Source organism: Balaenoptera ricei, chromosome 7 (genome assembly GCF_028023285.1).
Source record: "Balaenoptera ricei isolate mBalRic1 chromosome 7, mBalRic1.hap2, whole genome shotgun sequence".
Lineage (NCBI taxonomy): Eukaryota > Metazoa > Chordata > Mammalia > Artiodactyla > Balaenopteridae > Balaenoptera > Balaenoptera ricei.
Genome location: NC_082645.1, coordinates 15952249 through 16096427, shown reverse-complemented (window position 1 = coordinate 16096427; position 144179 = coordinate 15952249). Strand labels below are relative to the sequence as shown.

At 41.7% G+C, this 144179-nt stretch overlaps 1 protein-coding gene across 1 annotated transcript; it reads left to right on the top strand.

The window, feature by feature from the left end:
* The first annotated feature begins 27436 nt into the window (after nucleotides 1–27436).
* LOC132368909 (60 kDa heat shock protein, mitochondrial-like) lies at nucleotides 27437–29163 on the top strand. The gene has a single exon (XM_059927722.1). The coding sequence runs from the start codon at nucleotides 27490–27492 to the stop codon at nucleotides 28894–28896; it is 1407 nt and encodes a 468-aa protein (XP_059783705.1). The 5' UTR covers nucleotides 27437–27489; the 3' UTR covers nucleotides 28897–29163.
* The last annotated feature ends 115016 nt before the right edge of the window (nucleotides 29164–144179 follow it).

Genomic DNA, 144179 nt, shown 5'->3' with positions numbered 1-144179 from the left:
TTCTTGGTGAGCAGAGACTAGTAGCCACTTACCTCTGTGGAGCGTCTGTTGAGTCAGGGCATGAACAGGCAGAGACTTTGACTTGGTTCAGGAAAAACAGTGGATGGATTGGAATCTGTAAGAGCCCAAGATGCAGAATGAATTTCCCTCTCTAACACATTTGCCCCCAAAGGACCTTTGCTGAGTGTGACATGTAAGTACCATGATGGAAGGCTGGGGACTGAGCAGATAAAGGAGAGAAAGGTACTGGAATTTTTGAGGTACTCAGAGCCTCTACAGGGAGGGGCTCACTCTTAAGAAATTTAGGCGGAGTTAACTAAAATTAACTAAATGTGTAACCCAGACCTGATACAATTCATTCCTGATTGACCAATGTGACCACCTACTTATCATAGCTACCTGACAAAGGAAGATGAAGCTTATTCTGGAGGAAAATAATGTTTATTCTTGTATCCAGAGATTTTCATAACAACTCCACTGAGATATTTTTGACATATAAAAATTATATATATTTAAGGTGCACAACTTGGTGTTTTGATATATATGTACATTGTGAAAGTATTACCACAATCAAGCTAAATAAATTATCCATTACCTTTACATAGTTACCATTGTGTGTGCTTCTGTGTGTGTTAAGATTTAATTCAAGATCTATATTCTTATCAACTTTCAAGAATACAATAGAGTATTGTTAATTATTGTCACCATGCTATACATTAGATCTCCAGAACTCATTGATCTTGCATAAGTGAAACTTTAGACCCTTTGACCAATATCTCCTCAGTTACCCCTGCCCCTGACTACCACCATTCAACCCTCTAAGAGTTTGACTATTTTAGATTCATCATATTAGTGAGATCATGCAGTAATTGCCTTTCTGTGTCTGGCTTATTTCAGTTACAAAATATCCTTCAGGCAGATCCATGTTATTGTGAATGGCGAAAATTCCTTTTTTTTTTGAAGCTGAATAATACTTCATTTTACATACATATATGCCACATTTTCTTTATCCATTCATCCATTGACAGACATTTAGATTATTTCCATATCTTTGCTATTGTGAGTAATGCTGCAGTGAACATGGGAGTGCAGATATCTCTTTGAGATTCAAACTTTTTTCTTTAGGAAATATGACCAGAAATGGGATCATCCAGTAGTTCTATTTTTAATTTTTTGAGGAACATCCATACTGTTTCCCATGATGACTGGGTCAATTTACATTCCTACCAATAGTGCACAAGGGCTCCCTTTTCTCTACATCCTTGACCACACTTGTTATATTTCATGTTTTTTTAGTGATAGCCATTATAAATAACAGGTATGAGGAGATATCTCATTGCGGTATTGCTTTGAATTTTCCTGATGATTACAGATGTTGAACACCATTTCATGTATCTCATGGCCATTTATATTTCTCATTTTGAGAAATGTCTATTCAGTTCCTTTGACCTTTTAAAAATTATTATTATTATTGCTATTCAGTTGTATGCATTCCTTACATATTTTGGATATTAAAACTTTATCAGATATGTGATTTACAAATATTTTCTCTTATTCCATAGGTTATCTGTTCAATCTAATTGCTCACTTTAATTGTTTCCTTTGCTAATTAAAAGCAGAAGCTTTTTTCTTTTTTTTAAACATCCTGATTGTAGTATAATTGCTTAATTTTACTGTGTTAGTTTCTGCTGTATAACGAAGTGAATCAGCTATACGTATACATATATCCCCATATCCCCTCATTCTTGCCTCTCCCTCCCACCCTCCCTATCCCACACCTCTAGGTGGACACAAAGCACCGAGCTGATCTCCCTGTGCTATGTGGCTGCTTCCTGCTAACTATCTATTTTACATTTGGTAGTGCATGTATTTCAATGCCACTCTCTCACTTCTTCCCAGCTTATCCTTCCCCTTCCCTGTGTACTCAAGTCCATTCTCTATGTCTGTGTCTTTATTCCTGTCCTGACCCTAGGTTCTACAGAACCATTTTTTTTCAGATTCCATACATATGTGTTAGCATATAATATTTATTTTTCTCTTTCTGACTTACTTCACTCTGTATGACAAACTCTAGGTCTGTCCACCTCACTAAAAATAACTCAATTTTGTTTCTTTCTATGGCTGAGTAACATTCCATTGTATACATGTGCCACATCTGCTTTATCCATTCATCTGTCAAAAGGACACTTAGGTTGTTTCCATGTCCTGGCTATTGTAAATAGAGCTGCAATGAATATTGAGGTATATGACGCTCTTTGAATTATGGTTTTCTCAGGGTATATACCAAGTAGTGGGATTGCTGAGTCATATGATAGTTCTATTTTTAGTTTTCTAAGGAACCTCCATATTGTTCTCCATAGTGGCTGTATCAATTTACATTCCCACCAACACTGCAAGAGAGTTCCCTTTTCTCCACACCCTCTCCAGCATTAATTGTTTGTAGATTTTTTGATGATGGCCATTCTGACCTGTGTGAGGTGATACCTCATTGTAGTGTTGATTTCCTTTTCTCTAATGATTAGTGATGTTGAGCATCCGTTCATGTGTTTGTTGGCAATCTGTATACCTTCTTTGGAGAAATGTCTATTTAGGTCTTCTGCTCAGTTTTGGATTGGATTCTTTGTTTTTTGATATTGAGTTGCATGAGCTGCTTCTATATTTTGGAGATTAATCCTTTGTCAGTTGCTTCATTTGCAAATATTTTCTCCCATTCTAAGGGTTGTCTTTTCATCTTGTTTAGGGTTTCCTTTGCTGTGCAAAAGCTTTTAAGTTTCATTAGGTCCCATTTGTTTATTTTTGTTTTTATTTCCATTTCTCTAGGAGGTGGGCCAAAAAGGATTTTGCTGTGATTTATGTCATACACTGTTCTGCCTATGTTTTCTTCTAAGAGTTTTATAGTGTCTGATCTTATATTTAGGTCTTTAATCAATTTGGAGTTTATTTTTGTGTATGGTGTTAGGGAGTGTTCTAATTTCATTCTTTTACATGTAGCTGTCCAATTTTCCCAGCACCACTTATTGAAGAGGCTGTCTTTTCTCCATTGTGCATTCTTGCCTCCTTTATCAAACATAAGGTGACCATATGTGTGTGGGTTTATCTCTGGGCTTTCTACCCTTTTCCATTGATGTATATTTCTGTTTTTGTGCCAGTACCAAACTGTCTTGATTACTGTAGCTTTGTAGTATGGTCTGAAATCAGGGAGCCTGATTCCTCCAGCTCCATTTTTCTTTCTCAAGATTGCTTTGGCTATTCAGGGTCTTTTGTGTTTCCATACAAATTGTGAAATTTTTTGTACTAGTTCTGTGAAAAATGCCATTGGTAGTTTGATAGGGAGTGCATTGAATCTGTAGATTGCTTTGGGTAGTACAGTCATTTTTACAATGTTCATTCTTCCAATCCAAGAACACAGTATATCTCTCCATCTGTTTGTATCATCTTTAATTTCTTTCATCAGTGTCATAGTTTTCTGCATAGAGGTCTTTTGTCTTCTTAGGTAGGTTTATTCCTTGGTTTTTTATTCTTTGTGTTGCAATGGTATATGGGAGTGTTTCTTTAATTTCTCTTTCAGCTATTTCATCATTATTGTATAGGAATGGAAGTGATTTCTGTGCATTAATTTTGTATCCTGCTACTTTACCAGGTTCATTGATTAGCACTAGTAGTTTACTGGTAGCATCTTTAGGATTCTCTAAGTATAGTATCATGTCATCTGCAAACAGTGACAGTTTTATTCTTCTTTTCCCATTTAGATTCATTTCATTTCTTTTTCTTCTCTGATTGCTGTGGCTAGGACTTCCAAAACTGTGTTGAATAATAATGGTGAGAGTGGGCAACCTTGTCTTGTTCCTGATCTTAATGGAAATGATTTCAGTTTTTCACCATTGAGAACGATGTTGGCTGTGGGTTTGTCATATGTGGCCTTTATTATGTTGAGGTAAGTTCACTCTATGCCTACTTTCTGGAGAGTTTTTATCATAAATTGGTGTTGAATTTTGTTGAAAACTTTTTCTGCACCTATTGAGATGATCACATGATTTTTATCCTTCAATTTGTTAATGTGGTGTATCACATTGATTGATTTGCATATATTGAAGAATCCTTGCATTCCTGGGATAAACCCCACTTGATTATGATATATGATCCTTTTAATGTGCTGCTGGATTCTGTTTGCTAGTATTTTGTTGAGGATTTTCACATCTATGTTTATCAGTGATATTGGCCTGTAGATTTTTTTTTGTGACATCTTTGTCTGGTTTCAATATCAGGGTGATAGTGGCCTTGTAGAATGCGTTTGGGAGTGTTCCTTCCTCTGTTATATTTTGGAAGAGTTTGAGAATGTTAGGTGTTAGCTCTTCTCTAAGTGTTTGATAGAATTTGCCTGTGAAGCCATCTGGTCCTGGGCTTTTGTTTGTTGGAAGATTTCTAATCACATTTTCAATTTCAGTGCTTCTGATTGGTCTTTTTATATTTTCTCTTTCTTCCTGGTTCAGTCTCGGAGGTTGTGCTTTTCTAAGAATTTGTCCATTTCTTCCAGGTTGTCCATTTTATTGGCATATTGTTGCTGGTAGTGATCTCTCATGATCCTTTGTATTTCTGCAGTGTCAGTTTTTACTTCTTTTACATTTCTAATTCCATTGATTTGAGTCTTCTCCCTTTTTTTCTTGATGAGTCTGGTTAATGGTTTATCAATTTCGTTAATATTCTCATAGAACCAGCTTTTAGTTTTAGTGATCTTTTTTATTGTTTCCTTCATTTCTTTTTCACTTATTTCTGATCAGATCTGTATGATTTCTTTCCTTCTGCTAATGTTGGGTGTTTTTGTTGTTGTTGTTGTTGTTGTTGTTATTCTTTCTCTAATTGCTTTAGGTGTAAGGTTAGGTTGTCTATTTGAGATGTTTCTTGTTTCTTGAGGTAGGTTTGTATTGCTATAAACTTTCCTCTTAGAACTGCTTTTGCTGCATCCCATAGGTTTTGTGCCATCATGTTTTCATTGTCATTTCTTTCTAGGTATTTTTTGATTTCCTCTTTGGTTTCTTCAGTGATCTCTTGGTTATTTAGTAGCATATTGTTTACCCTCCATGTGTTTGTATTTTTTACAGTTTTTTTCCCTGTAATTGGTACCTAGGCTCATAGCATTGTGGTTGGAAAAGATACTTGATACGATTTCAATTTTCTTAAATTTACCTAGGCTTGGTTTGTGACCCAAGATATGATCTATCCTGGAGAATGTTCTATGAACACTTGAGAAGAAAGTGTATTCTGTTGTTTTTGGATGGAATGTCCTATAAATATAAATTAAGCCCATCTTGTTTAATGTGTCATTTAAAGCTGTGTTTCCTTATTTATTTTCATTTTGGATGATCTCTCCATTGGTTAATGTGGGGTGTTAAAGTCCCCTACTATGATTGTGTTACTGTCGATTTCCCCTTTTATGGCTTATAGTATTTGCCTTATGTATTGAGGTGCTCCTATGTTGGGTGCATACATATTTACAATTGTTATGTCTTATTCTTGAATTGATCCCCTAATCATTATATAGTGTCCTTCTTTGTCTCTTGTAATAGTCTTTGTTTTAAAGTCTATTTGTCTGATATGAGAATTGCTATTCCAGCTTTCTTTTGATTTCCATTTGAATGGAATATCTTTTTCAATCCCCTCACTTTCAGTCTGTATTTGTCCCTAGGTCTGAAGTGGGTCTCTTGTAGACAGCATATATACAGGTCTTGTTTTTGTATCCATTTATCCAGTCTATGTCTTTTGGTTGGAACATTTAATCCATTTACATTTAAGGTAATTATTGATATGTATGTTCCTATTACCATTTTCTTAATTGTTTTGGGTTTGTTATTGTAGGTCTTTTCCTTCTCTTGTTTTCCTTGCCTAGAAAATTTCCTTTAGCATTTGTTGTAGAGCTGGTTTGGTGGTGCTGAATTCTCTTAGCTTTTGCTTGTCTGTAAAGGTTTTAATTTCTCCTTCAAATCCGAATGAGATCCTTGCTGGGTAGAGTAATTTTGGTTGTAGGTTTTTCCCTTTCATCTCTTTAAATATGTCCTGCCACTCCCTTCTGGCTTGCAGAGTTTCTGCTGAAAGATCAGATGTTAACCTCATGGGGAATCCCTTGTATGTTATTTTTTGTTTTTCCCTTGCTGCTTTTAATATTTTTTCTTTGTATTTAATTTTGAAAATTTGATTAATATGTGTCTTGCAGTGTTTCTCTTTGGTTGTATCCTGTATGGGACTCTCTGCGCTTCCTGGGCTTTATTGACTATTTCCTTTCCCAAATTAGGGAAGTTTTCAGCTATAAACTCTTCAAATATTTTCTTAGTCCCTTTCTTTTTCTCTTCTTTCTCTGGGACCCCTATTATTCGAACGTTGGTGTGTTTAATGTTGTCCCAGACGTCTCTGAGACTGTCCTCAGTTCTTTTCATTCTTTTTTCTTTATTCTGTTTTGCAGTAATTATTTCCACTATTTTGCCTTCCAGGTCACTTATCCGTTCTTCTGCCTCAGTTATTCTGCTCTTTCTAGAGAATGTTTAACTTTATTTCTTGTGTTGTTCATCATTGTTTCTTTACTCTTTAGTTCTTCTAGGTTCTTGTTAATATTTCTTGTAATTTCTCCATTCTATTTCCAAGATTTTGGTCACCTTTACTATCATTACTCTGAATTATTTTTCAGGTAGACTGCTTATTTCCTCTTCATTTGTTTGGTCCGGTAGGTTTTTACCTTGCTCCTTCATCTCCTGCATATTTCTCTGTACTCATTTTGCTTAACTTATTGTGTTTGGGGTCTTCATTTCACAGACTGCAGTTTCATAGTTCCCATTGTTTTTGGCGTCTGTGCCCAGGGGTAAGGTTGGTTCAGTGGTGTGTGTAGGCTTCCTCATGGAGAGAACTGGTGCCTGTGTTCTGGTGAATGAGGCTGGATCTTGTCTTTCTGGTGGGAAGGACTGAGTCTGGTGGTGTGTTTTGCAGTGTCTGTGACCTTATTATGACTTTAGGCAGCCTCTCTGTTAATGGGTGGTGTTGTATTCCTGTCTTGCTAGTTGTTTGGCACAGGGTGTCCAGCACTGTAGCTTGCTGGTCGTGGAGTGGAGCTGAGTCTTAGTGTTGAGATGGGGATCTCTGGGAGATCTCTCTCCGATTGATATTACATGGGTCAGGCGGTCTCTGGTGGTCCAGTGTCCTGAACTTGGCTCTCCCACTTCCAAGGCTCAGGTCTGACACCCAGTCAGAGCACCAAGACCCTGTCAGCCACACCACTCAGAAGAAAAGAGAGAAAAAGAAAGAAAAGAAAAGAAAAAAGAAATAAATAAAATGAAATAAAGTTATTAAAATAAAAAGAGTTTAAATATTATTCACATAAAAACTAAAAACAGCAATTAAAAAAAACAAAAGGGCAACAAAACCAATAAACAAATTCACCAATGATAGCAAGTGCTAAAATCTAAACTAAGATAAACATATAGATCAGAAACTAGTCAATAGCATACAGCAAACCCTAAGTCTACAGTTGCTCTCAAAGTCCACTACCTCAATTTTGAGATGATATGTTGTCTATTCAGGTATTCCACAGATGCAGGATACATCAAGTTGATTGTGGAGATTTAATCTGCTGCTCCTGAGGCTGCTGGGGGAAATTTCCCATTCTCTTCTTTGTTCGCACAGCTCCTGGGGTTCAGCTTTGTATTTGGCCCAACCTCTGCATGTAGGTTGCCCTCTGAAGTCTGTTCTTCGTCCAGACAGGAGGGGGTTAAAGGAGCAGCTGATTATGGTTTCTGGCTCACTCAGGCCAGGGAGAGGGAGGGGTACGGAATCCGGGGCGAGCCTGTAGTGGCAGAGGCTGGCGTGATGTTGGAACAGCCTGAGGCACACCGTGTGTTCTCCTGCGGAAGTTGTCCCTGGATCACGGGACCTTGGCAGTGGCAGGCTGCACAGTCTTCCAGAATGGGAGGTGTGGATAGTGACCTGTGCTTGCACAGAAGATTCTTGGTGGCTGAAGCAGCTGTGTTCGTTTTTCATGCCCTTCTCTGGTGTCCACACTGATAGCCACAGCTCATGCCCATATCTGAAGCTCGTTTAGGCGGTGCTCTGAATCCCCTCTCCTCGTGAATCCTGAAACAATGGTCTCTTGCCTCTTAGGCAGGTCCACACTTTTTCCCAGACACACTCCTGGCTAGCTGTGGCGAACTAGCCCCCTTCAGGCTGTGTTCATGCAGCCAGTCGTAGTCCTCTCCCTGGGATCTGACCTCCGAAGCACGAGCCTCATTTCCCAGCCCGCACCCGCCCTGGTGGGTGAGCAAATAAGCCTCTCAGGCTGGTGAGTTTGATCGGCACCAATCCTCTGTGTGGGAATCTCTCCGCTTTGCCCTCTGCACCCCTATTGCTGTGCTCTACTCTATGGCTCTGAAGCTTCCCCCCTGCCACCCCCCATCTCTGCCAATGAAGGGGCTCCCTAGTGTGGGGAAACTCTTCCTCCTTCACAGCTCCCTCCCAGAGGTGCAGGTTCTGTCCCTATTCTTTTGTCTCTGTTTTTTCTTTTTTCTTTTGCCCTACCCAGGTACTGGGGATTTTCTTGCCTTTTGGGAAGTCTGAGGTCTTCTGCCAGCATTCAGTAGGTGTTCTGTAGGAGTTGTTCCACATGTATTTTTGATGTATTTGTGGGCAGGAAGGTGATCTCCATGTCCTACTCCTACACCATCTTGAAAGTCCTCAAGCTTTTCTAATTTGGTGCAGTCTCACCCATCCATTTTTGCTTTTGTTGTCTGTGCGTTTGAAGTCATGACCAAAAAATTGTTGTCAAGAAAAATGTCAGGAAGCATTTTCCCTATTTCCTTCTAGTAGTTCTACAGTTTCAGGTCTTACATTTATGTCTTTAATCCATTTTGAGTTGATTTTTATATATGATGTGAAATAAGGGTCCAGTTTCATTCTTTTTTATGTGGTTATCCAGTTTTCCCTTGGCCATTTAATGAAGAGACTATTCTTTCCACATAGTGTGTGCTTGGCAACCTTGTTGAAGATCAGTTGACTGTAAGTGTGTGTGTTTATTTCTTGGCTCTTTATTTCGTTCCATTGGTCCATGTGTCTCTTTTTATGTCAGTACCATAATGTTTTGATTATTATAGTTTATATTATATTTTGAAATCAGGAAGTGTGATACCTCCAGTTTTTTTCTTCTTTTTCAAAATTGCTTTGGCTGTTCAGGGTCTTTTGTGGTTCCATATGAATTTTAGGATTGTTTTTTTCCATTTCTATAAAGAATGAAATTGGCATTTTTATAAGTATTGCATTGAATCTGTAGATCACTTTGTGTGGTACAGATATTTAAACAATATCAATTCTTCCAATCCATGAACATAGCATGTCTTTCCATTTATATGTGTCTTCTTTAATTTCCTTCATTAATATTCTATTGTTTTCAGTGTATATATCTCTCAGTTCTTTGGATAAGTTTTTCTTTAGTATTTTACTCTCTTTTTTGCCATGGGATTGTTTCTTAATTTCCTCTTCAGATGGTTTGCTGTTAGTGTATTGAAATTCAGCTGATTTTTGAATGTTGATTTTGGACCCTGCAACTTTTCTGTATTTATTAGTTATAACATTTTTTTTTAATTGAGTCTTTAGGGTTTCCTATATATATAATTATGTCATGTCAGAGAGATAGTTTTTCTTTTTCCTTTCCCATATTGGATGCCTTTTATTTCTTTTTCCTGCTTAACTGCTCTGGCAAGGATTGCCAGTATTATTTTGAATAAGAATGGTCAAAGTGGGTATCTTTGCCTCATATCAAATCTTAAAGAAAAAAACCTTCAATTTTTCCCATTGATTATGATGTTTTCCCATTGAGTATTGATTATGATGAATGGATGTTGAATTTTGTAAAATGTTTTTTCTATATCTGTTGAGATAATCATATAGATCTTATTTTCATTCTCTTAATGTAGTGTATCACACTGATCAATTTCTGTAAGTTAAAACATCTTTGTATTCCAGGGATAAATCCCATTTGATCAGGGTGTGTAATCCCTTTAATGTGCTGCTGAATTTGGTTTGCTAGTATTGTATTGAAGATTTTGCATCTATGGTCATTAGGGATATTGGCACGTGGTTTTCTTTTCTTGTGATATCTTTGTCTAGCTTTGGTATCAAGGTAATGCTGGCCTCATAAAATGAGTTTGAAAGTGTTCCCTCTTCATTTTTTGCAATAGTTTAAGAAATACTGGTATTAAATGTTTGAATGTTTGGTAAATTTACCAATGAAACGATATGGTCCTCGTTTTTTCTTTGCAGGGAGGGTTTTGATTACTGCTTTTTCTGCTTCCATCTCTTTGTCTTTTGTCTGTTCAGACTTCCTTTTTTTTTTTTTAATTTAGTCTTTGTAGGTTTTACATATCTAGGAATTTATCCATTACTTCTAAGGTATCCAATTTGTATGTAATTGTTCATAATAGTATGTTCTGATCCTTTTTATTTCTGAAGCATTCATTATTTGGTTTTAATTGGGCTTTCTAAATGTGGATTTCTATTTCTGTACATGGGTTTGGGAAGTTTTCAGCTATTATTTCTTGGAACAAACTTTCTGTTTCTTTACACCTCTCTTCTCTTTTTCTGGGGCTCCCATAGTACATATATTGCTTTGTTTGGTGAAACCCTATAGCTATAAGCTACCTTCACTCTTTTTCTTTCTTTCTTTCTTTTTTCTCCTCTGACTGAATGATTTTCAATGATCTGTCTGTCTTTGAGTTTGCTGATTCTTTATTCTGATTGAGTCTGCTGCTGAATCTCTCTATTAAATTTTCAGTTCAGTTATTGTATTCCTCAGCTCTATTATTTTTATTTGGTACTTTTTATATTTTCTGTCTGTTGAAATTCTAAATTTGTTCATGCACTTTCCTGACCTTGGTGAACAACTTTATAACATTATTTTGAATTCTCTGTCCAGTAAATTATATTATCTCCATTTCATTCAGATTAGTTTCTAGAGATTTTTCTTGTTCTTTTATTGGGAACATATTTTTCTGTTTCTCTACTTTCCTTGACTTTCTGTGTTCGTTTCTGCACATTAGATAAAACAGCTACCTCGCCCAGTCTTCACAGGCTGGCCTTGTATAGACTGACTTCACCAATCAACTTGGCCAGAGAGCCTGAATGCCTCACAAATCTTTGTGCTAGTCTAAACTACTGTCTTTGTTCTTAGTGGCTTCCAGGGTACTATAGTACACCAAGTATTTTCAGTACTCTGAGACAGGCAAGATAGAAGCAAATCCCTCATGTAGCAGCCAGCAAAGTTGGGACAATATACCCAATTTCTTCTCTCCTCAGAGAGCAGGTGGGAACTGGAGTTTATCACCCACTCCCTCCACACTGATCCAGGAATAGGAACTGCAGCACACATGCTTTCAAACCATACTGTCTTTCAAACTGTTGCTTTGCTCTCTGTCACCCTGAGAGGCCTAACAAATGCTGGGACTCATCAGCTCTCAGAGACAGGCCCTTGGGCAACAACTGGAAAAGTCAGGGTACCAGGTATATAGTCTAGCCTCTTCCAGGTAGAAGCTGGAGGCTTGGTTTTTATCATTGGAGCAAGCTGCGGGGAGAAACCCTGGGAAGTGCCCACATACCTGTTCAGATTCCCAAAGGACCCTGTCACCTCCCAGATACAGGCTAGTTAGAAGCCAGACTATGGGCACCAGCTGGAGAAATCAAAGTACTATACTAGATGTGAAGTCAAACCCCTTCCAGGAAGAAACTGCGAGCTAGACTTCATTTCCTGCTCACTGTGTGCTCAGCCAGGGAGAGTGCCGTAGGAAGTAACTGCATGCCCATTTAAAATTGCTCTTGTTCTCTATGGCCCCAGAGGCTAACAAATGCTATGCCGTGTCAGCTCCCAGATCTAGTTAAGTTAGGAACTAATCCCTCAGACGGTGGTCATAAAAGTTGTGGTGCTATATGTGTGGTCCATTCTTTCTGGGGAGAAACTATAGACTTTGTTTTATCACTGGTGTGAGCTGAGGAGAGATGCCTCAGGAAGTACCCACACACCCATTCAAGCTCTCAAAGGACTGTTCCAGCTTGCAGATGCAGTCTAGTTAGAAGCCAGACCCTTTGACAGCAGCCAGAAAAGTCAGTGCTTAAGATTTGTGGTCTAATTCCTTCCAAGGAGAAGCTGGGAGTTGGACTTTATTGCCTACACATTCTATAGTAAGCCAGAAGAAAGAACCATGGGAAGTGCTCATGCATCCATTTAAAGCCACTTCTTTGTTCCTTGTGGTCCAAGAGGACTAGTGGATGCTAGGCTCTGTCAACTCCCAGAAATGCACAAAGTAGTATCCAGTCCCTCGGGTAGCAGCAGATTAAAAGTAAAATTACACATATACCAGGCAGTCTGGAAGACTGTGTGCATACACAAGGCTGGACTCTCTTAGGAGTGATCAGAGAAGGAAAGTACAAGCTGTTAATGAAACAAAAACATAAACTCCAGGAACTGTGACAGCAGTCTCCAAGTCATACATACATCCAATGATAAAAGGTAAATATCTATCTGCTAAGGGGGCTTAAGCACAACAATTGATCAAATTGACTTACACTGACTGAGGCAGCTGCTAGGTAACCAGACTAAAAGATATTGAAAATAAAAGTAATAAATCTGAGCAGACATATTAGAGGCTACACACACTATGATAGACCATACGGTAGGTCATAAAACAAGTCTTAATAAACATAAAAGGTTTAAAATCATACAAAGTATATTCTCCAACCACAAAACCATAAAATTAGAAAACTAGAAAAGGAAATGTATGTAATTCACAAAGATGTGAAAGTTATTCAAAACACTCAAAATAATTGATGAGTCAAAGAGAATTCCCAGTGGAAATTAGAAAATAATTTGAGATGAATAAAATTAAAACACAATATACTAACACTTATGGGATGCAGCCAAAGCAGTGCCAAGATGCAAATTGATGGCTGTAAATGCCTATATTAAAAGGGAAAAAAGATCTCAAATCAATAATTTAAGAAGCTAGAAAAAAACAGCAATCTAAGCCCAAACAAGGCAGATCAAATAATAAAGATTATATTGGAAATGAATAAAATAGAGAATAGAAAAATGATTGGGGAAAACCCAAAAAACCAAAAGCTGTTTTTATAAGGCTCAACAACATTAACAAACATTTGACTATATGACGAAGAAAACAAAAACTGGAAACTAAACTACCAAAATCAGGAATAAGAATATATAACTACTGACCTTACATAAATAAGGGAATACTGTGAACAACCATATACTAACAACTTTGATAACTTGGATGAAATAGACAAATTCGTAGAGAGACACAAACTATTAACTGACTTAAGAATAAATGAAAAATCTGAATAGACCTATAACCAGCAAGAGATTTAAGCAGTAATTTAAAATTTTCCCACAAAGAAAAACCAAGTCCCTTATGGCTTCAGTGATGGTGTTTACTTAATATTTAAAGAAAAATTAAAACTAATTCTTCAAAAACTCTCCTAAAAAAGAAATTTATAATCTTTTATATATAAAAGATATATATATCTCCCAACTCATTCTATGGAGCCACTATTAAACTAATACCAAAACAAAAGACATCACAAGAAAAAGAAACTACAGATCAATATTCTTTATGAATAGAGACATAAAAATCCTCTATGAAATACTAGTAAATGAAATTCAGCAACACATGTAAAGGATTTTATACCATGAGCACATGGAATTAGCATGTGAAAATCAATTAAAAGTATAAAAAACAGAACTTATATGATCATCTCAATAGACACAGAAAAACATTGGCCAAAATCCACTAGCCTCTTATGATCAAAATAGCAAACAAACACTCAACAACTAGGAATAGACAGGAACTTCTTTGACCGGATAAAGGGCATCTACAAATACCCCACAGCTAATACCATACTTAACAATGAAAGACTAAATGCTTTATCTGTAAGATTAGGAAAAAAATAACAACAAGAATATCTATTCTCACCACTTCTATTCAGCATTGCAATGGATGTTCCAGTTTGGGCAATTAGGTAGGAAAAAGCAGCAAGTGTCATCTTCATGATTTTGTTTATAGAAAATCCTAAGGAATCCATTAAAAAACTAATTGAACTAATATTTGAGTTTAGCAATGTTGCAGCACACAGGATCAATATACAAAAATCAGCTGTATTTCTATACATTAACAATAAATAATTCAAAAATAAAATTATGAAAAAATGCCATTTGCAATAGCATAAAAATATTTAGGAATAACTTTTATGAAATAAATACAAGAAGTACAATGAAAACTACAAAGCATTTTTGAAAGAAAGTAAAGAAGATCTAAATAAGTAGAAAGATACCCCATGGTCATGGATCATAACAATTAATATTGTTAAAATGGCAATACTCCCCAAATTGATGTACAAATTAAGTGAAAAGCCTATCAAAATCCTATCTTGTTTTTTAGCTTATATTGGCAAACTGGCCCTAAAATTCATATGGAAATTTAAAGTGCCAAAAATAACCAACTATACTGAAAATGATGAACAAAGTGAGAAGACTCATACTTCCTGATTTCAAACTTACTACAAAGGTACATTAATCAGTACTGTGTGGTACTAACATAAGGACAGACATATAGATAAATGGAATAGAATGTTGGGTCCAGAAATGAATTCAAATATCTATGATCAATTGAATTTTGGCAAAGGGTACAAGACAAGTCAATGGGGGAAAACCCTCTATTCAGCAAATGGTGCTGGGACAACTGAATTTCCACTTGCAAAAGAATGAATTTGGACACATTACTTACAACATACACAAAAATTAATTTAAAACAGATGACAGAGTGAAATGTATGAGCTAAAAATTATAAAACTGTGAGAAGAAAATTTACAACTAAATCTTCCTCATCTTGGTTTAGGCAGACTTTTTAAGATATGAGATCAAAAATACAGTAACAAAAGAAAATATATATAAATTTGAGGACATTAAAATTTAAAACTTTTCCACTGAAAATAATAACACCAAAAAAGTGAAAAAAAAACAATCCCCAGAATTGGAAAATAGATTTACAAAATCTATATCTGATAAAGGAATTATATCCAATTCCTTTTTAACTCAAAGAGAAAATAAAAATAACCCAATTTATTTTTAACATCTTTATTGGAATATAATTGCTTCACAACAGTGTGTTAGTTTCTGGTTTACAACAAAGTGAAATAGCTATACATATACATACATCCCCATATTTCCTCCCTCCTGGGTCTCCCACACACACTCTGCATCCACACTTCAAGGTGGTCACAAAGCACCGAGTGATCTCCCTGTGCCATGTGGCTGCTTCCCACTAGCTATCTACCCTACACTTGGCAGTGTACATAGGTCCATGCCACTCTCTCACTTCCCCCTCCCCATGTCCTCAAGTCCATTCTCTACATCTGCTGCTTTATTCCTGTCCTGCCCCTAGGTTCGTCAGAACCTTTTTCCTTTTTTTAGATTCCATATGTATGTGTTACCATACCGTATTTGTTTTTCTCTTTCTGACTCACTTCATTCTGTATGACAGACTCTAAGCCCTTCCATCTAACTAGAAAAAAACTTAAATTCGTTGTTTTTTATGGCTGAGTAATATTCCATTGTATATATGTGCCACAACTTCTTCATCTATTCATCTGTCGATGGAAACTTAGGTTGCTTCCATGTCCTGGCTATTGTAAATAGAGCTGCAATGAACTCTGTGGTACATGACTCTTTTTGAATTATGGTTTTCTCAGGGTATATGTCCAGTAGTGGGATTGCTGGGTCATATGATAGTTCTATTTTTAGTTTTCTAAGGAAACTCTATATTGTTCTCCATAGTGGCTGTATCAATTTACATTCCCACCAACAGTGCAACAAGGTTCCCTTTTCTCCACACCCTCTCCAGCATTTATTGTTTGTAGATTTTTTGATGATGGCCATCCTGAACGGTGTCAGGTGATACCTAATTGTAGTGTTGATTTGCATTTCTCTAATGATTAGTGATGTTGAGCATTGTTCATGTGTTTGTTGGCCATCTGTATATCTTCTTTGGAGAAATGTCTATTTAGGTCTTCTGCTCATTTTTGGAATGGGTTGTTTGTTTTTTTTGATATTGAGCTGCATGAGCTGCTTGTAAATTTTGGAGAGTAACCCTTTGTCAGTTGCTTCATTTGCAAATATCTTCTCCCATTCTGAGGGTTGTCTTTTCGTCTTGTTTAGGGTTCCCTTTGCTGTGCAAAAGCTTTTAAGTTTCATTAGGTCCCATTTGTTTATTTTTGTTTTATTTCCATTTCTCTAGGAGGTGGGCCAAAAAGGATTTTGCTGTGATTTATGTCATACACTGTTCTGCCTATGTTTTCTTCTAAGAGTTTTATAGTGTCTGGCCTTACAATTATTTCTTCAACCCATTTGCAGTTTATTTCTGTGTATGGTGTTAGGGAGTGTTCTAATTTCATTCTTTTGCATGTAGCTGTCCAGTTTTCCCAGGACCATTTATTGAAGAGGCTGTCTTTTCTCCACTGTATATTCTTGCCTCCTGTAACAAAACTAAGGTGACCATGTGTGTGTGTGTTTATCTCTGGGCTTTCTATCCTCTTCCATTGATCTATATTTCTGTTTTTGTGCCAGTACCATACTGTCTGGATTACTGTAGCTTTGTAGTATAGACTGAAGCCTGGGAGTCTGATTCTTCCAGCTACGTTTTTCTTTCTCAAGATACCTTTTGCTATTCAGGGGCTTTTGTTTTCCATAGAGATTGTAAAATTTTTGTTCTAGTTCTGTGAAAAATGCCATTAGTACTTTGATAGGGACTGCATTGAATCTGTAGATTGCTTTGGGTAGTATAGTCATTTTCATGATGTTGATTCTTCCAATCCAAGAACATGGTATATCTCCCCATCTGTTTGTATCATCTTTAATTTCTTTAATCAGTGTCTTATAGTTTTCTGCATACAGGTCTTTTGTCTCCTTAGGTAGGTTTATTCCTAGGTATTTTATTCTTTTTGTTGCAATGGTAAATGGGAGTGTTGCCTTAATTTCTCTTTCAGATTTTTCATCATTAGTGTATAGGAATGCAACAGATTTCTGTTCATTAATTTTGTATCCTGCTACTTTACCAGATTAATTGATTAGCTCTAGTAGTTTTCTGGTAGCATCTTAGGATTCTCTATGTATAGTATCATGTCATCTGCAAACAATGACAGCTTTATTCCTTTTTTTCTGATTTGGATTTCTTTTATTTCTTTTTATTCTTTGATTCCTGTGGCTAAAATTTCCAAAACAATGTTGAATAATAGTGGTGAGAGTGGAGAACCTTGCCTTGTTCCTGATCTTAAAGGAAATGGTTTCAGTTTTTCACCATTGAGAACGATGTTGTCTGTGGGTTTGTCATACATGGCCTTTATTATATTGAGATAATTTCCCTCTATGCCTACTTTCTGGAGGGTTTTTATAATAGATGGGTGTTGAATTTTGTCAAAAGCTTTTTCTGCATCTATTAAGATGATCATATGGATATTCTGCTTCAATTTGTTAATATGTTTTATCACATTGATTGATTTGCTTATATTGAAGAATTCTTGCATTCCTGGGATAAATCCCACTTGATCATTGTGTTTGATCCTTTTAATGTGCTGTTGGATTCTGTTTGCTAGTATTTTATTGAAGATTTTGGCATCTGTGTTCATCAGTGATATTGGCCTATATTTTTCTTTCTTTGTGACATCTTTGTCTGGTTTTGGTGTCAGGGTGATGGTGGCCTCATAGAATGAGTTTGGGAGTGTTTCTCCCTCTGCTATATTTTGGAAGAGTTTGAGAAGGATAGGTGTTAGCTCTTCTCTAAATGTTTGATAGAATTCGCCTGTGAAGCCATCTGGTCTAGGGCTCTTTTTTGTTGGAAGATTTTGAATCACAGTCTCAATTTCAGTGTTTGTGATTAGTTTGTTTATATTTTCTATTTCTCCTGGTTCAGTCTTGTAAGGTTGTGCTTTTCTAAGAATTTGTCCATTTCTTCCAGGTTGTCCATTTTATTGGCATATATTTGCTGGTAGTAATCTCTCATGATCCTCTGTATTTCTGCAGTGTCAGTTGTTACTTTCCTTTTTCATTTGTAATTCTATTGATTTTAGTCTTCTCCCTTTTTTTTCTTGATGAATCTTGCTAATGGTTTATCAATTTTGTTTATCTTCTCAAAGAAATAGCTTTTAGTTTTGTTGATCTTTGCTATTGTTTCCTTCATTTCTTTTTCATTTATTTCTGATCTGATCTTTATGATTTCTTTCCTTCTGCTAACTTTGGGGTTTTTTTGTTTTTCTTTCTCTAATTGCTTTAGGTGTAATGTTAGTTGTTTATTTGAGATGTTTCTTGTTTCTTGAAGTAGGATTGTATTTCTATGATCTTCCCTCTTAGAACTTCTTTTGCTGTATCCCATAGGTTTTGGGTCATCATGTTTTCATTGTCATTTGTTTCTAGGTATTTTTTGATTTCCTCTTTAATTTCTTCAGTGATCTCTTGGTTTTTAAGTAGTGTATTCTTTAGCCTCCATGTGTTTGTATTTTTTACAGATTTTTTTCTGTAATTGATATCTAGTCTAATAGCATTGTGGTTGGAAAAGATACTTGATATGACATAAATTTTCTTAAATTTACCAAGGCTTGATTTGTGACCAAAGATATGGTCTATCCTAGAGAATGTTCCATGAGCACTTGAGTAGGTAGTGTATGCTGTTGTTTTTGGATGGAATGTCCTATAAATATCAGTTAAGTTCAGCTTGTTTAATGTATCATTTAAAGCTTTTGTTTCCTTATTTATTTTCATTTTTGATGAACTCTCCATGGGTGAAAGTGGGGTATTAAAGTCTCCTACTATGATTGTGTTACTGTCAATTACCCTTTTATGGCTGTTAGGATTTTCCTTATGTATTGAGGTGTTCCTATGTTTGGTGCATAGATATTTACAACTGTTATATCTTCTTCTTGGATTGATCCCTTGATCATTATGTACTGTCCTTCTTTGTCTCTTGTAATAGTTTTAATTTTAAAGTCTATTTTGTCTGATATGAGATTTGTTACTCCAGCTTTCTTTTGATTTCCATTTGCATGGAATATCTTTTTCCATCCCTTTACTTTCAGTCTGTATGTGTCCCTAGGTCTGAAGTGGGTCTCTTGTAGACAGCATATATATGGGTCTTCTTTTTGTATCCATTCAGCCAGTCTATGTCTTTTGGTTGTATGTATGTTTCTATTACCATTTTCTTAATTGTTGTGGGTTTGTTATTGTAGGTCGTTTCCTTCTCTTGTTTTCCCTGCCTAGAAAAGTTCCTTTAGCATTTGTTGTAGAGCTGGTATGATGGTGTTGAAGTCTCTTAGGTTTTGCTTGTCTGTAAAGGTATTAATTTCTCTGTCAAATCTGAATGAGATCCTTGCTGGGTAGAGTAATCTTGGTTGTAGGTTTTTCCTTTTTATCACTTTAAATATGTCCTGCCACTCCCTTCTGGCTTGCAGAGTTTCTGCTGAAAGATCAGCTGTTAACCTTAAGGGGGTTCCCTTGTATGTTATTTGTTGCTTTTCCCTTTCTGCTTTTAATATTTTTTCTTTGTATTTAATTTTGGATAGTTTGATTAATATGTGTCTTGGCATGTTTCTCTTTGTATTTATCCTGTATGGGACTCTCTGCACTTCCTGGACTTGATTTACTGTTTCCTTTCCCGTATTAGGGAAGTTCCACTATAATCTATTCAAATATTTTCTCAGTGCTTTTCTTTTTCTCTTCTTCTTCTGGGACCTCTATAATTCAAATGTTGGTGTGTTTACTGTTGTCCCAGATGTCTCTGAGACTGCCTCAATTCTTTTCATTCTTTTCTCTTTATTCTGCTCTGCAGTAGTTATTTCCTATATTTTATCTTCCAAATCACTTGTCTGTGCTTCTGCCTCAATTATTCTGCTATTGATTCCTTCTAGAGAATTTTTAATTTCATTCATTCTATTATTCATCATTGTTTGTTTGCTCTTTAGTTCTTCTAGCTCATTGTTAAAAGTTTCTTGTATTTTCTCCATTCTATTTCCAAGATGTTGTATCACCTTTAATATCATTACTCTGAATTTTTTCAAGGTAGACTGCCTATTTCCTCTACATTTGTTTGGTCTGGTGGGTTTTACCTTGCTCCTTCCTCTGCTGTGCGTTTCTGTGTCTTCTCATTTTGCTTACCTTACTGTGTTTGGGTTTCCTTTTCGCAGGCTGCAGTTCTGTAGTTCCCATTGTTTTTGGTGTCTGCCCCCAGTGCGTGATGTTGGTTCAGTGGGTCATGTAGGCTTCCTGGTGGAGGTGACTGATGTCTTTGTTCTGGTGGATGAGGCTGGATCTTTTCTTTCTGGCGGGCAGGACCACATCCGGTGTTGTGTTTTGAGGTGTCTGTGACCTTATTATGATTTTAGGCATCCTATCTGCTAATGAGCGGGGTTGTGTTCCTGTCTTGCTAGTTGTTTGGTATAGGGTGTCCTGCACTGTAGCTTGCTGGTCATTGAGTGGAACTGGGTCTTCGCGTTGAGATGGACATCTCTGGGAGAGCTTTCGCTGTTTGATATTATGTGGAGCCAGGAGGTCTCTGGTAGACCAATGTCCTGAACTCGGCTCTCCCTCCTCAGAGGCACAGGCATGACACCAGTCTGAAGCACCAAGATGCTGTCAGCCACATGGCTCAGAAGAAAATGGAGAAAAAAAGAAAGAAAGAAGTAAAGAAAGAAAGAAAGAAGAATAAAATAAAATAAAGTTATTAAACTAAAAATTTTTAAATATTAAAAAAAAAATTTGAGTAGTAAAAAAAAAAAAAGAGAGAGAGCAACCCAACCAAAAAAAACCCACAAAAAAACGGACAGAGAGAACGCTAGGACAAATGGTAAAAGCAAAGCTTTACAGACAAAATCACACAACGCAGCATACACATAGACACAAAAAGAGAAAAAGGAAAAATATATATATATAAATCAAGGAAGAGAGCAACTAAATCAATAAAGAAATCTACGAATGATAATAAACTGTAAATACTAAACTAGGATAAACATAAAACCAGAAAAAATCAGATGCAGAAAGCAAATCCCAAATCTACAGTTGCTCCCAAAGTCCACAGCCTCAATTTTGAGATGATTCATTGTCTATTCATGTATTCCAGAGATGCAGGGTACATTAAGTTGTTGGTGGGGATTTAATCCACCGCTCCTGAGGCTGCTGGGTGAGATTTCCCTTTCTCTTCTTTGTTCACACAGCTCCTGGGGTTTGGCTTTGGATTTGGACCCGCCTCTGCCTGTAGGTCATCTGAGGATATCTGTTCTTTGCTCAGACAGGACCGGGTTAAAGTAGCAGCTGATTAGGGGGCTCTGGCTCACTCAGGCTGTGGGGAGGGAAGGGTATGGAATGCGGGACAAGCCTGCAGCTGCCGAGGCCAGTGTGACGTTGCAACAGCCTGAGGCACACCATGTGTTCTCCCAGGGAATTTGTCCCTGGATCACGGGACCCTAGCAGTGGCAGGCTGCACAGGCTCCTGGGAGGGCAGGTGTGGATAGTGACCTGTTCTTGCACACAGGCTTCTTGGTGGCTGCAGCAGCAGCCTTAGCGTTTCATGCCTGTCTCTGTGGTCCGCGCTGATAGCCGTGTTTCATGCCAGTCTCTGGAGCTCATTTATGCAGTGCTCTGAATCCCCTCTCCTTGTGCACCCCACAACAATGATCTCTTGCCTGTTAGGCAGATCCAGACATTTTCCTAGCCTCCCTCCTGGCAAGCTGTGGCGTACTAGCCCTCTTCAGGCTGTGTTCACGCAGCCAACCCCAGTTCTCTCCCTGGGATCTGACCTCTGAAACCCAAGCCTCAGTTTCCAGCCCCCACCTGCCCCGGTGGGGGAGCAGACAAGCCTCTCAGGCTGGTGAGTGCTGGTCGGCATTGATCCTCTGTACAGGAATCTCTCTGCTTTGCCCTCTGCACCCTTATTGCTTTGCTCTCTTCCTTGGCCCCAAAGCTTCCCCTCTGCCACCCCCCATCTCTTCCAGAAAAGGGGTTTCCTAGTGTGTGGAAACTTTTCTTCCTTCACAGCTCCCTCCCAGAGGTGCAAGTCCTGTCTCTATTCTTTTGTCTCTGTTTTTTTCTTTTTTCTTTTGCCCTACCCAGGCACATGGGGAGTTTCTTGCCTTTTGGGAAGTCTGAGGTCTTCTGCCAGGGTTCAGTAGGTGTTCAGTAGGAGTTGTTCCACATGTAGATGTATTTTTGATGTGTTTGTGGGGAGGAAGGTGATCTCCACGTCTTACTCCTCTGCCATCTTGAAGGTTTCTCTCAACCCAATTTTTTTTTTAAATGGAAGTGGAACTCAATAGACATTCCTCCAAATAATATGTGAAAATAACCAGTATGTACATATAAACATGTTAATATTATTACTATATTACCCAATAAACCTGTACTTTGGTATTTATTCAAGATAAATGAAAGTTTACGCTCACCAAAAAACTTATACACAAATATTCTTAGTAGCATTATTCACAATAGCCACAAACTGGAAATAATTCAGATGTTCATCAAATTATAAATGAATAAAAAATATGATATCTGCTCACACAATGAATTATTATTCAGCAATAGGAAGTAGTACTGACAAGTGCCAAGACATGGATGGAGCATGAAGACATTGTGCTAAATGAAAGAATGCATCACAGATGGACACATAGTATATAATTTCATTTACATGAAGTGTTCAAAATCAACAAATCCATGGAGATTGAAATTTGATTAGTGATTGCTTAGGTTTGGGGAAAGAGGAAAGGGAAGCAACTGCTGATGGATATGGGGTTTATCTTCTGGGTGGTGAAAATTTTACTTAGATTGTGGCAGTGGTTGAACAACTCTGTGAATATACTAAAAACCAATAAATTAAATACTTTAGAAAGGTTAATTTTATGTTTTATAAATTATATCTCAATAGTATATTTAAATAATTAATAGAAATATGTTTTAAACAACTTAATGATAATTTGATAATTATTTTGATAATTAGCTAGATAAAACAAATTAAAAATACACACACAGTTTACCAAAACTGTCACAAGAAGAAATAGAAGATCTAAATTAAAAATAAGAAAATAAAAATGATTGTTTAAGAAATTAAATCTCTAATTAAAATTTTTCTATGAAGAGAACTCCAGGCACAGAGTTTCACTGGCAAAGTCTACCAAATAAAAAATAAATAAAAGCTATATTCCACAAACTCTTTTAAAGAAAAGAGAAAGTGGGAACACTTCCCAACTCATTTTTATGATTCCTGCATAACCCTATTACAAAAGTCTTACCAAGATACTTTTTAAAAAGAAATTAGAGATCAATATTATTCATGAAAATAGAGTAAAAATCCTAAACAAAATATCAGCAAACTTAATTGAACAATTTTTTAAGGTATAATGAGAATAGAAATTTTTTTAATGTAAAAATAAATCTTATTATCAAAATAAAGAAGAAAAAATTATATCAACATATTTGGGAAAAGCACTTGCTAAAATTCAATACCCATTCATCTTTAAACTAAAAAAAAAAGTTTTTAGCAATTTAAGAACTTGCCCAATCTGTGTACCTAAAATAAAAAAATAGATAAAAGGTAGATAGACAGACAGATAGACAGGGGGAGAGAGAGAATATCTAAACACACACCTGCCACAGTATGCTTTCACATTTTTTCTATGGCCTGGTATAGCTGTGGCTCTCGCACTTAATCACTTGGAGGGCTTGTTAGACCACTGGTTACTGGGTCCCATCTCCAAGGGTGTCTGATGCAGTATGTCTGAGGTAGGGTCTGAGAATTTGCATTTCTGCTGGTCTAGGGACTGCACTTTGAGACTAACTGTGGTTTCGTATAAATAACATTGGATTGTATGTGATTTAGAGATTAGGTAAACTGCTGTAAAGTATCTTTTTATATAGTGTGGAGAAAAGGGAACCCTCCTACACCGTCGGTGAGAATGTAAATTGGTGCAGCCACTATGGAGAAAGTATGGAAGTTCCTTAAAAAACTAAAAATAAAACTACCATATGATCATCCTGGGCATATATCTGGACAAAACTATAATTCAAAAAGGTACATGCACCCTTATGTTAACTGCAGCACTATTTACAATAGCCAGGACATGGAAGCAACCTAAATGTCCATCAACAGATGAATGGATATAGAGGATGTGGTACATATATACAATGGAATAATACTCAACCATAAAAAAGAATGAAATAATGCCATTTGCAGCAACATGGATAGACCTAGAGATTATCATACTAAGTGAAGTAAGTCAGATGGAGAAAGACAAATATCATATGATACCACTTATATGTGGAATCTAAAAAAATGATACATATGAACTTATTTACAAAACAGAAATAGAGTCACAGATATAGGGGGAAAAAAAAAACCTTATGCTTACCAAAGGGGAAAAGGGGAAGGGATAAATTAGGAGTTTGGCATTAACAGATAAAAATTACTGTACATAAAATAGATAAACAAGGACCTACTATATACCACAGGGAATTATATTCAATACTTTGTAATAACCTATAATGGAAAAGAATCTGAAAAAGAATAGCTATACACATGTATAACTGAATCACTTTGCTGTACACCTGAAACATTGTAAATCAACTATACTTCAATAAAAATAAGTAAATAAATAAAATCTCTCTTTGTATAGTCTCTGTTTAATGATATCTTGCCAGTTATCTTTCCAACCTCTTGACTGATAACTGCCTTTTTTCAAAATTTCTATTTTTTTTTGAAATGTTGATGTTCCATATTTTTCTACGAAATTATCCATATCCTCTTTTTTGTCAAAGTTATGCAAAATAGTCTCATAATTTTGTTTTTCTACAGTTTTTATTTTGTTTTGTTTTTTCTTATTCCTAATTTCTTTTTTCCTTAACTGATTTTGTGAGAGCTGTCTATTCCGTTGGTCTTTAAGAACAAGCAAAAACAGATTTTGTTTTTACCATTGTTTTCTAAGTTTCATTTGAACTGATTTTTTTTTCAAAATTAACTCCTTCTCATTTTTTCTCTACTTTGCTTTTGCTATTAATGTGGGTTCTTAGTTCCTTTATTACCAGTTTCTTTAATAATGAAGACATTTGAGGCTATAAGTTTATGTCTGAGTATAATATTATTTGTGGCTCTTGGTGTGCATTTCCTTTATTTATTGATTTCTAGATATTTGGTCATTTATGTTTTATTTCTTCTTTGAATCCTTGGGCATCCATAAATTCCTTTCTTCTGGCCTGACAGGGGAATGGTACCAGAACTGGATGGAGGGTTCCTGGGGTTTTGGTCTATTTTCTTCAGTGATCTGTAAAGTTCTTCCACTGTCTTTAAGTTCCCACTCTTGTAGATTAGAAAAAAATCATTTTCCTTTGTTAATAAGTTGTTCTTGTAGTCTGAACGCATGTGTTTCCTTTCTTCCTTGGACTTCAGAAATTTTCCAGGAAAGGTATCTATCTATCTTTCCTAGAACCCAGCCTTTTAAATCAGTTAACAGGTTTTCTTTAGATCAGTGAAAATATTCTCTATTAGTTGTTTAGCCATTGCCTCTTCCGCATCTCTTCTTTCTTCTCCTTCTGGATCTCTTACTCTCCATATGTTAGACCTCCTGGATTTGTCCTCTGGTGTCTTGATTTCTTCCTCATGATTTCCATATCTTCATATTTTTCCTCTGAGAGAAATACTCCTTATCCTTGGTCTTCCAGGCTACTGATTTGATTCTCTCCTGTTGTACCAGTGAACATGATCTCAGAAATGAGATGGAGAGAAATACACATACGCCAGCAGGTCCTCCAGAGCCAGGAAGCTCTGACAGTTCTTCTCAATATGGAAACATGTACACACACACACTCACTTATGCAACACACCAAATTCACACACACAGACACACACATACATCCTCTACACTTCTACAAGGGGATTCTGGGTCTCTGAAGGCCAGTTCTGTCTCTGGGACCTTAGTCTTCACACCAGGACTTGGCTGCTGGTCCCCAAGCAGCTCTCAGGGGAAAGCACAATCTTAAGAATGTTCTCCCCCACATGGATGCTGGCAGAACCCTTAGCCCAGTGTACACCTTCTCAGCCTGACTGGCACAGCTATTCCTCCAAGGAAGGGGGAGCAAAAGACCCCCTCTCACTGAAGCTCAGCCTTTTTCAAGCTTGAGTAGCCTCTGTAATCACAACCAGTTGTACGGTAAACCCTAAGGGGCCTGCTGGATAATACTCTGACCTCCACTAACCAGATACTGACAGCCAGTTACCCAAGGAAGTCACTCTGAGGACAGGGACACAGGGTCAGAAAAAGATTAATCCCCCACAGAGACACTTCGGGTGGCCCTTTTAGCTGAAGGGAGGATGCAAAATTGGGCAGTGAGGAAGCACAGCTAAAATAATAAAAATGGTTCCTTGGTCCTCTGTACCAATGTGTTCACGTTTGCTCTGCTTAGAATCCACCTAACCTGCACCTCATCTATCCCATGCCTGTTATGTACTGGGCACCTGGCACATCTTATCTCACTTGGTCTTTACAACACTGTAGAAATAAGTTATTATTGCCTCCACTTTTGAGTCACTAGAAGGCAACACAGTCTCCAAAGACTGACCAGCTCAACCTTCTTCCCGTAGACAATGCTGATAATAGAAATGGATGCTAGAAAGCTAGGACATATTTTTTGAACAGCGTAGATGCTCAGGAAGCCAGGTATGTGGGCAAACTTGGTAGGCATCTGTTTCGGCTCTTACATTTCCTAATGCTTTTTTTAAGGTGCATGGTTTTCGTTAGCCTGTGGAATTGTACTTTTCCCAACCTCTTTCACTTTCCAAATCACTCTAACAGCCATCATTTCCTTAGGTCTTCTGCAATCTCTGTAAGCCAAGAGGATAAGGTTCCTTTCACTTAATCTGTCCGTAGAAGGACCGTGAAGCCAGAGAGGTAAGATTATTTGTGCAAACCCTCACAGCTAGGGGGCAGCATCCCCGAGGCAGGAGCTACACGCGCCCCACCACACCCAAAACCTTACCTCTTTTAGTTTACACCCACCCACACAGAGCCAACAAGTGATGAGGGCACCTCCTGAGCCACATCAGCCCACCTGACGTTCAAAACTAATATTATTTAAGCTTCTAACAGTTTCTCTTTAATTTTCAGATTAATCAACTAGTCTTTAGGCTTTCTGGAAGATTCATCATTCGCCCTCCAAATACTTGCTCTGAGGATGGGAAAGCTAACCCGGCTGGTAATAGATCACCAAGAATGTTATCTCCAGTTAAGACATCAAGAGGTGTACCCAGATTCGAAGAACTTCCAATTTAATCATTACGACACTTACTAATCTTATCTCTTTCTTTCAAAGATAACCGAGCCCTCACTCGCTGCCGACGGCCTGTCTCGTCACCCACAAGCTGTGCTGCTGCCCCAGAAATGCTTCGATTGCCCGCAGTCCTTCGCCAGATTAGGCCAGTGTCCAGGGCACTGGCTCCTCATCTCACTCGGGCTTATGCCAAAGATGTAAAATTTGGTGCAGATGCCCGAGCCTTAATGCTTCAAGGTGTAGACCTTTTAGCTGATGCTGTAGCCATTACTATGGGGCCAAAGGGAAGGACGGTGATTATTGAACAGAGTTGGGGAAGTCCCAAAGTGACAAAAGATGGTGTGACTGTTGCAAAGTCCATTGACTTAAAAGATAAATATAAAAACATTGGCGCGAAACTTGTTCAAGATGTTGCCAATAACACAAACGAAGAGGCTGGGGATGGCACCACTACTGCTACCGTACTGGCACGCTCCATTGCCAAGGAAGGCTTTGAGAAGATTAGCAAAGGTGCTAATCCAGTGGAAATCAGGAGAGGTGTGATGTTAGCTGTTGATGCTGTAATTGCTGAACTTAAGAAGCAGTCTAAACCTGTGACAACCCCAGAAGAGATCGCCCAGGTTGCTACTATTTCTGCAAATGGAGACAAAGAAATCAGCAACATCATTTCTGATGCGATGAAAAAGGTTGGAAGAAAGGGCGTTATCACAGTAAAGGATGGAAAAACACTGAATGATGAATTAGAAATTATTGAAGGCATGAAGTTTGATAGAGGGTATATCTTTCCATACTTTGTTAATATATCAAAAGGTCAGAAATGTGAATTCCAAGATGCCTATGTTCTGTTAAGTGAAAAGAAAATTTCTAGTGTCCAGTCCATTGTTCCTGCTCTTGAAATTGCCAATGCTCACCGTAAGCCCTTGGTCATAATTGCTGAAGATGTGGATGGGGAAGCTCTAAGCACACTCGTTTTGAACAGGCTGAAAGTTGGTCTTCAGGTTGTAGCAGTCAAAGCTGCAGGTTTTGGTGACAATAGAAAGAACCAGCTTAAAGACATGGCTATTGCTACTGGTGGTGCAGTATTTGGAGAAGAAGGACTAACTCTAAATCTTGAAGATGTTCAGCTTCATGACTTAGGAAAAGTTGGAGAGGTCATTGTGACCAAAGATGATGTCATGCTCTTGAAAGGAAAAGGTGACAAGGCTCAAATTGAAAAGCGTATTCAAGAAATCATCGAGCAGTTAGATATTACAACTAGTGAATATGAAAAGGAAAAACTGAATGAACGTCTGGCAAAACTCTCAGATGGTGTTGCTGTGCTAAAGGTTGGTGGGACAAGTGATGTTGAAGTGAATGAAAAGAAAGACAGAGTTACAGATGCCCTTAATGCTACACGAGCTGCTGTTGAAGAAGGCATTGTTTTGGGAGGGGGCTGTGCCCTGCTTCGGTGCCTTCCAGCCTTGGATTCAATAACTCCAGCTAATGAAGATCAAAAAATTGGTATAGAAATTATTTAAAAAGCACTCAAAATTCCTGCAATGACCATTGCTAAGAATGCAGGTGTCGAAGGATCATTGATAGTTGAGAAAATTTTGCAAAATTCTTCAGAAGTTGGTTATGATGCTATGCTTGGAGATTTTGTGAATATGGTGGAAAAAGGAATCATTGATCCAACTAAGGTTGTAAGAACTGCATTACTGGATGCTGCTGGAGTGGTCTCTCTGTTAACTACAGCAGAAGTTGTAGTCACAGAAATTCCTAAAGAAGAGAAGGATCCTGGAATGGGCGGGATGGGAGGGATGGGAGATAGTATGGGAGGTGGCATGTCCTAATTCCTAGAATAGTGCTTTACCATCATTAATGAGCTGTGAGAGGAAGCTCAAGGCAGCGTTCCTCACCAATAACTTTAAGAGAGGTCAGTTGAAGGAGATGACTGAAGAAAAGGCTGGCTGATGTTTAAGAAGATCACTATAACCATCAGTAACTGGTTTCAGTTGACAACATAGAATGGTTTACTGCTGTCATTGTCCATGCCTACAGATAATTTATTTTGTATTTTTGAATAAAGACATTTGTACATTCCTGGTAAATGAGTATAAGAGCCATGCACCAATGTACTGCTTTCAACTTAAATCACTGAGGCACTTTTACTACTATTCTGTTAAAATCAGGATTTTAGTGATTGCCATCAACAGATGAGAAGTTAAGAAGCAGCCTTTCTGTGGAGGGTAAGAATAATTGTGTACAGAGTAGAGCAATATCCAATTATGTGACAACATTTGTGTAATAAAAATTGTTTAACGTTAAAAAAAAAAAAAAAAAAAAAGATAACCGAGCAGGCAAAGGTGAAATTTGGCTTCCCCTGTTTAATATTTCGGTTACAAATCGGTGAAAATGAGACAGTCAGGAAAGCAAACAGGGACCTCCTGCTGAGCCATTGTCCATCAAAAATTGAAGTTACATTAATGTATTTTTTCTTTTTTCTATATGTAAATTGTTAAGAGAGTAAATCCTAAGAGTTCTCATCACAAGGGAAAAATTTTTTTTTCTTTTATATTGTATCTGTATGTGATGATGGATGTTCACTAGATTTATTGTGGTAATCATTTCATGATGTATGTAAGGCAAATAATCATGCTGTACACCTTAAACTTATACAGTGCTATATGTCAATTATATCTCAATAAAAATGGAAGAAAAAATAAATGAATGAACAAAGGTTATGGAAAAAGAAGTCTTTTTTAACATATGAACATAATCGCTGGGATGAACCCTCCCAAAGCAATGGCATGGGAGACTTTCTGTTTCCCTTGTAGCAAAGACAAATAGGAAACCATATGTGGTTTACAGCTACTTACAGCCCTCTTAGCCATGTTAATGTCCATTAGAAATAATACTATATATATATATATATATATATATATATATATATATACATACATACACACATACAAATATATATGCACACACACATATATATACACACATACAAACAATATATACACAAACACACACACACCCCATAAAATCAAGTCTCAACCAGCAGGTCTCCAGCTCCCTGTGCTAACTCCATCCACGTCATTTATTGCATATCTCAGGTTTCTGGATGACAGCTAATGTAGATTGGTGTGTCTCTAAGATGTATTCTCCCTACTAAAGGATACAACAAGATTGTTTATTACTGAGAGGTTAACATACAGGAAAGGAAGAAATAGACATATTTTGCTAATTGAAATGAGAGGTGCATAAAATATGAATTATGAGTGTTTCTGTTCTCACAGACGCCCTGGAGCCTCAGTTTGCACATGGTCTCTTGTTTTTCCTTGAAAACACATGCTGGTGATGCATGGCAGAGCTTTGGATTCAATTATCAACACTGGGGAGTAAGTTGGCTTTTCAACAAAGGCAATAAATAATCTATACATGGTTTAATGTAAAGCAATGAATATCTTATTCTTAGCAAAAAAATGTGTCCTTTCATGAAAACACTTACACAAGCAACACAGAGCTATCTCTATGGCAGGTTATTTTTGAGAATCTTTATATTTTCTTTAAAGGGGTTGGAGAAGAAACCACTTAAGCAATGCACAGTGCAGTGGGGGCCCTGGTGGCAAATCACACCTCTAATGAAGGCACCAGGCTAACAGACCATCTGTGAAACAATTTTGAGATTCAATTGAAAATGATTTCCTGGCACTCTGTGCAAATGTGCTTGTGTTTCTCCTGCTTGGGGCCAACTACCCTACTGTTTTTGCTTTTCTTGGGAGCAGCTAATGTGTATGATTGCAAACTCCTTAAACACAAAGCCATTTTTAAAATAACATATATTAAGCCTGTTTATATCCTATATTAAAGAAAATCATGTACCCAGTTCTTCCTCTTAATGAAGGCAATAATGATGTTGACAGATGATATAAGCTGCCCTAGGAAATGGGATCAGCCACATTAGGATCTATTTGCCCATGGTTCCTTCTTTGGCTGCAGCCAAGGTCTAGCCAAGGTCTAGCAAGGACAGTTAGGGTCCCCGGGGTGAGAGAGGGAGAATTCTTCCCTCTGGAACACCAGGGGCTACAGAGACAAAGAGCATTGGTGACTGCAATTACATAGGAACTCATCCTTTTATTGATAAAAGAAATGACTGGAAAAGGCCCCAGTTAAGCAGAAAGACTGAGTGGGGAGCATCTGTTCTCTATGCTCCACCATAGGGTGAGGTGTCTTGCATGGCTGCATTTGTGAGACTGTGTTTGCCATTCCTGGTGGCTGTCCTGGAATGCTATTCCTTTTGGCTATAAGTCCCAACCCCATGATCACAGCAGTGGCCTAGTGACCCAGGTCTGGACAAATTATAATTCTCCACTTTCTTGAACACAGTGATAGCTCTGGGTATATATATATATATATGTAACCTAGGCAGGGCCAGTCAGAGAAATAATTCATTTTTTGACAGAAGTGAGAAATGTTGGGGAAAATAAATCTGGGGAAGCAAGCAGCTATCTTCCCCCACTACCTGAAAGAGTCCATCAGCAGAATGAGAGGAAAACAGCACAGAAAAAGAAGAACAAGGAGATAGAAAAATACAGGATGAGAAGGGGGAGTGAGGCCAGATAGCATCATCTTGGGTTCCTGGATTGAGCAGTGCCTGAAGCTAAACCTCTCTGTGGACTTCTCCATAACATGAGTCAACATATCACCTCTTTGCTCATGCAGTTTTGAGTTGGGTTTTCTTTCCTTACAACTGGAAAGAGTCCTGACTAATCAAGTTCTAGTTCCTGAATACAGGGAGCCAGAAGGAAGACCTCTAGGGGCCTCTGTTTCAGACAGTACACACTGCAACACTTACTGAGGCTTTTTGACAAAAACTGGTGCAAGCTCCAAAATGATAAAAACAACATCCCTGCCTCCACCCCTAAGTCTATTATATAACATTAAAAGTGGAATACAAGAAAGAAAGCAATAAGACCAACCTACAAGCTGCAGAATTAGATTATAAACCCAGTTCTCAAAAGCCTTACTTATAGAGCAAGAGCAAAGCCATCATTTGGGATCTTCATATTGTGAAGAGGGGCAGTTTCCCAGGAGGACAACAGCTTCTGATCAAGGATTGGAGAAGCATAAGAAAGAGAGACAGGAGATGGGAGCCAGGGTCACAGATCAGGTCCAGGATCAAGGAAGGAAGTCTGGATAAGTCTCCAAAGACCAAAGACTAAGAGAGAAAAATGTAAGCCAGGAATTCACAGATAGGAGCAAAACAGTGAAAAGCACATCAAGAACAAACACAGCTGGCCTTGGGTGATTGACTAAATGGTGTCATCTGCACCTGGCCCGTGCAAGCCCTCAGCCGAATGGTGCTGAACCTACAGGGGTGAGCAGCGAGGGAAGGGTAGAGAGGGCACAGGCCATTAGTGTACTGGAACAAAGATATCAAGCAAAGCCCTTGATAGACTCAAATGAAACACTGAAGCCCCTAAAGAGCACAGACATTAACATCTAGAAATAGACTTGGGTGATTTAAGAAGGAGAATGATGCAAAGAAATCACTGGTCCACATCCCAGTTTCCTCTGGGATGCCTTCACCCAAGAGTGACAATCAGTTCTCATGAGAGCAACAAGCCTGGTCTGATGGACATTGACCCTGCAGCGTTATAGGATTTTTCATGGTACGATTGTGATTATACTGAGCATAAAGCTCACTGCACCATGATGAACATCTGGTCTGGAATATATTGCCTCAGACAGCCATCCAGATCCTCTTCAATCTGCAATCAACACAGCAGAAGCCTACAGCAATCACAGGGAATTCCAGGGAGTAGATTTTCTCTATAATCCACCATGTCACACTTGGAGAGTGACCACAGGATGGGCATCTGCCTCCTGCTCATGTCCCTTGCAGGACACAGGACAACATCCCAGCAGAAAAGACTGCACAGTTGTTCTATGCCAGAAGAGAAGGATGGATTGGAAACGAGTTTCTGTGGGCAAGCCTGGCATGTCTGTGGACTCATGTCACCCATGGGTGAGCTTTTCAGTGGCACCAGAGAAAGAAGGACATCAGGGCATCACAAGCCCCTAAGCAATTCCTGGACAAATAAATTGAATGACATTCAATAAAATGATATGCACCATTTTCTGAACAGCTTTCATAACTATGGAGAAACTTTTGGAAAGTATAAAGAAGTGCACTGGGGAGTAAGCAAACAGAAGTCAGCGGTGGGACCGCTGGGGTCATGGAGGAAGAAGAGGAATATGTGTAGCCCTGAGTGCTGCTGTGCTCTCTCAGCAAGTCACCAAACTCTCTGAGCCTCCCTCTCCTCAACTGGAAACTAGAGGGAGGATGGCTGGTCTCACACCCAAAGAGGACCTGGGTCTCTTCTCTTTTGGATGCTGATACCACCAGTACACTAAGTCTCTGTGGTGAAGGGTCACCACCTGCGTGCTCCAGGCTGTCTTGTAGTTGAGGCACGATGATCTCACAAACTGGGTGTGCCCACACTTTTCTACACAGAACCGGTAAAGGGAACTGGACTAAGCAATTACAAGGTCTAAGGATTCTGGGAGCTCTGGAAAGTTTCCTGCTGACCCTCAACATACTTCTGTCCTTTGCCATAAATTTCATCATCAAGCCATAGACATGAAATCAGATTGGCCCAGGTTTCTAAGAGGTTGTACCACTATCAACTCTGGTCACTTGGGCAAGTACTCACTTTTTTTTTTAATTGGGGTATAGTTGTTTTACAATGTTGTGTTAGTTTCTACTGTACAGCAAAGTGGAGTTCCCTGTGCTATACAGCAGGTTCTCATTAGTTATCTATTTTATACATATTAGTGTATATATGTCAATCCCAATCTCCCAATTCATCCCCCAGTTTCCCTCCTTGGTGTCCATACATTTGTTCTCTACATCTCTGTCTCTATTTCTGCCTTGCAAACCAGTTCATCTGTATCATTTTTCTAGATTCCACATGTATGCTTTAATATACGATATTTGTTTTTCTCTTTCTGACTTACTTCACTCTGTATGACAGTCTCTAGTTCCGTCTACATCTCTACAAAGGACCCAATTTCATTCCTTTTTATGGCTGAGTAATATTCCATTGTATATATGCACCACAGCTTTTTTATCCATTCATCTGTCGATGGACATTTAGGTTGTTTCCATGACCTGGCTATTGTAAATAGTGCTGCAATGAACACTGGGGTGCATATGTCCTTTTGAATTATGGTTTTCTCTGGGTATATGTCAAGTAGTCACCTTTTATAAACCTCAGATTGCATTTCTGAAAATGGGTAATAATATCCAATGGAGTCCTGGATATGAAAGTTTTGTAAACCATGAAGAATTAAACAAATGCCCTCACCAAAGTTACTATTCAAAAACAATAAATAGTTCAATACCTCTTAGGATGAACATTGCTGAGGCAGGAGCAATACAAGCTTATCCATCATTTATTCACAGAATTACAAAATATTAGACCCAGAGATAACCTGTCAAGTTTTTCCAATTCAACCCTTTAACCTCATAAAGGAGGAAATTAAAGCCCAGGAGAGGTCAAGTGACCAAAATTACAGGTCAAACAACAAGCACCTGACCCCCTGAAGTCCCAGAGCAGAGTCTCCACATAGCCTTTTTGCTAGTTGGGAATCAGGCCTCCTTAGAATATTAAACATGAAAGAATCATAAGTGAGAGACAGGAATCATTAGGACAAGGCACCGACAGCTGATCTCACTGCTCTGTGCACCAACTGGGAATGCCCGTTGGGGGGCGCCATCACAGTGGACCGAGCAGGCTTCCAGTCATCATGGATCAGGGTTCAAACCCCAGCATGGAATCTCTCATCATGGATTTCTCATGTATTCAATCCTGGCAATCATAATGGCTTGACGGGGCTGTGGTGAGGGTTAAATTAAATGAGGAAGTTGACCGTGGAGTCTAGCTGATTTTGTATTCTAATCACAAGAGCCTTCTGGAGACTCCCAGGACAGTCATGCAGCAGAGGGGTGGAGGCTGAGCCTGACGACAGTCACATGCATCTGGGGTGAGGGTGTCTAGGTCAGGGGTGGGACTTGGGAACTGCCCCCAACCCCTCCTAGACACCCAGGCCCCTCCAGACTCCACCCCCACCCACACCAGCAGACATCAGATATCAGAAAACCAGGCACTTAGACAGACAAAGCTGAGAAGTAGTGGCAATTGGGCCCCTACCAAGGGCAGAATGGGCTTCCAGACCCATCTATAGAACAGCTTCTGGACCAGATAAAACCTGGGAAGAATCTAGGAGAACAGGCCTTCCCTTTTCAGGGAGGTGGAACAGTCTACCCTCAGGTAGCACTATTTCAAAGGAAAGCACCAAAAGCCTTAGAAAGAAGTTTACTCTGTCCAGCCCACTGATGGGGCTCAGGGGCTGGGCCTACATGGGCTCCAAACCTGTCACTTCTGCCCCAGAGAGGCCTCTCCTAGTCCAGATCCAAGCCAGTCCAAGCAGCTGACCACAGTCAAGGCCTTAACGAGTGGAAACGGCAGAGAAAGGTCATGCCTCGGAGGGCAGAAAAAAATAGAAAATCATTATTAAATGAAAGGTTACCCCCACCAAATTTCAGAAGACTAAGTTGTTCAAGATAGCAGCAGCCAGCCTCAGTCTTTGGGGTCTTTGGGGATAGTGCCAGGGCTCTGTCTGTGCCTACAATCTGCAGAGGTCCTACTCCAGCCACTGCCAATTACTCATTTCAGACCCCTCCCCTGAACTGACGGTTCTTACATCCATCCACTGACCATGAGAGTGGTTTGGTTTCTTTTAAATGACGCTGCTGAGAACTACCCTCTCTCTCCAAAGACAGGGGACAGCAGAATATATCAAAACATGTTCCATGAGATACCATTTGGTTGGAATGTTACTAGGATACTCTAGTAGACTCAGGGAAGCTTGGTGCTGGATGTACCATAGAATGGAAAAATGCCACTGATTTCCTGAAGATTGTGCTCTTTCTGAGTACTTACAAAGACAGGGGTTCAGTCAGCTGTTAAATAGCACTAAGGGTAAAAACAAGGAAGTGGGGTAGGTGAGGTAAAAGCATAACCTCTGTACTCAGAGTCTCTTTCACATTTCAGCTCTGCCAGTTAGTAGCTCTGTGACCTTGTAAATGTAGTTAATCTCTGATTCTCAGTTTCCTACTCTATAAAATATGGATAAGGAAACCTACCTATAAGGCCATCATGAGAATTACAGAAAATTTATATAAAGTGCTTATTTCAGTTTCTGTCACATAAGTGCTTAGTAAATGATACTTTCAATAATAATTCTGTCTCCTCCTCCCCTTCCTCTCTCTCCTCCTCCTCCTTAAAATCAAATCAAATGTTGCCTGAAGTATTCTGTCCCTTTGCCCCAGTTCTGCCTTTTAAGACCCCACAATAGCAGCAGAGCCATGGGAAAAACAACCAGCCAAACCCAGGTTTAAAATTCTGGCAGTTATGCCTGGTTGCTAATTTTCTTAAAAGGTAAAGATAAACATACAAATTATCTTCTTAAAAACAACCAACCAAAAAAAAAAAAAAAAAAAAAAGGAAAAAACCCTATTTTATAGTCAAATATAGCTCAAAAAAAGCTTGCTAAAATTGGCAAAACATTTCATGTCTGGCTGAGAGGTAATGTAAGAAATGTATTCAGTTCAGCCCACATGTAAAGATTTTATAAAGCAATTAGAGAACCAGCCAAATAAATACAGTTGACCCTTGGACAACACGAGGGTTAATCTGCTAATAAATTATAGCTGGCCTGCATCCCTGGTTCCTAGCATCCAAGGATTCAACCTACCATGGACCATGCAGGACTGTAGTGTTTACCAGTGAAAAATATCTACACGTAAGTGAACCCGTGCCCCTCAAACCCGAGTTGTCAAAGGTCGACTGCACTCATACGTGGAGGTTGTTTCTCCTCTTGATCTGCATGTTCTGGTTTCAGCACTTGTTCCTTTTGTGTCACTGATGGATCGCTCCCATTTCTGAAAAAGCTAGTCGTCTGGGGACAGGAACTACGGAGACACCCAGCTTTGAGTCTCCAGAATGTGGCAAATAATCTCTTCTTAGCAGGTGATAGCGGACATCAACTCCAGTAGAAACATCTCGGGGTGTTGAAGTCTTGGCTCAGATGGCCCTTCTTTCTCTAACACAGCTTCATTCCTTCCTTCCACAGGAATGGCCCTCATTAACCTGACCCTCCAAGCCAGGGCCACTTAGAGCAGGGACAAACTCTCTTCCCAAATTGGGTCAGCTAGAGCCCCTTATCTGATCATTCTGATTTGGAACCCACAATGAGAGTTGAACCCCTGGAAGAGAAGGAACAGTGATATCCACCTGTGGGCTGCAGGCTGCCACATCCCACATCATGCTCCAAGAGATTGAGAAAGCTGGGACGCACTGAGAGGTAAAGAAATGATAAGTAGGAGGAGTTTCAAAACGGCAGAAGAGTAAGAAGTTGAGATCACCTTCCTCCCCACAAACAAATCAGAAAAACATCTACATGAGGAACAACTCCTACAGAACACCTACTGAACGCTGGCAGAAGAACTCAGACCTTCCAAAATGCAAGAAACTTCCCACGTACCTGGGTAGGGCAAAAGAAAAAAGAAAAAACAGAGACAAAGAATAGGGACGGGACCTGCTCCAGTGGGAGGGAGCTGTGAAGGAGGAAAGGTGTCCACACACTAGGAAGCCCCTTCGCAGGCAGAGACTGCGGGTGGCAGAGGGGGGAAGCTTCGGAGCCACGGAGGAGAGCACAGCCACAGGGGTGCGGAGGGGAGCGCAGCCACAGGGGTGCGGAGGGCAAAACGGAGAGATTCCCACACAGAGGATGGGTGCCAACCAGCACTCACCAGCCCAAGAGGCTTGTCTGCTCACCCCCTGGGGCAGAGGGGGGCTGGGAGCTGAGGCTCGGGCTTCGGTCAGATCGCAGGGAGAGAACTGGGGTTGGTGGCGAGAACACAGCCTGAAGGGGCTAGTGCACCACAGCTAGCTGGGAGGGAGTCCGGGAAAAAGTCTGGAGCTGCCAAAGAGACAAGAGATTTTTTCTTCCCTCTTTGTTTCCTGGTGCGTGAGGAAGGGGATTCAGAGGGCCGCCTAAATGAGCTCCAGAGATGGGTGCGAGCCTCAACTATCAGCGCGGACCCCAGAGATGGGCATGGGACGCTAAGGCTGCTGCCGCCACCAAGAAGCCTGTGTGCAAGCACAGGTCACTATCGACACTGCCCCTCCCGGGAGCCTGTGCAGCCCACCACTCCCAGGGTCCCGTGATCCAGGGACAACTTCCCCGGGAGAACACATGGCGTGCCTCAGGCTGTTGCAACGTGACGCCAGCCTCTGCTGCCTCAGACTCACCCGGCATTCCGTACCACTCCCTCCCCCAAGCCTGAGTGAGCCAGAGCACCCTAATCAGCTGCTACCTTAACCCGCTACAGTCTGAGTGAAGAACAGACGCCCTCAGGTGACCTACACGCAGAGGCGGGGCCAAATCCAAAGCTGAACCCCAGAAGCGGTGAAAACAAAGAAGAGAAAGGGAAATCTCACCCAGCAGCCTCAGGAGCAGCAGATTAAATCTCCACAATCAACTTGATGTACCCTGCATCTCTGGGATACCTGAATAGACAACGAATCATCCCAAATTGAGGTGGTGGACTTTGGGAGCAACGATATACATATATTTTTCCTTTTTCTCTTTTTGTGAGTGTGTATGTGTATGCTTCTGTGTGTGATTTTGTCTGTATAGCTTTGCTTTTACCATTTGTCCTAAGGTTCTGTCTGTCCATTTTTTGTTTGTTTGTTTGTTTGTTTTAGTGTAGATTTTAGCGCTTGTTACCATTGGTGGATTTGTTTTTTTGGTTTAGTTGCTGTCTTCTTTCTTTCTTTCTTTCCTTTTTCTTTTTTTAATTACTTTTAAATTTTTTAAATTTTTGATAATTATTTTTTATTGTCATGACTTTTTTATTTTATTTTATTTTTTTCTTTCTTTCCTTCTATTTTTCTCCCTTTTATTCTGATCCATGTGGATGCCAGGGTCTTGGTGCTCTGGCCGGGCATCAGGCCTCTCTGAGGTGGGAGAGTTGAGTTCAGGATATTGGTCCACCAGAGACCTCCCAGCTCCACATAATATCAAATGGCAAAAATCTCCCAGAGATCTCCATCTCAATGCCAAGACCCAGCTCAACTCAACGACCAGAAAGCTACAGTGCTGGACACCCTATGCCAAACAAATAGCAAGACAGGAACACAAGCCCACCCATTAGTAGAGAGGCTGCCTAAAATCATAATAAGGTCACAGACACCCCAAAACACACCATCAGAAGCAGACCTGCTTATCAGAAAGACAAGTTACAGCCTCATCCACCAGAAAACAGGCACCAGTCACCTCCACCAGCAAGCCTACACAACCCAGTGAACCAACCTTAGCCACTGAGGACAGACAACAAAAACAACGGGAAATACGAAGCTGCATGCTGGGAAAAGGAGACCCCAAACACAGTAAGTTAAGCAAAATGAGAAGACAGAGAAACACACAGCAGGTGGAGGAACAAGGTAAAACACCACCAGACCAAACAAATGAAGAGGAAATAGGCAGTTTACCTGAAAAAGAATTCAGTATACTGATAGGAAACATGATCCAAAATCTTGGAAATAGAATGGAGAAAATTCAAGAAACAATTAACAAGGACCTAGAAGAACTAAAGATCAAACAAACAATGATGAACAACACAATAAATGAAATTAAAAATTCTCTAGAAGGAATCAGTAGCAGAATAACTGACAGAAGAACGGATAAGTGACCTGGAAAATAAAATAGTGGAAATAACTACCACAGAGCAGAATAAAGAAAAAAGAATGAATAATTGAGGGCAGTCTCAGAGACTTCTGGGACAACATTAAATGCACCAGCATTTGAATTATAGGGGTCCCAGAAGAAGAAGAGAAAGAAAGGGAATGAGAAAATATTCAAAGAGATTATAGTTCAAAACTTCCCTAATAGGGAATAGTTAATCAAGTCCTGGAAGCACAGAGAGTCCCACACAGGATAAATCCAAGGAGAAGCATGCCAAGGCACATATTAATCAAATTATCAAAAATTAAATACAAAGAAAAAATATTAAAAGCAGCAAGGGAAAAACAACAAATAACATACAAGGGAATCCTCAGAAGGTTAACAGCTGATCTTTCAGCAGAAACTCTGCAAGCCAGAAGGGAGTGGCAGGACATATTTAAAGTGATGGAATGGAAAAACCTACAGCCAAGATTACTCTACCCAGCAAGGATCTCATTCAGATTCGATGAAGAAATTAAAACCTTTACAGAAAAGCAAAAGCTAAGAGAACTCAGCACCACCAAACCAGCTTTACAACAAATGCTAAAGGAACTTCTCTACGCAGGGAAAAAAGGAGAAGGAAACGACCTACAATAACAAACCCAAAACAATAAAGAAAATGGTAATAGGACCATACATATCAATAATTACTTAAATGTAAATGAATTAAATGCTCCAACCAAAAGACATAGACTGGCTGAATGGATACAAAAACAAGACCCGTATATATGCTGTCTACAAGAGACCCACTTCAGACCTAGGGACACATACAGACTGAAAGTGAGGGGATGGAAAAAGGTATTCCATGAAAATGGAAATCAAAAGAAAGCTGGAAGAGCAATTCTCATATCAGACAAAATTGACTTTAAAATAAAGACTATTACAAGAGATAAAGAAGGACACTCCATAATGATCAAGGGATCAATCCAAGAAGAAGATATAACAATTGTAAATATTTATGCACCCAACATAGGAGCACCTCAATACATAAGGCAAATGCTAACAGCAATAAAAGGGGAAATCAACAGTAACACAATCATAGCAAGGGACTTTGACACTCCAATTGCACCAATGGACAGATCATCCAAAATGAAAATAAATAAGGAAACACAAGCTTTAAATGATACATTAAACAAGATGGACATAACTGATATTTATAGGACATTCCATACAAAAACAATAGAATACACTTTCTTCTCAAGTGCTCATGGAACATTTTCCAGGATAGATCATATCTTGGGTCACAAATGAAGCCTTGGTAAATTTAAGAAAATTGAAATTGTATCAAGTATCTTTTCCAACCACAATGCTATGAGACTACATATCAGTTACAGGAAAAACTGTAAAAAATACAAACACATGGAGACTAAACAGTACATTACTTAATAACCAAGAGATCACTGAAGAAATCAAACAGGAAATCAAAAAATACCTAGAAACAAAGGTCAATGAAAACATGATGACCCAAAACTTTTGGGATGCAGCAAAAGCAGTTCTAAGAGGGAAGTTTATAGCAATACAATCCTACAGTAAGAAACAAGAAACATCACAAACAAAGAACCTAACCTTATACCTAAAGCAATTATAGAAAGAAGAACAAAAAAAACCCAAAGTTAGCAGAAGGAAAGAAATCATAAAAATCAGATCAAAAAGAAATGAAGGAAACAATAGCAAAGATCAATAAAACTAAAAGCTGGTTCTTTGAGAAGATAAACAAAATTGATACACCATTAGCCAGACTCATCAAGAAAAAAAGGGAGAAGACTCAAATCAATAGAAATAGAAATGAAAAAGGAGAAGTAACAAATGACACTGCAGAAGTTCAAAGGATCATGAGAGATTACTACAAGCAACTATATGCCAATAAAAGGGACAATCTGGAAGAAATGGACAAATTCTTCCAAAATCACAACCTTCCGAGACTGAACCAGGAAGAAATAGAAAATATAAACAGCCCAATCACAAACACTGAAATTGAAACTATGATGAAAAACCTTCCAACAGACAAAAGCCCAGGACCAGATGGCTTCACAAGTGAATTCTATCAAACATTCAGAGAAGAGCTAACACCTATCCTTCTCAAACTCTTCCAAAATATAGCAGAGGGAGAAACATTCTATGAGGCCACCATCACCCTGACACCAAAACCAGACAAAGATGTCAAAAGAAAGAAAATTACAGACCAATATCACTGATGAACATAGATGCAAAAATCCTCAACAAAATAGTAGCAAACAGAATCCAACAACACATTGAAAGGATCATACACAATGATCAAGTGGGGTTTATCCCAGGAATGCAAGGGTTCTTCAATATATGCAAATCAATCAATGTGTTACACCATATTAACAAATTGAAGAATAAAAATCATATAATCATCTCAATAGATGCAGAAAAAACTTTTGACAAACCCACAGTTAACATTGTCCTCAATGGTGAAAAACAAAACCATTTCCACTAAGATCAGTAACAAGACAAGGTTGCCCACTCTTACCACTATTATTCAACATTATTTTGGAAGTTTTAGCCACAGCAATCAGATAAGAAAAACAAATAAAAGGAATCCAAATTGGAAAAGAGGAAGGAAAGCTGTCACTGTTTGCAGATGACATGATACTATACATAGAGAATCCTAAAGATGCTACCAGAAATCTACTGGAGCTAATCAATGAATTTGGTAAAGTAGCAGGATACAAAATTCATGCACAGAAATCTCTTACATTCCTATACACTGATGATGAAAAATCTGAAAGAGAAATTAAGGAAACCCACCCATTTACTATGGCAACAAAAATAATAAAATACCAGGTATAAACCTGTGTAAGGAGAGAAAAGACCTGTATGCAGAAAACTATTAGACACTGATGAAAGAAATTAAATATGATACATACAGATGGAGAGATATACCATGTTCTTGGATTGGAAGAATCAACAATGTGAAAATGACTCTACTACCCAAAGCAATCTACAGATTCAATGCAATCCCTATCAAACTACCACTGGCATTTTTCACAGAACTAGCACAAAGAATTTCACAATTTGTATGGAAACACAAAGGACCCCGAATAGCCAAAGCAATCTTGAGACAGAAAAACAGAGCTCCAGGAATCAGGCTCCCAGACTTCAGACTATACTAGAAAGCTACAGAAATCAAGACAGTATGGTATTGGCACAAAAACAGAAATATAGATCAATGGAACAGGATAGAGAGCCCAGAGATAAACTGATGCACATATGGTCACCTTATTTTTGATAAAGGAGGCAAGAATATACAATGGAGAGAGACAGCCTCTTCAATAAGTGGTGCTAGGAAAACTGGACAGCTACATATAAAAGAATGAAATTAGAACAATCCTTAACACCATACACAAAAATAAACTCAAAATGGATTAAAGACCTAAATGTAAGTCCAGACACTATAAAACTCTTAGAGGAAAACATAGGCAGTACACTCTATGACATAAATCACAGCAAGATCTTTTTTGACCCACTTCCTAGAGAAATGGAAATAAAAACAAAAATAAACAAATGGGACCTAATGAAACTTAAAAGCTTTTGCACAGCAAAGGAAACCATAAACAAGATGAAAAGACAACCCTCAGAATGGGAGAAGATATTTGCAGATGAAGCAACTGACAAAGGCTTAATCTCCAAAATTTACAAGCATCTCATGCAACTCAATATCAAAAACACAAACAACCCAATCTAAAAATGAGCAGAAGACCTAAATAGACATTTCTCCAAAGAAGATATACAGATTGCCAACAAACACATGAAAGAATGCTCAACATCATTAATCATTAGAGAAATGCATATCAAAACTACAATGAGGTATCATCTCACACCGGTCAGAATGGCCATCATCAAAAAATCTACAAACAATAAATGCTGGGGAGGGTGTGGAGAAAGGGGAACCCTGTTGCACTGTTGGTGGGAATGTAAATTGATACAACCACTATGGAGAACAGTATGGAGGTTTCTTAAAAAACTAAAAAAAGAACTATCATATGACCCAGCAATCCCACTACTGGGCATGTACCCTGAGAAAACCATAATTCAAAATAGTCATGTACCACAATGTTCATTGCAGCTGTATTTACAATAGCCAGGATATGGAAGCAACCTAAGTGTCCACTGACAGATGAATGGATAAAGAAGATGTGGCACATATATACAATGGAATATTACTCAGCCATGAAAAGAAATGAAATTGAGTTATTTGTAGTGAGGTGGATGAACCTAGAGTCTATCATACAGAATGAAGTAAGTCAGACCGAGAAAAACAAATATCATATGCTAACACATATACATGGAGTCTAAAAAAAAAAAAAAAAAAGGTCATGATGAACCTAGGTGCAGGATGGGAATAAGATGCAGACGTACCAGAGAATGGACTTGAGGACACGGAGAGGGGGAAGGGTAAGCTGGAACAAAGTGAGAGAGTGGCATGGACATATAAAGACTACCAAATGTAAAATATATAGCTAGTGGGAAGCAGCCGCATAGCACAGGGAGATCAGCTCGGTGCTTTGTGACCACCTAGAGTGGTGGGATAGGAAGGGTGGGAGGGAGGGAGACGCAAGAGGGAAGGGATGTGGGCATATATGTATATGTATAGCTGATTCACTTTGCTATAAAGCAGAAACTAACATGCCATTGTAAAGCAATTATACTCCAATAAAGATGTTTAAAAAAAATAAAAGAAAAAAGAAATGATAAGTACGCAGAGGGTGAAGCTCTTTGCATGTGAAATAGGTTCACAGGTACTGTTCATTTTCTTAAAAAAAAATAACTATACCTCTATCAGTCATCTATCTATCTATGCCTGTGAATTCATACACACACATTCATACACATATGCTCATATATGTGTACATACATACGTATGTGTGCTTGTGTGTAATTATCCATATTAGCTAAGGATAGGCTAAACCTGGGGTTACCAAACAATGGCCTATAGCTCAAATCTGGCCCCAACCTCTTTTTGTATATAGAGTTTTATTGGAACACAAGCATGATAGGTAATGAATAGTCACTCACATATTGTCCATGATAGTTTTCAAGCTACAGTGGAATTGTGACAGAGAACATATGGACCACAAAGCCTGAAATATTTATTATATGGCCTTTACCCACCCCTGGTTTAAACAGTCTCTATTGTCATAAATAACTAATATCTTCTGAATATCCATATGTGCCCAGCACCGTATCAGGCGCTATAAAGATGACAAACATAATGTCATATATGCTTCTTGTGTTTAAGTTCTGTGTTTACAAGATGTGCAAACAATTCCCTTCAAGAATGGGGAATTTTGATGGCAGTAAACTGTTTTTCTTTCCTTTTCTCCTTATCTTTCTAAACAGTTAACACTTGCATATTTTCATAGAATACACATCTCTCTTTTTATTGAATAAATGCAATTCACTGTGGAATTAGTGGACCCTTCACTGTTTTCCCTAGTGAGTTTCTTAAACTATGTGCAATTCTTAACTAAGAGAGCATGTATAATAATTCAGAGTGTGGCATCTGGCCACAGACTGGAGTAGGCATCCCACCTCCACAACTTGAGAAAGTTCCTTAATCTGACCGTGCCTCAGTTTCTTCAAATGTAAAATGGGGTAATAACAGAATTGTTTTAATGATTATGTGAGCTAATGCATGTAAAGCCGTTAGAATTGTGCCTGACACACAAAACATATTCAACTAGGATTAGCTGTTTTTATATTAGGGAAACTATGCCATCAAATATCAACATAAATAATTTGGAAACCTCAGTAATGTTCTAGGTGCTGTTCCAATCCCAGGGAAGACAAACTTTCTTTTTCCAAGGTGTCAGCTTAAAAAATAGAGTTTAATAGGGTTTTCCTTTATATGAGAAATTGTGAACCCATGTTCTCCTCCAGCTATATCCTTGTATAAGCTGGATGCCCCTCTCCAGAAGGAAGAGTGTAAGCTTTAATTGAACAATTGCTACTATCCCCAGGCTGTTCCCACAAGCCACCAAGACACAGCTTTGCTGCTTCCCAGGCCAATGTGCCTTCCAAACAGCTATGGCAACAGGGGGCCAACAGGGACCCACAAAACACCAGTCTGGTTATGATGGCTTGGCCACATCAGCAGGAGAAACAAAGGTTTCCTAAGTAGGCATGGATTACAGGTTCTACAAACTCAGTAAAATCCCTTTTATCTGAAAAGCAAATCCTTCCCCTGGTCCTTGTGACACCATCCTTTGCACAGCACACAACCAGCACCCTCCGCCCCTCCTAGTTTTCCCAAACTTGCTTCAAACTGTCTTCCACTTACCAATCTACTTCCTCTTCCCACTCTTCCATTCACCTTCCCACTTCTCTACCAAATGAGTCCTTGCTCATATCAAGGACTCCAGTGACCTCCGTGTTGCCAAAGGCAAAGGACGTCTCACAGTCTTTGTGGTAGAGTATCGCCCAGTGGCTTTGACCACTTAGGGTTCCTTCCACCTGCAGATAGATACTCCTTCCTGAGCTCCACCACCTTACACTCTCCTGATTTCTGCTTACCTCTCTGGGTACTTTCTGAGGCTCCTTTCCTCGCTTCTTCTCCACCTGACTACTGTTTCAGGGGGTTTTGCTGGGACCTGTTCTCTATCTGTACTCCCTTCCTTGGTGACCTCGCTTTGTTCTGTGGCTATATTGTTGTCTTACATATTTATATATGCACGTTTCCTTCTCCCATGACCTCCAGCTCAAATAAACTACTCAACTTCAGGGCCTGAGACATCTCAAACATAATGCACTCACCATGACGCTCTTGATCCAGCCCTTCTGTCCATACACACCAGCGTATTTCCACTCTCACATAAATAAAGGTTATCATTGGTTTCTGTCGTGTTCCTCATCCACACCCATCCAATCCATTAAAAGTCTTGTCTGCCTCATGCGTCTCCCTCCCACCCTCCTTATCCCACCCCTCTAGGTTGTCACAAAGCACGGAGCTGATCTCCCTGTGCTATGCAGCTGCTTCCCACTAGCTATCAGTTTTACACTTGGTAGTATATATAAGTCCATACCACTCTCTCACTTTGTCCCAGCTTACCCTTCCCCCTCCCTGTGTCCTCAAGAACAACACACCATTATAAAGCAATTATACTCCAATAAAGATGTAAAAAAAAAAAAAGTCCTATCTGGTTCTCTCTCCAAGGCACACTGCTCTATCCAGCAACCTCCTTGTCTTCTTCCATCCTAATAGTATAACCATCACCATGTCTTTCTGGGACTATGCTTATAGACTCCTTGACCCCGTTCATTTCCCATACAATTCATTCTCCAAAGAGCAGCCAGAAAAAGTTTTGAAATCGAAATCAGATCATATCACTCTCTGTTTAAAACCCATTAATGTTTCCCGTTGCACTTGCAATAAAAGCCAGTGACGGCCCTGCGTGAACTGGCTTCCTTCAACTTTCCAGCCTCTACTTATGTGGTTCAGACCCACTGCCCTGACCATAACTTTAATTTCCACCATCCTTTACCTCTCTGAAAATATTATTCTCATTGTCCAGGAGTCATCTCAACTCAAATATCCTCTTCTCAGATAAATCTTCCCTGAAGATATTATCCAAGTGAGTCTCTCTTCTATGTGGCATTTTATGCATCTAATGTCCTGTTTTATAGATTTCCTTTCTTTTCTTTCTTGTTCTTGATTCTCATCCTCTTTATATTGATTTGGCTATTTTCCCTCCTCTTATCTTTCATTCTTTGTTATTTATTAGTTATACACTCTATCATTTCATATGTTGGCCACAAAATTGAAATACACACACTTACCCTAACGATATCCTTAATTTCTTGCCAATTTAAGGGGTTCAGAATGTTTATCACCTGTCACTTTATTTAGTCCCCCCTTTCCCAAATTATATTATTGTTAGGAGTTTTAGGACTAGTTTAACTTTTGAAACTCTAAAAATAAATTATTGCTAACGTTTCATACAGTGACTATTTATTTAGATTTTCTCCAGGTTTTTGTCCACTATTCCTTCTTTTACCTCCCTGGGATCATTTTCCTTTTTCTGAAGTATATACTTTCAATATCCTTGGAATAGGGACTGTTTTACTGAATTCTGTTTTATTTTTTAATCTGTTTCATTTTTCATTATTCCTAAAGAGGGTTTGCAGAATATACAATTCTATTTTGATGATTTGAAGATATTGTTACACTGTATATGGGCTTCAATTATTTCCTTATTAACTATCTATCTAGTCATGTTCCTTTGAAGGTACCATGTCTTCTCTCTGACTCTTTTTAAGACTTCTTTCTTTTTGGAGTTCTGTTGTTTTACTACACACTACTCTGTATGCTGCTTCAGGTTCACTGGGTTTCCTAAAACAGAGAGATGGAGCCTTTCATAAATTCTAGAAAGTTCACACTCATTATCTTTTTTGCATTATTGTCCAGCCTTCCTGTTCTCTCCTCCCAAGACTCTGATCAATATACTTGAAACCTCTCACTCATATCTCTTGTGCTCTCATAATTTCCATTTTCTTTGCCCTCTGAAGTTCATTCCAAGTGCATATCTTTAAATATATATTCCAGTCAATGACAATTTGCTATCTGGCATTACCTAGTCTTATGTTTAACACATTCCTGAGGTGCTGTTATTTTTAATAAACTTTTTTAAAATTTTGAAATAAGTTTAAACTTACAGAAAAGATACAAAAATAGTGCACAGAGTTCCCATATACTCCTCACTCAGTTCCCTCATTGCTAACATCTTACATTACCATGGCACATTTGTCAACATTTAAAAACTGCCAACAATACAATACTACTCACTAAATTACAGATATTATTTGGATTTCACCAGTTTTTCTATGAATGTCCTATTTCTGCTCCAGGATCCAATCCAGGGTATGGCATTGTATCTACTCATTATGCTTCCTTAGTCTCCCCTAAACATTTCACAGGTTTTCCTACTTTTAATGGTTTACAGTCTTGAGTCATACTGTCCAAGTAACCTGAAGAATGTCCTCCAGTTTGGTTTTGTCTGATGTTTCACTTTTGGTTTTGTTTGTTTGTTTTTATGACTAGCCTAGAATGAATTTATAGGTGGAGTGCCCTTCTTGTCACATCCTACCCGGAGCTACACGACATCCACAGGTCATGTCTGGGGATGTTAATCTTCACCACTTGCTTAAGGTGATGTCTGCCAGGCTTCTCCACTGTAAGTGACTATCTCCACCTTTCCTGTTCTTCAGAAGCAAGTCACTATGTCCATCCTCAAGGAGGGGTGCACATTCCTGAATTTTTAAATTCAATTGTTATCTTTTTTGTTTTAAAGTTTTATTTGTTTCTTTTACAAATCTGGCTGGTCAATTTTGACTGTCTATGATTTCTGTTTATACTTTCAACCCCATATTTTATGTCCTTAAACATTTAAACATCCTTATTTTATGTTTTGTATCTGGCAAGTCCAGCACCTGGAGGGTTTGCAGGTCTGATTCTGCAGTGTTTTGTTTCTGCTGACTTTCATGCATGGTGGCCAGTTTCCTCATATGTTTAAGGAATTTTACAGTTATGAGCTCAGGTTCCTTAGAACTTTATTTTTGAGAATTCCGTGAGGCTGATGTTTAAAATTATTGCTCCAGAGATAATTTCAGCTTGATTCTGACATTATCTATAGGTACTACTAACTTAGGTCTACTTTAAATTAAAATTTTCAACCCCCATCATCTCTGGGCCTAGGCAACCACTAAGCTACTTTCTGTCTCTATAAATTTGCCTCTTCTGGACATTTCATATAAATTAAATCATACAAATGAGATCCTCTATGACTGGCTTCTTTCATTCAGCATAATGTTTTCAAGGTTCATTCAAGTTGTAGCATGTGTCAGCACTTTGTTTCTTTTGATTAGCAAATAATATTCCATTGCAAAGATAGACCACTTTTTATCAATTCATCAAGTCATGGCCATTTGGATTGTTTCCATTTTTTGGCTATTATGAGTTATGCTACTATGAACATTTGTGTACAATTTGTGTGTGTAAGTGTGTGTGTATGTGCAAATGTTTTCATTTGGGGGTGTATATCTAAGAGTGATGTTGCTGGACTGTATGGTAACTCCATGTTTAATCATTTGCAGAACTGCAAGACTATTTTCCAAATAAGCTGAACCATTTTACATTACCACCAGCAGTGTATGAAGGTTCCAATTTCTCCACATCTTCACCAACACTTTTTAATTCTCTGTCCTTTTGACTATAGCATCCTAGTAGGTGTGAAGTGGTGTCCCATTGAGCTTTTGACTTGCATTCCCCTAATGGCTAATGATGTTGAGCATCTTTTTCCATGATTGTTGGAAATTTGTTTATCTTCTTTGCACAACTGTCTATACAGATTGTTTGTGCCTTTTTAAAAATTGGGGTTTTGTCTTTTTATTATTGAATGTTATTTACATACTCTTGGTAAAAGTCTCATCAGATATATAACTTGAAAACATTTTTTACCACTCTGAGTTGTCTTTTCTCTTTCTTGATGTTGTCCTCTGAAACAAACATATTTTCTTTTCTTTAATTTATTTTATTTTTGGCTGTGTTGGGTCTTTGTTGCTGCGAATGGGCTTTCTCTAGTTGCAGCGAGTGGGGACTACTCTTTGTTGTGTTTCGCTGGCTTCTCATTGCGGTGGCTTCTCTTGTGGCAGAGCATGGGCTCTAGGCGAGTGGGCTTCAGTAGTTGTGGCAGGCGGGCTCAGTAGTTGTGGCACATGAGCTTAGTTGCTCCGTGGCTTGTGGGATCTTCCCTGACCAGGGCTCAAACCCTTGTCCCCTGCATTGGCAGACAGATTTGTAACCACTGCGCCACCAGGGAAGCCCCCATATTTTCATCTATTTCAAAAATATTCACCTTTACCTCATGAATCACTGTTATATGAGTGATTTAAAGTCTATCTGACAATTCCAACATCTGAGTCGTCTCTGGGCTGGCTGCTTTTGATTATATTTTCCCTTGAGAATTGGTCACATTTTCTGAAAATTTTAAATATTATGTTATGTGACTCTGGGTCGTGTTAAAATTCTCTGAAGAGTGTTGGTTTTCTGTTGGTTTTACAGTCAGTCAACCCAATAAGGTTTAGATTGCAGGTTCTTCCTTACCTCTGGGCATGGTGGTTCTGGTGTTGGTTCAGTTTTCACAGCCCTGGCTATGTGGTTGGGTCCATCCCTCACCTGTGCCACTCAGATTTGGTCCAGGATGAGGGCTGTGGTTTTCATGGTGCTTCAGTCTTCAAAGCCTTTGCCAGGCTTACCTGGGTATGTTCTATACAGGTTCAGCCTAGGGGTGGTTCATACATGCATTAGTCTTCTCCAACTCCCCTCGCCCAGATTTCCCCCCATACTGTCTACCTCCGGGGGCTCATTTTCCTCGTTCCTCTAGCCAGAGAGACAGAGTTCTCTCAGTTTCCACAACCTGTACTGTGCTACATGACTGTGTCTGCCTTTGGGACAAAGTGGTGAGGGAAAAAAAGAGAGAAAGTACATCTGGAATACACCCCACACTCTTTGTGAAACGCTCTTTTCCCAGTCCCTCTCTCCGATGGGATGATTTCCTCTTGCCTACTCCATGGTAGCACAGTGTGTGACTAGGACTGGTCTTGGAGCAGAGCAGGAGAGAAAAAAATTAGGAAAAAAAGAACGGCTGTGAGGATTCTCTCCATGCTCCCCAGCTCATGGGGGGTTTCTTCTCTATCCTTTGTCCTGATAAACAGACCTATCTTGGAGTTTTTGCCAACAGCACTTGCTATATAGTTTCCCATTTTGATTTGTCTTTGGATCAAAACTGAGAATTAAAAGAGGAAAAGAAAAAAGCCAGGAAACTCACAGCCACCTTCTTGGTCATTTTTCATGTTGGGAGTTTTGATTCGGCTCCCCAGTCTCTCTACTCTTATTATTTTTAGAGTTCTCAGGTAGTGGCTTTTTGTATTTTGTCCAGTGTGTTTGGTTGTAACCACTGTGAGAAATAAGCTGAAATTAGCTTACTTCATTTTGGCCAGAAATGGACAATTTTAAGGCACTTTTAATGATACATCACCTTCTTAATTCCTTGTTTGTTTATTGAATGACTCCCATCCCTGACTCGAAGGAGCGCTTCCGTGCGGAAGGTTTGGTTCTTAATTCACTGCTATATTCCCAGCACTTAGAAAAATACCTGGTACATGGTAACTCTCAATAAATATATATTGAATAAATGAATCTTTATGCATAGTGCTTTTTTCAGCACTTTAGATTTTACTTAAGATAATTTCCTAGAAGTTAAATTACAGTCCCAAAGGTATAATTACCTTTTAGGTTGTATTCATGTTGTCAAATTCTTTGCAAAAGTGTTCCACTCTGCACTAATAAGTGCAAGCCCCTGTGTCAGCGCACTAAAACGAACTTTTTATTAAAACATTTTCTAATCTATAGGTGAAGATGTTATCTCATTGTTATTTTTGTCTATACCAAATACTTTTAACCCAAGCATCCCTGATCTTCTAAAACAATCTTTATTACCAGGACAGGGGTGTTCTCCCAGAGTGCTCTGTATCCTCTGCCTTTGAAACTCCCACCAAAGGGGTTCTTCTGCAGATCCTCTTGCTGGAGAAAGGAGAAGTGTGGTGTTTTTAAAAGCGAGAACTAAATCATGAATATCCCTTTGCAAAAATACCCCTAGGTTCCACTAACTTCTTAACTGGACAGCCCCCCATCCAAAAAAGTGTTGTCAATTCACTTGTGAAGTAATTAGAGTGGTACTTTTCAACTGGATAATTTCATGTAACAATCATCTCATGTGCTTCTAGTTTCCAATACCAAGGTTAGGTCACTTCAATTGAACTAACTTTCGTGTTAAAAACAATTTAAAATGCTGGATAATATTTAAAATTTGGAGATGAGAGAAATTCCCAGATGATTTTTAAAAATTAAATTTTAATTTTTAATTTTAAACATCAAAGCCTTTAACCAAAGTAGTAACCCAAATACTGGGGTTCCAATGTCCTGTGGAAATTTGCCAATACCAAACACCTGTCCTTGGATTTAGTGGCTTTGGTTGACAGACCTTATGGCCCAGGAAACACTCAATCTGGAAAATCTTATAGGTGACATTGTAAGCCTACTGACTTTACCTTCATGGTAATTGAAAAATAAATCTTTTCCATGTCCCACTCCCTCTAACCCTAGGAAAGTATAGAGAAAACAGTCTTGGGAGGAGGGAGCAGGAAAAGTAAAAGAAAATGTGGAGGGAAAAAAGTCCCTGAGGAGTTCTGTCCTTCACACATATTTTCACTCTGGGAAAGCATATCTGAGTCTGTCATGGGACCTCAGGCCGCACATCCAGTTTGAAGTGGTCCACACTTGTGACACCAACAGATTTGGAAACAGCAGATACAATACCCCTCTGAAGGAGTATCCACCTTTGTCTTCAGGAAACACCTACCAAACTTTCCAAGACAAGTGATCATCAGGCACTCAGAAGTACCTCCCACCTTAATAGAGAAAGTGGAACGGAAGCAGTTCTGACACAGGGCGAGCAGGGCCATCCGTATCTCTGCAAGAGGAGGCCAGCAGATCAGATGGCCTGACTCTTTCTCCATCCTCCCTCTAGTCTCCTCCTTGGACTTCTCATTGGCCCAACCAAACCAAAAGCCTAACAATGTAGTCTATTCAGTCCATTTAGGTCAACTTTCCAGGGCACCAGGCAGGATGGAAAGCAGAGGAGATCACATGTGAAGGTGCTCAGTGCACACAGGAGTCTGAACAAACACAAAGAAACTCCTCCCGAGGAATTGCTATATTCTGTTCCAAATTACCACCCAAGTTATGGAATTCTGCCAGCCAAACTATTGGTCTGTATATGCATGTACCGCTTAACAAGTAACTTAGCACTGCCAATAAATGTTCATTTCCTTCATCCTACCGTAATTTAAAACACATCCGTCACTGGGATAGATTGCACATTAAATCACTAACAATCCATAAAGGGGAGGAAAAGCCTTCACCCTTCTCCTCATTCCCTCCTTACTCTTCTTAAAAATGAAGGAAACACTGACCTAATGAATCATGTTCTTTGGGGACTACGTTTGCTAGTAAATAGGATCCCTTTGTTTTACAAGGCATGCAAGTGGGTGTAACCTTCTCCAAGGTCTCTGTCACCCACAGACACCACACTGAGAGGAGGATGCCCCCGGGCAAGCACAAGTAACTTGCTCTCACTTTACTTCACTCTGGAACATTAAGGCTTTTTAAAAATTATTTCTGGCGCCAGAGTTGGTTGGTTGGTAAAATGGGACACTGTGACCCTAACCCTAAGTTATGTGTTTCAGTCTAACTAGCATCCATTATGAGGATTTAGAGGCACTCATCAAGTTGCTAAAGCATCATTGTGTCCTGAGTATATATCTAGAATTTGATGAAGAGAAAGAGTATTCGAAGTTAACATTCTAGGGATCCTGGGTCAAACACAATTAATAGTTACAGAATCACACCCCCCTTTACATCAGAATAATCATCTCTGATATTTGAATCTGATTTTTATGATTGTCCTATGATCTTATCTCTACCAGGAACAACCTTTATTTTAGTCCCTACTCCATTGTATTACAAAGGCTTGTCTTTGCCACTAGATAAAAATCAAGGACACTGTGTTATTTATTTATGTGTCCCCAAACTTATCAGGGTCTGATGAGTAGTAAGTACTCATTCTTTCATTAATACTGTCATTCAGCAAAATTTTATTGAGCACCTACTATGTGATAGGCATGGTACTGAAGCTGGGTAACACAGAAGTGAACAAAGCAGTCAAAAAATTACTGCCCATATGAAAATTATATTCTATTGGGAGAGACAGCTAATCTATAAGGTATATGGATAAAGTACATAGTATGTCAAGAATTGATACTAAGGAAAAAACGACAGAAAAAGCAGTATACACTGCCACCAGTTACACTGGCTTGTGAAAGCCAACTGTTATATTTTCAGGAACTTTGGAAGGCAGCTGTTGTCACTTTGGTTGCTTAAAATTAGCCTTGGTAGGGACTTCCCCGGTGGTCCAGTGATTAAGACTCCATGCTTCCACTGCAGGTAGCAGGGGTTCAGTCCCTGGTCAGGGATCTGCATGCCACACGGTGCAGACAAAAACAAACAAAACAAAACCAAATTAGCCTTGGTAAAAGTATTCACCCTGCAGAAATCAGCAAGCACCACAGATTGGTACTCCACATCCCACCAGCCATGGGTCAGGTGTTGCACATTTATCAGAACAGCCTGTACCACTGGCACGAAGAGGAGGAGAGCTCCCTTGTTAGGGAGAGTGGTGAAGGAAGGTGCCGGTAGGAAGGGAGCATCTGAGCAAAGACTGCCATGAGGGGAGGGAGCTGGACCATGTGGCTGCCAGAGGGAAGAGCATAGCAAATGTAAATGGCACGAAGCTGTGTGGAGTGACAAGGGGAACACAGTGGGTCACAAGGCCAGAAGAGTCAAGGGGACCAGGTCATATTGTCTTGCAAGTCACCATAAAGACTGCCTTTTTCTCTAAGTGAGACGCAGGTATCAGAAGCTTTTGAGCAGTGTGGTAACATGATTCAATTTACATTTTAACAGGTTCATTCTGGAAGATTTGTTGGGAATCAACCAAAGTTAGCAAGGATAGAAGAAGCATCCCAGGAGGAAGTTACTGCCATAACCCCAGTAACCCAGGTGACAAGGAGCAGTGGGTGGGGCAGTGTCCATATAGAGTGGTAAGAAGTGGTTGGTTCTTGCATACGTTTTTATAGTGGAACCAACAAAATATGTTGAAAGGCCCCAGACTCCAAATTTTCTTGAGCATCTGGAAGGACTGAAATTCTACTTACTAAAATGGAGAAGACTGTGAGAGGGACAGGTTTGGGAGTGAAGTGAGGGGCGCAGGGTAGAGCAGTAGCTCAGGGTCAGAAATGTTTATCAGTTGTCCAGTTAGCAGAGATCTTCAATCTGTCCTCATACAGACTGCCTTCCATTCCAGGTCTCCACAAGCATCCTACCTGGAAGAGTTGCCTGCCAACTAGTAACTCCTCTGTGTATTTGGAGCAACAAAGTGACATGTCTCATTTTGTTACTATGACCAGGAGCTCTGGCTGACTGTCCATTTCTGTCTCTGAAGCCCTTCACTCTGACTTGAGTGACCCAGCCCTGGTTGGCATAGAGCCGAAGACTTAGTGAGCCAACCTCTTGAAAGCCAACATTGAGTTGCCAATTTTTGATCTGGTCCAAGGCCTTGGGAAGGTACAGGAGGATGGACACATAGACATGGATTCTGACTGATGACTCTGCAGTGACCCTTGGTCCTGGGATGTCTGCCCAGAGTCAGGCGATGATGTCCTCAGGAATCTCCCACACAAAGGATGGCTGGCAGAAAACAGAAGTCAAAGGACATTAATGAAGGAGAGGAGGTGGGGGCAGAAGTTTCTTGTCCACATTGAGAAAGTGTGAAAAGACAAGCAGACATCTTCTGTAAAGTCAACTGAGAGCTGTGTTTGCATGTGTGGGTATGTGTCCTCAAGCATCAACCATCTCTCTTTCACCTTGTGGCAGCCCGGTGTGGAAGGGGTGGGGAAGGGAGATATTAACATGCAGCTGGGAGTCTGCATTTTATACCTTCATGTTATGTCTCAATTAATCAAAGATTTGCCATAAAACTTAACCGGCAGTGCTCCACACCAAGACATGTCATAAAATATTAGCTGATGAATTTCCTTCTAATTTGTATGATCATTAAAATTCTAACTTTAATTCTGTTAATTGTCCTCCAACAAGGAGGCTGATTGGGCTTTCCCAATGCCCTCTGTGACAGTCCTCTTCCCACAGGGTGGCTTCATTGCCTTTATGATACAAGGTTTCCCTGTCATTCATCAAGGCCCAGAAATAAGTGTGTGCTTATCTCTCCAGCCATTCTGTCAGGAGCCAAGCCTGTGCCCATAAATCAAACATTGAAAGTCATTTGGTATTTTATCAGGATGTCAGGCCAGCTCTGTGAATGTCCCTTCCTCTTAATGAACAATTAATTTGCTAAAAGCAATAAGGCCCCAAATACATCTGGGCCACATGGGTCATGGTTGAGCATGTCCTGGATGAACCAGGCGGCTTTCACATTAGCACGCACCGAGGAAGTCCAAGTGCACATCTGCTGTGTTGATGATGAGCTTCTAAAGGGCAAAAATGTCTGTCCAGATCCTGCCTCAGAGCACAGGATGGGAAAGGAGAAAGGAATTATTAGGAGCCAGGTTCTCTGCAAAACATTATGTTGCAGAACATTTTTTACTCCAGAATTGCACAGTAACTTCACAAATTACATATTCCATGAGGGAGATTTTATTATACTTGCTTTGCATTTGAGGAAACTGAGGCACAGTAGAATTAAATGAAACATTAAAGTCACATAGGCCATAAGTGGTAGGATTTTGGATTCAACTCTATATTACCTCTAAGGTCTTAAACTAGTGGACTTCCCATCTATGCATAACAGAAATCCCTAATTTATTGAGCATCTGTGTACCAGGTACAATCCTGGGATCTTTACATAAATTATTTATAATCTTTGCCATAGTACTCAGACCTGGATTGAAGTATGCGGTCTGCTGAGGAAAAGGACCTTCCTCATGGTTATGTGATCTTTTCAAGCCACCCAGCTGATCAAAGGCAGAGGTAGACTTCTGAGAGGGTCCAGCTGACCTCAGAGCCTGTGTTTCTTTCACCACCCCAGAGCACAGGATCCCCGCACTTGCCAGTGCTGGCTGTGAAGATGAGCATGGACTTGGCCAAACCTATGTGGAAACCTGACCATCAGCACACAGGTCCTTGCCTCCCTGAAGTCATCACATGGGTTCAACCCAAAAGGATTTGGGGCGAGAGGGTCATTAGCTAGGTTGGGAAGACGGGCGAGGTCAGGGCTGGCAGAGAAGAGCAGGGAGGCGCTGGAAGAAGCAAAATGATGGGCACTTGTCCGTTTGGTCAGTGATATAACAAATATGTAGAAAGCTTGTACATTGTGCCAGGCTTTATGATAGACAGAAGAACACAACAGTGAACATGGTCAGCCCCATCCTCCAGGATATGCAGGCCGGTGGGAAGAGAAACATGAGCAGGTCATTAATTCTATAGTTATGAAGCAAATGTGGTGATAAGACTGAATCCAAGCATGTTGCAAGGTCCCAACTAGGTTGCAGAGTCAGGACAGGTGTCCCAAAGAAATTCTTGCTTGGCAGCTGTTCTAGGGGTATGATTTTAATTATTCTACTTTTCCCATACTCTCTGCTGTATTTTCATGGAGATATTTCAGTTCCCAACATCTGATACTATATTGCAGGTTTCTTTTACTCCAGAATTGCACGGTAAATTCACAAGCACGTAAACATGAGACTACTTTCTGTTATTTTTTTAAATTTGCTAAAGTGTCTACAATCCTACAAAGTCTCTACCCTTGACCTGGAATTTCCTTCTAATTACTCAATCCTCAATCTCTTCCCTCCCTTCCTAATCCAAACATTTCCCAACTATATCTCTCTGGTCATATTACAGTTCCCCAAATCTGGCTTCTTCCACCAACAATTTAATGACACTCCTTTAATTAAGGTCACCAATTGATTCTTAATGTTAAAATACAAAAAGTATTTTTTCAATCTTTTCCCTATGGGATACCACCAATGTATTGGTTCTTATTGCTGCTGAACAAATTACCACAATTTAGTGGCTTAAAAAACCCCACGGATTTACTATCTCACAGTTGTGGAGGTCAGAAGTCTGCCTTGGGTGTCCCTGGGCTAAAATCAAGGTGTCATCAGAGCTGCTTTCCTTCTGGAAGTGCTGTGGAAGCATTCATTCCCTTGCTTCTTCTAGCTTCTAAAGGCTGCCCGCATTGTCTCATGACATCTTCAAATCAACAACAACAGTGGAGTGGGGTGTTCAAGTCCCTCTCACATTACATCACTTTGACCTCCTCTTCTGTCTCTCTCGCCCACCTTTAAGAACCATTGTGATTACACTGGACTCACCTGAATAATTCAGGATAATCTCCCCATGTCAAAGCCCTTAATTTAATCACATCTGCAAAGTTCTCTTTGTCGTGTACTGTAAGGTCAGGATGTGGACATCTTTGAGGGGCCATTTTTCTGCCTGCCACAACTAGTGATTCTCTTTTCCTTGAAACTACCTTTTCTATTGGTTTGTGTGACTCCATCCTCTTCTGCTTCTCCTCCTATCTCTTTATTTCTTCCATATCTCCTTGCACTCCCCATTTTTTTCTACCATTAACAGCTGGGAATCAAGCTGATTATCCTTTCATACTTCCCTGGTGACCTCTACTGTGAAAAGAAGGAGTAAGTGTGGTAAGTGTGAGAATTCTTCTGCTAGCAGTAATTTTTCTCTTGCTATTGAGGTCCTATCATATCTTTAGCCATCCAGCAAGTTACATGAGAAACACTCTAGATTCCTCACTCTCCTTCATCACACCATACAAAATTATCATTTAACCATGCAAACTTTAGCCTAAATATAGAATTTATTTTAAGTCCAGGACATGCTCTACAAATGGCAGTTCTATAGATTTCTATAGAATGCTAAGATTAGACACAGTTGAACTCCACAAAAAACTGTTAGAATAAATGAATTCAACAAAGTTGCAGGATACAAAATCAACATACAAAAATCAGTTGTATTTCTATACACTAACAACAAATTATCCAAAAAGAAAATTGAAAAGCAATTTCATTTACAGTAGGACCAAAAGGAGTAAAATACTTAGGAATAAAATTAACCAAGGAAATGAAAATTTGGTACACTAATGAAATTAAAGAAGACACAAATAAATGGAAAAACATCCCATGTTCATGAACTGAAAGAATTAATGTTGTTAAAATGTCCATACTATCCAAAGTGATTTATAGATTCAATGTAATCCATTTCAAAATTCTAGTGGCGTTTTTTTTTCTACAGAAATAGAAAAAAATCTTAAAATTTATATGGAATCACAAAAGACTGCAAAGAAACAAAGCAACTTTGAGCAATAAGAACAAAGTTAGAGGCATCACACTTCCTGATTTCAAAATATATCACAAAGCTGCAGAATAAAACAAACACATAAACCAATGGAACAGAATAGAGAGCCCAGAAATAAGTTCATGCATATATAGTCAACTGATAGTTGACAAGAGTTCTAAGAATAGACAATGGAGAAAGAATAGTCTCTTCAACAAATGGTGCTGGGGAAATGGATATCCACATGCAAAAGAATAAAATTGGACCTTATATCATACATTACACAAAAATCAACTCAAAATGGAATAAAGACCTAAATGTGAGATGTGAAAGAAGACTAGAAGACTACACAGGGAAAATGCTTCTTGACATTGGTCTTGGCAATAGCTTCTTAGATATGACACTAAAAGCACAGGCAACAAAAGCAAAAATAGACTACATGATACCACTTATGAGGAACCTAAGTAGTCAAACTCGTAGAATCACGGTGTAGAATGGTGGTTGGCAGGAGTTAGGTGGAGGGAATATGGGGAGGTATTAGTCAAGAGGCACAAGTTTCAGTTACACAAGATAAATAAGACCTAAATATCTATAGTATAATGCCTATAGTTAACAATACTTTATTGTAACTTAAAAATTTTCTAAAAGGATAAATCTTATGTTAAAGTTCTTATAATAATGGTAAAAATAATAAGAAACAATAATAATAAATAAGGAGGTAAACGAACATTTTCGGAGGTGATGGATAAGTTTATGGCATGGATTGTAGTGATGGTTTCATGAGTGTATAATTATCTCTACTCTCAACAAATTGTATACTTATATAAATTATGTACAGATTTTTGTACACCAAAAAATTATTTTAATCAATTAATTAATGAAAAACAAAGGTAAAAAGTTCTCCTTACTCTAGGATTTATTAGAGACTTTATAATGTTATTGGACACTATGGAGCCTACTTGTGAGACAGCACATAGATGGACAGTGATGGGCTCCTATCCAAGCTCTGACATGTGTTTCCCCACATCGAGTATCTTCTATACATCATGTAATAAGCTAAGTTCAACTTCTATTATCACACTTAGTTCACTCAACAATTTTGTGAAAATAACAAAACAACAGTAACATTATTATTATCATCATCACCATCACCATCATCATCACCAATCTACCATATTGTAGATTTAAAAAAATCTCAAAAAGGTGAAATAATTTTTCCAGCATCATACAGTTAACGTGAGTTAGAGGTGGGTTAATGCCTGCCTTGGAGAGCTACTTGTGGGATCAAATGACTTGCTAATGTGAGTCTCTAAGCTCATTTCTTGGTACACAGGAAACAGATAGTCAGAACACGATTCTTGTTAACTAAGAATGTTATCAGAGGTCAAGAATGATATCCATTTCTTCCCAAGATGGAGTGACAGGGAAATGATTTACTTTTCCACCTGAAATAATGACAGCAACAAACAGAAAAAATGCATTAAACGTCTCAAAATGTTGGACATCAGACAATGAAGGACAGCAATTCCTGAGAGATGAGAACAAGCTAGGTAAGCTCTATGAACCCCTCCAATTTAGTGCTTTAGAGACTTTCCAGGCTGGGGTGTGGAGAGGGGGAACCCAGGCAGACCTTGTTGCTTAATCCTTAAGTTGACAAGATAGAGGCAAGAATCCAGAGAGAACAAGGCAGCTGGAGTTTGCATGACGGTGTATGAAAGAGAGGAGTGTTCATATAGATAAGCTCAGAGAACTACAGAGAGTCCCCTTCAAGTATTCATAAGGGTACTGATCAACACTTGCATAGGGAAAAAGAAACATCTGAAAGAGTGATAGAAGAGTACCAGTGCTCACATAGGGCTGGCACTGGTGCTTATTCCCAATAGCCAGAGTGGAAACACTTAGAATTCATGGGTCATTGAGTAGACTATTCAGGAATGTTTTCCTTATTAGTGAGGAATAATAAGCAGTAGATAGAGCACAATATCACTGTGTTTCTGAATATACAACAATGTGAATATACTTAATGCCATGTGCTGAATTGTGTCCTCCACAAAATTCATATGTTTGAACCTTAACCTCCAATGTGATGGTATTTGGGAGGTAGTTTAGTAATTAGGTTTAAATAAAGCATGAGGATGGAACTCCCATGATGGAATAGTGTCCTTACAAGAAGAGGGAGAGAGATCAGAGTTCATTCTCTTTCTCTTTCTCTCTCTCTCTGCCACGTGAGGACACAGCATGGTGAGGGGGGAGGGGGCAATAAACCAGGAAAAGCTCCCTCTTGAACCTGAAAGGATGGCACCTTGATCATCTCAATAAATGCAGAAAAAGCTTTTGACAAATTTCAACGTTCATTTGTGATAAAAACGCTCCACAAAGTGGGTATGAAGGGAATATACCTCAACATAATAAAGATCATATATGACAAACCCACAGCCAACATCATACTGAATAGTGAAAACCTTAAAGCATTTCCTCTAAGATGAAGAAAAAGACAAAGATGTCCACTCTTGCCATTTTTATTCAACATCATATTGAAAGACGAAGCTACAGCAATCAGACAAGAAAAATAAAAATAAAAAGAATCCAAATCAAAAAAGAAGTAAAACTGTCACTCTTTGTAGGTGACATGATACTATATATAGAAAATCCTATAAACACCACCAAAAAACTATTAGAACTAATAAATGATTTCAGGAACTTTGCAGGATACAAAATTAATATACACAAATTTGTTACATTTCTATACACTAAAAATGAACGATCAGAAAGAGAAATTAAGAAAATAATCCCATTTACATTGCATAAAAAAGAATAAAATACCTAGGAATAAATCTAACCAAGGAGGTGAAAGACATGTACTCAGAAAACTATAAGACGCTGATGAAAGAAATTGAAGATGACACAAAGAGGTGGAAAGATATACCATGTTCACGAATTGGAAGAATTAATATTGTTAAAAGGACCATGCTCTCAAGGCAATCTACTGATTCAATACAATCCTTATCAAAATACCAGTAGAATTTTTCACAGAACTAGAACAAATAATTCTAAAATTTGTATGAAAGCACAAAAGATCCCAAATAGCCAAAACAATCTTGAGAAAAAGAACAAACCTGGAAGTATCACACTTCCTGATTTCTAACTACAATGCTAGAATAATCAAAACAGAATGATACTAGTACAAAAATAGACACTTAGACCAATGGAACAAAAAAGAGATCCCAGAAGTAAACCTACCCCTATAGGATCAATTAAACTATGACAAAGGAAGCAAAAATATACAATGAGGAAAAGACAGCCTCTTCAATAAATGGTGTTGGTAAAACTGGACAACCACCTGCAAAAGAATCAAGCTGGACTACATCATCATATTCTCACATCATACTCAAAAATAAACTCAAAATGGATTAAAGTCTTAAATGTAAGAACTAAAACCATAAAGCCCCTAGAAGAAAATAGGCATTATGCTGTTTTACACAGGTATCAGCAATATTTTTTAGGATACGTCTCCTCAAGCAAGGTAAACAAAAGCAAAAATCAACAAACGGGACTACATCAAACTAAAAATTTTTGCAGAATGAAGGAAATTATCCACAAAACAAAAAGTTCACCTACTGAATGGGAGAAGATATTTGCAAGCAATGTATCTGAAGGGGGTTAATATCCAAACTATACAAAGAACTTGTACAACTCAACGTCAATAAAAAAACAAATTGAGATGGGGAGGGTGGGAGGGAGGGAGATGCAAGAGGGAAGAGAAATGGGAACATATTGTATATGTATAACTGATTCACTTTGTTATAAAGCAGAAGCTAACACACTATTGTAAGGCAATTATACTTCAATAAAGATGTTTAAAAAAAAAAAAAAAAAACAAATTGAAAAATAGGCAGAAGACCTGAATAGACATTTTTCCCAAGAAAATATACAGATGGCCAACAGAAACATGAAAAGATGCTGAACATCACTAATCATTAGGGAAATGCAAATCAAAACCACAATGAAATATCACCTCACCCCTGTCCGAATGGCTATTATCAGGACAGGAAATAAAAAGTATTGGTGAGGAGATGAAAGAAGGGAATCCTCATGCACTGTTCATTGGAATGTAAATTGATGCAGCCACTATAGAAAACAGTATGAAGTTTCCTCAAAAGTTTAAAAATAGAACTACATTAGATCCAGTAATTTCAGTTCCTAGTACTCTTCCAAAGAAAAAACCTATATGACCAACAATAGATGAATGGATAAAGAAGATGTGGTATATACATATAAAATGGGAAATTAACCATAACAAGAATGAAATCTTGTCATTTGTGACAACATGAATGAACCTAGAGGGCATTATGCTAAGCAAAATAAGTCAGAGAGAGAAAGACAAATACCACATGATTTCATTTATATGTGGAATCTAAAAGACAAATGAAAACACATAACAAAATGGAAACAGCTTCATAGATACAGAGAACAAACAAGGTGGTTGCCAGAGGGGAGGAGGGGAGGAGAAGAAAGTTATAGCTGAGTGGGATCAAAGGTACAAACTTCCAGGTAGAACACAGTAAGTCACAAGGATGAAGTGTACAGCATGGGGAATAGAGTCAATAACAATGTAATATTTTTGTATGATGACAGATGGAAACTAGACTTATTGTGGTGATCATTTTGCAATGTATAGAAATATTGAACTACTATGTTGTGCACCAGAACTACCATAGTGTTGTCGGTCGATTATACTTCAAAACAAACTCATAGAAAAAGAAATCAGATTTGTGGTTACCAGAAACAGGAATGAAGGGTGGGGGAGTTGGCTGAAGGTGGTCAAAAGGTCCAAACTTCAAGTTATAAGATAAATAAGTACTAGGGATATAATGTACAACATGATAAATGTAATTAAAACGGCTGTATGTTACATACAAACGTTGCTAGGAGGGTAAACCCTAAGAGTTCTCATCACAAAGAAAAACATATTTTTTCCTTTTTCTTTTATTTTGTATCTATATGAGATGATGATATTCACTAAATTTATTGTGGTAATCATTTCATGATGTATGCAAATCAAGTCATTGTACTTTATACTTTAAACTTATACAGTGCTGTATGTCATTTATATCTCAATAAAACTGGAAGAAAATATATATTTTTTTATTGTCATAAAACATCTGCTGGCTTTTAATTAGGAAGGACAAATAAGTTAGCAAATTATGCCCTTTAATCAGAGGAAACATGTGTGTTTATTTAAAAAAACTGCACACAGTGGGGATTCAGTACAACAGTGTTCATATTCCAGAAATGTCAGTGAGATTTTAGTATATTTCAGTTTAAGACTCAGCACAAGTTCTGGCTAAATCATTAATTGTCAAGCATTCATTTTTGGTCCTCTGCCCTGTACTAGAAGGTCCATGCCAGGTGCAGTGGGCAACTTTGCCAAAAACGCCAACCACATCAACAGCATAACAACCAAACAGACCGGGGGGTCAGTAGAGGGTTTCCGGGAGAAAGTGGGTTTTAAAATATGAGTCAGATTTTACTACAAGTGATGGAGGAAAAGGGACACTGAAATACGTACAAGCATTCTGTCCCAGCATGGGAGGAAATGACCTTAGTTTCCAGCTCTCAAGAGAAGAAAGCAGCTGAGACCGATGACTGATGAGGGGTCAACTCCCAGAGCTGATGACTCTGGAAGCAGCCTTTCTCAGCCTTGGCTGCCCCTGGAATCACCTGGCGGAGGCTTTAAAAATCCAGATGCCCAGACCATACTGCAGACCAACTGAATCAGAATTTCTGGACATGGGATGTAAGCATTAGTGTTTTACAAATACGCCTAGGGGAGTGCAACTTTCCTTGTTAAGAAGTGACTGCAGGTCATGGTTGGCTTGATGTCTTATCACCACCCTCACCCTCCAATGTTAGAAAAGCCGGGATCCTGGGTGCAGCCGCCCACATCACCCATGATGACCCACAGCTGCTCCGTGAAGCAGGGCTGGCCCTGCCCTCTGGGTGCTCACCACCACCTCCAACAGCCAGGACTTCTTGGACCTATAGCTATTGTCACTCCACCATCCCCAAGTGCTGTCCATCAACTAGGACAGTTGTCTGTCCAGGGATCTGTGTTAGGCTTCTACCAGATATTTCTATGCCCATAAAGGTCTAACTCCCTCCCTCCAGTATGGTAGAGGGAACCTAACAAGTATCCTCTCAAGTCTAGTTAAGGTCCACAGAACCCAACAGCTAAAATGTAAGATCACCTTGAAGCTACCCCACATGATCGCAAGGCCTGTGCTCATTTTGGGAAAAATCAGTGGTCATAACAGTGCCCACCAATGCCCAGCATCTCTTCTTCAACCTTTAACCTCCTGACGAGAGTTAGTCTTTCTCCTTCTCCCCTTTCTGGTCTTCAGGGGACCTTTTCTTGATGTCCCCATGGCCTTGCCCCCTCTGCAGACTGCCCAGGAACTTACGGAGAGCCTGTGTTTGGAACTGACTGGCTCTGGAAGTTGTCCCCCACTGTGCAAGGAAGAGAGTGTGTCCCGGACTCTGCTCCTCCCTGCTGTCAGCTACACTCGGGAATCATCCGCCTGGATAAAGGGAGGTAGATGCTTCCCCACAGAGAGGCCTGTCAAGCACATAGGCCAAGGCCAAGGCCTTGCTGACCCAGCCAGCGAAGGGACAACAGAACGCCTTCAGATTCCATTTATTACTGACCTAGACAGCACAGGAGGAATGGCTACCAGCCCCTTTGTCCTCCCTCACACCTAAACAGGAGGGTCTGGACAATGGAGAGGGATTGGGACACCTTGGTCCTGGGAAGCCCATTCCAGGCTGCAGCTACAGTGAACGGTAGCTGCAGTTCACTGTCTGCAGCTACACCCTGAGGGGTGAGGCAGAAAACCCCATACCTCTTCAGAACGTGGGAGTCCATACAAACTGTCCCATGACAGCCTTCCACAGGGCAGGGAGGTGAGCAAGAGATGGCCTTGGAACATCTCTTCACAGGCCTCCATCCTCTCATGTTCTGATAGGATCACAGGGCATCCTACCAAAACTCCAACAAGCTGCAGTTCAGAATTTTGGCGGCGTGGCCTGTATGGAAATTATGAGGTCACTGGGACACCAAGGCAGAGCCGTCCCTCCAAGTCCACACATCCTCGGGTGGCACCCCACCTGTTCTCCAAGGAGCAGTGCTCACCTTCTGCTAGGCAGACATCCTTGGCTGCCTGCCCTGTAAGGGGCAGAGGTGTGCAGCAGGGAAGGGGCTCTGAAGGCCCAGAGGACCATGTTGCTGGTGGTCCTGGCTCCAGCATGGAGAAGGGAGTGGAAGAGGCAGGGACACATTGAGGACTGTCCTGTTGGTCCATGGAGAGGTGAAGGTGGCCAGAACCAGATGAGAGCAGGATGGAGAGGCAGGCACACATTCTGGAGATGAGTGGGGGCAGGATGAGGATTTGCCTCTTCATCTTGACAGCGTGTGGAGGAAATGGGAGCCGGGGATTCAGATCCCTGCCCAGGCCAGCAGCGTGGGCGCTGCCATTCCAGGTGAGGGAACACTGGTGGGACAAGTTCCAGAGGAATGTGGACCTTCTTCACAGGAGGCAAGGGGCTCCAACAGCAGGGGGAGAGAATATGTGAGCCAGCGCATGAGGATTTTGTCATCCAAAGGCTCAGAAGATGTACATTCAATAAGGATGCTTGGACACTCACAGTGCAGCAAGGTGACGTGGCAGAAGGGACCAAATAGATGAGGAACCATGATTAAGATAGAGGAGCACAGAGCCTGGGGGCACAGACAGAGGATACCAGAGACAGGAGGAGGCACTGCGTGCAAGCTGAGCATTGAAGGGGAAATCAAGTGTATTCCATTAGAGGAATCAAGTGAATAAATGTCGTCTGAGGGGCAGAGCAGCTGGTGAGACCCCAGGAGGCAAGTGTAACACCAGGTTGTGCTCAGGAACTCACAAGGGATGGGGGAGGAGGAGCAGAGTCACCCATACTGAGAGGACACACAGGATGGGGGCTTGATGCTCTACCAGTATGGCTGCCTCATCCCCACGTGGCCAGGACCCATCATTTGGGGAGACATTACCTGCCCTTTCCCAAAGCAGCATCCTGCAAACCCAGTGCTCAGGCCGCGGAAGTCGTCTAGGACAGAAGTGGTGATGTCATGATGGTACTGAGTAGAGGTCTGCGTGCTCTGGCCACACAGACTTTGAAATATTAGTGCTATACCTCATAGGAAAACTATTTCTGATCATGGATCTGAATAATGGAGGGGGGAAGGAAATGAATTCAGTGTCAGCTAAGCACTGAAAAATGGCTTTTTTCTCCATCTACTAAAGTGAATCAGAATCCTTAGGAACACTTAAACTTAAAACACATAAAACAAAAAATGAGTCTCATCTGTTGCAGTGGCACTAGATGTAGTGAATCTCAATGAAGGCTTCCCCTGCCTCTTGTGCTACTATAAATCACATTATGGGTTTCTTACAGCTCAGTGTTCAGACGTCCAGGTGAAATCTTCCTCTGGACACAGGTTTGTCCAGGTTGGCCACCAGCCCCGCAGGCTGTTACCCCCCTTCTCCATGAGGGCTCCTAAGGTGTTTCCACTGCTGGATCTGCTTCCTAAAATTTTCTAAGATAATGGGCTATCAAGGGCACCTTACATTCTGTGTACTTGCATGTTCACAAGAAGCCCTGAAGTGCATGTGCAGTGCCCTCCTTTGTTTGCTAAGTTCACAATTTCTTACCCAACACTCTCAACAGTGTGCTTATAAATTCACACTGTTTTGTTACAAATCATATGCGTCCTAAGAGATTTTGCCCTGTCCTCCATACAACAATTATGTTTTTATTTTCTTTCGAAACTAGTAAATATTCATTAGTTTTACTTTGGGAAATATAGAGAAGTATGAAGAGAAATGGAGTCATACACAAATACAGTGTTAGAACAAAATCCATTGCCTTTCGGTTCTATCACCCAAGTTCAGGACCATGCCTCCTGTGTCCCCATGTGGCCCCCATGTGGCCCCCATGCATCCCAGAGCCTCTCTCACAGCCCAGCACCCTCCTCTGTCTTTCCCAAACCTTCTGGGCAAACCTCTCCCTCAACACAGCCTTTCTCCTACTCCCTTAACATTTCCCAAAGCCCAGGGTGATTTCTTTCTGATCTGCCCTTAATTTCTCCTGAAGGCAGAGACCATGAGGTTCCTGAGGGGGTGTCACCCAGGAGACTACTCACAGGGACACACATGCCTTGGCAGATGTGCATCAGGGCAAGTACATGCCACCGCTGGGTTTCCAGGGAGCTGATGGACAACCCCTCTTCCTAGCCTGTGGAAATGCAGACTGCCAGGGTCCCCTCTGATGGGGGATACACTGGGGAAGTCCAAGTTATGGCATTTATCACATGGAGGACCAAAGTGAGCAGGGTGGGAGTTTGTTTCTTTTCCTCTGACTCTCACTAAACTTTATCTACTATTACTTACATCTAAAGTGAGGTCATTCTGCTGCTGATCTGCAGTAGAAAAAAATAAGTCAACTGCTATGACTGACAAAATGTTCAAAGCCAGAAATGCTCACATGTTATCTGCTAACCAAATCCAACAGACACACTGAAACCAGCTCTCCCTAAAACTGAGTTCCTCTGCTGAGTTTATGATTAGCCTCTCTACTCAAAACTTTACTCCCTTACTTTTCCTGAACCTGTTCCCCTCAAGATTGAGGAGTATCAAAGAAAAGGGGAGACTGAAACCATATACAAGTCCCTGTGTCCTAGTCCTTTGAAGTAAAAGACTTTTGCTTTAGTCTCCCAGGCCTCACTTGAGTCTCAAAAGGCTGCTGAAGAGTTAATAATTAGGAAATGTGAAGATGTAAAAACAAAGAATATCTGTTGGACTGGGAAAGTGGTAACAATTTAGACTATAAATCCACCACATAGAATCATCGAACTCCCAGTTCCCTGAAAGATACAGATAAAGGCCTGACACACATTCCTAAGTTGTTTTTACAGGAAGCTGACCCCTGCCAGATGAAAACTGCTGACTGCAAGAACACAAACCCTAGACTGGTTGAAACCAGAAGGCTGATGATGCTTGAAACTTCACCTTGATGCCAACCAATCCTAGAATCGTGCATGAGCTCATCATGCACCCTGCAGTCCCTCCCTCACACGGCCTTTAAAACCCCTTCCCTGAAAACCTTCAGAGAGTTTGGGTCTTCTGAACGTGAGCTGCCCATTTTCCTTGTTTGGTGCCCTGCAATCAATGACATACTTTCCTTCACCACAACCCACAATCAGTAGATTGGTTTTACTGTAAGTGGAGAGTGGACCGAAGTTTGGTTCAGTAATGACACTACTGTTTTAAAAGTGGTGTAATGTGGTTTAATAGAAAAATCACAGGTTTTAGCACTGGGGAGACCTGGCCCACAATGAACTGGCTGCGAGACCTAAGGAAAATGTGTTCATTTCACTAAGCCTCAACATTCTCATTATAAATTGAATATCAGAACACTTAATCTAGAAACCACTGAAAATGAAATGTTGACAGTGACTTAACCAGATATCAACTTTCCCTGGATACTAGTATGGATCAGCCAGAGGAAGGCAGATAAGCCAAAACTAAGAAATATTATGGGAATTTTACCTCTAATTGAAAGTAGCATCTGTGCCTTTTCCTTAGTAGTAGTGCCCCTGTCTCAGCTTTGCTCACACCTAGCTTTAAGCAAGAGCCACTCTGGTCTAACTCTTCAGTTGTAATCATTCCAGCTATTGTTGAAAACTAATTAATGAGGTTTTTTAATAGGCCTGGCCATTTAGCAGCCACAGCCTCACAAATGCTTTCCCTATTCTTAATTAAGTATCAATAAGGTTGTGTCACTAAATACCAAATAAATAGTTAGAAGGAGCTCATTCCACACTCAGGTGCCCACATACATACATGTAAGTACAGAGATATGAAAAGACCTCCATCCTCTCCTTGTTCCTCCAACTTCATGTTTCTTCTTAATTGTCTGACCCAACCAAGTGATAGCACTAATTCTGGAAAAAGACATATTCTAAGGAAACATTTAAGACTGGTTAACACATATGGCTTTTCTGCTGAAGTAGCTTTTACTCAGAGCCCTCAGGCAGGACCTGACATTGCAATGGCCCCAGCTTTGGGAGTGTCTAATGGGCTGACATAATTAGCTACCTATCTGCAAAAGAAGATTCTAATGTCATTAAAAAGTCAGTTTGACTCACCTCACACCCATGAATTGTGGTGTTTAACAGTGTCTGGAATAAAGTAATTGTTCAAAGAATCATTAGTATTATCTCTGACTAATGCCAGAAGTTTATACCAGGAGCTAGATGCTTTTATAATAATAATAGTAATAATAATAATAATAATAATAATAATAATAATAAATATTATGGAATATTTCCTATACGTAAAAGAATATAACAACTTTAAGTTATAAAAAATAAAATTATTTTATTAATTTCCGCTTGGCTCCTTGTTGCCTACTTCCAATCACATCCCCATCCCTTTCTTGAAATTTATATCCATCATCCCTTTCCCTAAATAAATATTGTTAATTATTTATCACTTAAGAATTTGTTATAAATGGTAATGTATATGTTTATTTCTCTATGACTTGCCTTTTTCACCCACCAGTAAGTGTTTGAGATTCATTCATGCTGATGTGTATGGCTGTAGCTCCTTCATCTTCTCTGCTGTCTAGTATCCTATTAAATGAGCTTTCCATTTATGCATGGACATTTGCCTCATTTACATCATTTCCAGAATTTTTTCTATCACAAACCCATCTGCCATAAACCTTTTCATACATGTCTCCTGGTACAAGTGTGCAAGATTTTCTGTAGAGAAAATTTTTTTCTAATAGGCTTAGAATTGCTTGATGATAAGATATGCGTATCTTCAACTTTCTAAGAAAATGCCAATTGTTTTCCAAAGGCATTGTGTCAACTTCCACCAGCAGTAGGTAAGAGTGCCTTTGCTCCATATTTTCACCAAAACTTAGTGTTGTCCTTTTTTCTATTTCCTAATTTAATGGGTGCAAAATACCACCTTATTTTTTGTGTGTATATTTCCTTGATTACTAGTAAGGTTGAGCATTTTTTATATATGTCCGAATCTTTCATGTTTCTCCCATGAAATGCCTGATCATGTCTTTTTGCCCATTGTATCTATTGGATTGTTAGGATTTTAAAAAATTTACTTCTTAATATATTCCACATTGTACCTCTTTGTTTTATGCATTATAAATGTTTTCTCTCAGTTTGTGGCCTTTTTCACTTCTTTTGTGAACAGAGATTTGTTTTTATTTGTTTCACTTTGAATGTGTTTAAATGTATCAGTCTTTTTCTTTATAGTTTGTCTTTTTAAATGTCTTATGGAGAAAACCCTTTCTCAAATTCATAACAACCTTTTCCAGGTTTTCTTGTAAATTTTTAAAAGCTTTGCCTTTTAATTAAGTTCTTTAAACCAACTGTCATTTAATTTATGTAGGATTATTCAGTTGATAGTTATTCTATTAGAATAGGATAAATTTTTCCATCAGGATAACTATCAATTGAATAATCAATTCTTTCCTCTTCATCTGAAAGGTAGTTATGTCATATCATATCTGCATGCATGTGTGGATCTATTTCTGTCTGTCAATCCCTGAGCCAGTTTTAGTCTCAATTACTATAGCTTCTCTAAAAGCCTTGCTGTCTAATACATCTAAGTTTACTTAGCCCATTCTTCTTTGAGACTATCTTTGATGTTTTAGGCCTCTCGTTCTTTCTGATACATTTTAGAGCCGGCTCATCCTTTTCCTCAAGAACTGAGTATAAATTTGGGAAGAGGTAGTATTTCTGTCACATGAATCTGTCTATCCATGAACATGTTATCCCTACCCATTTACACTGGTCTACTTTGATGTCTGAAAAGTTCCAGTTTCCTCTATAACAAGATTGTACAGCTCTTGTCAGATTAGTCTTAGTTCATTCATTTTTATTGCTGAGTAATATTCCATTGCATGAATATACCACAATGTATTTACACCTTCACCTACTGCTGGACTTTTGCTATGAACACTTGTCTGCAAGTAATTGTGGACTTATGCCTTAATTTCTCTTGTGAAAATCCCTAAGTTGAATGGCTGAATCATGTGATAGAGTATGTGTTTAAATTTTTAAGAAACCTCCAAGTGGTTTTCCAAAATGGTTGGATAATTTACATTCCCAGCAGCATTCGCATTCCCTCCAACACTTAGTATGTTCAGTTGCTTACATTTTAGCTGCTTTAATAGGTGTGTCCTAGTATCTCATCATTCATTTTTGTAATATGTTTTATTGATGTATAACTGATGTATAATAAACTGCACATATTTAAAGTGTAAATTTTATAAGTCCCAACATATATATATACCCATGACCACCCCACAATCAAAGTAATGAACATAACTGTCACTCCCAAAAGTTTCCAAGTTCTCCTTTGCAGTTCCTCCCTCTTAGCCTTTCTCCCTTTATCCAAATTTAAGGAACTACTGATAAACTTTCTATCACTATAGATTAGTTTGCATTTTCAGGAGTATTGTATGAATGGAATCACACAGTGTGTATTTTTTTATTTGATCTGGTTTCTTTCACTTTTTTTTTCTTCTTAAGCATTTATTTATTTTTTTTTATTGGAGTATAGTTGCTTTACAATGTTGTGTTAGTTTCTACTGTATAGCAAACTGAATCAGCTATACGTATACATATATCCCCTCTTTTTTGGATTTCCTTCTCATTTAGGTGACCACAAAGCCCTGAGCAGAGTTCTCTGTGCTATACAGTAGTTTCTCACTAGTTATATATTTTATACATAATATCAATAGTGTATATATGTCAATCCCCATCTCCCAATTCATCCCACCCCCCTTTCCCCCTTGGTATCCATACATTTGTTCTCTACGTCTGTGTCTCTATTTCTACTTTGCAAATAAGATCATCTATACCGTTTTTGTAGATTTCACATATATGCATTAGTATGTGATATTTGTTTTTCTCTTTCTGACTTACTTCACTCTGTATGACAGTCTCTACTTTCACTTACTATACATTTTTTTGAGATACATCTATGCTACTGTATGTATCAAAAATTAATTCCTTCTTTAGCTGAATAGTATTTCATTGCATGGGTATACCATCATTCATCCATTCATCTGTTGATAGATATTTGGGTTGTTTCTAACTTGGGGCTGTTATAAGTAAAGATTCTATAAACATTTATACACAAGTCTTTGTGTTGACATATACTTTAAATTCCCTTGGGAATATACCCAGGAGTGGAATGACTGGATCATATTGTAGACAAATGTTTGGCTGTTAGTCAAACTGCCAAACACTCACCAAAGTGAATGTACAAATTTGTATCCCACAACCAGTATTTGAGAGTTCTAGTTTCTACTTATCTTTCCAATACTTGGTAGTGTCAGTCTTTTTTTCCGTCTTCAACTTTTTTATTATGTTAAAATTTACATAACATGAAATTTACCATTTAAATATACAGCTCAGTGGCATGAAGTACATCTGTATTGTTGTGGAACCATCACCACTATCCATCTCCAAAACCTTTTCATAATGCAACTGAAACTTTGTACCCATTAAATACTGAATTCTAATTCCTCCTCCCACCAGCTCTTGGTAACCGATGTTCTACTTTTTTTCTCTATGGATTTGACTAATCTAGGTATCTCTTTAAGTGGAAGCATAATATTTGTTCCTTTGTGTTTGGCTTATTTCACTTAGCATAGTGTCTTCATGGTCCATTGTGTTGTTCCTTTTTAATCTGAATAGTATTCCATCGTATGTATATACCACATTTTTTATCATTACTTGATCTGTGGCCTAGCACATGATCTATCCTGGAAAATGTTCCATGTGTACTTGAGAAGAATCTGTATTCTGTTATTCTTGGGTTGACTGTTCTGTATATGTCTTGTAGATCTAGTTGGTTTATTGTGTTAAGTCCTCTATTTTCTTATTTACCTTCTGTCTAGTTGTTCTACAATTGAGAGTTCAGTATTAAAGCCCACAACTATTATTGTACAATTGAATACTGTCCATTTTGCTTCATATATCTTGATGACATTTATCGAGAGTGTAAATGTCTATAATTTTTATATCTTCTTGCTATATTGAAACCTTTGTTAATACATAAATGGCTTTCTTGTCTCTTGTAATTTTTATTGATTTAAAGTCTATTTTGTCTCATATTAGTATAGCCACACTACTCTCTTTTGGTTATTTCCAAAGAATACCTTTTTCTATCCTTTTGCTGTCAACATAGTTATATCTTTGGAACTAAAGTGAGTCTCTTGCACACAGCATATAGTTAGATCATGTTTTCTTATTCATTCTGCAAATTTCTGTCTTTTGTTTGGAGAATTTAATCCATTTAAATTTAACGTAATTACTGATCAGGAGGGGCTTACTCCTGCCATTTCGTTATTTGTCTTCTATATACCTAATAGCTTTTTTTTGGTCCTTTATTTCCTGCATTATTGTCTCCCATGTTTAGTTGATTTTTTTGTAGTGAAATATTTTAATTTGCTTCTCATTTTCTTTCGTGAATAATCTATAGATATTTTCTTTGTGGTTACCATGGGGATTACATTTAACATCCTAAAGTTATAACACTCTAATTTGACTTCGTGCCACCTTAACTTCAACAGCATACAAAAATTCTCCTCCTGTACAGCCCCTTCACCATCCCTTTCAGTTACTGATGTCACAAAATCACATCTTTATGCATGTGCATCAAAAAATATTGACTATTTTTTAATGCGTTAATATCTTATATCATGGGGAAAACAAAAAGTGGAATTACAAACTAAAGTTACAATAATACTAGCTCTAATAATTTCTCATGTGTTTACCTTAACGAGGTATCTGTTTTTTCATATAGCTTTGAGTTACTGTCTCATGTTCTTTCATTGCAACCTATAAGACTATCTTTAACATTTCCTTCAGGATAGGTGTAGTGAAAACAAATTCCCTCATCTTTTGTTTATCTGTGTATGTCTTAATCAATCCCTCACTTTTGAAGAACAGCTTTGCAGGATATACGATTATCAGTCAATAAAATTTCCCTTCTACATTTTGAATATATCAACATACTGCCTTCTGACCTCCAAGGTTTCTGATGAAAAATCAACTGATAATCTTAAGAATGCCTTGTGTGTCCTCTTTGGAAAAATGTCTATTCAGGTCTTCTGCCCATTTTTTAATTGGGTTGTTTGCTTGTTTGATGTTGAGTTGCATACGTTTGTTCATATATTTTGGAAATTAACCCCTTATTGGTTATATCATTTGCAAATATTTTCTCCCATTCAGTAGGTTGTTTTTTCATTTTATCGATGGTTTCCTTTGCTGTGCAAAAGCTTTTAAGTTTAAATAGTTCCCATTTGTTTATTTTTGCTTTTATTTTCCTACGCTTTAGGCAACAGATCCAAAAAAAGGTTGCTATGATTTATGTCAAAGAGTGTTCTGCTTATGTTTTCCTCTAACTGTTTTATGATTTCCAGTCTTACATTTAGGTCTTTAATCCATTTTGAGTTTATTTTTGTGTATGGTGTTAGAGAATGTTCTAATTTCATTCTTTTACATGTAGCTCTCCAGTTTTTCCAGCACCACTTATTGAAAAGACTGTCTTTTTGCCATTGTATATTCTTACCTCCTTTGTCATAGATTAATTGATCATAAGTGTGTGGGTTTATTTCTGGGCTCTCTATTCTATTCCATTGATCTATGTGTTTGTTTTTGGAGGGTATTATGATAAATGAAGTAAGTCATACAGAGAAAGAAAAATACTGTATGATATCACTTTTATGTGGAATCTAAAAAAATACAACAAGTTGTGACTATAACAAAAAGGAAGCAGGCACAGATATACAGAACAAACTAGTGGTTACCAGTGGGCAGAGGGAATGAGGGAAGGGCATCACAAGGGGAGAGGAGTAAGAGGTACAAACTATTAGGTATAAAGTAAGCTACAAGGATATATTGCACAACACAGGGAATGCAACCAATATTTTATAATAACTAGAAATAGAGTATAGCTTTTAAAAATTGTGAATTACTATATTGTACACCTGTAACATATAATATTGTACATCAACTCTACTTCAATAAATTTTTTTTTTTAATTTCAAAAACACCTTGTAAATGATCAGTTGTTTTTCTCTTGCTGCTTTCAAGATTCCTTCTTTGTCTCTGTCTTTTGACAGTTTGATTCTAGTATGTCTCAGTGTGGGTCTCTGATTTATTCTACTTAGGATTTGTTGAGCTTTTTGGAAGCTTATATTCATGTTTTTCATCACATTTGGTATGTTTTTAGCTATTATTCCTTCAAATAATCACTCTGCCCCCTTTCTTCTCTCTTCTCCCTTTGGAATTCCCACAATGTTTATGTTGGCTAACTTTGCATTATCCCACAAGTCCCTCAGGCCCTACTCACTTTTCTTCAATATTTTTCTTTCTGCTCCACAGAGTTGATAATTTTAATTGTTGTATCTTCAAGTTCACTAATATTGTCGTCAGCCTGCTCAAACCTGTTTTTAAATAACCCTGGTGAATTTTTCACTTCAATGGTTATAATTTTCAGCTCCAGAATTTCATTTGGTTCTTTTCTGTGTTTTCCATCTCTTTATTGATATTTCCATTTTGTTTGTACATTGTTCTCTTGACTTTGTCCACATCTTCTGTTACTTCTTTGAGCATCTTTAAAACAGCTGTTTTCAAACCTTTGCCTAGTAAATTCACCACCTGGTCTCTCTCAAGGATGTTTTCATTGACTTTTTTTTTTACTTTTTTTTTTAAATTGAAGTATAGTTGATTTACAATGTTGTGCCAATCTCTGCTGTACAGCAAAGTGACTCAGTTATACACATATATATATTCTTTTTTTATATTTTTTTCCATTATGGTTTATCTCAGGATATTAAATATAATTCCCTGTGCTATAGATTAGGACCTTGTTGTTTATCCATTCTAAATGTAATACTTTGTGTCTACCAAGCCCAATCCTTTTTTACTTTTAAATGGGCTTTAGTTTCCTGTTTATTTGTTTATTGAAAACTGGATATTGGAATATTATAATATGTAGCTCTTGAAATCAGATTCTCTTTTTGTCCAGGGCTTGCTTGGTGTGTTTTTTTGTTTGTTTGTTTGTCTGTTTTTGTTTTAACTAGTGTAAGGTGTCTCTCTATGCCAAGGATAAACTTGAAGTTTCATTAGGTCATTTCTGAGCAGGTGTCTTTCCCTGGGCATGTACAGTGACTTTCTAAAGTCCACCATATATTCAGTGCATTTTGAATGTCCTAGTCTTTAAATGCCTGGCTCCCCAACAGGAAAAAGAAAGTGAATGGAAAAAAAGACTCTGCCCCTTTAAATCCCCAGCCCATGGGGGTTGCAGCAGTGGTGGCCAGACTCTTTATCTGTGCCTCCACAACCAGAAGCAGCAATCAGTGATCAGTACACAAATCCCCAATATTTGAAGGACAAGGTCCTTACTGCCCACTGTGGCTCCAGCATGTCGCCTGCAAGCAGCTCCAGGAAGGAGGGTATGACTGCCTGCTTTGAGGTTGGGGTTTAAGAATGGGTAACAACTACCACACCAAAGCCAAAGTTGACTGAAATTACTGATAATTTACCATCCAAGCCTTCCCATGAAAACTAGAAGCCTTTGGACAGACTCCAGTGTTTAGGGCGTAAGTTAATATCTAATGTGGTTTTACTTGGCATCTCCCTAATGACTATTTATGGTTTTTGCATCTATTTGCCATTCATTTACCATCTTTGTTAAAATGTCTGTTCAAACTTTTAGCCAATATTTTTTTAATTGGGTTGTTTGTTTTCTCACAGTTGAGTCATAAATCTGGATACAAGTCACTTATCAGATATAAGATTCCTAAATATTTTCCACAGTCTGTCTTCACTTTTTGCTCTCTTAATGGTATCTTTTGATAAACAGAAGTTTTTTTATTTTGATGAAATCCTATTTATCAATTTGTTCTTTTATTATAGACAGTGCTTTTAGTGCCATATGTAAGTAATTGTTGCCTAACACAAGGTCACAAAGGCTTTTCCCCCCTATATTTTCTTCTAAAAGTTTACGGCTTAGGTTTCTCATTTAAGTTGATTATTGAGTTAATTTTTGTATATAGTACACAGGATGAATCAAAGCTTTTATGCATATAGATATTGAATTATTCCTACAGTATTTGTCAGAAAAAAAAAAAAAAACACCTTTTCTCTACTGAATTGCCTTTGCACTTTGTTGAAAATCAGTTGTCTGTATAAGAATGGGTCTACTTCTAGACTCTATTCTGATCTTTTGATTTATGTGTCTATCTTTATGACAATATTACACTGTCTTGATTACTATAGCTTTATAATAAATCTTTAATCCAAATGTGTTCTTCATGTTCAAAGTTGGATGTTTCAAGTCCCTTTGCATTTCCAAATGAATATTAGAACTAGTTAATCATTCTTACAAAAATACATGCTGATATTTTATTGAGACTGCATCTGAATTTATAGAATATGAATAGAACTGACATTTTATCAGTACTGAGTCCTCTGACCCAAAATGATAATATACCTCCTAAATTCTTTGGGTCTTATAAAAATTTTATTTGACAATGTTTTTTAATTTCAACACATAGATCTTTCATAAATTTTTTATCAAACTTACACCCAAGTAATTCATATTTTTAGATGCTGTAAGAGGTTTATTTTTAATTCAGTTTTAGATTTTTTTATTGCCAGTATACAGAAATACAATTTTTTAGTTCTATGATTTTTTGGTGTTTTTCTTATCTTTCATCAGGTTTTTTACATAAGCAATCATGTTGTCTACAAAAGAAGTCAGTCTTAATTTTTTCTTCCTAATTTAGATGTCTCATTTCTTTTACCCACCCTAGAAACTCCTTTTCAATTTTAACACATGTATATACATAGTTTGTATTTTGCATTTTTATGCAAGCAGTCATATCATCAGGAAATAATGACTATCTAATATCTCTTTTTTTAAATACTTGTATCCTTATTTCTTAGTATATTATTATTTTTCATTGCACACCCTAGGAATCCCATGTGGTGTTATAAAGAAATTCTGAAAGTGACCACTGTTGTCATGTTTCACCACTACTGTTTAACCATTAAATCTGTTATTTATAGCAGGTTTTGGTGTTTGACATTTATCTTGTTTTTTATCACAAATATGACTAAAAGTTATTATTATGAATACTTATTTTGCAACCAATCAGATGATCATCTTGTTTTTCCCCTTCAATCTATAAATGTGGTAAATTGTGTTCACAGGTTTTTCTAATCGTAAGTCAATTTGGTCATGAGTGCTATCTTTTTATATCAATTCTCTATTTATTTTAACAATATTTTGTTTAGCCTTTTTGTAATGTTTGTAATATTGGCCTGTAATTTTCTTTTCTCATTCTGTCTTTGTCATATTTTAGTATCAAGAAGTTTCAGCCTCACAAATTGCATAGAAAGTGTTTTCTCTTTATCTAATCTCTAGAAGAGTTTTTAATTGGAATTATATATTCCTTGACCATTTTATAAAACAATTCTAAAACCATTAAGGCCGAATCTTTTCTTACGAGGAAGGTATATAACTACTCATTCAAATTATCTAATGGTTTTATTCATATTCAGGCTTCCTATTTATTCTGAAGTGAGTCTTGCTAAATTATATATTTCTAAGATTTTGTCTAAGTTCTCAAATTTATTGATGTATAGTTGTTCATAGCATTATCTTTCTAAAAACATTTCTGCTCTATTTGTATTCATCCCTCCTATTTATATTGATCACTCTGCCAGAAAATATTTAATTTAATTAGTCTTTTAAAAGACCCAGCCTTTAACATCATTGACTCTTCCTATTTAAGAAACATTTGATGTTATCTTTATCATTTTTATGTTTCACTTTGATTTTATTCTTTCTTTTACTAACTTAGTAAGTTGGATGTTTAACTCATCATGTCATTATTTTTAGAATTTCCTCTTTCCTAATAAATATATTTTATGATATACATTCCCCTTTATATTTTCAATAGCTGCAACCCATAAGATTTTATAATAGCATTTTCAATATCATTCAGGTCAAAGTACTTTAATTACCATTATGATTCCTTCTTTGCATTTTGAATTATTTAGAAGTGTGTGTTTTATGTTCTAAATAAATGAGTGATAGTTTTTTATTGATTTATAAATTACTTAGAAAAAAAGTATTTTTAATGATTTTAATTCATTAAAATTTTTTGTGTCTTGCTTTATGATTTAATGTTTGATCATTTTTAATAATGTCGTGTGTGAGGATAATTTACACCTTTAATTTTCAATATAATATTCTATATATATCAAGCTTGTTTATTGTGTTGCTTAAATCTCCTGTTTCTTACTAATTGTTGTATTCCTTATCTATCAATTGCTGAGAGAGCACTGAAATCCCCCACTATTTCATCAATTGGCTTCTTTTTCCATGTAGTTCTGTCTATTTTTGCTTTGTTTGGGTGCTTACAAGTTTAGAATTGAAATATCTAGAAAATTGAATTTCTCATCATTATAATAATGGTCTTCTTCATCCCTCATATGCTATTTGTCTTGGTAGATTTTAGATGTATCTTATAAACTCTATAGCTGGATTTGTTTCTGTGTTCAATATGGAAATCTCTACATTTGCTTGGACATTGTAGTGCTTCTACATTTTTTTATTCAAATTTATTTCTACCATCTCATTTTGAGTTTTCCATTTTTCCTGCTTTTTCTGTGCTTCTTTGTTCTTATTCTTTGTATTAATTGAGGGGTCCATGTGTCTGTTTTTATTGCATTTTTAATACTCTATTTTTTATGAGGCAGAACTCTATTATATTTTGGATGCTTGGTCCTCTATTTCAATTCTTTTAGTATTATACAAGAATTTTTAGCAAACAGACAGAAAACTAGCACCCCCCAAAAAAATGTTCACATCCTGATCCTTGAAACCTGTGAATATGTTATCAGGCAAAAAGAATTTGCAAATGTGATTACAAGTTAAAATCCTTGAGGTGGAAAAATTATCCTGTATTATCCAGATGGCCAAATCTAATTGATATATTCCTTAAAAGCAAAGAATCTTTCAAGGCTAAGACTGGAGGGAAATGTGACTATAGACAAATGATGAGTGAGATGCAATAGTTTTGGCTTTGAAAGTAGAGGAAGGTGGCTGTGAGCCAAGAATGCATGCAGTCATTAGAAGAATAGTCAAGGAAATGAAATCTCCCCTATAGATTCCAGACAGAAATGCCACCCTGCCAACAACTGGATTTTAGCACAGTGAGACCTTTGTGGCACTTCTTACCACTAATTTTGTGAAAAATTGTTACAACATCAATAGAAAACTGCTTAATATACACACTTAACTAAGTACAAAATTACCTAGTATCATATGACATCAGCAAGATGGCAGATAAGGGAGCTGCAAGCCTCTGTTCCCTCATGGAAACACTAAATAGTCAACAACATATGGAACAAAATAGCCCTGTGAAATCTTTAAAAGTTGCAGCAACCAAGAAAATGCCAAACCAAGAAAAAGTCACATTCAAATCAATAGGAAAATTTGTGGTGTTTTTGCTCACCCTTGTCTTCCCCCCCACCCCAGCACAACACCATGTGATTGGGAGGAGGTGGTGCAACTCCTAGTTCTTCTCTAAGGATATAAGGAAAAGAATGGAATTTACTGGCAATGGTCTAGCTTGTCTGGGGGCTGCCCAAGGGACTGTTTTTCTGTCTTGCCTTACTAAGAGAGCTGATGGGAATGATGTCAGAGCTGGGATATCAGATTGGATATCTCAACTGAAAACTGTGTCTTGTGTCACAGTGTGTTAGGCCTTCAGAAGGTCTGCAGACCCACGAGTGCCTGTAAGAGATTACAGGCCACTCCCACCACCTGCCCCAGTCCCTTGTCACAAAATGTAGAAACAATTCTGAAGACTCAAACACCCCTTGCACCCAGAGCTGTCATGTATCTCCACACTTGTCCTACAACACTAGGCCTGGGGCCGTAGAATGCTCCAGAGTTCCCCCTCCCACTCCCCTGCAGGTGAAGGTCCTTCTTTAGGGAAGTCAGTTTATAAAGGCTGGAAGAGGTGACTGCTACTTGAATGTACAGAAATCTATGCAAGGCTACAGGGATCATGAAGAATCAGGAAAACATGCACTAGTAAAGGAACACAATAAACTTCCAGTAACTGACCCCAAAGAAATGGAAATCCACAAACTGCCTGACAAACAATTTAAAATAATTTTTCTGAAGAAGCTCAGAGACCACAAGAGAACACAGATAAACAATTTAACAAAATCAGGAAAACAATATAAGGACAAAATGAGACCTTAACAAAGAGGTAGAAAACATAAAAAAGAACTAAGTAGAAAATTTGGAGCTGAAGAATACAATGACTAAACTAAAAAAATGCAATAGAGAGTTTCAACAACAGACTCAATTAAGCAGAAGAAAATATCAGTGAACTGAAGACAGGCTGTTTAAAATGATCAAGTCAGGGGAAAGAAAAGAATGAAAAAGAATGACAATATACTATGGGACTCCATTAAAAGAAACAATATTTGCATTATGGGAGTCTCATAGGAGAAGAGAGAGATAAAGGGGAAGAAAGCTAATATTTAAAGAAATAATGGATGAAAACTTCCCAAATCTGGGAAAGATATGGACAACCAGGTACATGAAACTCAAAGGTCCCAAATAAAGTTCAACCCAAAGGAGACTTCATCAAGATACATTATAATAGAACTGTCGAAAATCAAAGACAAAGAGAAAATCTTGAAAGCAGCATAAGAAAAGAAGCTTGTCACATACAAAGGAACTTGCATAAGGCTATCAGTGGATTTCTTAGCAATAAACTTGCAGGCCTTGTAGGCCAGGAGAGTGAGATGATATATTCGAAGTGCTGAGGGAAAAAAACCTGCCAACCAAGAATTAATTTACCTGGCAAATTTGGTGAGAGTAGAACTTCAGTGTTCTTAACACACACACACACACACACACACACACACACACACACACACACACACCCCTACAGGAGGTGATAGGTATATTAATTAGTTTGATTGTGGTAATCATTTTGCAATGTATACATATATCAAAATATCACATTGTATACCTTTAAATATATACAAATTTTATTTGTCAATAATAAATAAATACATTATTAAAATAAAATAAAATGATGAAAGAAAAAAATGTCAACCAAGAAGACTATATTCAGCAAGACTATCCTTCAAAAATGAGAGAAATTAAAACATTTCCAGATAAACAATAGCTAAGGGAGTTCATTACCTGTAAAACCTGTTTTGCATGAAATGTTAAAGAGTTTAAGTTGAAATAAAAGAATGTGCAGGACTTCCCTGGTGGTGCAGTGGTTAAGAATCCACCTGCCAATGCAGGGGACACGGGTTCCAGCCCTGGTCTGGGAAGATCCCACATGCTGCGGAGCAACCAAGCCCATGCTCCACAACTACTGAGCCTATGCTCTAGAGCCCACAAGCTACTACTACTGAGCCTGTGTGCCACAACTACTGAAGCCAGCGCACCTAGAGTCCATGCTCCACAACAAGAGAAGCCACCACGATGAGAAGCTCGTGCACTACAACAAAGAGTAACCCCCGCTAGCCACAAGTAGAGAAAGCCCACGCACACCAACGAAGACCCAATGCAGCCAAAAATTTAAAAATAAATAATAAAAATAAGTTAATTATTAAAAACAATTTTTTTAAAAAGAATGTGAGACAGTAACTCAATACCATAAAAGGATACAAAGGTCTATAGTAACAGTAAAGAGTAGACAAATATAAACCTGTATTATTGTAATTTTGGTTTATAAGCACTTTTAATTCTATTATGGGATTTAAAATCCAAAATCATAAAAAATCATTAAAGGTCTATATTAATGGATACACAATGTATAAAGATACAATTTGTAATATTGTTAACATAAAGTGGTGGGCTTATAAAGGAAAACAGTTTTTTTATATCATTGAGGTTGTTATCAACATAAAAGAGTTTCTTATAGCTTTAGGATGTTTTCTCTAGCTCATATGATGACTACAACTTACTTTAAGGTCTACACCCTGATACGATGTGCCTATCCAGTAAGAAGTGGGTTCGAATGTGCCCAGTTTGTGTCAAAGGCCACTTGGGTGGGGTATTCAGACAGGTCTTCTTTGCATGAAGACCTAGTAGCATCGTGGCAAGGAGTTCATCGTGACAGAAATAGGAGTCAAAGGGGAGTGTGGGGCAAATTTGAATACAACAGGATAAGTGGTACTCACATCATCATTAGGCCTCCCTCCACTGCCAGATCCAACCACCCCCCAGCGGAGAGAACAAATTAATTTTTTTAAAAGTTACTTGTGTCTTGTTGGGAGGGAGGAGGTGCTTTCTCCACATCATCAAGGTTCCTAATGAAACAAAGGAAAGACTTCACAGGCAGTGGCCCAGAAAAGGCCTTAGCAGAAGAAGCAGAGAGGCCCCACTACACTATATGAGAACTGGCTCTGCAGGAGCTAGAATCCCAGGGGCAGCTACACTACCCTCCTGACCTTCCGTGATTTCCTAAGCTGACATCTGGTCATGTTATCCCCATCCTTAAGACTTTCCTCTGGTTCCTGTTGCTCTTCAGATGAAGATCAAACACTTTTGCTTTGGTTTCCATGCACAGTGAGATGACTACCTGGCCCATTTCAATAAATCAAATCACAGTTACACACTCTTATAGCACTTGCTTTTCCCCCAAAGCCCTTTCCTCATTTGTGATCATTTTGTGGAGTTTTTCTATTAACGTCTTATCCTAAACAAGCCAGCTCACCAACCAAATCAGTAGAGAGTCTAGCCCTGCTCTACCCTTATTCCCAGGTCATACCCAGCGTCTGGCTCAGAACAGGCATGAAAGCATGTTTCTTGATGAAGGTGTGACTACACACTGAGACAGCCTGAAGACATCCCAACTTAGTTCAAGGGATAGAGGCCTGGAAATGGAACGGACAGGAATGGGCCATCCCATGCTTCTTTGCTCGACTGCCATGATCCCCTCCCACCCCCAAATGCTGGGCTTATGCAATCACTGACTTGTTTGATATGGTTATCGCAGTTGTGTAAGGCATAAATATGACTGACACTTTAATAAAAATAATGTTGGTCACTTTCATTCATCATTTACAAAGTAAAGTTTATTTTTATTTTTGTCCATCCTCCAAACAACCCTGCAAAGGAATTATTTTTACCTGCCTTGTTCATCTTAGGAATCTGGTTATCTACAGCTGTGTAACAAATTACCTCAAAACTTAGTGACTTAAAACTTTTCTACGTCTCATGATTTTCTATGGTCAGGATTCCAGGAAGGACCTAGCTGGTGGTTGGTCTGCTCCATGACAAAGCAGCCACAGAGGTCACTGGTGGTACTCAGCTAGTGGATGTGCTGGTCTGGAGGGTCCAAGACAGCTTTATTCCCCCATATGTCTTGGGCCTTGAGGGGATGGCTGTGGGCTGGATGCACCCAGATGAGACTGAGACCAGAGAGCTGACATGTGGCCTCCCCAGATGATAGTCTTAGAGTATTTGGTCTCCTTATGCAGTGACTCAGGCTCACAAAGACTGTTCCAAGAGCCCAAGGCAGAAGCTGCAGGGCTTCAAATGGCACATTATTGACAGTCACAAAACCTCATTTCTCCTGCAGTCTCTGCATCAGACAAATCATCTCAGTCCAGCTCAGATTCAAAGGAAGAAGCCATACTTCAATCAGAGAAGCAGCACAGATTTTGCAATCATCTTTGATCTACCGCGGGGGTCATTGGCTCATCTGTGTCTGCACAGCCACTAGGAAGCAAGCCTCTGGGTGAACCAGAGGCTACGGGTTGTCCGCTACCTCTCTGTACTCTTTTGAGGGCCAGAAGCCTACTTTCTAAAAGTGGACCAATTTTCTTTTTTAGAAAAAAAAAAGATATTTAAGAGGAAACAACTTCAGTTTCGTCTCATGGAAAGGGGGAAAGAGGACGAAGATGCCAGGGGCTATCCATTAATTCCCTGGTCTGGGTTCTCTGCTGGGCCCATCTGGAGCTCTGGTAGCAGTTCCAGGCAGGCATGGGTGCTGGGCTGAAAAAGCTACTGGAAAGAAAAGATGCATGATTACAGCTGACATATCCCTAGGAGCATAATTACAAGTGACACATCCCTAGGGCCTGAAAATAAACCAGTTTGAAAAATTGAAATGAACTTACTCTGTTCTATTTCAGGCGATAAGCTTCTTTGTTGCCCTAGTACAAATGATGCCTGGAAAACTTTCTAAATTGACCTTACATGGGACATGGAAGTGTTTCCTTATGAAAACATCCTCCACGGACTGATGAAACGTTCCCAAGCCCCCACTTTCCTCCTGGTCACATGAGTTGAGATGTTTAACTCTCTTTTGAATGCTTTGAAAGTTCTGACAAACTTTAAATCTGGGGGGAAAGGGGAAGGAGCGGGGATAGGGAGAAGGAGGGGGGATAGGGAGAAGGAGGGGTCGATCCTTTCAAAAACCATTTCAGTGTGCTCTTGTATTTTGACTATCCAGCAGGAAGGGACTAGAGTCATTCTACTCTGCCAGGGAGGATTGCCAGGTGGGAGGATTTTGTCACCTACCCTCTTCACATACCTACCCCTCTTAGTTTTACAACCTTTTTCTTTTTATCTCTAATGATATCTAGTTCCAAATATGAACCTGAGATAAAAGCAAACTCCAGAAAAGTCCTGATTTGGGTGGAACTCGAATTCTATTTGGCAGTGACCTTTGAATGTGTGAGTTATCCTTTCCTAGTAGTCCCCAGCCCTCTTCTGTATGTGAGAGTCTCTGAATTTTGCTTGAAAGGATGGAGCAAATTCCTCTAGACTAAAGGGTGATCACCTTAAAGATCTCAGAGCTTCAGAAATCCTACAACAACCAGGGTCTTGGATGTTTAGAATGATGGAGAGTCAAGGAATCAGGATCGCCTGGTCCTGGGATGTTCACTTTTTGCTCAAAGGGAGCCTTGGGATTACGTGGTGCTGATTTGGGGAGCCTTACAGGGGCAGGGGGAGACAAAGCATCGGGTCTGGTCTGCCCAGCAGAGAAGCTCCACTTCCAGCAATGTTACTTAGAGGGTTCATTGCAATACTGTGTTTGAAGACCAGGTTGTTTGGCCAAAAAAAAGCAAACTGCTAACATAGGCCAATCCAGAGACTACTACTCTTTCCACTAATGATGAAGCATTCAAGCAACCACATCCTCAGGGTGATCATAGAAGTGGCAGGTGGAGGTGAGTGAAGAGAGCTGGGCTCAGAGGATGCAGGAGCTCGTAAAGCTCTAGGGCATCCACTCAACTTCGGCCCAGAGAGTCCAGAGATGAGGGATGATGGCTCACGGGGCAACCAGGGCAGGCAGGCCCTGTTATGAGTGCAGAGTCGAGGGACACCTGTGCTACCTGGGGACTGAGGAGGGGCTTCCAAGCAGAGATTGCCTTTGACTAATCTCCTGAGGGCACAGGGCAGGTGCTCCTGCAATGAATAATGTGGAAGTGGTTCTTCAGGCGGAGATCAGCAAGGCCAAGAGCCTGGGATGGCAAGACCTGCAAAGGAAAGGTTACCTAGGCTGAGTCCATCTTCTAGAAGAGGTTTGGACTGTGGTGCCAGAGAACGGAGTATGATTTCTACCTCTTCTATTTAACTGTGCTGCAATTATGACCAAGTTCTGGAGCCTTCCAGAGCCTCTGTCTCACTGTCTATCAGATGAAGTTCCCGACAAAAAGGAAACTCTGAGTAGCGGCTGAGATCAGCACCAGCACAGAGCTGGTCCACGGAGGGGCTTGGGAGGTCGTGGGGCTGTGGTCCTCACTGCCCTGGGCATGAAAGTGGAGTCTAAGAACTCAGTGAACATTCATCAATTGTTGATTGGAACTTGCTGGAATGCATGAGACTTCTGTTTTGCATAAGCACGAATAGTATAATTAGCTTGTGTATATATGTGTGTAGTATTTGCTATTTGTTTTTAATTAGCATCCACACACTTTAGCTCCTGGGAGCCTCAAAGAATAAAGTGTTTCATGTAGACACGACCCTGGGTTTATTTTCACAGAGCTTGAGCAATAACCTCTCTTGGAGATGGGAGGTTTATGGACCCAGCAGTCAAACATTCCACCAGGAAATCCATAATGACCCCTGTAGCATTGGTTACTACAAATACTCATTAACTTAAAAAATGCAAGTCAGCCATTCACAGATTGTCCATTGGATTTATCACTTAATTAACATTTTATGAGGATTGTTTGTTAAGGGTGAGAACTCAGATGAGTAGAATGGCCTTTTTTCCCTTTTGATTTCATGATGGGTTTAGAGCAAATGAGAAAACTTTGATTAGCAAATCAGCATCTGACTTAAGATATTACAGTAAGTGGTCTCCAAGGAATAGAGAAGATATTACAGTAAGTGGTCTCCAAGGAATATAGAAGAAGCACTTCAAGTATTTTTGAGGGGACAGTATTTTACAACGCAGACAAGACCTCCAAAGGTAAAGCACAAAGGTATTTATGCAAAATGCAAAGTTATCATGCCCTACATGTTCCCCTGAATTCCCTAAATAAAAGAATTTACACAAAGTTATTCATGAAACTAAGAAAATATAGGTCAGTAAAACAGTGCTGTCCTCTTCCAGTTAACTCAGTCTGTCCATCCATTCTATGAGTATCATCAAGTTCCAACCATGTGCCAGCACTGGAATAGGTGCTGGGGATTCAACAATCAATAAAACAGCCAAGACAATGTCTTGACTTTTGGTGCAGTGGGTGAGTCAGACCGTCATCAAGCAATTACACAGACAAGCAGTGGCCAGTGTAGGAAAAAAGCAGAGAGCCTGATCAGGTCTGAGAGAACAGGAAAGAGGTCTCTGAGGAGTAACATTTGAGATAATATCAAAAAGTTAACGAAAGTTACTTGGGAGAAAAGCAGAGCTTCCCAGGAGAAAGAAATGGCAAATATAAGGGCCCTGAGTGGAAGGAGCTTAAATTCTAGGGACCGACAGAAGGTTCACAGCAGCAGAGAAGTTTCTTGTGGTGGAAAAAGGCACTCAGAAGCAGGAGAAGTTGGGGGATGAACCTATAGCCTTCTAGATATTTTATGGATGGTCTACAAGTACATCCTTGGAGCAACCGGAAGTGATTAGTTCAGCTGGGGTCCTCTAGGAAGTAGGCACTAAACAGAGTTAGAAGTGCAAACAGTTTACTGGGTGTAATACCTGTGGATGATAAAGGGGAGAGGGAAAGTGAACCAGAATAGTCAGGGAGGGTCCCACACCTGGTGCAGCGTAGTTGTCACTCAGCATAATTCCTATGAGATTCATCCAAGTTGTTGCATGTATCAAGAGTTTGTTCCTTTTTATTTCTTAGTAGCATCCCATGGTATATAAGTACAACAGTTTAACTACTCACCCATTTGAGGATATACAGATTGTTTCCAATTTTTAGCTATTACGAATACAGCTACTATGAACATTCATGAATGGATTTTTGTGTGAATATGAATTTTTATTTCTCTAGTATGAATGCCCAGAAGTGCTATTGTTGGGTCATGAGGTAGCTGCATGTTAAGTATTACAAGAACTGCTAAACTATTTTGCAGTAAGGTTTACCATTTTACATTTTCACCAGCAATACATGAGTGATCAAATTTCTTCACATCCTCACCGGCATCTGTGCTGTCACAATTTTTATTTTAGCCATTCTGTTAGGTTTGCAGCGATATTTTATCATCCCTTTTAATTTACATTTCCCTAATCGTTAATGCTGTTGAACATACTTTCATATGCTTATTTTTCATCTGTATATCTTCTTTGGTGAAAGGTCTATTCATGTCTTTTGTCCATTTTCAAATTGTATTATTTGTTTTTTAACCAATGAGCTTTAAAAGTTCTCTGTCTTTTCTAGGTAATAGTCCTTTGTCAGACATGAGGTTTGCAGATATTTTCTCTCATCTTGTAGCTTATCTTTCCATCTTCTTAACAGGGTCTTTCCCAGAACAAAACTTTATATTTCAATGAAATCCAATATTATCAGTTTTTCCTTTTATGGACTATGCTCTTGGTATCAAATCTAAGAACTCTTTCCTTGTTCTGGATTCCAAAGATTTTCTCTTACGTTCTCTTGTAAAACTTTTATAGTTTTACATTAAAGTATATGATCGGTTTTGAGTTACTTCTATATAAGGTGTGAGGTTTAGGTTGAGTTTTACTTATCTTCTGGCCTTTGGATGCCTTGCTCTTCAGTATCAATCTGTGGGAAGGCTCTCCTTCCTCCTTTGAATTGCTTTCAGACCTTTGTTGAAAATCAGTCATGAGTGACGTCATCAAAAATTGTGGAGTAATGAACTCCAAAATCCCATCCCTCCACTATGATTAAGCTGGTAAAAACTGCCAGAATCGACTTTCTCACAGCTCTGGAATCTACAACAAAATTTACAGCATCCAGGGGGGTGCTTAATGAAGAAAGAGGCTGCTGAATTTTGGTAAGAGAGTATTCTGGAGTTTTAACTTACCCTTCTACTCTTCCCCACTCCCCAGCTCCAGGGCTGTGAGAAGAGGGAAGGAAGAGAGAATGCCAGGAGGGAAAAGCACAGGGACAAGGTTGTAAGTTTCACTGGGGTTGCAAGATATTTGAAGGAGAGACCCAGTGGTTAGATCAAGGGACTTTGGAATTAAAATTATAGAAAGTTTCAGTGATTGGTAAAGACAAATTCAGAGATACTAGCCTAGAAGTGTATCTGTATTTTTCCCCAGTCTATAATCTTCTGGCTTCACTTCCTTCCCTATTTAATGGGGTCTCATGCATGGTCAGTGCCCTCAGCCCCTTTGTAACCCTGTCCTAATGCACCTTCCCTACTAAACCATTTCCTGGGTCTATCTCACCGTCTGTCTTTTCCACCTCAACACCCATGCTGCCAGGCTAACGTGGAAACTTAAATTCATGACTCTAGTCTCAGTTTGGCTTACCATTTCTTCCACCTGCTCCCAACTCACCCCCACTCTCTTTATCCACAGCAGTTCCTCTCACCTTCTTCGCCGCCTATCTTGGTCTTACCAGATGGATGGTCCTACCTTCTCACTCACACGTGAGAATTCCTGAAGTACACATCCTATTCAAAAGACAGATATATCTGGCCTGGTCTTATCTTCTATCTAGTCTACATCCCCAACAATTATTCATTAGAATGTAACATTTTTATTACTAAAGTCATATATTTTCATTACAGAAATGGTGGAGCAGTGAAGCCAGGTCAATGGGGCAAGAAGTCATGGGATTGAGAAGCCAGGGTTAGGGCCTCTGGATGGATGTAAAAATCTCCAGGAACTCTGACAGTTGGAGGACAGAATGACAGACAGGAGATGAGCCATCGGGATGGTTGGCAGCCAGGAGAGCTGACTGCAAGGAGGCTGAGGGGTCAGGAGGGTGTGGGTCTCCTCACCACTACCCAGGGAGGTGTGGAGCCAGGGCAGGATGCCTCAGCTGGGCCTCATGGAGTCCCCATCGAGTCCAGGACAATATCATGTGTGTCCTGGATATTTTCCTCAAGACCTCTTTATTATCACTGCAGTTGGGTCTTTTCCTCTGTCCTGCCTCTGTTTCCTTCCTTATGTCACAGATCACCTGTCCCTTGAGTCACAGATATTGATGGTCCCCATTGATGACCATGCCGACACCCTCTGCAAATCCACATGCCTGGTGGTGATCTCCCTCGGGTCTCATCCGCACACAGGCTAAGCCCCATGTGCCCACATCACCCAAGGTGAAGCTCGTGGTCATAAGCCTGGATTTCCCCCATGGCCCTCAACTTCTTCTCACTCTTACCTGTGACCATTACCCCAGTCATGCTCAGAACATGCTCACTCACCATCTTCTAACCTGGCCTCCAGGATGCCTTGGCTTATCCTTCAATTCCAACCCAGACTCACCCCTTCCACAGGGCTTCCCTGACCCAGCCCTCCCCAGACGAGGGCTTCCTCCTCTCTCAACACCTCTAGTACCTGTTGGTGGGCATCGCATGTTCGGTTACAGTTGTCAACGTCTCTCAACCCCAGAGGAGGGCTCCTGCAGGGCACCACAGAGATGTGCAGAACATTTCCAGAACTGGTTGGGAGAAGCAGAGAGGAAAGGAGGGGGAGAAAGAGGGGAAAGGGAAGGGAGGAGGGGACAGGGGCAGGTGGTAAGGAAGAGGAAGTAAGGGAGGTAGGGAGGGGAAGAGGGAGGGAGAGACAGATGGAGGGTGGTGGAGTAGGGGGAAAGTAGTTCTCCCTGCTAGTCATGTTGGAGCCTGGGAGGACCCCACCGCCATCCTGACATTCCAGCACTTTTCCTGGGCCAGGACTCTGGCAGCACAGATGGCTGGCCCTGTGAGGGGAGCCAGCAGGCAGTGGCAGTCAAGCCTGCAGCCTCACATCCAGGTCCCCTTGCCCCGCCCCATCCTTGTATGCTGGGCCACAGGAGCACACGAGCCTCTGCTCCCAGCCTCAGCCCCACACAGCCCCTCAACTCTTCTCTCTGAAGAATCTGCTGACCCTGTGATACCAGCCAAGCATAAAGAGGCTACACCTTGGTCAATGAGAGCCACAGGTATTACAGTCACAGGGTGCTGGCATCCTCCAGGCATGAAGGTAGGGGGCAGCAGCTTCTGCACAAAGGCAAGCCAGGCAGGGGGCAGCAGCTCCAACTCACACACCACCATCGTGCCCTTCCTCCTCTAGGGTGATGGGGAGAAGAGAAGTCGTGGCTCTTCGAGCCGAGGCTACATGAATCAGCTGGCTGTGGCCCAGCACCTTCTGAGGACAGTGCTGGCCCGTAGTTAGGAAGGAACATCCCTGGGAGTCATATCACCAGGGTTCAGACCCCAGGCCCCATCCCTTCCTGAGTTACCTAAGTGCATGGCCTTACCTCCCTCTGCCTCAATCCTGCACCTGTAAAGGGGGTGATGATAGAACATACTCACTAAGTTATGCTAGAGGTTGAATGAGCCAATGGGTGGGAATCCCTCTGCATGGTCCGTTGTTGGTGTAAACCCAACACATGTGGTCTGGACCCCTGTCTTCTCCATGCATCACCCCAAGGTGCACTGAGACTTCTCTGCAGCTGAGAGTTCCCAGACTTGAATGATACTCCAGGGGATGTTGGCCAGTTCTCTCTCAGGGAGGCTATTGACAATGCTATTTTACTAGAAGGGGACTTGCCCTAGGTAAGTGGGTACAAAATGGTCATCTGGGAGCCTAAAAATATAGATTCTTACTTCCTAAACCCAGAGGTTCTGATTCTGGAGATCTGGAATAGGTCTGGAAATCTGTTTAAAGAAGCTCACAAGGTGATCTTGATGTTCAGCCAAGTTTAATGGATTTAATGGCTAGATGACCCGTAAGAAGCCAAGTTTCCATTCTTCAGGGCAGCCTCTCTCTCAGCACCAAGCTCTTCCCCAACGCTGGCACACATACCACACCTCAGATCCCTGTACTTCAGCAGTGTAATTGAGAGTGGCTGGCTTATATGAGAGTCCAGATCTAAGAGATGCTGGTCCAGCTTCAGCGGCTTGGGCTCCTCCACAGGCCAGGCTCGCTTTCTCAGCAGCTCTGTGAGAACCAGGTCAGCTTCCTGGAGATCTGCTGGCCTGGAAGAGCAGTCTCCTTGAGAAAGAATCATTCACTCCCTGGCCACTGCTCCAACCAGGGAGGGAAGTGAGGGCATCCCTTTCAACTAACGTCTCATGCACTAGCCTTGCTGCCTCTGCCTGGCAGGAGGTTCTTGCTGATGAGGAGACTTCAGCTGGCAGAAATCTGGAATGGTGATGACAAGAATTGCTTCTTGCCCTGGGATTGGTTTCCTGGCAAAGTAATTAGTGGTAAAATTCAGGATAATCATTTCCCTTCTTTGCATCTGACATTCCGCAGAATCCCAGGGTAACGTACAGAAGGGAGTCCCTCGGCTGCTACTTTGATTTCAAGCAAAATGGAAGTGAAAAAGGTTCCCATCACAGATGCAAACTTCAGTGTGCCCGTGGTATGGTCAGATGGCCCATGTCCCAGAGGACAAGAGGTATAGCAGGAAGAAACTTTACCTGAAATGGATGAGGTCTGGGTTCCCATCCTATCTTGACTTGGTATTGCTGATTGCCCTTGGACTGATCACGTCCCTGCTAAGGACCCTGGATCCTCATCTGTAAAACAATAGTGTGAGAGGAGATGGTCTCCAGGCTTCCCAGACTCTAAAACTTATGGCTTGTGAACCACTGAAAAATTTCTAAACAAAATATTAAGGCATGTGAAATCACTTTGTCTTAACTCAACCCATGTTGTAGGTAACTGAGAGCTGTTCTGGGGAGACAGGAATGAAACAGGCTTGGCACATGTCTGATGAGTAGCTACATCAGATGGATTACAATGCTGGAAGCATAAGACTGGTGGTAGGTGGACCAGAGACTAGTTATGAGTCGGTATTATTTAGGATGCTTTTGGCAACAAGAAATAGAAAACCCTACTGAAAATGAATTAAACCCTGAAAGTAGTTATTGTTTATTTAAGAAGAATTTTGGGTTAACTCAGCAACTCAATGATGTGATCAGGCTTTTTCAATTTTCTTATTCCTCATCATCTAGGTTGGTTATGTTTCCCCTCATGGTTACTAGACAGCTGTCAGTGATCCAGGCATCACACTATCATACAACATGTCCTGAGCAGGAAACAGTGGAGGCTAAAGGCAGAGATTTAACCTCAGTCACTCCCATCATGAGTCATCTTAAGTTTCACTGGCCAGATACTACACAGGGTTATTCATAGACTCATTTTCCCCTGCCCCTCTCCACTAATCACAACTACAAACCATGGAAACAATACAGGACACAACCAAAGCAGAACTCTGAAAGTGGAAGAGGAAGGTAAGCTGGTTTGAGACCTCGGGGATGAAGGAACAGCAGCAGGAAGTCTTACAACCTCCCACCCAAAGAAAGAAGGCAACCCAGACCCCTAACCTAGCAATAGAGGGCAGCCCAGGTAGGCTCATTACTCACCAGGATCAAACAGGAGTCACACCCAACAACATAAGGCAAGTCAACACTCTAGCAAGGGGATCAGGTGAGCCACCCATCAGAAACAAAGGGCCACTGGACACACTCTTCTTTGCCATTAGGCCTGGATCCCCCTTTCCACTGAGAGATGCTGAGGTGGATGAGTGGGAAGAGCCAACAAGAAAGCTACAGCAGGTGGCCTGGTCTAGGAAATCTCTTTGTCCCTATGGGCTCAAGACTCTCCTCCCCCACCCAGAGGCAGGGGTCATCAAGGGCACTGGTAGGAGGATCCCACGACCCCACTAACCAAGTCATAGCCCAACCTGTAGAGATCACTCCACCCCTCAGGCAGCACCAACAGGAAGCCACAGGAGAGCCAGCAACAACACGTGAACACATCAGGCAAAAATAATTCTGCAACAGCTCAGAAAATTAAACAGAAATTGAAACTACAACCTGCATGCTAAGCCTGCGCAGGTGACTGCCTGTTAAAAGCATAAAATTTAAATAGTACCCAACACACTCCTGAAAAATAGACAAAATGTCCAAGATGCAATAAAAAATCACCTGTATGCCAAAAACCAAGACAATCACAATTTGAATGAGAAAAGGTAATCAGCTTACACCAATACTAAAATGAATCAAATGTTGGAATTATCAGCCAAGGATTTTAAAGCAATCATTGTAAAAGTGCCTCAACATACAATTACAAACTCTCTTGAAAAAAAATGAAAAACAAAAAAGGAAAAAAATAGATGTTATAAAAAGGAACCAAAGGGAGATTATAGTACTGAAAAAATCAGTAACAGAAATGAATGGGTTCAAGTAGAAGAGAAATGATGAGGGTTAGAGTCAGTGAACTTGAAGACACATCAATAGAATTCACCCAAACTGAACAATAGTGAAAACCTAGACTGAAAAAAAAAACAAAAACAGGGCCTCAGGGACCTTTGGAAAAATAACAAAATTCCCAACAATGTATCGTCAGAGTCCCAGAAGGAGAAAGGAGAAAGGCCTGAAAGTATTTGAAGAAATAATGTAATGGCTGACAACATCCTAAATTTGGTGAAAAACACAAACCTAGAGATCCAGTAAACTGAGGAAACCACAAACAGGATATAAACAAAGAAATCTATGCCAAGACACATCATAATTTCACCTAAAGACAAAGGAAATATCTTGAAAGAAGTCAGAGAGAAATGATGTGTTACATATATGGGAGAACACCAATTGAATGACAGCAGATTTCTCATCTGAAACCATGGAGGCCATGAAGAGGTGGCACACTATTTTTCAAATGCTGAAAGAAAAGAACTCTCAACCACAAATTCTATAGCTGGTGAAATTATCCTTCAAGAATAAAGGGGAAATAAAAACATTCTCAGATGAAAGAAAACTGAAGGAATTTGCCACTAGTAGATGTACCTTTAAAGAATAGCTAAAAGAAGTTTATTTAAACAGAAAGAAAATTATAGAAGAAGGAACTTTGGATCATCAGGAAGGAAGAGGGAACAATGAAAAGAGCAGAAATAATATACCACATTTTGGCTTTTAAGTTTTATAAGTTATATTTGATGATTGAAATAAAAATTATAACACCATCTGACACCACAGATATGATATTTAAGTGAGGAAGGAAAACAGATCTAAAGGAAAGTGAGGTTTCCAGACTTCCCTTGATGTAGCAAAGTGTTGATACCAGTAGAGTATTATAAGTCACATGTGTATATTATAATACTCAACCATTAAGAAAATTGTACAAAGATATATCTCAAAAACACTATAAATAAATTAAGATGTAGTCCCAAAAAAATTTTCAAGTAACCTGCAGGAAGGCAAGAAAAGAGAAACAGTAATGAGAACAAGAAGCAAATAAAAAACAAATAATAAAACTGCAGACATAAGCACCTTAATGATTAGTTTAAATGTAAATGGCCTACTTAGATATAGTCACAATAATCAAAACACTGAGATCTGCAGAATCGATGATAAACATGACTCAACTATATGCTTCTTACAAGAAACTCACTTAAAATCTATGACATAGGTAGGTTGAAAGTAAAAGGATGGGAAACAGTATATCATGTAAACATTAATCAAAATAAAGCAGAGCAAGAGTGGCTATATTAATCTGATAAAGCAAAAATCAAAGCAAAACAATTTACTAGAGACAAGGTAGGACCTTATATAAGTTAAAAGGGTCAGTCCACCAGAAAGACATAACAATCCTAAATCTTAGCAAATTATAAAGCATAAAATACATTAGTGGTTAGAAGTAAAAGGAGAAATATGTAAATATATTACTATATTTAGAGACTTCAGCAATTTTCAACAGCTGATAGAGCTACTAGACAGAAATCATCAAAGATATGGCAGATCTGAGTAACACAATCAAGGAAAGGGATCCAATTGACATAGAGCACTACACCTAAGAAAAGTAGAATATGTATTTTTTCCAAGTGCTTATGGAACATTCACCAAGAAAGACCATGACTTAAGCCATAAAACAAACATTAACAAATTTAAAATAATATAGAAAATGTTCTGACCACAGTGGGATTATACTAGAAAATCAATAACAGCACAGTTTACAATAGCCAAGACATGGAAGCAACCTGAAGGTCCATCGACAGATGAACGGATAAAGAAGATGTGGTACATATATATACAATGGAATACAACTCAGCCATAAAAAAGAATGAAATAATGCCATTTGCAGCAATATGGATGGACCTAGAGATTATCATACTAAGTGAAGTAAGCCAGGAAGAGAAAGACAAATACCATATATCACTTATATGTGGAATCTAAAATATGATACAAATGAACTTATTTACAAAACAGAAACAGACTCACAGACATAGAAAATAAACTTATGGTTACCAAAGGGGAAAGGGGGTGGGAGAGGGATAAATTAGGAGTTTGGGACTAGCAGATACAAACTACTGTATATAAAATAGATAAACAACAAGGTCCTAATATATAGCACAGAGAACTGTATTCAGTATCCTGTAATAAACCATAATGGAAAAGAATATGAAAACAAATATATATACACACACACACACACATATATATGTGTGTGTGTGTGTATATATATACATATATATATATATATATATATATATATATGTGAATCACTTTGCTGTACACCAGAAACGAACACAACATTGTAAATTAACTATACTTTAATTTAAAAAATAAAAGTAACAGAATGATAACAGGAAAAATCTCTAAACATGTGGAAATTAAACAACACACTTCTAGGGGGAGTAGGGGCAAGATGGCGGAAGAGTAAGACGCAGAGATCACCTTCCTTCCCACAGATACAGTAGAAATACATCTACACGTGGAACTGCTCCTACAGAACACCCACTGAACGCTGGCAGAAGACGTCAGACCGCCCAAAAGGCAAGAAAATCCCCACGTACTTGGGTAGGGTAAAAGAAAAAAGAAATAACAGAGACAAAAGAATATGGACGGGACCTGCGCCAGTGGGAGGGAGCCGTGAAGGAGGAAAGGTTTCCAGGCACTAGGAAGCCCCTTTGCGGGCAGAGACTGCGGGTGGCAGAGGGGGGAAGCTTCGGAGCCGCGGAGGAGAGCGCAGCCACAGGGGTGCGGAGGGCAAAGCGGAGAGACTCCCGCACAGAGGCTCGGTGCCAACCAGCACTCACCAGCCCGAGAGGCTTGTCTGCTCACCCGCCGGGGCGGGCGGGGGCTGGGAGCTGAGGCTCGGGCTTTGGTGCTAGCCGGGAGGGAGTCCGGGAAAAAGTCTGCAGCTGCCGAAGAGGCAAGAGACTTTTTCTTGCCTCTTTGTTTCGCGGCGCGCAAGGAGAGGGGATTCAGAGCGCTGCCTAAACGAAATCCAGAGACGGGTGCGAGCCGCGGCTATCAGCGCGGATCCCACAGCAACAGGGGCGCAGAGGGAAAAACGGAGAGATTCCCGCAGAGAGGCTCAGCGCCGAGCAGCACTCACCAGCCCGAGAGGCTTGTCTGCTCACCCGCTGGGGCAGGCGGGGCTGGGAGCTGAGGTGCGGGCTTCGGTCAGATCGCAGGGAGAGGACTGGGGTTGGCAGCGTGAACACAGCCTGAAGGGGTTGGCGTGCCGCGGCGAGCCGGGAGGGAACCGGAGAGGAGGTCTGCAGCCGCCGAAGAGGCAAGAGACTTTTTCTTGCCTCTTTGTTTCGCGGCGCGCAAGGAGAGGGGATTCAGAGCGCCGCCTAGACGAACTCCAGAGGCGGGCGCGAGCCACGGCTAACAGCGCGGACCCCAGAGACTGGTAGGAAACGCTAAGGCTGCTGCTGCTGCCACCAAGAAGCCTGTGTGCGAGCACAGGTCACTCTCCACACTGCCCCTCCCGGGAGCCGGTGCAGCTCGCCACTGCCAGGCTCCCGTGATCCGGGGACAACTTCCCCGGGAGAACACAAGGCGGGCCTCAGGCTGCTGCAACGTCACGACGCCTCTGACGCCGCAGGCTCGCCCCGCCTCCTCTGTACCGCTCCCTCCCCGCGGCCTGAGTGAGCCAGAGCCCCCGAAGCAGCTGCTCCTTTAACCCCGTTCTGTCTGGGCGGGGAACGGACGCCCTCAGGCGACGTACATGCAGAGGCGGGTCCAAATCCAAAGCTGACCGCTGGGAGCTGTACAAACAAAAAAGAGAAAGGGAAATCTCTCCCAGCAGACTCAGAAGCAGCGGATTAAAGCTCCACAAACAACTTGATGTGCCTGCATCTGATGAATACCTGAATAGACAACGAATCATCCCAAATTCAAAAGGTGGACTTTAGGAGCAGGATATATTAATTTCCCCTTTTCCTTTTTTTGTGAGTGTATATGTGTATGCTTCTGGGTGAGATTTTGTCTGTATAGCTTTGCTTTCAGGGTCAGTCCTAGGGTTAGGTCCGTCCATTTTTTTTTTTTTTTTTTTTTACTTAAAAAAATTTTTTTTTCCTAATATATGTTTTCTTAATAATTTTTTTCGTATTTTCTATTTTTAGAAATTAAAAAATTTTTTAATAAGTTTTTTCATATTTTTTATTTTAAAAAATTAAAATTTTTTTTCTTAATAAATTTTTTTCTTAAAAATTTTTTTCTTATTTTTTACTATAAAAATTAAAAAATCTATTTTTAAAAATTAAAAAAAATTTTTTTATGAATACATTTACTCTTAATAATCTTTTTCTTATTTTTTATTATAATAGCTTTATTTTATTTTATTTTATCCTCTTTTTTTCTTTCTATTTTTTTCTCCCTTATATTCTGAGCTGTGTGGATGAAAGGCTCTTGGTGCTCCAGCCAGGCATCAGGGCTGTGCCTCTGAGGTGGGAGAGCCAACTTCAGGACACTGGTCCACAAGAGACCTACCAGCTCCACGTAATACCAAACGGCAAAAATCTCTCAGAGATCTCCATCTCAACATCAAGACCCAGCTTCACTCAACGACAAGCAAGCTACAGGGCTGGACACCCTATGCCAAACAACTAGCAAGACAGGAACACAGCCCCATCCAGTAGCAGGGAGGCTGCCTAAAATCATAAGGACACAGACACCCCAAAACACACCACCAGACGTGGACGTGCCCACCAGAAAGACAAGATTCAGCCTCATCCACCAGAACACAGGCAATAGTCCCCTCCACCAGGAAGCCTACACAACCCACTGAACCAACCTTACCCACTGGGGACAGATACCAAAAACAACGGGAACTACGAACCTGCAGCCTGTGAAAAGGAGACCCCAAACACAGTAAGATAAGCAAAATGAGATGACAGAAAAACACACAGCAGATGAAGGAGCAGGGTCAAAACACACCAGACCTAACAAATGAAGAGGAAATAGGTAGTCTACCTGAAAAAGAATTCAGAATAATGATAGTAAGGATGATCCAAAATCTTGGAAATAGAATAGACAAAATGCAAGAAACATTTAACAAGGACGTAGAAGAACTAAAGAGGAACCAAGCAACGATGAAAAACACAATAAATGAAATTAAAAATACTCTAGATGGGATCAATAGCAGAATAACTGAGGCAGAAGAAAGGATAAGTGACCTGGAAGATAAAATGGTGGAAATAACTACTGCAGAGCAGGATAAAGAAAAAAGAATGAAAAGAACTGAGGACAGTCTCAGAGACCTCTGGGACAACATGAAACGCACCAACATTCGAATTATAGGGGTCCCAGAAGAAGAAGAGAAAAAGAAAGGGACTGAGAAAATATTTGAAGAGATTATAGTTGAAAACTTCCCTAATATGGGAAAGGAAATAGTTAATCAAGTCCAGGAAGCACAGAGAGTCCCATACAGGATAAACCCAAGGAGAAACACGCCAAGACACATATTAATCAAACTGTCAAAAATTAAATATAAAGAAAACATATTAAAAGCAGCAAGGGAAAAACAACAAATAACACACAAGGGAATCCCCATAAGCTTAACATCTGATCTTTCAGCAGAAACTCTGCAAGCCAGAAGGGAGTGGCAGGATATACTTAAAGTGATGAAGGAGAAAAACCTACAACCAAGATTACTCTACCCAGCAAGGATCTCATTCAGATGTGATGGAGAAATTAAAACCTTTACAGACAAGTAAAAGCTGAGAGAGTTCAGCACCACCAAACCAGCTTTACAACAAATGCTAAAGGAACTTCTCTAGGCAAGAAACACAAGAGAAGGAAAACACCTACAATAACAAACCCAAAACCTTTAAGAAAATGGGAATAGGAACATACATATCGATAATTACCTTGAATGTAAATGGATTAAATGCTCCAACCAAAAGACACAGGCTGGCTGAATGGATACAAAAACAAGACCCATATATATGCTGTCTACAAGAGACCCACTTCAGACCTAGAGACACATACAGACTGAAAGTGAGGGGATGGAAAAAGATATTCCATGCAAATGGAAATCAAAAGAAAGCTGGAGTAGCAATTCTCATATCAGACAAAATAGACTTTAAAATAAAGAATATTATAAGAGACAAAGAAGGACACTATATAATGATCAAGGGATCGATCCAAGAGGAAGGTATAACAATTGTAAATATTTATGCACCCAACATAGGAGCACCTCAATACATAAGGCAAATACTAACAGCCATAAAAGGGGAAATTGACAGCAACACAATCATAGTAGGGGACTTTAACACCCCACTTTCACCAATGGACAGATCATCCAAAATGAAAATAAGTAAGGAAACACAAGCTTTAAATGATACATTAAACCAGATGGACTTAATTGATATTTATAGGACATTCCACCCAAAAACAACAGAATACACATTTTTCTCAAGTGCGCATGGAACATTCTCCAGGATAGATCATATCTTGGGTCACAAATCAAGCCTTGGTAAATTTAAGAAAATTGAAATCGTATCAAGTATCTTTTCCGACCACAGCGCTATGAGACTAGATATCAATTACAGGAAAAGATGTGTAAAAAATACAAACACATGGAGGCTACACAATACACTACTTAATAACGAAGTGATCACTGAAGAAATCAAAGGGGAAATCAAAAAATACCTAGAAACAAATGACAATGGAGATACGACGACCCAAAACCTATGGGACGCAGCAAAAGCAGTGCTAAGAGGGAAGTTTATAGCAATACAAGCCTACCTCAAGAAACAGGAAACATCTCGAATAAACAACCTAACCTTGCACCTAAAGCAATTAGAGAAAGAAGAACAAAAAAAACCCCAAAGCTAGCAGAAGGAAAGAAATCATAAAGATCAGGTCAGAAATAAATGAAAAAGAAATGAAGGAAACAATAGCAAAAATCAATAAAACTAAAAGCTGATTCTTTGAGAAGATAAACAAAATTGGGGCTTCCCTGGTGGCGCAGTGGTTGAGAATCTGCCTGCCAATGCAGGGGACACGGGTTCGAGCCCTGGTCTGGGAAGATCCCACATGCCACGGAGCAACTGGGCCCGTGAGCCACAATTACTGAGCCTGCGCGTCTGGAGCCTGTGCTCCGCAACAAGAGAGGCCGCGATAGTGAGAGGCCCGCGCACCGCGATGAAGAATGGCCCCCGCTCTCCGCAACTGGAGAAAGCCCTCGCACAGAAACGAAGACCCAACACAGCCATAAATAAATAAATAAATAAATAAATAAATAAATAAATAAATAAATAAAGAATGCTCAACATCATTAATCATTAGAGAAATGCAAATCAAAACTACAATGAGATATCATCTCACACCGGTCAGAATGGCCATCATCAAAAAATCTAGAAACAATAAATGCCGGAGAGGGTGTGGAGGAAAGGGAACTCTCTTGCACTGTTGGTGGGAATGTAAATTGATACAGCCACTATGGAGAACAGTATGGAGGTTCCTTAAAAAACTACAAATAGAACTACCATACGATCCAGCAATCCCACTACTGGGCATATACCCTGAGAAAACCATAGTTCAAAAAGAGTCATGTACCAAAATGTTCATTGCAGCTCTATTTACAATAGCCAGGACATGGAAGCAACCTAAATGTCCATCGACAGATGAATGGATAAAGAAGATGTGGCACATATATACAATGGAATATTACTCAGCCATAAAAAGAAATGAAATGGAGGTATTTGTAATGAGGTGGATGGAGTTAGAGTCTGTCATACAGAGTGAAGTAAGTCAGAAAGAGAAAAACAAATACAGTATGCTAACACATATATACGGAATCTAAGGGGAAAAAAAGCCATGAAGAACCTAGTGACAAGACGGGAATAAAGACACAGACCTACTAGAGAATGGACTTGAGGATATGGGGAGGGGGTGGGGTGAGATGTGACAGGGTGAGAGAGTGGCATGGACATATATACACTACCAAATGTAAAATAGATAGCTAGTGGGAAGCAGCCACATAGCACAGGGAGATCAGCTCGGTGCTTTGTGACCACCTAGAGGGGTGGGATGGGGAGGGTGGGAGGGAGGGAGATGCAAGAGGGAAGAGATATGGGAACATATTGTATATGTATAACTGATTAACTTTGTTATAAAGCAGAAGCTAACACACCATTGTAAGGCAATTATACTTCAATAAAGATGTTTAAAAAAAAAAAAAAAGATATAAAAGTTAATAAAAAAAAAAAAACACACTTCTAAATGACACAAGGGTCAAGTAGGAAGTCTCAAAGGAAATAAAAATATGCATAGACTGAATGAAAACTAAAATGTAATATATCATATAATATTGAGGTGTATCTAAAGCAGAGATGATAGAAATTTATGACACATACACATAATGCTTACGTTAGAAAGGAGTAAAGGTCTCAAATGAATAATCTAAGTTTATATCTCAAGAAACTAGTAGAAAAGGAACAAAATAAAAGAAAAATAAGTATAAAAACAAAATTTAAAAGATGAGAGCAGATATCAATGAAAATGAAAATAGGAAAATATGTTGTGAGGTCCTCAAATCACCCCTAGTCTTGATGATTTACTGGTAATATTCAGCATAGAGTCATATTCACAGCTAAGATTTCTTAGAGTGAAAAACTATAAAGCAAATTCAACATCAAAAGGTGCATAAGTAAAGTTCAGGGGAGGCCAGGCACAAGCTTCCAAGAGTCCTCTCCCAGTAGAGTCACACAGATTGAACTTAATTCCCCCAACAATCAGATATGACAACATTTGTGAAGTGTTGCCAACCACAGAAGCCCATTGGAGACCTACTGCCCCAGGTTTTTGTTGGGATCTGATTTCGTAAGCACCCTCTGCTGGGCACATACTCAAATTCCAGACTTCCAAAAGGAAAGCACGTGTTCAACAAAACCACATTGTTTGTACAAAACAGTTTAGGCATAGGAAGCCACTTTTATCATATCAGAATAGTGGGAGCCCTTCTGAAATACAAGTTCCCAGGGCCAACCTTGAAAACAGGCCTTTCAAAGGATAGCAATCTCAGGCCTCCTATGTTAACTCTTTTTTGCTTAAAGAAAAAAAAAGGTATCAATGAAATAAAATGCTGCTTCTTTGAAAAGAAAATCAATGCATTTTATAAACCTCTAGCCCGACTGAAAACAATAGGAAAGATAGAAGACAAAAAATAACCCATATCAGGAGTAAAATGAATCTTACAATCAGTTATGGGTAATAAAAGGAAATACTGTGAATAATTTCATGTTCACAATTTTACAACATAGAAGAAATGATCCACCTCCTTGAAAACCACAAATTAAAACTCAACCAAGGTGAAATGGATGATCTGAGTAGTCCTTTAATCATTGATTTTGTAATTGATCTTGTAATTAAAATCTCCAGAAAAAGAAATCCCCAGGTCTGGTTTTACTGAAGAATTCTGCCAAATAATTAAACAATTAATACAATTTTAAGTCTCTTCTAAAAATTGAAGAGGAGGAAGGAGTGTGTGTGTGTGTGTGTGTGTGTGTGTGTGCTTATAAAAAGGCAACATGAGGAATCCTTGTGGTATTGGAACTATTCAGTATCTTGATTGTGGTGGATGCATGAAATTACACCCATGATAAAATTGTGTAAAGCTTAATACACATATGGACACATAAATGAATAGAAATAAAACTGGGGGAATCTGAATTAGACAGGTGGACTTTATCAGTGTCAATATCCTGCTTGTGTTATTGTTCTATAGTTTTGGAAAATGTTACCATTGGGAAGATGGGGTACAGTGTACAAAGAATCTCTCTGTATTATATCTTACAGCTGCATTTGAATGTACATTTATCTCCAAAATTATAATTAAAAATCCAAACACAGTATGCATGGTGAACTCCCAGTCTAGTTGCTTCTGGCAACATTTCCCCACCACTGACGTAAGCCAAAGATCAAGATAATGTCTAGTTCTATTCTAAAGGGGTAGTTTAATGTTATAGTGGGTAACAAGTGGGATTTTATAAGAGAATAGAATAGAAATTATAAGAGTGCATTTCAATGTAGTGAGGATAAAGATTGTTTTGTGAAATTTTTGCATACCATGTGTGTATAAAGATTATATATTTATCCAATTTATAAATCCATATATTGGGGACCCACTTTCTGTGCCTCTTCGGGTGTATTCAGTCCCAACTGAACCCCCAAGTCCTGCATCTTGCTCAGTGGAGAGCCCTGGTGTCTTCTGCTGTCCCTCTTTTCCTAATGACACTGGCTGTTTCAGATGCCCACAGGAGGGAAGGTCAGGCTCCGGACACAGCCCCCAACACACCTGCTGTGGTGGGGATACGGCAGCTGCAGCTCCCTTGTCCAACCCAACTAGACCACAGAGGCTCTGCCTGAAAACACAGGCAATGTTGGCATCTCCTGCGGCCAGTGTTGACTGAGGAGAGACAGGAGATGGAAGCGGCCAACAAAGTTCTTTCCCTCTTCCTTGCAACAGACTTTTCCAGGCTGCAGTGTCTTCATAGAGCCTTCTGGTGACACCTGCATGGCCAAAGCCCCTTATGTTTGCAGACAGCCATCACTAACTTGGCAACACACCTCCTTCCCTACCTTACTCCCTACCTCACCTATAATAAGGCACTAGTACCAAGGCTTTGCCTCAGGCTAGGTTTTCCAGGGACCCTGGATAGAGACAAGTCAAAGATAAGTCTCCATATTATACACATACAAATTTGTACACACATGTGCATATATATAATATGCAGGCAATGGGTCATAATGAAAATATATTTCTATAGGTTGGGCTTAAAATTTTTGCACGTCACTGGTGCAGCCATGGTCTTCAGCCTAAGAATTCCTTTATCCCAGCCACTGGCCTCACCAGGCCCTGCCAGGCGCATAATCCTCGGGTTATGTCCTCCACCTGGGTGAGTAATCTGAGGGAAGGCCTCATCTCAGTCTTCACTCTGCCCCCCAACAGAATCCGGGTCCAAGTCAGAAGTGGGGGGACGATATGCTGGGCAGGAAAGCCATGAGGATCTGTCTGGAACGGATGCAACTGAGGGAGCCCTGGGAACCCAGCCAGGAAAGGGGCCTTGGGAATCCTCCCTACCCCTCACGTTCCCAATCCTTCTCGGGAGCACCAGGCAGAATGTGATAATTCTGGGGCTGCCAGGCAGGAGGACGAAACGTAGCCCTGACCCCCCCGTGTCCACTTCTCGTCAGTGCTTGCACTAATGACCAGAGCTCCCTGGGACTCATTTTTGCTCAGCACAGCAAGCAACTTGGGTCAGCTGCTTTCCAAGAATCCTCAGAGAGATAGAGAAATAGGGGCCCGAGACGGAGCCTGTCTACAGGGGACTGCTCCACTTAACTGTGTCCTTGCCCTGGCCCCTCAGTGTCCTTCCTGATTCAGAAACAAAAACCCAAATAGACCTTGAGATACAAGAGCTGAGGCATGTGCCCACTTCTTGTGCACTCTGTGGTCTTGACCCTGGAATGGTTGGCCACCCCTCCCTCAGGACAGGCCCCACTGCATCACGTCCTAGACCCATACGTATGTGTTATTCTGAGCTGGGGGGTGATCAGTAGATTTTCTGGGTTCCCAGGAATAGAAATCAGAACACAGCTGCACTCATCTTCTGAAATGGCCTCTGGAGCTCAGACAGGAGATGGAAGGTGGCTGGGGAGACAGGAAATTGCTGGAGAAGACAGACAGAGCTCAGCCACTGTGCCAATGTCATGCACTCTACTGACTCCCAGCCCCAAGTCCAGCCCTCTGTACTCTGTTCTGTGATGTTGAGCAGGAGGTCTGCAGCCCCATTTCTCAGATTCCCTCCCCAGAGGACTTCTTCAGTCCTGCCAGTGAGAGGCGGTGGCAGGGAACTGGAAGGCCAGCAAAGGGGAAAGAGACCCTTTTCCCGTCCCAGCTTCTGTAGGCATCTCTGCGTCTATAGTGGCAACTACACTGCAGTGCTGTTGGCAGCTCATGCACCAGCCATGGGACACCACACCCCCTCCCTGAATGGAGTCCAGGCTTCCTTCCGAGGGCCAAGCATGAACTGTGTTTCACCCTCTGTCGTCTGAGTGCCAGCTCCAGCAGCCCCTCTCCAGGGCCACAGCTGCCCCTGCACTCTTCCTGTGGCCTCCCTAGCCCTAAGGGACACCAGCTGAACCCTGCACTTATTCTTTTCTGAGTTGCCTCATCACACCATTTTCTTGCTTTCAACTTTCCCATACCCATGTTAAATCCCCTCCATTTGAAATACTTTGAACACTCCGTTTCTGCTTTTCTGCCTGAACTTTGACTGACACAGCCATCATAACAGAACACGCCCATGCTGACACAAGGAGCCATAGGATGGTTTATTCAAAGGGACCTGGATCATGGAGTCCAGTCCTCATCCTATAATCAAAGAAAAGAACATCCAGGGAGACCAAGCATGTGGCACAAAGAGGGACTGGGCATTAGCAGCCTGGCCAAAAATAGACCCCAAGTTTCCTGACCCCCACCCGGGCCCTTGTCACTGCACCGAGTGTCAAGTCCAACTTTCCATGGCTCTGCTCAGGAATCCCAGTATGTCCATGGCCTGTTCCCTGGGGGAATCCCAGCAAACCCTTCAGTACAGCGAAGTGGCCAGGGTTTTCCTCCATTCCTCTTCAGCACTGGGCCCCCCATGTGGAAGGAATCCATGGTTCTCCAGTCAGACACTCACTCATCAGCTTTTCCCATGCAATTCTGGGTGAGGAAGCAAAGTTCAGAGAACAGATATGAAGATGTGAGCTGGAAATTCAGAAATTCTAAAATCTGAATGCTGATTGTTTGTATGGTCTCATAGAAGCTATTTATTCTCTGTTTTTCCAATAAGAGGCAGAAACATACCCTGGAAGATTTTATGGAGAGTGACTTCATTTTAATAAATGTGAGCTAAGGTTCAGAGAGGTTTAGTCATGTGTCAAAGTTCACAAGGTCAGCTGGAGTCAGAAGCAGGACCAGAACCCAGGTCACCTGATTCTCAGACCAGTAGTAAAGAAAGTTGAGTAGAAATATTGGGGCCCTTGGTGAAGGTTTGGATGGCTACAGCAGGGAGCTGGGAGAAATGGTAAACTGTCTCCCAGTGGGGTGCAGGGTGCTGATACGTGTGCTGCAAGCTGGGAAATTATGCCCAGCTACCCAGACCTGCTTCTGCTTGCTGACAGCTGAGATAGAATATTCCCAGTAAGGACAAATAGACCTGTCTTGAGCAAGTGGCTGACAGCCGGAGGGTCCTATCCATCACTGTTGTCTGGCTGGCCAACCAGCTGGGTGACCGAGGGTCCTCAGGTTTCTCCCCAGAGCCTTCGCTGTCTCCATCAGTCGTGGGCTGCCTTCCCCAGACCCTCACTTTGTCTTTAGCAAGAAACATCCTCTACCTGAGGACTCTGGGGAAAAGACAGGAGGCAGCATCTCTCTCCAGGATCCCCCAAACCAGCCAATCTCACTCCTGCACCTCTATTCCTATCTAGTTGACATCCTTGTCCCTTTCTTTGTGAATTATTCCCATAGCAACGATCATGTACTCAAATACTTTTGCCCTTATAGTCTTTATCAGTATGTGCTTTGTATGAGGAAATAAATATGGCACTAAGAGTTGAGTCCCACTGTTCATTCATTCATTCATCCATTCATTAGATTTAGTATGTCTTATGGCAAGGCTATGGTGCCTCTAAGGAACTCACTACAACAGGGGCCCCACAGCCCATCATGACAGCAAGTATCATAAGGCATCACTGCTGAAGTTTGCGGTGTGGGAAGATTAACAGCAGCAGCAATGATAATATAAGCCTACACTTGTGTGCATGCCACGTACGGTGTCTCTGCTGAGCCGTTGACAGTGTTATTTATTCCTTCTAGAACTCTACAGGCAGGTGTGGTTCTTACCTCTTTTCTCAGAAGACAACAAAGCCAAGAGAGAGTAAGGAACTTGCCCCGGTCAGGTGCAAGGGCAGCAGATGAGAGGGTCCTGATGGGAGGTCGGGTGGATGCCTCCAGAGCCTGCCCCTCCCTCACATAACAAAAGCCTGGAGTGATGACACAGAGAAATGTACTCTTACCCAAACGTCCATCAGCTTTAAAAGCTGAGGAACCTCTTACTTCCTGCCACGTTTCATCACAATGGTTGCAATAGCAATTAAGTTACGGACTGCTGATTGATTAAACCACCACCCTCTCCCCATGATTGTTGCTGGCAACGTTGTTCAGCTCTCCCCATAGTGAGAAAGCACTCATCAGCAAACACTCTGCATTTTCTCAGTGTAATGCAGTGGGTCATTATCAAGTTCATTTACTAAAAATGTCTCCTGGCAACTTCTCCTGTGCTACTTGCTGTGTCCTTTTACACAGTCCCAGTCAAAACTATCCAGCTTACATCTCCAGTGGGACTTTCCCTTCTTGGATCCCACATGTACTTGGTTGTTGCTTTTGCAAGAAAATGTGGAATCATCATCACTGACAATGAAAAACATGTCAAAGTGTACCCCTTGGCTGTTGCCACTCTTTTCTGTGCATACAATGAATTTCTGTTTCATTGCTGTATCATAGTATTATCGTTGGGAAGACACTTTTCTTTTTTTTTTTTTCGTATGTGAATGTTGTAGCAACTTTATTCTTTTTTTTCTTTTTTCACACACGCACGCTGTATTTTATTTTTACAAGAGGCAAATAGACTGACACCAAGCATTGTAAATGGATGACCACAACAAAAGCAACAATGATTGCAATTACCAAACATGAAACACACTCATACTATGTCATAATATTGACATTCAGTCCAGTAATCCTCCACTGTAACAGCTCCTTTACTTTGCAGTGAAAATTGATTTGTATATTTTTTGCCTCTGAGTCCTTGTGGGATTTTTTTTTATTATTATTCAAACAGAAAGTCACAAAAATTATAATCATCCTCATCAGTTCACTCAGTCCCATGTAATTAATTTTTTTTCATCTTATCTTTTGTTAGCACTTTTATGAGTTCATCAGTTTTTCATTAGAGTTCTGAAAATGCTTATTCATTCAGTTCAGCAGTACAGTCAGTTACCAGAAACCTGTACTTGTCAGAGTCTTTTCCATGAATTCCTTGAAGATGAAACCCTTTTATAGGAACATATTTGCAAAAGCATCAGAGTACACCCAGAACTGTCTGTAAATGACAAAAGACATAAAGATGACCACGGTTAAAGATTTGATGAAAGTTCATAATAATGCAATTGACAAGGAAATTTAGTTATTTCTGAGATATACATTTTAAAGTAATAACTAGAATTATGACTTATACCAGAACATATAAGATTTTTAGAAATTTCTTGCAATGTCTGAAACATTTATGTTAACATATTTCCATACAAATAACCCAATGAAAGTTTAGTATTCATTGTTTTGTTTGTTTGTTTTTTATACTGCAGATTCTTATTACTCATCAATTTTATACACATCAGTGTATACATGTCAATCCCAATCGCCCAATTCATCACACCACCATCCTCACCCCACCACGGTTTTCCCCCCTTGGTGTCCACACGTCTGTTCTCTACATCTGTGTCTCAGCTTCTGCCCTGCAAACCAGCTCATCTGTACCGTTTTTCTAGGTTCCACATACATGCGTTAATATACGATATTTGTTTTTCTCCTTCTGACTTACTTCACTCTGTGTGACAGTCTCTAGATCCGTCCACATCTCAACAAATGACTCAATTTCATTCCTTTTAATGGCTGAGTAATATTCCATTGCATATATGTACCATGGCTTCTTTATCCATTCGTCTGTCCATGGGCATTTAGGTTGCTTCCATGACCTGGCTATTGTAAATAGTACTGCAATGAACATTTGGGTGCATGTGTCTTTTTGAATTATGGTTTTCTCTGGGTATATGCCCAGTAGTGGGATTGCTGGATGATATGGTAAATCTATTTTTAGTTTTTTAAGGAACCTCCATACTGTTCTCCATAGTGGCTGTATCAATTAACATTCCCACCAACAGTGCAAGAGGGTTCCCTTTTCTCCGCATCCTCTCCATTGTTTGTTGTTTGTAGATTTTTTGATGATGCCCATTCTAACTGGTGTGAGGTTATACCTCATTGTAGTTTTGATTTGCATTTCTCTAATAATTAGTGGTATTGAGCAGCTTTTCATGCGCTTCTTGGCCATCTGTATATCTTCTTTGGAGAAATGTCTACTTAGGTCTTCTGCCCATTTTTGGATTGAGTTGTTTGTTTCTTTAATATTGAGCTGCATGAACTGTTTATATATTTTGGAGATTAATCCTTTGTCCGTTGATTCATTTGCAAATATTTTCTCCCATTCTGAGGGTTGTCTTTTTGTCTTGTTTATGGTTTCCTTTGCTGTGCAAAACCCTTGAAGTTTCATTAGGTACCATTTGTTTATTTTTGTTTTTATTTCCATTACTATAGGAGGTGCATCAAAAAAGATCTTGCTGTGATTTATGTCAAAGAGTGTTCTTCCTATGTTTTCCTCTAAGAGTTTTATAGTGTCCGGTCTTACATTTAGGTTTCAAATCCATTTTGAGTTTATTTTTGTGTATAGTGTGAGGGAGTGTTCTAATTTCATTCTTTTACATGTAGCTGTCCAGTTTTCCCAGCACCACTTATTAAAGAGACTGTCTTTTCTCCATTGTATATCTTTGCCTCCTTTGTCATAGATTAGTTAACCATAGGTGTGTGGGTTTATCTCTGGGCTTTCTATCTTGTTCCATTGATCTATATTTCTGTTTTTGTGCCAGTACCACATTGTCTTGATTACTGTAGCTCTGTAGTATAGTCTAAAGTCAGGGAGTCTGATTCCTCCAGCTCCGTTTTTTCCCTCAAGACTGCTTTGGCTATTCGGGGTCTTTTGTGTCTCCATACAAATTTTAAGATGATTTGTTCTAGTTCCGTAAAAAATGCCATTGGTAATTTGATAGGGATTGCATTGAATCTGTAGATTGCTTTGGGTAGTATAGTCATTTTCACAATATTGATTCTTCCAATCCAGGAACATGGTATATCTCTCCATCTGTTGGTATCATCTTTAATTTCTTTCATCAGTGTCTTATAGTTTTCTGCATACAGGTCTTTTGTCTCCCTAGGTAGGTTTATTCCTAGGTATTTTATTCTTTTTGTTGCAATGGTAAATGGGAGTGTTTCCATAATTTCTCTTTCAGATTTTTCATCATTAGTGTATAGGAATGCAAGAGATTTCTGGGCATTAATTTTGTATCCTGCAACTTTACCAAATTCATTGATTAGCTCTAGTAGTTTTCTGGTGGAATCTTTAGGATTCTCTATGTATAGTATCATGTCATCTGCAAACAGTGACAGCTTTACTTCTTCTTTTCCAATTTGTATTCTTTTTATTTCTTTTTCTTCTCTGATTGCCGTGGCTAGGACTTCCAGAACTATGTTGAATAATAGTGGTGAGAGTGGACATCCTTGTCTTCTTCCTGATCTTAGAGGAAATGCTTTCGGTTTTTCACCACTGAGAATGATGTTTGCTGTGGGTTTGTCGTATATGGCCTTTATTATGTTGAGGTAGGTTCCCTCTCTGCCCACTTTCTGGAGAGTTTTTATCATAAATGGGTGTTGAATTTTGTCAAAAGCTTTTTCTGCATCTATTGAGATGATCATATGGTTTTTATTCTTCAGTTTGTTAATATGGTGTATCACATTGATTGATATGCATATATTAAAGAATCCTTGCATCCCTGGGATAAATCCCACTTGATCATGGTGTATGAACCTTTTAGTGTGTTGTTGGATTCTGTTTGCTAGTATTTTGTTGAGGATTTTTGCATCTATATTCATCAGTGATATTTGTCTGTAATTTTCTTTTTTTGTAGTATCTTTGTCTGGTTTTAGTATCAGGGTGATGGTGGCCTCATAGAAGGAGTTTGGGAGTTTTCCTTCCTCTGCAGTTTTTTGGAAGAGTTTGAGAAGGATGAGTGTGAGCTCTTCTCTAAATGTTTGATAGAATTCACCTGTGAAGCCATCTGGTCCTGGACTTTTGTTTGTTGGAAGATTTTTAATCACAGTTTCAATTTCATTACTTGTGATTGGTCTGTTCATATTTTCTCTTTCTTCCTGGTTCAGTCTTGGAAGGTTATACCTTTCTAAGGATTTGTCCATTTCTTCCAGGTTGTCCATTTTATTGGCATAGAGTTGCTTGTAGTAGTCTCTTAGGATGCTCTGTATTTCCACGGTGTCTGTTGTAACTTCTCCTTTTTCATTTCTAATTTTATTGATTTGAGTCCTCTGCCTCTGTTTCTTGATGAGTCTGGCTAATGGTTTATCAATTTTGTTTATTTTCTCAAAGAACCAGCTTTTAGTTTTATTGATCTTTGTTATTGTTTTCTTTGTTTCTATTTCATTTATTTCTGCTCTGATCTTTATGATTTCTTTCCTTCTGCTAACTTTGGGTTTTGTTTGTTCTTCTTTCTCTAGTTCCTTTAGCTGTAAGGTTAGATAGTTTACTTGAGATTTTTCTTGTTTCTTGAGGTAGGCTTGTAGAGCTATAAACTTCCCTCTTAGAACTGCTTTTGCTGCATCCCATAGGTTTTGGATCATCGTGTTTTCATTGTCATTTGTCTCTAGGTATTTTCTGATTTCTTCTTTGATTTCTTCAGTGATCTCTTGGTTATTTAGTAACGTATTGTTTAGCTTCCATGTGTTTGTGTTTTTTACGTTTTTTTCCATGTAATTCATTTCTAATCTCATAGCTTTCTGGTCAGAAAAGATGCTTGATTTGATTTCAATTTTCTTAAATTAACTGAGGCTTGATTTGTGACCCAAGATGTGATCTATCCTGGACAATGTTCCGTGCGCACTTGAGAAGAAAGTGTAATCTGCTCTTTTTGGATGGAATGTCCTAAAAATATCAATTAAATCTATCTGGTGTATTGTGTCATTTAAAGCTTCTGTTTCCTTATTTATTTTCATTTTGGATGATCTGTCCATTGGTGTAAGTGAGGTGTTAGAGTCCCCCATTCTTATTGTGTTACTGTTGATTTCCTGTTTTATAGCTGTTAGCAGTTGCCTTATATATTGTGGTGCTCCTATGTTGGGTGCATATATATTTATAATTGTTATATCTTCTTCTTGGATTGATCCCTTGATCATTATGGAGTGTCCTTCCTTGTCTCTTGAAACATTCTTTATTTTAAAGGCTATTTTATCTGATATGAGTATAGCTACTCCAGCTTTCTTTTGATTTCCATTTGCATGGAATATCTTTTTCCATCTCCTCACTTTCAGTCTGTATGTGTCCCTAGGTATGAAGTGGGTCTCTTGTAGACAGTATATATATGGGTCTTGTCTTTGTATCCATTCAGCAAGCCTGTGTCTTTTGGTTGGAGCATTTAATCCATTCACGTTTAAGGTAATTATCAATATGTATGTTCCTATGACCATTTTCTTAATTGTTTTGGGTTTGTTTTTGTAGGTCCTTTTCTTCTCTTGTGTTTCCCACTTAGAGAGGTTCCTTTAGCATTTGTTGTAGAGCTGGTTTGGTGGTGTTGAATTTTCTTAGCTTTTGCTTGTCTGTAAAGCTTTTGATTTCTCCATCAAATCTGAATGAGATCCTTGCCGGATAGAGTAATCTTGGTTGTAGGTCCTTCCCTTTCATCACTTTAAGTATATCATGACACTCCCTTCTGGCTTGTAGAGTTTCTGCTGAGAAATCAGCTGTTAACCTTATGGGAGTTCCCTTGTATGTTATTTGTCATTTTTTCCTTGCTGCTTTCAATAATTTTTCTTTGTCTTTAATTTTTGCCAGTTTGATTACTATGTGTCTCAGCGTATTTCTCCTTGGGTTTATCCTGTATGGGACTCACTGTGCTTCCTGGACTTGGGTGGCTATTTCCTTTCCCATGTTAGGGAAGTTTTCAACTATAATCTCTTCAAATATTTTCTCGGGTCCTTTCTCTCTCTCTTCTCTTTCTAGGACCCCTATAATGCGAATGTTGTTGCGTTTAATATTGTCCCAGAGGTCTCCTAGGCTGTCTTCATTTCTTTTCATTCTTTTTCCTTTGGTCTGTTCTGCAGCAGTGAATTCCACCATTCTGTCTTCCAGGTCACTTATCCATTCTTCTGTCTCAGTTATTCTGCTATTGATTCCTTCTAGTGTAATTTTCATTTCAGTTATTGTATTGGTCATCTCTGTTTGTTTGTTCTTTAATTCTTCTAGGTCTTTGTTAAACATTTCTTGCATCTTCTCGATCTTTGCCTCCATTCTTTTTCCGAGGTCCTGGCTCATCTTCACTATCATTATTCTGAAATCTTTTTCTGGAAGGTTGCCTATCTCCACTTCATTTAGTTGTTTTTCTGGGGTTTTATCTTGTTCCTTCATCTGGTATATAGCCCTCTGCCTTTTCATCTTGTCTATTTTTCTGTGAATGTGGTTTTTGTTCCACAGGCTGCAGGATTGTAGTTCTTCTTGCTTCTGCTGTCTGCCCGCTGGTGGATGAGGCTATCTCAGAGGTTTGATGGGAGAGAATGGTGGTGGGCAGAGCTCAGTAAAACTTTAATCCACTTGACTGTTGATGGGTGTGACTGGGTTCCCTCCCTGTTGGTTGTTTGGCCTGAGGTGACCCAACACTGGAGCCTACCTGGGCTCTTTGGTGGGGCTAATGGCAGACCCTGGGAGGGCTCAAGCCAAGGTGTACTTCCCAGAACTTCTGCTGCCAGTGTCCTTGTCCCCACGGTGAAACAGAGCCACCCCCCACCTCTGCAGGAGACCCTCCAACACTAGCAGGTAGGTCTGGTTCAGTCTCCCCTGGGGTCACTGCTCCTTCCCCGGGTCCTGATGCACACACTACTTTGTGTGTGCCCTCCAAGAGTGGAGTCTCTGTTTCCCCCAGTCCTGTGGAAGTCCTGCAATCATTTCCCACTAGGCTTCAAAGTCTGATTCTCTATGAATTCCTCCTCCCGTTGCCTGACCCCCAGGTTGGGAAGCCTGCCATGGGGCTCAGAACCTTCACTCCAGTGGGTGGACTTCTGTGGTATAAGTGTTCGCTAGTCTGTGAGTCACCCACCCACCAGTTATGGGATTTTATTTTACTGTGATTGTGCCCCTCCTACCATCTCAATGTGGCTTCTCCTTTGTCTTTGGATGTGGGGTATCCTTTTTGGTGAGTTCCAGTGTCTTCCTGTCAATGATTGTCCAGCAGCTAGCTGTGATTCTGGTGTTCTTGCAAGAGGGAGTGAGAGCACATCCTTCTACTCCGCCATCTTGGTTCCTGCTCAGCCGGGAAGACACTTTAAATGGTAATTAGTCTTGAGATAGATAGATAGATAGATAGATAGATAGATAGATAGATAGGTAGATATCTCCAACAATGTGCATAATATATTTGAAGTGACACTAGCTATGGATAAGGAGACTTTGCAATGTATAACCACACTGTAACACCTTTGGGAATAAAGGGATGTTATTAATAATAAATACAGGGCAACTGACATAGCCAGGACTGTCCCCAGCAAAATGGAATGTGAGGTTACCCCAGCTATGACCAAGTTCGCATATGCAAGCAATGACAACCACAACACAAACGTTTCATATCCTGGATACCATTGTATAAGACACTATCGATTGTACGATGCAGCACATCTGATTGCAGAAATGCTAAAATGCGGGGGGAAAATGTGCATTTAGAGTTAATAAAGGATGATATACAACCTGTCAAGGTCTTCCTTATCATTTGGTAAGGGCTTCGTCCTGTCTGCAGGGGGCTGCCTTCTCTCCTACCTCTTGTCTGTCTCTCCCTTGGTCTGTAATGATCACTTTCCATCTCTGGGAGCCTTGTGTCTCCTGACATGTTAGTGCATTGCAGGAGACTGAATCTTGGTCATGAGGTAGGCACAGCCATTAGTGCATTGCATCCATCCTGTTTGGATGACCTCACCCTCAACTGTCAACATCAGAGCCAAGCCAAGTCCAGGAGGCAGCATTAAGAGCCCCTCAGCTCCGTCCACTTCCACCCAACAGGTAGGGTGACGCCCGGATCACAGAGCTCCCTCTCCTGAGACAGAGTGGGATATGGCAGCAGGAGGCAGAGGTCGGTACCTCCCTCTTTGGCTACCTCATCCAACCAGCAGCCCCTTTTTCTCTTTCACGTGCCCACTGCACACCCTCAGTCCCAGGGGAGTGACTAACAGTCAGTACGTGACACACTTTCTTTGGCTCAGGTAAGCTCAGGGTTAGCTGCAAGGCTTTGTTAGGTGGATTTGTCAGTTGCCAATTTCTAAGCTTCAAGTGTTTGTTAAGGGTTTCCTCTCCACCTGCTCTTCCCTGTATCCCGGTGTTGCCCCTCCTCCTCCTCGCCTCGCTCTGGGTGGCAGCAGAGCCCAGTGGTCCGTGGAGTGCCCATCCTATGACTCCCCGAGCCTCAGCCCTTTTCCTGTGAGCTGGGGATCGTCAGCAGCGCTCACACGCTGGCTTTTGTGAGGCTTGCAGAGTTGATATAAATCACTGAGAACATAGCCTGGGACGTGGTCAGTACAGTGTAAGACTAACTCTATTATTAGCACGCGTATTTGCTTAGTCAGCGCCTACAAATGCTTTAGCTCTCAGCTCAAGTGTCATTTTCCCAGGGAGATCTCCTGCTTCCCTGGACCGGGTCAGCCCCTGCGATAAGTTCCAAAGTGTGTCCTCCAAAGTATTTATCACTGTTTGCAGTAGAGTTTGCACTGTCTTAATTACTTAATCAATGCTGGTCTGCTCCCATGGGGCTGTGGGCCCCCGAGGTCAGCGTCCAAGGCAGTGGTGTTCATCATCACGTCCCCTGCACCTTCCAGTACAGTGTCTGGCATAGAGTGTGTTTACGTTAAAGATTTGTTGGATAAGTGGATGAATGATTAATAGATGCCGCATCCGTATGTATTGTATTAAAATAAATCTGTGTGTTTCACTGACTCATGCAGGGGACGGTGTGAGTCCTCAGATAAGCAAAGATCCCCAGGTAATTGAAGAGAAGCCAACAGAGGCCGCCATCTGCCTCGGTGCAGCCCACCCACAAGATTCTGTGGCTGCGGGTTCCTGATGATCCTGAGGACAGAGGCGGCAGTAGGTAAGGAAAAAGCCTGTGGGCTCTAAGGAAGCCCCTTGTTTCTGCACACTCCCTTCCTGTTAGTCCACAGGCCTTCCCAGGTAAAGCTCCCTCTGCCAGCCCCGCTATTTCTTGGCCACATGAGCTGATAAGAAGCAAGATTCCTGGGCTGGCACCTGGGGATGTGTCCAGGGTAATCTGTCAGCATCTCACTTCTTCCATTTACAGGTAGGAAGGGAGGTGGCATTCCCAGAAGCCAGACTAGAGGGCAGGCACTTCCATTGCTCACCTACGAGGTGACATCAGAGGGAGTGAAGCTTGGTGACGAGGACAGGGGAGGGGAAGCCCCCTCCACAGGGCCGGCCAGAACGCCTTACCTAACTTGATTTGTCGCGTGGAGCTGGAAGAAAAATTAAATGCCATTTGAGCAGGTATTATGTCACATTCACACCCCGACTTCATGTTGGGGTTCGGAGGGGGAGTGGCTGACAGAACAGGAGACAGATATTTACAGAGAAGCTACTCAGGCCCAGCCCCATCTGGACACTACATACATGGTCTTGTTTCACCTACAGTAGCCTTGTGAGGAACCTGTCACTTACTATCTATGCAACTGGAAGAGGAAACAGAGGGTCCAAGAAGTGTGTCCTTCTCTTCAGGATGAACAGCTTGTAAGTGGCAACCCAGGAATCGAACTTGGATCCACGCTCCCAAATGCATGCTCTTCCTGCCCCCTGGGACCTTTGTGACCCAGAAGGGGCTGGACCAGAGGTGGAAGCCGGATCAGAGTCATTCCACACATCCGACGAGGCAGAGGACTGTCAGAACAGAGCAGGAGGCAGCTGCACGCAGGGGCCTGGAATGCCTGTTCCCCCTCACTCTCTCCCTGCTGGGCGTGGAAATGCCGCAACTGGGCTGAGCCAGTGGGTCAGGAGGGTGAAGCAGAGCCATGGGAGGGACTTTGTAGGTGGCGTCCGTCCTCCACACCATTAGTGAGCGCGGGCTCGTGGCCCTCCAGCCGGCGATGGTCTGGCCCCCACACAGCCAGTCCTCCTGCCCTGCCCCTGACCCCGGCCTTGACCTCTGAGCAAGAGGTTCCTCACAGGCATGGGCGGAGCCTCCGCAACTTGACCGTGAGGTGGAGAATGGCAATGGGATCACCAGCAAGGTTACCTGCAAGGTCACGGGCCTCACCCTGTTACAGCCTGGACCTATATTATTTGAAATTTCATACTTTGTCTATATACTTTCTTTTAGAAATATAAGTGTTATTTCTGCTTATAAAAAATATAGATAATACAGAAGTCCATACAAAGTTCCTTTTTCCTCCCCAGATACTCCAGTTGGCTGCATAAACACCTGCGCCTTGCTAGCTCATGCAAGCTCTTGCTTATAAAGCTGCGTCTACATGGGGCGGGGGGAGGGGAGGTAGTTCATCTTCTTCCTATGATGCAGGCTCCTGCTCGTTTCCTGTGCTGTTGCATTGCTGTCTCTCCTTCCATGTCCAGACACAGAGATCTAGTTCATTCTTTGCAGTGAGCCTTCTTTGTTCCTGCTCATCTGCAGGGAACTCCCTGATTCCCCAGTTGAACGTGCTGTCTTTGTTCACGCTGCTCTCCTGCCCAGAATACATCACCCACCACCCACCACGGCTCATACCCTGGGTAGTTCCCGAACCGCGGTGCAGACTCAGCAAGTGGACCCTCCCCAGGGAGGGGTGGCCAGTTCAGGGCAGAGACCTTCCGGTGTTCCAGCAGGGGAGCTGCCCCCTGCCCAGCAGGGCCGTGTAACCCCTCTCTGTCTCCCCAGGAGCTGGGAATGGCAGGAAAAAAGGAAACCCTGGAGGAAGGAGACCAAGCCAGCATGGGCTCCGGAGAATCCTCATCACAGGGGAAGAAGCATGTGGCCTGTGATCCGAATGCTGATGAAACTGGGACATCTGTGATGCTGGCGGGTTTAACATCTCTCTGCCCCTCCTCCCAGGTGTCCACTCCTCACCCACCACGGAGGAGCGCCCTGGGCTGAGTGCCGGCCCAGCAGCCCCGTTCCAGGCATCCTGAGTGGGCCTGGTGGGAGCTGGTGGGAGCGGGAAGGCTTCTCAGAGGAGGTGCCCGTGCCATGGTCACAAAGCGTCTATAGGATCTTCCAAGCAGAGGAGTGGGCAGGAACGTCCTAGCAAAAGGAGGCACAAAGTTTCAGTTGTGCGGGATGTGTAAGCTCTGGGGATCTAATGCACAGCCATGTGGCTATAGTTTACAAGGCCGTATGCGGACTTGAAATTTGCTACCAGGGTAGATCTGAAGCGTTCTCACGACACACCCAGAAAAAAGAGAAGAAAATGGTAAGTATGCAAGGTAACAGATGTGTGAATTAGCTTGCAAGGTGATCATTTTACAGTGTATAACTATATCAAAACATCAAGTTGTATGCTTTAAATATATAGTTTTTGTTTGTCAATTATACATCAAGAAAGCTGGAAAAAAAAACAAAAAAGAAAAGAAAATGTTTTAAAACCCTAAAAGAAAGTCGACTCTATCTGTAAACTCACATCTAGCTAATTAAACTGTGCAGACCTGGCTGGTGTATCAATACAGCATCCAGTCCCACAAAGTCACCGTTTCATTATGTCAGAGGACCGTCACTGGCTGACTGAAACTTACAAGTAAATACCAATAGTTACTATAATTCAAAAATTTTAAAAAGGAGCCAGCACAGCACGGTGTGTTCTGCTCAGGGCACTGCAGGGGCAGGTAACGGCAAGAGGTGGGCAGGCGAGGCCACGGGCAAGGAGTGTGGCTGTCTGGGGACAGAACAGAATCACAGAAGTCATCAGACTCCTTCTCGAGAGTCCGTGAAGCAGGATGGGTGTGAAGCCAGGACACCTGCTGGGCGGCACTCCTCCCACGTCCCTGGAGGGCAGAGGGGAAGGGCAGACAGCCGGGGCAGCTGGAGCGACACTTAGAGGGGTGTGAGGGCTGGAGAGCCTGGGCGAGGCCGGCTGTGGGCTCCAGTGGGTCCACTGCCCCCGTGAGCGCTGAGAGTGACCTGCTGCGTGGCCAGTCCAAGGAAGCCCTTTCCAGACGTCCAGCAGGCATCCGGGGGCTGCTGCCTCTGGGCGCCTCCCATGACGCAGACGGGCACCCGTCTTCTACCTACCTTCCCTCGGGAGTCAGAGAATACTGTCCAGCGAGGCACCTAAGCGACGGAGGGTGGGGAAGGCAGGAGCGCTTTCCTAGCTGGGTGCCCATCGTGATGGAAAAACTGTGATGGCACTGCTTCCCATTATTTTATTTCCCTAGGCTGCTCCTGGGCTGGGGGGGGATAGGGGTTGTGCTGGAGGAAGGTGGTTTCTGCTCATGGCTGTGCCCATATTGGAGACTGACTAGGAGAAAGAAAGAACAATGGCCCTGCCTGCTCTTCCCGTGGGCACGGAGGGCTCAGTGTGATGCGTAGGAATACAAACGAGATGCTGTAATTCAATGGGAAACTGCATCCCATAAATCCCACTGGTTTCCCCTAACTTCAGCCTCTGTAATTGTTGATGTAATTCCACAAATGTTCATCTTAAACAGCCAATCCGCTTCTCCCCAGGAAGTCTAAGCCTAGAAGCGCCTGGGACAGACGGGTTTCCCTGATCTAAACCAGACCCACTAAACAACCAAGCAACAGTTGGTATGTGCATGCATGAAGAACTTAGGGTCAGGGACTGGTGTTTGGTGAGCCCCAGTCATGCACGGGTGGTCACGTGGACATTTCCATGCAAGGCCTACAATTAACAGCTTGCCCGAGGTCCGCACACAGTTCAGTGGCAACACTGACCGCATTCCAGTGTGGGTCCAAGGTCCCCTGGAGGCCTCAGGTGGGTCCCGGGCCCCTCTCTCCACCCCACACCATCCTGCTCCTCACCCAGAGCAGGGGGCATGGCCATTCCAGGGGTTCAGTGCAGAGCGCTTGAGAAGCATCTCTTGGGGCTAGGGCTGAGTTCCGGTCTGATTCTTCCAGGCCCAAGGCATTCTGCCCCGGAAGGGTCACACATCAGTAGACTCAGGTCGAAAGCCTCTGTGAGGCTATGGGAGAAGCTTCCAAATCCTCCCACCTCTCAGCCCTTCTCTGGCCCATCAGTCAAACGGCTAATGTCTTTCAAACAACAAACTTAGGTTTCCACACCCAGGTCCACTTTCCTTGATGCTGTCACTTTCACACAGAGGATCCAGGATCCGTAAAGAGGTCTGGAAGAGGGAGGTGGGGCTGGGTAGACATTCTATAACCCTGGTGGTGATAAAGCCCCGCGTGTATGCAGTTGGCTGAGTTTTCTATTTCTCCCCATATTTTCACATCTCTCATCCATCATCCTGTTTGTCGTTCACCAAATACAGGATGTTTGAGGGCCCCTTTTCCTCTGGACCACCATGGCCTCGGGAGGCTCTACTGTCTGCTCCAGGCCACCAGGCTGTCCTCCGGGGACGTGGACTCTTCCCATCTCCCCGGGATCAGAGGGGCTGGGCCAGCCCATCTGCAGGCTGCTGCTCCCTGCACCCTGCTTTGGCCACATGGCTCAGTATGTCTCCCCCTGAGACCCTGCTGGAGAACCTGGGAGCTGAGTGTCGGGCCCAGGGCCCCAAAACCAGGGGTCTGAGAAAGCAGCTGGTTTCCCTTATGGTGTGAATGATTGTGCTTCTCTCTCTGATCAGTGGAGACGAGGAGTCAGGTGGGGCCCACCCCAGTAAGGGCACACAGTGTAGCCACCACCCCACCTACTGGCCCACCCCACTTTCCCCTCCAGCCTCACGGGCTTCCCTGGTGGCGCAGTGGTTGAGAATCTGCCTGCCAATGCAGGGGACACGGGTTCAAACCCTGGCCCGGGAAGATCCCACATGCCACGGAGCAACTGGGCCCGTGCACCACAACTACTGAGCCTGCGCTCTAGAGCCCGCGAGCCACAACTACTGAGCCCACGCGCCACAACTACTGAAGCCCGTGTGCCTGGAGCCCGTGCTCCTCAACAAGAAAAGCCACTGCAATGAGAAGCCCATGCACCACAACAAAGAGTGGCCCCCGCTCGCCACAACCAGAGAAAGCCCATGCACAGCAACGAAGACCCAATGCAGCCAAAAATAAAAATTAATAAAATAAATAAATTTAAAAAAAAAAACTTGTATGTGTTGTAAAAACCACCTCAGATCCCTGCTTTGTGTTTACTGAGGTGGTTATAAATGATTATCAGTAACGCAAAATTACTATCATAGCAACAGAGGAAGAGCTGGAGCACACACGACTGCTGGGCCGGGCTCCTTCCTCCACCAAAGGCCTGAGGATGGCCCCGAAGAGGCCGGCGTCATTTTCAGTGGTCGGGGCATTCACTCTCCGCCCCCGTGCTCATCCTTCTCTCCTGATTGCCTGCCAGGTGGCAAACCCTGCCTTGGGGCCTCGCAGCCACACAGCCAACTACCCTGCACTCAAGGACTCACTTGTCTATGTGTCGGGCAGACACATAAACAGATAACATGAGCAATGTGAAAATTGGGTGAGTAACAATTCGTAGGGCACTTGGGGAGCACAGGGGAGAAATCCTGAGGGATAAGGGGCCCAGGGGGCTGGAGGGGCTGCCGGAGGAGCCCTGGACCAATGCACAAGGCTGCAGGTGTGGAGCAAGGGGTCACACGGACTCTGTCGTTAGAGGTGCTGGTGGAGGCTTTCCGCTCGGATACCGCTGCACTAAGTGTCTGTGGGTCAGCAGGCGATACAGAGGGCGTTACAGACACTGAGACCCAGCTCCTTCTGCATGCCATGCCCCTGACACTCCCTGCTGGCCTCCCAGGAGCCAGCTGACTCCTACACGGCACATAAGGGTGGGTAAGAGTGCACAGATACACACCCACACTTGGGCATGTTTAAAACACAGTTCTATTTTCTAAAAATTAGCAAAACTCTAGACGGGCTAGCGTACTGGCGTGGTTAGCAAATGCAGAAACAGGGTGTCCAGCAAATCCACTCAGAGATCGCAGTTCGGACACTGGAAAGTGGCCCCAACTGAATGGGCCCACTGGGGAGACACAGCAGCGATGCTGGGCGAGCCTCAGAGGGACAGGTTCCAGGGGGTGACAGTGGCGTGATGGACGGGAGGTCAGTGTCTGGGGAGAGGGTTGTGCTAAAGGCCAGGCAGGTTACATAGTCAGCTTCAGAATCCTGGATGCGTCCTTCCCTTCACTGGTTTTCTTTGAAAGTATTTCCATGCAGGGAGACCTGTCATGGTGAAGGAGACGTGCCCTTGGAGAGCTTACAGGCTCAAGATGAAAAGAAAACGGGAGGTTACCAAGGAGGGTAATAAGTGCTGGAATGAACGTGGAGTATGAGCTCTGCAGAGGCAGAGGGGGACGCTGCCCACCTTCACTCCAGAAGGCCCCAAGGAGAAGCAACCTCTCAGCTCAGACCTGAGGGCCAGCCACGCTAAGAGGCTGGAGTGAGGGAGTTTAGGACGCCAGAGGCTCCCTGCGCTGTGAAGACAAGTGGCTGGCAAGGCTGGAGTGGGAGAGCTGGGCTGAAGGCAGGGTTGGGGGTCGGGTGCCATGACGAGTGGGGACCTGCTCCGGAGGCGGGGGATGCTCTCGGGGCATCAACAAGGCAGTTATTCATTCATTCGCCAAATTGACAGTTTACGAAGATCCCAGAGGCTTTTGGGTGGAGACCGGACGGGGAAGGCTCTAGCCAGATTCGGTCCTAGGGGAACCCGGGCAAGATTGGGTTCTGGATAAGGTCACAGTGTTGGTGAGGGATGGTGACTTTAAGAGAGATTTAAGAGGCAGGAGATGGGAGAGGGGCTTGGTGACGGATTGGAAGTGGGGAGAAGTAGCAGGGATCCTGGCTCTAGGCTGGGACCCCTGGGTGGACGGGGTGCCATGAGCCGGCAGAAGGGATGCAGGGGGAAAGCACCACGCCCAGCAAAGTGCCCGCGTGTGGCCCCAGGGTTACCTCCACGTCCACCGCCGCGCTCCCTGAGACCTGCCCCCCAGGGACATGCGTGACAAGACACGGGCACAGTGGGGGTTCTCGTGTGGTCGTCATGCTTGCCTCATGGACAGTTAGGAAATCGAGGCTTGCAGAGGCATTGCTCCCTGGAGTCGACACCTCCCCCCACCCCCGGTGGTCAGCACCACTGAGACGCCACACTGTTCTAAAGCCTCAAGTGAAAGCAGAGCCCAACCTAACCTCGTACCCACCACTGAGTCAACAGCAGGACACAGATACCTGTATAGTACAGTGCTGAGAACCCACCAAAAATTCCTGGGAGAGTGGGAGGAGAGGGAAGAGATACCAAATAATAACTAAGATTCACAAGGTGCTCTACACTTTACTACACAGCAGACCCTATCGAACTGAAGGGGATGGTGGGACGAATTAGGAGATTAGGACTAACCTATATACACTATCATGTGTAAAACAGATAGCTAGTGGGAACCTGCTATATAGCACAGGAAGCTCAGCTCGGTGCCCTGTGATGATCTAGATGGTTGGGATGGGGGGGTGGGAGGGAGGTCCAAGAGGAAGGGGAGATATGTATACATACAGCTGATTCACTTCACTGCACAGCAGGAACTAACGCAACATTGTAAAGCAACTACACCCCAATTAAAAAAAAAAAATGCACTGGGAAGAGCAAACTTAGTCCCAGTTACCAATGGGAGCAAGGAGATTCAGAAGAAGAAGGAGGATGATCACTTCAGTCATTAAAAATAATATTAACAACATGGAAGTAACCTACGTGTCCATCGACAGATGAATGGGTAAAGAAGATGTGGCACAGATATACAATGGAATATTACTCAGTCATAAAAAGAAACGAAATTGAGTTATTTGTAGTGAGGTGGTTAGACCTAGAGTCTGTCATACAGAGTGAAGTAAGTCAGAAAGAGAAAAACAAATACCGTATGCTAACACATATATATGGAATCTAAAAAAAAAAAAAAAAAGGTTCTGAAGAACCTAGGGGCAGGACAGGAATAAAGATGCAGACGTAGAGAATGGACTTGAGGACACAGGGAGGGGGAAGGGTAAGCTGGGACGAAGTGAGAGAGTGGCATGGACATATATACACTATCAAATGTAAAATAGATAGCTAGTGGGAAGCAGCCGCATAGCACAGGGAGATCAGCTCGGTTCTTTGTGACCACATAGAGGGGTGGGATAGGGAGGGTGGGAGGGAAACGCAAGAGGGAGGAGAGATGGGGATATATGTATATGTGTAGCTGATTCACTTTGTTATAAAGCAGAAACTAACACACCATTGTAAAGCAATTATACTCCAATAAAGATGTTAAAATAAATAAATAAATAAAAATAAACTCGGTGGAAAAAAAATACTACTACCAGTTCGTTCCTCAAAATATTAAAAATAGAATTACCATATGATCCAGCAACTCCACTTCTGGGTATACACCCAAAAGAATTGACAGCAGGGTGTTGAAGAGATACTTGTACACCCATGTTCCTGGCAGCTTTATTCATGCGAGTCAAAGGCTGGAAGCAAACCACGTGCCCATGAACAGATGAATGGATAAACAAAATGTGGTATATACATACAATGGAATATTATTCAGCCTTTATGAAAAAGGAAATTCTGACACGTGCTACAGCCTGGATGATCCTTGAGGCTGTTAAGTTGAGTGAAATAAGTCGGTCACAAAGAAGACAAATACAGCATGATTCCACTTACATATGAGTTACCTAGAGTAGTCAGCTTCATAGAGGCAGAAAGTAGAATGGTGGTACCAGGGGCTGGGGGAGGGGAATGGGGAGTTAGTGTTCCATGGATACAGAGTTTCAGTTTTGCAAGATGAAAGTATTCTGGAGATGGATGGTGGTGGTGTTTGCACAGCAATGGGAATGTACTTAACACTACTGAACACTTAGAAACGGTTACCATGGTAAACTTTGTTATATATACTTTACCACAATTTTTTAAATGCTAATAATAAATGTAGCAAACAATAATTACAATAATAATAATACCTTCGCAGCCCCAGGCCCCCTCCCCCCACTCCTGCATGAGGCCTCGGGTGATGGCTTGTCACCATTGCAGTTCATTGGATGCCTTATCAACTCTTATTAATTCTTTTCATGCAGCCCTGTAAACAGACCCTTCATGAAATTATTTTCAGTTAAAAAATAATAGCAATACTGCCAGTAGAGTCACTTTCAACTACAAGCCCAGCAGAAATGGGTGCCCCATCTGAAGAGATGTCCTCAGCCCTGTGACCCCAGCACTCAACAGTGTCCACGCCAAGCTCTGGAGAGGACTCTGCTGAAAGCCAGCCATTGCCCTGCCCCCTGTGCTATTTTTAGACATTTCAGGTGTCCTCCCCTGACTCCAGAGCACATCTTCGCTTGGAGCCACTGGTGACACTTTGATTGATAATCCCCCAGGCTAAGCAGAGGCACCCAATCCTTGTGATGATGGGACAGACCATTGTACGTTAGGCCCCCCATTAACTGTGACTCTCCATAATGTAATGGAATAAAAACAGGACTTGGGACTTGGAAAATTAGAGATGGTGCAGCCTTAGGGCAGAGGTAATGAGAAGGGGTCCCGACGGAGAGTGCAAAGCTGGGCTCCAAGAGAAGGTTGCTGCTGTGGCCAACGGGCCTGCCCGGGTTGAGGCTCGTCATCCTGCTACGCCAGTCCTGAGCGTTGGCCCTTGAACCCACGGCCTAAGCCAACAGCGTGGAAGGGCTGAGGTGGAAAGGCATCTTCTGCTCTCTTCCAGCGGCGACGCACAGCACTCGTCGTCCCCCCCGTGCCAAGCCCCTGGATGCTTTGCAAGCACAGAGCAGCAAGTCCTCAACCAAGTGCAGTGAGAAATCCTGGTGGGCAGCGTGGAGGGAGACACAGGTGTGACCAGGTGTGCAGTAAGGGCTGCTAGTGGGCAGCATGCAAAGGGGGCAGGTGTAACCTCTCTCCAGCACCCCCCCGCTAGGAGAACAACTCATTGAAACTTCATGGGCCTCTACTTCCTCATCTGCAAAATGAAAGTAGTAATACTGACCTACAAGACACACAAAGAACACAGAGAAGGCGATTGATATGTGTGACGTCCCTCTCCTTAAGGAGAGGGATGTGTCAGGAGGCAGGGCATGAGCAGGGGTCCTGAGGGAGCTGGGGGCAAAACTCCCCAACAGGCACAGCTCTCATCTGCTCCCAGTACCCCCTGACCTCCTGCTGCAGGTCCCTTACTCTCTATAAGTTTCTTGCAGCCTAGATCTTGCTGAACTTGCCCCTGCCCCAGGGCCTTTGCACTTGCTGTTCCCTCTGCTAAATGCTCTCTGCCAGGCATCCCCATGGCTGTCTGCCTAACTTCCTTCTGGATGCTGCTAAATTTTACCTTATTAGAGGGGCCTTCCCTGGTGTGTATACACACATGTTTGTATCCCCTTTACTCTGCCTCGTTTCTCTTTTTCGTTCATAGTACTCATCACTATAGTGTCTGTATAAATATATAAATGTGGGTGGGTGTGGTATCAGTCTAGTCCATTGCTGTCCCCCCCAACACCTAGAAGGGTTCCGGGACCCTCCAGGTGGGTGTGAATAAAGAGAGAAAGAACCAGTGAGCACCACTCCAACAGACCCCCTCCCCACCCTCCCTGATCAGACCGTACCCCCCAGGCCTGACTTTTCCCCCTCTCCTGTCCCCAGGCCTGCCTGCTCACTGCCTGTCACGCACTGCGTGTTCGTGTTCATTGGCTCTGGTGAGGGTGACGCTCAGCCCAGGCAGTTAGGTTCACTGCCCTGAGTGCATCCCAGAGAGATGGAAGTGTGCACACAGGCAACGGGCGTCAGGACCTCCCCGCCCTCAGCCGGGCTCCTAATCTTCACAAATACCCAGTTCCATTTCCCCAGAATGTCATCACGTCTGTGTCTTTCACAGAGAGCGTGCACCTGCACTAACGTAAAATAAATGATTATTAACACAATCATAAATAATTAAAGCTTGATTCTGCCCATCACTCAACAGCAATATCTTTCCTGGTGGAGCCTGGGGTCAATTCTGTCCTTTCCCCTCTTCTGCCCCCGCAAAATCTGCAGCACAGCCCCACCCTAGAGGGTAATTAGCAGGCTCTCCCAAGGAAGATGGATTCTCACACTCCCAGCAGAACATATGCAGTGTAATTGGAAAGCAAAAAAGATTAGCAAGGAAGGAAGACAGGAAGAGAAAGTGGCAAGAGCTGTGAAATTCACATCAAGCCTGCTTTAATCACAATATGCATTTTAATCACCCCAGGCGGCTTGAGAAATGCCGTTATTTAATGCGTTTCTTTAACAGCCTGCTCACAGCCCTGGAGGTCTGGAGCACTTGACCAGAAATGGAGACATATGGGTCCCCTCTTGGCCAGGCCTCCGAACTCCAAGGAGAGCTGGTCCTGGCCTCAGCTTCCCCACTCTTTGACTCGTGCAGGCACAACCACCGTGTAGCAAATCCTCATGTAAACACCCTCAGACAAATTCTTTGGTTGCTTTTTCCTTTTCAGGTTGACCAGCGGTTGAAGCTGAGGACTCAGCGGTGGGCTCCGAGGCGGAGAGCCCTGAAATGTCCCCAGGCCAACAACTCATCTGACCTTGAGCCTGGCTCAAGGATACCCGCACTGCCAGGCACTCCTCCGCTGTCTGGTGGAGCGTTTCCCCTTGAGGAACGTGGACCCCAAGCCTCCTCGCTGTCAGCAGGAGCCCCGGAGAGGGGCTGACAGCAAGTGCTCCTCCCCCAAGCCCCCAGGACCCCTCCTCCCCACTCCTCCTCCACTCAGACTGCACCTCTCATGCCTCCAGGCGTGTCCATTGGCTCCTTCTTCTTGTTTTAAAGTTTTTTTTATTGAAGTACAGTTGATTTACAATGTTTCAGGTGTAAAGTGATTTGTATATACATATAGTTTCTTTCTCAGATTCTTTTCCATTGTAGGTTATTACAAGATATTGAACACAGTTCCCCATGCTATACAGTAGGTCCTTGTTGGTTATCTATTTTATATATAGCAGTGTGTATATGTTAATCCCAAATTCCCAATTTATCCCTCCACCCCCTTTCCCCTTTAGTAACCATAAATTTGTTTTCTATGTCTGTGAGTCTGTTTCTGTTTTGTAAATAAGTTCATTTGTATCATTTTTTTAGATTCCACATATATGTGATATCATATATCTGTCTTTCTCTGTCTGACTTACTTCACTCAGTGTGACAATCTGTAGGTCCATCCATGTTGCTGCAAATGACATTATTTCATTCTTTTTTATGGCTGAGTAATATTCCATTGTGTATATGTGCCACATCCTCCTTATCCATTCATCTGTCAATGGGCATTTAGGTTGCTTCCATGTCTTGGCTATTGTAAAGAGTGTTGCTGTGAACATTGGGGTGCATGTATATTTTCAAACCATGTTTTTCTCCAGATATATGTCCAGGAGTGGGATTGCTGGATCATATGGTAGTTCTATTTTTAGTTTTTTAAGGAACCTCCACGCTGTTCTCCATAGTGGCTGCATCAATTTACATTCCCACAGACAGTGTAGGAGGGTTCCTTTTTCTCCACAGCACCAGCTCCTTCTTGATGTCTCCTCTGCACGTCCAGAAGATGCCTCATGCACTGCATCATCTAAACAGAACTCAAATATTCTCCTCCTCCTTATTATTCTTAATGATACGATCTACTCACTAGTTTAAGCCAAAATCCTAGGTGTTCCTCTTGATTCCTCTTTCTCTCACCAATGGGCTCCAATCCATCGGCCGGTCCTAGCAACTCAGCCCCCAACACAGAGCCCACTGAGTCCTCCTTCCCCATCCCTCCCAACAGCCTCCTTGAGGCCAGTGTCATCTCCTCCCAAGACCCCCAGCAGCCCCCTGATGGCATAGTCTGCTGCCCTCTCCAAAACAGAAGTTACACGCACTCCCTGCAGAGACCACCCAGGGCCTCCTGACACCATGGCACGCTTTCCACACTCTAGGGTCAGGGCTATTGGCCCCTCTGGACTGGTCTGCCTCCCCTGCCTACCTCCTGACTCCGTCCACCTCCTGACTCCGCCCACCTCCTGACTCCACCCACTGCCTGTCTCCGCCCACTGCCTCATTCATTCAGTTACAGAGAGGTCCAGATTTCATTGTCTGAAGTATACAAAATTCAGCAGCCCCTCTTTAAGAGAAGCATGTAAAATTCTTTTACACTGCATTATTGATTACATTTCTAACAGGAGATAACTTCTTTTTAAATGAGTATGAGTGAGAAATGATCCTTACAAGTCCACTCACCTGATGATTGGATGAGTGTTCCAGACTACCTCCTGACTCCCTGCCACTGTAACCTGCCACTCCTCCAAGACTCTCACATTCTGGGGTCTGGAGGGATTAAGACACATCACGCAGTACCCTCTCTGACCTGTATCCTCACATCATGTGCCAGATGCTAGATACAGAGTACGGTGGGAATATTCCTAGAAGCCCCAGAGGGCTAGCAATGATAACCACGTGGACGTGGTGGCAATCCCCACGCAATTATTCCACTTAACCCAAACTGAGCGTATGCCCAGCTCAGCTCCCCCTCTCTGGATCCCAAAACACCAACAACCCCTGGAGTGAGAGGAAGTGAAAGACATGGCAGAAAGTTGGATCAGAAAGAGAGAGAGTCTTCAGTGGCTGCAGTTGAAAATTCAGTACAAACTGGTTGTGTGAACACACTGGGAGGCCCCCGCCAGCACCACCAGTACCTTGGAAGAGGCCCCGAGAGCAAGCGGCCCGGTAGACGGCCACCTTCCAGTATCAACACAGTGCGTGCAGGAGGGTGTCCAAAAGCCAGCACACGCCTGCCTCACGGAAGGCCTGCAGAGGATGTGGTATCCGTGTGGACAGAGAGATGCGAGCATGTGTGTGTGCACGCTCAGACACAGACACAGCAGAGACCTGTGCCTGACCAGAACCAGGAGGGGTGTGTCGTCTGCCCGCCTGTCTGCACTCACTCACTCACATCTATGTACCCACGTGCCGCAATGCTCACATCCTCACCAAAGCCCCAAGGGATTCTGCGAAGAGAGGATTCTTTTCTCCAGATCCTCTTTGGTAGTAGAATAAGCCATTCCAACAACCCAAAGAAACATTGAAGGTGCCCAGACCTAGCAATGGCCTCACCGATTTGACTGTATGTGCACAAAGGGCTTATGGAGAGCCTTGAACGTTGGGTGCCCCCCCATCCTGACTGGCACCCCTCCACTATGGTACCATGCCGGGCCATCCACCTGGGTCATGTTCTTCCTCACACACCTGTGACTGGTGCTTTCTCAGATGATGCTGGAAGGACCTGGGCCCATATCCCCAACCAAGGCCCAAAGGTCCAGACTCCTCACTGCTGTCCGAGCAAGGGGCCTGAATCAGGAGAGGGCCCCGGCCAGGGAACGAGCAGGTGACTCTGAACAGCTATTAGATGGAGCCAAGTGTGGCAGTGAGCCCAGAGCAAGCAGACACAGCTGGTGTCTGCCACAGGCAGCTCGGTGGGGACCCCCATGGGAAAGGCAGGTATCCTGCCCTCTCCGTGGGCTAGAGGAACCATGCGGCCCTGGGCCACCCTGTCTGGACCTAGACTTTGGGTCCAGCCATGGTGGGAGGAACTCAGGGCAAGGTACCCATGCCCCCAGGAGCCAGGTGCACCAGGCACTGAGCTGCCTTCAGTGTAGACTTGCTGACAGCATGGATGCTCTTTGTTTTTGGCCACGCCACGCGGCATGCGGAATCTCAGTTCCCCGACCAGGGATCGAACCCATGCACCCTGCAATGGAAGTGAGGAGTCTTAACCGCTGGACCTCCAGGGAAGTCCCTAGACTTGCTGACGTGAGAACTGGCCTCCTGGGAGTGGCATATGGGCCGCTGCCAGCTTTGTTGTCACGAATGCAGCAAGCGTTCCCTAATCCTGCTGTGTGCCTGTGTTGTGTCACTAAGGGCAGTAGAAACAGAGGTAAGATGTCTATATCTAGTTTGAAAGATGAGATACAAACGCCTAAAAACTCTACAGAGAAGACCCAAGGCTGAACTAGAAGCAAATGGCTTTACAGACAAGTGCCAGCCTTCTAGGCAGGCAGCCTGGGCGGAGTCCCAAAGCAGGCAATCCTCCATGACTGGGTGTATGTGACTTTACCTCTCTAAGCCTCCATGTTCTTGCCGATGGAACAGGAATTGTTAAATCTATGTCCCAGTGTCTCAACAGGATGAGGTGGCCATATCAGACAGGACAGGCTGTGTAAACTGTGGTGACAAGTCACTTGCTCACTCACACGTCATGTCCTTGTGTTCCTCCAGGACCCCAGGCAGACAGGGCACCATCATCGGGAGGGACTCCAGCTGCAGAGATGGGGGGAGAGGGAGGCCATGGAAAGTGAGTGCCGGCCCATTTCTACTCTCCGGGGCCACAGCAAACTCACAGCTCTGCCCTGAGTCAGCAGCAGGGCGGGAATGCAGCTCCACCAGGGGTCTGGAAGAAAGGAGAGAAACCAGTCTTCGTGAATAGCCCTAATCACACCACAGAGCCTGGCTAGGTACCAAAGAAGCACTAGCTCCCTTTCCCACTATTAAGTGCAATCATGAGACTTATTACCCTGTTACGCTTGTAGAGTCTGTTCTTTCTTAAAAACGCTCTCCTGTCCCCAACCATGGTCGAGCACCAGATACAGTGGAACCCACTACAGAAAAGAGAGAGCTCATGATGGGGAGTATTTCAGAAAGACTCTAGAAGAGGCTGGTGGTCGGGACCCAGATCGGTAGAGAGGATGGTAAATGAGTTCCTTATGGGGAGGTCTGAGCAGCATGAGTGAGCAGACACTGTAGTATGATAGTGACAGCAAAGTGAACCTGAATTTAAATTCTGCAATACGTATGATGAGACTGAACAGAATGTCTTAATGCTGTAATGTACAAATACTCCTTCCAAATAACCAGTTAATGTAAGGAAATTCGATTAAAAGTCCAAATAGGATTGAGTTTGCATGGAACAGAAATCCATCTATAGTAACTTAACCAAAAATTGATTTATTTTTCTCTTTTAACAGGAAGTTCAAAAATAGACAATCACGTACTGAAAGGACAGCTGCATGATGCCAAAAGGGGGTCTATGCCTCTTTATCTTTCTATTATCTTTTTAATCTATTCTGTTATGTCAATTGTACAATATGCACAAAGTAGCTGCTGCTGCTCCAGACATATCAGCCACATTCCAGGCAGGATGAAAAAGGAAATTATGCCTACCAGAGGAGTGAGTCCCTCTTAATCAGGAAAACAAATTTTTTCTGGGACTCCCAGCAGGAAAAATATGACTTATATCTAATTGGTAAAAACTGGGTCATTTGTCACCCACGCTATGAGGGAGTCTAGGAAGAAGAAAGGAATGGAAATTAAATAGGTAGCTAGCAATGAAGAGTTTTAGAACTTAACAAAATAATGCTAAATTTCATCTATGAACACAGAATAAGAAAAAAGTAGAATATTCAGGTGAAACAAGTCTTACCAGACATTAAAACATAGCAAGAAGCTAAAATAATTTAAACAGTTTGGTGTTGATGGAGGGAAAAAGTCAAATCATTAGAATAGAATAGAAATTATGAAAATAATTCAAGTATATATAAGACTAGTACATGAGAATTGTACATTTCAAATAAACGAGGGATCAATCATTTGGGAAATGAATTAGGATAGATCTCATCCTGGTGCCATGCCTTGAACAAATTACAGGGAAACTAAAGAATTAAATATAAAAGTAAAGCCACAGAATTAGTTTACAGATACATAGATGGCTATTTATGTAATATTGGAGTGGGGGATATGTTTTTAAACATGATACCAAAGACAAAACCATAAAGGAAAAGAATGATAGACTCAACTATAGAATGTATTGAAAGTAAACATTTCCGAGTAGTGAAAACACAAAATAATAAGCAAAGTTAAAAGACAAACATCATTTAGGGAAATACTTGCTATGTTCATCAAACTGTTAATATCTTTCAATGTGTAGAGTTTTTGCAAAGCAATTAAAAAAAGACAAGAAATAAATGCTTAGTTTATAAAAGAGCAAATTTAAACCTGCAAAGCAAAACAACAGAAAAACTTAAACTCCCTAATTGTCAAGGGAATACAAATTAAAGCAACAGCACATCATTTTTCACCTCTAATTCATACATAATTTTTTAATCGGTGATTTGGGAGTTGCGGATAATAGGGTTTTTTTAAATAATCTTTTATTGTCTATATTGTCTGACTCCCTGCAACATGAAAACAAGTTATTGTGAACGTGAAAAGGTATGCAGGATGCATCCTGGGGTACAGTGGGCGATCTGCCCTCCGGAGCCAGAAAGTGACTCCCTGCCCATCCAGCAGTTTTTGCCGCACGCCTGTGATGTGCATGGCACCTTGAGCAACCTAGGTGACACACAGACGCTCAGCACGGAGATCGGGTGGCCGCGCTCCCAGAGACTCTGCCCTCTGCCGCAGTGGGCAGTGTGACGTGGCACAGAGCCAGGTGCCTTCCCATCTCAGATGTCTTCTTGCCCGCTGACAGCAAAGCCCTTCCACATGCTCCTTCCTTGATTACCCGGTGCCCTTTGTTCATTCAAGATGTGACGCTTGAACCTCCCTCCACCCAGAAGCTTTCCTGACCATTCCCGTGCCACGGGCCCCGGTGGGGACCCCGCCTCTGTGTCGTCACAGCTCTCAGTTAGCAGAGGTGGGAGTGGGGGGCTACCTTTTCCACGTCTGTACTTTCAGCATCTCACACAGAGCAGGCACTCGCTTGCTGAAGGAGAGGACCGAGGAAGAAACGCAGGGAAGAGGGAAGGAAAACGTGCCCAAAAGAAGCTCAGCCCAGACTCTGGGAGCTCAGAGGAGGGGGAGTTCCAGTGTGTGAGAAGGGGCTTCCAGGGAGGACACGAGGCCCCAGCTGGATTTATTAAAAGGGAGGATTTGGAGAGCAGAGGGGAGAGAGGCGGGGCATGCAAGGGTCTGGTCTGAGGACGAGGGTGGGCGGGAGCCCTGATGCAGGAGCACAGGGCACAGAGGAGGCCAGGCAGCCCGAGCACAGGAGCCCGAGGACCGGCTCTGGGCTATCTGTCTGCCCAGCCTGAAGAGAGGCGCCCACCCCATGGCAACTCGGCCAGCACAGGGGTCCGCAGCTGTCCCAGGTCAGACAGATCCCATGCATCTCCTGCCCAGGCACTTGGCTGGGTTTTCTTCCAGGGCCTGTGAGCAAGCATCCTCTCCTGCACCTGCAGGAAATGGAGCTTCCCAAGTCCACAGGAGCCAGCGCGGCCGGGGCGAGGGGGCGGCCTGGACAGCAGCTGCAGAGGTGCGATCCTGATTAACCTAATTAAGGGAGACTGTCAGTTTCTACATGAACAGATGTGCATGTGCTGATACCCTCAGGCGCCACAGGGAGCCAACCGCTCGCCCATCGGTGCACGTGGCAAACACAGAGCCTCGCTGTGCAGGCCCCCAGCACTGGGCTGGAAGATGGGGCGCAGGACGGAGGGCTTGTGACCCACCCCTTAGTGTGGGAGCTGAGCCCTCAAGCCAGGCAAACCCCACCAGGGTCTCCCACTGGGCAGCGACGTGGTTAGAGGCGGGTTTTGCAAAGATTGTCCGGAAGCCATGTGTAGAGCGGATTGGGGGCACATATGCCCCCGGGGGCGGGGGGTGCAGGCCAGCGAGGTCCCTATAACCGGGCAGTACTGGCTGCTGTGGGAATGCATAGGTAGACGTCAGCACTGAGAAGCAGATGGGCTGAAGAGACGGGGTGCTCCCAGTACACGGCTCAGATGACTGGTGGGGCCGGTGCCTTGAATGGGCCTGCAAACCCAGGAGGAGGCCCAGGTCTGGGGGAGGTAGACTGTCAGGCCTCGCTCTTCTAATGGGCGTGGCAAGGCCAAGACTCCTGGGCACACGCTGTGCATTTGCAAATGCCCTCCTGGGTCAGAGGAACACCCCCCTGGGGCTTCTCTGAGCGAGGCAAGACAGGCCCTCACCTGCTCTGGTCTGAGCTGGAAAGGACGTTTCTCTGGGCACGAGCACGACTAGGGTGACCCTTCCTATGAGGAGAAGGAAGGGAAGTTACAAGAGCATTTTCTGGGAGCCATGAGCTGGGAGGCGCTCACCCAGGGCACACACGGGGGAGAGAGGACCGGGCTGGGCCTGTGCATGCTGCGTCTGTCCTTCCATCTGCGGGCCTGGTCTGGGTGTCAGCATGTACACCCTCATTTCTAGTTGCTCCTTCTGCAGTGGCTCACCCCTCCGTGACCCAGAACCATAACCCCAGTGCCGGCTGTGCACCCATCAGGGCCGAGTGTGGATGTCAGGCATGAGGTGAGGACAGCCCAGATGCTCCAGGCTGCGTGCTTAGAGCAGGACCTCCCCTCCTGCGCCCAGCAAGGGGTGCCATCGCGGACTGTGCCCCCAGAAGAGGGAGCTGGTCCCCAGCAAGAAAGGGCAAGGGTCACCCACCGTGTGAGAGACACGGCACTTTCCAGCTGGAACTCCCGCCTCACTGAGAAACCTCCTGCACCAGATGCAGTCAGTGGGGCTGGTTCCCATCTCCGGGGTCTCATCAATCATGGATTCTGTGAGATAACAGAAAAAATATACATTGGTCTCTGCCCCTAGTTCTTGTCATCGAGCTCCTAAAACCCTTGTAATTTCCTAAAGGATAAGAGCACTGGGACCATCTCTTGTTGTAATATTTGTGTTTGACCCCAGCCCTGACACAGGGCTTCTACAGCCTTTGTAAATACCTAAGTGACAAGAGCTCTGGGAGCATCTTTAGTTCTTATGAGGCGACTCTGGGTGGACTCCTGAGTGGCGGCCGGTCAGAAAGACCAAGGCATGATTAGAAGCTTGGAAGCTTCAGCCCCACCTACCCCCATCCTCCAGAGAGAAGAGAAGCTCAGGAAATGGAGATGGTAATTGATCACGGAGGAAGTCTCCATAAAATCCCAATAGTAAGGGATTCAGGATTTCTGGGTTGGGAAACACGTGGAAGGCATGGGAGATCCTCACCGCCCCCCCAGCACCTGACCCTGTGCATCTCTTCCTTGTGGCCTTTATCATATCCTTTAATAAACTGCTCGACATAAGCAAGTATTGCCCTGAGTTCTGGGAGCCACTCTAGCAAATTAATCGAACCCAGGGTCGGGGGTTGGTGATGGGTCACTGGGGCCTCTGATCTGTAGCCAGTTGGTCAGAAGCACAGGTGACAACTTGGGCTTTCAACTGGCATCCGAAGTGAGGGAGGGGACCGTCTTATAGACTGAGTCCTTATCCCGTGGGATCTGACACTTTCTCCAGGTAGATAGTGTCAGAATTGAGTTATACGGCAGGACACCCTGCTCGCTGGTAGCCTGGAGAATTGCTTGCTGACCAGAAGTGAAGTGTCCTGTGCGAGGCGTGATGGAGACTCACAGGAGAAACACAGTTGGGAAGAACTGGGTTTCTCCCTACACAGGAGGGGAAAACGCTGTTTTTTTCATGTATGGATCCTCTACCAGGTGTACAGAGGAAATGGGCCTTCTGGGGTCCCTTGCAGGGCAGCAGCACAGGGGAGACCCCACCTGCCAGCACACAGAGGCCAGAGCACTTGGGCAGCAACGTCCCTGGGTGCGTGGACCCCCGCTGCTCTCAGTCAAGGGGGCCCGGGTCAGGAGGCCTCTGGCACCCTCACAAAACGTGCCAAGGGTGCTCTGGCCCAGAGTCCACTCCAACGTGTCCCCAGTGCAGGGGCCACACGCTTTGGGCCCGTCCCCTCAGCCCCTTTGTGAGGAGCAGAGCAGGGCGCAGAGCAAAGCGCTCTACAGAAGCGTCCTCCGCGGGGCCCTCATCCCAGCCTGTCGCTGCCCCCCTTCCCGCAGCGGCTCTTCCCGTGGCTTCCTCATTGTGCCCCACGTGCTCCTTTCCCCCACTCTCCTCGGGGCTCTGGTTTATGGACCCAGCAGCTTCCCTACGTTTCTTCTGTGGTTTAAGACTGGGCAGCTCCTCAACTCCCCCCACCCTTTTCTAAGAACTGTCAGTGGTTCTGCCTGAAGCGGGACTCTGGGGAGGTGTCCAGACCCTACCTTCCGCGTGGAGTGGAAACCAGAGCCCCTGTGGCATCTTCTTCCCTTGACAGGACAGGCTCCGGTCACACGGGACCAGCAGGGCTGCCCCACACTGCACAGGCCACCAGGGGCGCAGCTGGGGGAGCAGAGAGTGTGGGCAGCCTGAGGAGCCCACATTTCCTTTCACGGCAGATGGGCCTCCAGAGCCCGGACTAGCTGGAATTATAACCCCCAACCACCAGGTCTCCCCCCATCCCTGCTCAACCAAAACACCTGGGGGCTCCCTCCCACCTCCAGGGTAGCCTCGAGCCTGCTCACGTGTTGCACCGTTACTGGGAGCAAGATGAGACACACAGACAGCCCACAGTGCTGTCAGAGCAGAAGCCGCAAGCCGCAAGCCGCAAGCCACAAGCCCCAGGATGTACACAGCCCCCAGACTATCTCCACCACAAAGTGACATGGCCTGTTGCAGTTGTAGCTGAATTCGTCATCGGCCGTGCTTCAGAAGGGACCCTGATCTCTACTGCCTTGTAGATTTGAGGTAGGGTGACCATATGCTTCATTGTCCAAACTGGAACACTGTTAGAGTAAACAAAGGTGCTATTAATAACTCTGCTGGGACCACAGGTGTGCATGGAGGCAAGGAAATGGGGACACCTTCCATCTGCCGAGGAGTTGGCAGGGGAAGGGGATCACCTAACCGATTTGAAAGACTTTGAGCTTTACCATCGGAGTGACAGAAATGTTCCATTCCCAGTTCCCATGACCTTGGGGGCTTGTGCTTTGGCACGGGGGTCATCCAGAGGCCATGGGAGCCTGCCTGAGAGAGAAAGGCAAGTTCATCCAGAAGACACTGTTATTTCTATTCATTACAGAAACTATGCACATTAAGAATGATTACCACCATTTAAAGATGAGGAAATGGGTCTGAGAGCAGTTTGTTAATTCCCCTTAGGTCACAGCTGGCAAGTCCAGGCTTTCCCCTCACTCTATGTGGCTGTATGCTATTTATGTCCTTAAAATCTGATGACAAAACTTGTTTTTCTGTTTCAAAACTATAACAAGCTTAACGTTTCCCATCTGAACTCATCCATTTTCTCCTTAAGTCAGCAGTTTCCTCATAATACCTTCTCTCCGTCTGGGCACTCCAGCTCCACCCCATCACTGCAGGACTGAACTGGGGAACTGGATTGAATGGAATTTGTTACGGTGGGATTGTAGCATGAAGTGAAGACTGGGAGCGCTGCAGCAGTGGAAAGCTGGCCAGGACCCGGGGCGAGGATGACCAGGGTCTAGAGTCAGAGCAGCTGTGGCTCAAAGCCAGGTGTGCTAGTTAGAGCCAAGCACCTGGGTAGGGACGCCGTGTCCTCGCCTGGGCAGATGGGACCCAGGCCCAGGGAGAGTCCAGGTCTCAGGGACTCGAGGAGAGATAAGCAGAGGGTTGGCCGGTGGAGGCCACTGTGGGAGCAGAGGAGGCTCAGCACGGAGGACAGACAGAGCCCATGTCCTTCCCCAGTACACGGGCTTCCACTCTCATCGCAGAGATTTAGAAAATCAGAAAATCTGAAAGTAGAGGAAGAACATCACCCACAATCCCAACGCCAGGTCACTAGCACTGTTGATCTTTCATAAATCCTCTTTGCTCCCTTATCTTTCACAAGTTTTAAGATTTTGTTTTTACCTTATAATAATGTTACTTAATTCTTCACATTCTATTTTTTTAAATTAATTAATTTATGTATTTATTTTTGGCTGTGTTGGGTCTTCGTTTCTGTGCGAGGGCTTTCTCTCGTTGTGGCAAGTGGGGGCCGCTTTTCATCGCGGTGCGCGGGCCTCTCACTATCACGGCCTCTCTTGTTGCGGAGCACAGGCTCCAGACGGGCAGGCTCAGTAGTTGTGGCTCACGGGCTTCGTCGCTCTGTGGCATGTGGGATCCTCCCAAACCAGGGCTCGAACCCGTGTCCCCCTGCGTTGGCAGGCAGATTCTCAACCACTGAGCCACCAGGGAAGCCCCTCACACTCTATTTTATTCTGCTTTTTTTCTGAAAACATTATACGAGCATTTTCCCACCTTATCAAATAGCAAGTAGTAATCCTATAACATATGTTGCAGAATGTTCCGTCAAATGGATATGCCCTCATTTCCTCGGCTGTTCATCTATTAATGGGCATCTGGTCTGTTTGCTATTTTCACTATTACAAACAGCACCCCAAGACACACACGTATAACTTATAACTTTGTCCTCATTTCAGATTAATTTCTCAGAACTGTATGGGGAGAAGCTTAATACATATTGGGTACATATTGCCAGATTGCTTTCTATAATTTCTAGATTGCTAATTGACAGGTACTTCAGCAGTGTATTAAAGCAACATCTCACCTGATTCTTTCCTTGAGGCTTTTAATTCATGGATCAGAAACATTCTACATTTTCTAAGCACTTACTGTATACCAGACCCTTTGCTGGAAACATCAGAAACATTCTACATTTTCTAAGCACTTACTGTATACCAGACCCTTTGCTGGAAACATATTCTTCCCAGAAGCAACAATGCTGGTCCCTGGTCTGGTTTCAGCTGAGCCCAGATGGGACTCACTCTGGACATGCTTTGGGGATCTGACAGGGATGGGGACCCAGCCTCCTGCACCCCCAACAATCACACCTAATTCCGGGACCACAGCCGTGGCTGAGGGACCACCACCACCATGTGATGGGACAGAGGGCCACCAAGTTGTGCCACAGGAGGAATGGTCAGGCCAGCAGCCTCATGGGCTTCACGTTAAGTGACCAAGATGGATTATCC

Excerpts from the sequence above, each read along its gene's own strand:
- LOC132368909 (XM_059927722.1), top strand. The coding sequence starts at position 27,490 with ATGCTTCGATTGCCCGCAGTCCTTCGCCAGATTAGGCCAGTGTCCAGG.